General features: G+C 40.1%; 8 protein-coding genes across 18 annotated transcripts in view; 6 read left to right on the top strand and 2 right to left on the bottom strand.

The window, feature by feature from the left end:
- fgf13b (fibroblast growth factor 13b) overlaps window positions 1–22385 on the bottom strand; it is a 26014-nt gene extending 3629 nt beyond the window's left edge. The window contains exons 1-4 of one of the 2 annotated variants that reach the window (XM_042498993.1): window positions 22215–22385; window positions 7920–8030; window positions 3744–3847; window positions 2248–2446 (exon numbers count right to left, since the gene is read on the bottom strand). In XM_042498993.1, the coding sequence (XP_042354927.1) occupies window positions 2248–2446; window positions 3744–3847; window positions 7920–8030; window positions 22215–22263 (463 nt within the window). In that variant the 5' untranslated portion in view covers window positions 22264–22385. Of the gene's footprint in view, window positions 1–2247; window positions 2447–3743; window positions 3848–7919; window positions 8031–8578; window positions 9061–22214 lie in introns of those variants that run through there. The other variant, XM_042498994.1, reaches the window with a different exon arrangement.
- Window positions 22386–28727: 6342 nt separating this feature from the next.
- Window positions 28728–35780, top strand: f9b (coagulation factor IXb). Its single transcript, XM_042498596.1, has 9 exons — window positions 28728–28865; window positions 28947–29065; window positions 30121–30293; window positions 30406–30430; window positions 30511–30624; window positions 30776–30907; window positions 32536–32954; window positions 34574–34718; window positions 35097–35780. Exons 2-9 carry the CDS (start codon window positions 28978–28980, stop codon window positions 35645–35647), a joined length of 1647 nt encoding a protein of 548 aa, XP_042354530.1. The 5' UTR covers window positions 28728–28865; window positions 28947–28977; the 3' UTR covers window positions 35648–35780.
- Window positions 35781–39137: 3357 nt separating this feature from the next.
- LOC121952393 (proto-oncogene DBL) lies at window positions 39138–56714 on the bottom strand. The gene is made up of 26 exons (XM_042499041.1): window positions 56562–56714; window positions 54699–54833; window positions 54410–54526; window positions 53762–53911; window positions 53500–53624; window positions 53187–53301; window positions 52981–53100; window positions 52151–52342; window positions 51614–51805; window positions 51356–51536; window positions 51050–51138; window positions 50815–50915; window positions 50059–50125; window positions 49696–49811; window positions 49530–49599; window positions 49342–49434; window positions 49049–49141; window positions 47535–47660; window positions 46553–46768; window positions 46272–46364; window positions 46062–46140; window positions 45546–45591; window positions 43954–44126; window positions 41247–41362; window positions 40175–40287; window positions 39138–39926 (listed from the first exon to the last, which is right to left on the bottom strand). The coding sequence occupies exons 1-26, from the start codon at window positions 56610–56612 to the stop codon at window positions 39845–39847; spliced, it is 3051 nt and encodes a 1016-aa protein (XP_042354975.1). The 5' UTR covers window positions 56613–56714; the 3' UTR covers window positions 39138–39844.
- A 7448-nt stretch (window positions 56715–64162) lies between these two features.
- arr3a (arrestin 3a, retinal (X-arrestin)) lies at window positions 64163–67350 on the top strand. The gene is made up of 15 exons (XM_042499563.1): window positions 64163–64170; window positions 64385–64415; window positions 64526–64586; window positions 64690–64734; window positions 64829–65019; window positions 65233–65292; window positions 65405–65481; window positions 65572–65707; window positions 66199–66283; window positions 66362–66434; window positions 66533–66670; window positions 66834–66917; window positions 67011–67034; window positions 67139–67188; window positions 67331–67350. Exons 1-15 carry the CDS (start codon window positions 64163–64165, stop codon window positions 67333–67335), a joined length of 1068 nt encoding a protein of 355 aa, XP_042355497.1. The 3' UTR covers window positions 67336–67350.
- A 2188-nt stretch (window positions 67351–69538) lies between these two features.
- Window positions 69539–72525, top strand: znrd2 (zinc ribbon domain containing 2). Its single transcript, XM_042498897.1, has 4 exons — window positions 69539–69574; window positions 70070–70221; window positions 70328–70412; window positions 71057–72525. Exons 1-4 carry the CDS (start codon window positions 69559–69561, stop codon window positions 71491–71493), a joined length of 690 nt encoding a protein of 229 aa, XP_042354831.1. The 5' UTR covers window positions 69539–69558; the 3' UTR covers window positions 71494–72525.
- A 1159-nt stretch (window positions 72526–73684) lies between these two features.
- fam89b (family with sequence similarity 89 member B) lies at window positions 73685–77053 on the top strand. The gene is made up of 2 exons (XM_042499337.1): window positions 73685–74190; window positions 75269–77053. The coding sequence occupies exons 1-2, from the start codon at window positions 73744–73746 to the stop codon at window positions 75530–75532; spliced, it is 711 nt and encodes a 236-aa protein (XP_042355271.1). The 5' UTR covers window positions 73685–73743; the 3' UTR covers window positions 75533–77053.
- Window positions 77054–80095: 3042 nt separating this feature from the next.
- On the top strand, window positions 80096–114139 carry ehbp1l1b (EH domain binding protein 1-like 1b). Of its 10 annotated transcripts, none has more exons than XM_042499928.1 (26): window positions 80100–80623; window positions 84924–84981; window positions 85974–86069; window positions 86619–86672; window positions 86764–86942; window positions 87110–87228; window positions 87366–87455; window positions 88676–89434; window positions 91463–91528; window positions 91639–91776; window positions 91920–92156; window positions 92312–92489; window positions 99195–99710; window positions 99977–100081; window positions 107964–108192; window positions 108288–108436; window positions 108903–108951; window positions 109086–109410; window positions 110270–110340; window positions 110494–110530; window positions 110838–110890; window positions 111251–111362; window positions 111760–111859; window positions 111952–112025; window positions 112644–112758; window positions 113050–114139. In XM_042499928.1, exons 1-26 carry the CDS (start codon window positions 80520–80522, stop codon window positions 113135–113137), a joined length of 4101 nt encoding a protein of 1366 aa, XP_042355862.1. In that variant the 5' UTR covers window positions 80100–80519; the 3' UTR covers window positions 113138–114139. The 10 variants fall into 10 exon arrangements, with proteins under 10 accessions (XP_042355865.1, XP_042355862.1, XP_042355861.1 ...); XM_042499927.1 differs by having other exon boundaries at window positions 111242–111362; XM_042499930.1 differs by lacking the exon at window positions 91920–92156 and having other exon boundaries at window positions 111242–111362.
- A 1112-nt stretch (window positions 114140–115251) lies between these two features.
- LOC121952939 (CAAX prenyl protease 2-like) lies at window positions 115252–119102 on the top strand. Its single transcript, XM_042499826.1, has 8 exons — window positions 115252–115388; window positions 115542–115644; window positions 116349–116432; window positions 116948–117026; window positions 117145–117312; window positions 117531–117602; window positions 118721–118783; window positions 118863–119102. The coding sequence occupies exons 1-8, from the start codon at window positions 115252–115254 to the stop codon at window positions 119081–119083; spliced, it is 927 nt and encodes a 308-aa protein (XP_042355760.1). The 3' UTR covers window positions 119084–119102.
- Window positions 119103–130547: the final 11445 nt, after the last annotated feature.

Genomic DNA, 130547 nt, shown 5'->3' with positions numbered 1-130547 from the left:
TTTTTTTCTGATTGTGTCCTTTTCTCACTAGTTTGAGTTGGAAAATAGGGATGTCAGCTATTGTGTTGTAGAAGTTATGTAAAGCCTTTTGTGGCTCCAGAGGAAGTTGTGTGAAGTCTGATAGTTTGCCTCAAGAGATGTAACTTGAGTCGGCGTCAGTTGGAGCTACAGAGTTTGGAAATGATCAAAATCTTTTGGTGTAGAGTTACAAAGAAGTGAGCTTATCAGACCTGTGTAGCCCGCTCCTCATCTTTGCTTAAGGGGTCGCAGCTTAAAGCTACATTAGCAGCTAGCATAACACACCAGAATGTCTGGCAGTCAAGTTGCATTGTGGGTAATATAGGCAAGTTAGGATGGACACTGCATGGAATAAAAAAGGCGATAGATGCTGTTGAAATTAGGTCACGTCTGTTCCTAAATACTTCACCTTGACCTCAATGGAGGATAATATTAAGTCAAGGAAAGAGTGTTAAAGAAGTATTTTCACGATATAAAGAAGACCTCTTATAAAACTAGGCCGTCTCTGCATTAGAAAGACACAAATACTTCTCAAATTGGAGCCAGAGAAAACAGAGAAAAAGGCGACTTTTGCTCAAGCGGTAGAAAACCTACAACTACCAGAATGCTACGCTCCTGACGAAATGTGGAACGGTCCATATGAAACAATAGCGGCCAGCCGGATCTCGTATTTAACAGTGAGCTAAAGCAGCATTTGAGGCGAGAAAAATGCAACTCAGTAACAGACTCCTGGTTTATATTTGATCAGTGCCGCTTAGTTTTGTTGTTTGATCATCGTTTTTCGGCCTCAGATTTCACTGTGCAGGAAGCAGTGTGGCACCCACTTCCTGTTTACCAATTCTCGCCATTACAGTGAAACAGGGCATTAAAAATGTGTCTGAAAACATTCTAGGTGAGAAGCAGGCAGTGCAGTATAATGTGGAGTAACCTTGATTTATATTTGATCAGCGCTGTCTAGTTTTACCGTTTGATATGATTTCTGTCTGAGTTTGAGAGCGAGAGAAGGGCAATATGAAAATATGGAAGTACAGCCTGTACTTTGAACCACAGCACCACGAGCCAGCGAAACACCGCCAAATGACGTGACTTACATATTGGTTAGATGGAGGACAGTTTACACAGTTCATCTACAACCCGCATTGTTTTGATACAAAGCTGGTTGAAAATTGCCAAAATATTCCTTCAAGAGAATTCAACTGCACTCACACTAGGCTACGTTATTATGCAACGGTGGATGTTTTTGTGACGTGGGTCACCTAAAATGTTGCTGCAAGACGGTATTGTGGGACTACATTATCTCTAAAGGATGGTTTAGTTTACCCGACGCTAAAAGAGATAAGAAAGGAAGCACCGAGGCACCTTTTGTTAACATTTAGAAAATTGGACCAGCTTTTGTCCTGGCTGCAACTTAAATAAAACTTCCCGTTAAAAAACGGCCATTCAACCGCAGTTTTGCTGCATCAATTTTCATGCTAAATATTGCCCTTATGATGATACACGATAGTATATCAGTTCTTTCTCAAAGATGACAAAATGTATTAATGTTTTCACTTTTAAATGATGATATTGGATTGTTGATCACTGAATTGATTTATCAATCCTGATCGATGTATATCTTTACCAATACTGTTTTAACCCTTTGAAACCTAAGCAGATTGACTTGATTTCTTTCAAAAACATGAAAAGAAGGCAATGAGCATCTTTACAAGAAATGTTCCCAAAAATAGCTAGAAAATTACCCTAAATTAGCCACAAAACAGGAAAGAAAGTAACAAAGTAACCAAAACAAAAAATGGCTTGAAAAAAAGTGCTAAAAATAAACAATAAGAAATACTTATAGTTTTCTTTAATCTAATTTTGAATGAATTATTACATTAATTATAAATATAGATTTCTTTATGTTTATCTCATTTGATTATTTTCTACAGAAACTCTCTCTCTCCTTTTATGCTAAGTTTTAGGTCATTTTCTTATCATGTTTTTTATCTTTTTTTTGCAATATGCAGAACAATTTATGCCAAGTTGTTGCCTTTTTTCCATGTTTTTGGAATAAATTACATTTTAGTATAAATCCTTGCAAACAGTGTCAGAACACTGTACACAAAACTGATTACCTAAGGATGTTCTTTTCTGAGCTATAACTGTGTCGACTGTATTTAATCATTAATATTTAACATCCCAGAGAAAACCTTTGCAGAATAAAAGTCCTCTCTCCTCTACTAGCCTTACCTTTGAGCGGTTTCGGTATGAAGTGTGCGGCGGCCTTGTTCTTCTTGACGTGGTTCCCCTTCATGATTCCACCCTCCTTGTTGAGCCCGAGGTACCAGGCCCGCCCTGAGGCCTGCTGCCGGTACAGCATGGAGGAGTAGGTGACGTAGTAGTTCTCAAACACAGACTCCTTGAACTTACACTCCGGGGTAAAATGTTCCTGAGGGGAAAGCGCGACAGACGTTAGAACAAATCATAAAAGAAAAAGACAAGAAGGTGATTAAGTAGACATGTGGAGGTGGGGTGTGGGGGGGCGTTAGCCACAGAGAAGGCGCTGAGTCACAGAAGGTATGAGTTTGTAATGGCAACTCCATTAAAAAGTGTTCAATCATTCCTCCATATTGCCATCAGTGTTTTCATCCATCACTTGGTCCGCTGTTTGAGTCATTATCTCAGCCGAGCGGTAGTCTCCGAGAACAAACTGCACCAACTTAGGACAGCTGACATTTGCATTTCCTTATTCCTGCATCTCCATAGCAACCGGCTACTCCCTTGAATACCAACCAGCCCGCTGAGAGAGAGATGGTGCCCAGGATGCCGGGGGAGAGATACAGAAAGAGTGTTCTTCCTCTCTGTCATCCATTAATCTTGTGTGAATTTTAATTAAGTTTTGCGTATGTATGATCTTCAAATAGATTCAGTACAAAGGTGTGTTTTGTGTGTTTAATATCAGGTGGGAAGATGAAACAAGTGATATGAGTGTTATGATTGACGCAGAGCATCCAGGACTGGACATGATGGACCAGATATTGTGGTGGTATACGTGCCTGTACAGGCGTAGCAGCATGGCTGTTATTGCTTTGAGTGTGTGCCTTTTTTTTTCTTTTTCTATTTCCTCTATGTTAGTTTTCATCTTTTGGTCTTGCAGGCTTGCTTAGATTGCTGGAAGTGCGTGTTATTTTTGTTTTTTTGTTATTGCATCTACACCACCCACCATCACCGCTCAAGAGCTGAAGTGGAGCACTTTATGCACCACGCTGCAGCCAACGCTGCCTTCTGACCGGTCCGAGAAAATCCTATGCACAGTGGGGATGTATGTGTAAATGTACCTGGGAAAAAAAAGGCATGGAAACTAATTTCAAGAGCTGTGTGTAAATGGACAAAAAGTAATCTTCCTATCAAAGAATGACTGAAGGGAGATAAACAAAAGGAGGCTGGAGGATGATCTGGAATCAATCCTGTGAAGCCACAATATCAGTGGATAGATAAGAGAGGCTCAGACACTGGATTATAACACCCAGTGGCAGCTGACTCACAAGGCAACACTGTAGTTAAAGTATTGATGTGATGATAGGATGATAATGAGACTGGTCACACTGAGAGCTGCTGCTTCATTACTCAACCTGACCCAAAGAAGAGATTTCAGTCCCTAATGGTCTGTAATGATGATGATGATGATGATGATGATGATGATGATGATGATGATGGTCTGCGTCAGTGAGTGCGCGGTGACCTACAGAGGTGTAGAGAAATCCTTCGTTGTTCATTGCCAGATAGAGTTTGGTCTGGACGCCCTGGATGGCCACCACGCGAAGCCCCACCGGGATCAGGTTGAACACAGCTATGGATACACATACACACATACACACGGCAAACAAACGAGCGCTCACACAGTGAACACAGAGGGGAAACGGAGAGAAAAAATCCTCATCAATATCAATGTAGCATCTGGTACAGTGACACCTCCATTTTGCCACAGAGAAGCTATTTTACAAGGTCAGTCAGGCGCTAAGGCCACTGAATTACACTGATGATTTAGCGGCCGGCATTAAGCGTGGGATGAAAAAAGTCAGAATTAGCAAAAGGCACATAGCAGAGCAGGGTTTGGAAAACATTTGGCAGTGCGAGGACATGTTTCATCAGTAATGTCCACAGAGTTACTGCTATTTCTACTATAATAAATGAAAACATTCCTACTGGAGCTTCAACTGAGGATTATTTACACTAACAGCGTGTTTTCTGTTTTCTATTAATCGTTTAGTCTCTGAAATATCAGAAGGTAGCGAGACAGAGATGACTCCTTCAAAAGGCTTGTTTTCTTTGAGCAACACCCAAAGAAATTCAATTTCTAAAGTTTGCATGCAGAGTAATGTTGAGCTATGACAACATTCAGGTTGTGATAACAGCATTTTCCGTACAAATGTTACAAAGTAGACTTTTTTTATTTAGCATTTTCCAATGAATATGTGGGATATAGCGATACTTTTCCGTTATAAGAGCATTATTTGGACATGTATTCAGTGCAGTCAGAGTATGCGTCTCAGCTGGGGTTTTTACTGCAGTTTGGGACACGTGGCCTCTTGCCAGTTCACAGTCAGCTCTGTGTGTTTTCATTAATACGTTGTACACTAATCAACTTGCCAGCAGTTTGTGAGGCTGGGGTAGAGAAGCATGGCCGTAACAAAAGCCCACATTTTTGGTCAGAATAAGAAACACACCAGCTTTTAAACATTACGAAAGACTTCGATATCAGCAGTTTCTTATTTGAAAATGTTGCATCACTGACCTTTTCAAAAAGGTGGTTGAAAGAATGAAAGAAGAGGCTGCAAAAAAGTCTGCCCCTGACAGAAAACTGAACAAATGCTGGCACACACGACAACCATTCAACTTTTTCATAGTTGAAGCGCTAAACAACATGTATTTGGTAAATTGGCCTGTACTTATATTGCACCTCTCTAGTCTTCCGAACACTCAAAGCGCTCTCACACGACATGTCATATTGACACGTGGCGATGATGCAAGGTGCCACCTGCTATTCAGTAACCATTCACACACACTCACACACTGCAACTTGGGATTCAGTATCTTGCTCAAGGATGCTTTGACTCTGGCAGTCATGGATCGATCGGCCCATCTTCCGCTCAACCTCCTGAGCCACAGCAGCCCCCATGTTAGTGCACATTAATCGAATAATGCGCAGGTGTATGTAAACAGCAGTATGAGTGGTATATATTTACTTTCATTATATGTAAACAGCTGAGGAATATTGTCTTAATAATAATGGTATAAGAATAATAAGAATAATGGTAAAAATCTGAATATTCTGTGCAGTTATATAATGATATGAAAACATTCAAGGAGCTGAAATCAGAGCAAGCTATGATTCAAATTATTTTTATCTGTCAACTAATTATTCAGTCATCTAATCTTCTCGGGCATAATAACTACTTTTGTACATGTAAAAAAAAAAGAGAATCCGAGACTTATTGGCACTACAAGGTTCAAGGTGCTTTGATAATGGCGCTTCATTTGAGTGTTACAGCGCAATTCATAGACCTAATCTCCTCAAACACTGTTAAGCTGATTTGGTTCCACACTTAATACAATACAGTGAATACATTCTAATTTAAGGGTATGTCCATGTGTAACAGCTGAACAGAAAGCATCTACGGTGGCAACAAAATGAGTATAGATTTAAAGCTGCATCATATTGGCCTACACATTTTTTGGGTGCACTGAAACATCACAACGTTGATACTATTGTTGTTTTCTCTGCTCGTGTGCATTCAGCAGGCGCAAGCAAACCCATTATTTATATGTTTCTACAGTAAAAGCTCTGTAGCAGCGACATAATTATTCCAGGCAATTTGATGAGCCAGGCCCTCGTTTAATTACACTCATTTAGCCAACTATGTTTTTTTTTTTTTTTTGATAATGACTGCGGTTATATGGAGATGTGGATTACATAGATTATCCATTGAAACTCGGTCACGGTCCACTAATTTCACGTGGGCGGGCGTTTACATGATATACACGCCATGTAATCATGTAATTAAAGAGCACGCTTCCTTTGTGGTGGCGTCGCTCTCTTTGTACACACAACAGTTGGTGGCCTGAGAAGTAACAGCAGATTAATGCTTGGCGCTGGCAGCACCAGCCGCGCGCGAGGAGAGTGATTGCCGTCTGAACCACAACTACAGGATTGAATTAGCCGTATCAATCACACGTTGTTGTGGCCTGTGTGAGTGAGATTGAGCAAATGAGAGAGAAAGATCTGTTCACTGGATCAGTCCAACCTGGTATCTTTTGCAGTGTGTGCATCCTGTGGATTTGTGATCGATTTCTTTAAGCAGAAAACATATAACACGAATGGACTGCCACGATACCATCTGACATTTGGAGGAAAAGCGGCCACCGGTTTCCTAATTAAATGAACACTTGACATGTTGCTGAGTAACTGTCTGAGATTAAATTCCCACATCAGACACTGAATCCACTGAATGAAGTTTATCATTAAATTGGATTTCAACTGGTTTTGGATGATAACACCAAAGTGGGTGTATGGGAATTGAACAAATTTAGATATTGCTAGAAACTGATCCTCTGATATGTGCTATTCTTTGGTACCTTGAAGTAATATTTCATATTAAGATAAAAAGAAAGTGTGGTTTCTCTTGTCTGCACAGTTATGTTTATTCATTTCTAATCCTCCTTTACCATGTAAGTGAAGCACACAAACTACATTAAGCCTACATGTGATTCAACCTGCGCCGTCACTCATCAATTTATGTCATTATAACAGGATAGAAAAACAGTTTTAACATGCATTTACATTTGTGATTGTTTCCAGTGTTGCAGTAGTCTGACTCAAATGACTGTGTGTATAAGCCTTTCATTGTCTTCCTATTTTAGATGGAAATCTCCGCACCTTCTGTCATCTGCATGTTACTGTTTTCAAAATCCACTGTTGCAACGTAACACTGGTCTTGCAAAGCCGAATCTATCTCCACACTTGTTTTAACGCTATACATGAAACAAGAACAACAATCCCGGAGTAAGCAACCTACACACTAAAACATCCTTTAATGCTTTATGTGGTGTTTTCTTTTGCGGGGATTAAGCCATATTGATGTCAGGGCTCGCTCGTTTCCCCACCAAAATAAAATTTCCTCCCAAAACTACTTTGCGAGAGCATCAACCTTTGCTGCATCTTGTTCGCAGCACTGTTCAAGACAATTGTGAATGGTTTAAAAAAATACAAATTACCCGTGGTGTTTTTTTTTCTTGTGCAGAATTATGATGGGTGAAGCCAGACCTTTCTCCAGCGCTGGCAGAGCAGTGAAACAAAATGTGGAGGTAGGTCCAGCTTTGAGAATAGTATTACAACAACACACATTCAACAGCATCACATTTCTAACGATTAAAGCTGATTTTAGAGCTGAAATGAGGAGCTGATTAATCAATATGTTGATCGATTGACAGATTTATCTGCAATAGTAACAATAGCAACAGATTCTCACTTTCATAAGCAAGAATACATTTGCTGACTCCAGCTTCTCAGATTTAATTTATTTATCTTTATTTAGATTTGAAAAACATTGAGGGTGAGCCCTCATTTACAATGATGCAATACATAGATGCACTTATTTGTCATATATAATAGTAATTGAATACCTTTGGGGTTTTAGACTGTTGGTCGATAAAACGAGCATTTTAAACATGTCAACTTGGCGTATAGCCCAAACAATCAATTGGATGAAAGTTATTGGCAGATAATTTTAGAGTGAAAATAATCATTAGCTGAAGCCCAAAGAAAACAATAGCACAAATAAAATAGAGGGCAAATAAAGAAAACTGGCAGAATTTGGATGGTCAGTATTTTCCGTATGTCCAAAGGCAAGACTTGGACTCACCATAGGTGCTGTCTTCATCCTTGGTTCCATCAATGGTGCCATCAGGCTGCATCTGCAGCTGGAAGCCCTGGCGACTGGAAAGCCTGGTCACAATGCCCTTTAACTGGGGCTCTGAGGAGAGGAGGAGGAGACACATTAACGGCATTCACTCCTTATCACTGTTTCGTCTTCATTTGTATCAAATCCAGAAGTCACCAAGAAGCTGGAAGTATCAGAGGAGGAGAAGCTGTTTCTATTTCAAGTCACTGGGCCTTGAGGGCCTTGAGGGCCCAGTGACGATCCCTGACCCCCATGCATTGTGTCGCACATATAAATCAAACAATACTGGCAGATGTAACATGATAACAGAAGTATCTCCATCAGCTGTCATCGCTGCTACAACACTTGGCTGTGGGACAACACAAAGTTATTCACATGTGATGTTTGTGGTGTCATGCAACAGGATTAAGTCCTGAGCCACTGCCAGGAGGAGACTATCCAGAGTGTGATGAATGATGAAGTGATGAAGGACCAGCCTCAGTGATGAGAGAAAATGGTGTTGGTTGGTGTTGGTGATGATGGTAATGCTGCTGCTGCTGCTGCTGCTGCTGCTGGTAAAGATGGTTGAGGTGTTGGTGCAGCCCGTGGCTTTCCCACTTCTCTCTCCTGCACTCTCAGACCTGGTGGTCGCCTTCTCTTCCGTTTCTTCCTCGATCCAAACAATTTGACACGCGAGAACACGTTGAGCTTGCTGGGCTTCTCGTTTGTGCCTTTGCTGTTGCTCGGGCTGCCGCTGCCGCGGCAGGCATTCGCTTTCTCCCGCTCCCGCGCCTGCCGCTTCTGGCGGATCAGGGAGCTCGCGATAGCCGCTGCCCGGGACATGTTCCCCAGGTAGAGTGAAACAAGACTGTGCGTCCCGGTTGAGAGGGATGGTGGGTGCTCGCGGATAACGCGTTTGGGGGTGTGTGGGGTGCGGGGAGGGGGTCTACACCACCCACGGCTCAGTTCGCATCGCACACCGGCCGCTGCAGCCTCGCAGATATCCGTGCTTTAAAAAGCGTACAGAATACTCCATCGGTGCGTCCGGGCGCTTCATGTGGAAGTAGCTCATCAAATCCAGTAATCTGCCAGTGAGTGAGCGTTAACGACGCCGCCTCACGTCCCCCCCTCCCCCCGAGGGGTCCGAGTGGCAAAAACTGTCTGATTCCCCCTCAGGTGATTCTTCTGGCTGTCCCGAGAGAGCGCGCAGGGAGGAAAGGAAGTGCGCGAGGATCCAGTCCGGGTCCAAGTGGCGAATCAACAGCTTATAAACTGGTGCGAACGACACCGGGGGTTGTTGATGATCACTGCAGCTGCTTCCTCCTCTTCTGCTGCTGCTGCTGCTGCTGCTGCTGCTGCTGATGCTCTGCACCGCTCCCCCGGCGATGCTCCGCTCCTTGACGCTGTCCGTGACAGAAATGCAGCAACCGGAATGTTTGTCAATGAAACAGCTCGGGGCTGGCTCTGTGGGGAAGGGATCATGATGCAGCCGTGCCGTTCATAAAACTGCTGCAGCCCTGCCCGCCCCGAGGAAGAAGAACGAGGAGGGTGGGGGGTGTATGTGTGCGTGCGTGCATGCGTGTATGTGCGTGTGTGTGGAAGGGATCGGATGGCGTTGGGGTGTGATAAGGGGCATTCGGCCATCTCTTTCTTATAGGGCACCTGTAGCCCTGGACCCCACGTGGCATGATATTTACATGTTCACTGAATACTGATGTGTGATAGGCAGGGAGATGGAGATAGGGGAGAGGGAGGGGAGGTGGGGGTTGGGGGCCGTGTGTGTGTGTGTGTGTGTGTGTGTGTGTGGGGGTGGGGGGGGGGGGGGGGGGGTGATATATAGGAGGCGGAGTGAGAAAAAATAAACAGTAAAATAGGAGGGAGAGGGGCAGACAGACAGGTGAATTAATGAGAGGAGGAATAATGGAAAAGGGGGGCAGCAGGGAGAAAATGAGATATTGAGTGTGAGTGAGGGAGGGAGGGAGAAGCTTGGTGAAAATGCACAACCTACAAATGGACTGGGAAAAGGGAAAGATGAATGAGGAACAAAAATGGAGAGGCAAGAGTGAGAAAAATATTGAGTGAGTGTGGGAGAGGGCTGGAGAAAGAAGAGAGGAGATATGCGGAGGCATGGAGAAATAAAGTACAACACCAGGAGTAGAGATACATGAAGTGAAGGGACAATAATGGGAGAGAGAGAGAGACCTGGTGAGTGTGAGAGAGAGAGAACGTGGAGAAAGGAGGGGCTCTCATCTTATTTTGGTGCAGAGGTTCACCACTGCTGAAAGGCTGCAGCGTGCAAGAAGGAGGTGAACAACGGAGACAGCACTTCAGTCCGGATGTGTCATTTTCTAGATGTACCCCCCTCTTCTGCATTCGCACCAGAGCAGATGCACACATACAGCAGCAGCCATCAGCCAATTCGTGCATGTCGACTGGCCGCAGGCAAAGCCCCCGCAGGAAAACAGATGCACAGCTGTCAGGGAGCAGATACAGCTGCAACGGCGCATGGCAACTGCAACTCCCAACTGGTTTCAAGGAAGACGGGGCGGCGGACAAAGAGTCGACAGACTCCCCAGCTGAGGTCGACCTGTGGCACCTGGCGCCGAGCAGCAGGCAGAGCCAGCGCATGCCATTCACCAGTGGAAAAGGTTGTGAAAATCGATGGCTGGAGGGCTGGAGGATGTGGTGAGCAGTAAATTACATGACTGAGGGGGAGGAAACTGTAGCCAGAGGGTGGAGGAGGAAGTGATGGACCATGGACAGAAACTGGGGTCAGGTCCTGGTCACTGAAGTGGAGTCTTTAGCCTGTCCTTGACTGAAGGAGTTGCAGTCACACCTCCAGGCTAGGTAAGAGTAATACCTTTGTAAATGCAGGGTGAAGTCAGTGAAAGTGGGACATCAGGTAAAATGGGACATATAAGATTTTGGGCTCTTAAATATTCGCAGCCAGTCAATAAACATGTCACTGTATTGTTATTAGAAATTTGATTTGCACGAAAGAATCATTTTTATTGATCTGATCAGTTTGGGCACACCAAAAATTCAAAAATCCACGTAACTTCCAAGGAAAGCTATGTGGCATGCCGATTTTCTCATTTTTGTAATAAGAGTACAGCAGCGAAAATAATAAGGGCATAACCCAAAAATGGTTGTAGGATTTCACAAAATATTAATTGTTTTACTTTAAATCAAAATTATTTTCACAGCAAACTTTACTTTTTATGAAAATGGACTTTAAATGAGTTCTTAATGCATTCAAGTTAGAAAAAAAAAAAAAAAAGCAAAATTTTGACATTTTTCTGCAGTGGAAACAGCATGTTTTAGGCCATAAAATTGTGACTTACTTGATTGTGTGCCACCCTGTAATATTAAAGACATTTTTATTATTTTTGTCACTTAAAAAACATTAAATGCTGTCAGTCCATCTCTGCCACAGTAATTAAGAATTAGCCACAATTGTTTCTAACATGCCTGTACACAAACATGTCCGTTATAGACAATGTGGCGCCAAGGAAACAGACACCAAACGAGCGGGGAATGCATAGCAGAAAAGCTGGACAATCTTTTTTAATTAAATAGCCACAGGTTACATTAATGATTTAATTAACTAATTACTGAACTGGTAAATTAACTACTTAAAAAAACAAACATGATTGTCCCTTTTTTCCTTCTCAGCTGTCCCATTTTATCTGAGCTTGTCATCAGAGTGAGGTAGGGTCACTCATGTGTTTGATGGTCCAAATTTTCTAAATTATTCTACTTAACAACATATAGAAGAGAACCATAAGTTATAAAAGTAGCATGCAGAGTTTTAAGTGGTTTTCTTAGTAATCCACCAAAAAGTGTCCCATGTTACCCAACTTAACCCTCAAGCTCTGCCCACATGCCATGCAGTTTCTGAGGCAACACTTTATGCCTTGAAAAAGATTTCATAACTAATCTGTGACGTCATGTAAAACATCAAAAATATGAAAGCGTACAACCACTGTAATGAAATGACTGAGAGCTGGGCTTTTCATCTTTCATTTATGAGCTCCTTGCTTTTAAAGCCACGTGCCCCTAAAAGCAAAAGCCACACAAACAAGAGGTAACAAAATGTAACAATGCAGGCTGCAGGGCAAACAAACTGGAAACAAGGTGACTCTGAGGAACGCAAACACCACCAGCTCTCAACCTTTAGCATTAAATCAACTAAATGATTTAAAATGTTGCAGAAAACACATAAATCAATACACAAATCAATGGAAACAAATCAGCAGCCGGGGAAAACAACAACAAAAAAAAAAAAACAGAGGGAAGAATTAGAAACTGATTTGTTTCCAGGATTTAAAGAATAGCCCAGTTAAATAAGTGGATGCAATAAATTAATTACGGAATAAACACCTTCAAGTTTACACTGTTTCATCTGTAGAAACGAATGAAAACAAGGGATTTAAAGTATTATTAAGAGCTCTTAAATCTAAGCCTTTCCTGTGGTTAAAAGCGTGTGAACTTCCATAAGGTTTGGATGGAGCTCTGTAGCGCCACCTACAGACTATACAATTTGACAAAAAGAGGATAGAGGAGAAAACTACGGCAAATATCCAGAGAAGAGGAGCTCTGATGTTTGTGATCGTCTAACCATTAATGCCAGTTAGAGTATGATCGGAAATCCAGCAGCACGCGGCAATATTCATCACAGTATCAACACTTTGCAACAAGCCGCCGAGGCCTGTAGAAGGCAGACCATCAAAAGGAGAAGTTAAAAAAAAGTTAGGTTCAGGTAAAAATATGTATTTGCGGTCAATCTTATTTCGATATTCTTTGTAAGAAGCCGTCGCGCGGGCCGACACGGATTTTAACAAATTGATTAGTGCAAAGAGCAGAGACTTTTGATTCGGGGTCTGAGGGTTGGTGTGAACTCAAGTTAAGCAAATTTAACATATTTTTTTTTAATCAGCGCTTCCAAAACCAGACGTGAAGTTTGTGTTTTAGGGTCTGTCACATTTTAAAGGTTGAAATCTGCCCTGTGAGCGCGCATCGAGGACACCCATAGCACTTCTGGATCTCAGTTCCTGAAATGCTTTAAAGACGAATTTAGTCTCATACAGCAGAACCATATTTAGAGCCTGAATTACAGTGCTATGCATTATGAATGCATGTAAATGAGTGTATGCATCTAATAAAAGAAGTTTGGTCGGAGCAGCGTCTCTGCAGAAGGGCGCGCCCGGCGCAGCCTTCAGCACCACAGACAGCGCTGCAAGTTTCAGTTCACATAAAAACACCTTTTATTTAGTTTATACTGAAACGATCGCTTTAATTCGAAGACAGCTTTCTATAAATGGACATTTAATACTTTGAGAACATGTCAAGTTTGAAAACGAATTGTATCTGTTACACCAACAAAAACATAAAGTCAGTATTTTAGAAAACGTCCTTTAGAGGCTTATAACTTTCATAGTAGCCTATTTAACTTGATGTTTCGGCTTCTCCCCTTTAACAGTCTATTTCCAACGCATACACAGAGTGCTAAGTTGATCCAATATTCATAAATTTTCTTTTAATAATGTCGTACTATAGGAAGGCTCAAATCTCGTTATTTTACTCCGTTTCTCCCGGTCCTACCTGAGGTCGATCGGCGGAGAGGGAAACTCATGCTGCGCCCGTGGAGCTCCGGAGCCTTGTGCTCATGGCTTTTCGCACTTCCTGTTGTGCTCCTGTCCCGACGAAAAGAGGAGGAATTACTGAAGTTCAAAACGGAGAATTCTCCACGGCATTGGATCCATTAAGGCCGCGCACATGGCGTTGACGGGAGATCATTACAGAACATTAGAGGCCATTAAGCCGTTGGAACCGGTCATTAATGATTCATCTCAAGGCCCCGCTGATCTGGCACAATAACAGAGAGAGGGAGCCAGCAGGCCGGTCCCAAATCCAAGGATCTATCGAGGGAGCATGGCGTGTGTGCGCGCGCACGTGTGTGTTAGTATTTGTATGTGTGAGTATTACTGTACTACTCCTAAGAACTCTGTTCTCCTCTGATTAAGCCCTCTCTGCATGTAAATACAAACTATATTCAAAAACCTAAACGTACAGTGACAGCCATGTTTATCCTCAACACATTGAGAACTTTTAGAACAAATTTTACTATTTCTCTCAATTATGAGATTTTTTTTAACTGCAGTGTCTATATATTGCCCCTTGCTGACTTTAAAACTGAGTTAAGAAATGCCAATGAGGATTATATTTACAAAATAATCTTTGATCATGTTCTTGGTTCATTGCTTAGTCCATAAAGTTGTTGAAAAATGCCTCACAATTTCTTTAAGTCCCAGATCCCAAACCTTTCAGATACCAAATGTTTCATGCTAAATTTGGGGTAAATATAAAGAAAATGATGCACTTGATAGCTCCACTTTTTCCACATGACAGAATGGTTCAACCATAAAAAGCATAGGGGTTTTGGGTTTGAATATTCCACTCAATCTAAAAATTTTGAAGCTTCAACAAAGAGCTGAACCAGATGGTACAGATAATAAAAGATGCTTTTGCATTGGAATACGATGATTCAAACAAGTGGTTCTCAACCCTTTTTTTGTGTCAAGGACCCACAAATTCATGCACATTAGGTTTTGCCAAGTTTTTAGTAAAGTAATTTGATCACAAAAAAATGTCATCCATGCAGTTGCAATGCCCGCTGAAGGGTTTAAACAACCTTAAAACTCAAAAGTGGAAAACTGCATTTTAAGGCTCTAATTATAAACAACACACATGTGACACTTTAAAAATTAAAAATAACTAGCTAAATGTCATTGATTTAACATATTTTTAAAATAGAGACAAACTCAAACAGCATGCACAAACATACACAAAAACACACACACCTAATGCACTACATCTCTCAGTGGTTCTGTGGGTTATCTTCATAGTAACCACACTCAGAGCAATGCTGTCAGTTCAGGATTACGCACACAGTCTACACAGCCAACCATAACACTATATTATCAGGCCCATTACATTGTTGTGCTCTTACGGTGCTTCCTGTGATGCAGTCTGTTAAAACACAACAGCGTCCATATCACTGAGATGATACACAGAGTATTACAGGCTGCAGAGTGTCTGTTGCTGCATATGCTGCAGTACAGGAGCCTATAAAACCCACTGAAGGCAGCGAAGCAGGATGTTGCAGGACAACATGCACACTCAGCAACTTGAAAAGTAAAGCTAATAGAAAGATACATCAAAGTTATCTGAGAAACAAGATATCTGAAACAAATCTGCCTCTGATTTTCCAAATCTCTGTGAGGCTACAAAAAGCAGTCTTTTCAGGGAAACAATTTTATTGTTGGTCATGCCCACATAATTTCATCATGCCATGGCTTTCTGTGATGAAGAAATAACTATTAAATCAAGCAAATTGATCAACGGGGTCACTGTGTGCCTGTGGTCAGATTCCTTTTCTCTCTCCCTTTCCTCCATTTTTCTCAACTGAACTGAAATACTATTCCAGCTTTGAATAAACACGTAATGCCTCCCAGAATAGCTTTGTAGCCTTGGCTTGAAATAGAAAACCACAAAAATGGCAGCAGGTACGTTTTGGCAAAGGTTCCTAACCCAACAGCCTGGGCAAGCAGCCAGTATCCAATCACCGTCTATTCTAGTCTATAAAAAAAATAAATAAAAAAAACTCGATTGACTTTCCCATCAGATTTTGGAGAGCCTCAGCTGTCAGTCACTACTAGTGATTCACATTACTAGCCACTAGGTGGTGCCATATTATCAGATTACAGAAAAGTGGAAGAGTGTGTGTGTGTGTGTGTGTGTGTGTGTGTGTGTGTGTGTGTGTGTGTGTGTGTGTGTGTGTGTGTGTGTGTGTAAAATGTAAAGTGTGTGTGTGTGTGTGTGTGTGTGTGTGTGTGTGTGTAAAATGTAAAATGCACAGTCTGCATCCCTTGATATCTGAAAACACTATCCGTAACTATCTTATTTAAGGGCCTGATCACTGCCACACTTAATAATAATACTAATAATGCACTTTTTCTCCATTTTTCTCCAGATTTAATGGCTGACTACTGACCAACAGAACCTTTATATATATATATATATATATACTGAAAACGCCTTCACATCCTTGTCGCATTTTAATGTAGACTCTCAAATTTCCCAGTTTATGACACCCATCATCCACTAAGGACCAAATGAGGACTAGTTTGTCTATGCCATGGAATGTCTCACATTACATACTCCCAAATTAGTCATTTTGCCCTCCTCACGACTAATAAGCCAACAAATGAGAAAATTTGAAGGTAATAATTTAAGTTGTGGACAAAAAGTAATATGAATTTGTTGGTGCAAAAATCCCAGGAAGTTTTCCCTGTCGGTGATATGCTATAATGGAAAACATTATTGTTTCATTATCTAAATAGAATTTTAAAATAAATCATTAATGTGGGGTTGAAAACATGTTGAGCTCTGTTACGCTGTATAAATTGGGTGCAGGAATGAGTCCTAAACTCTGGATATGAGTTAGCATTTTAGCACTCACGGTTACTTTGTCTCAGAGTCAATGGGTGTGTTTTTGGTTAGTAGCCTGAAATCAGGTCTGTGGTTAACAGAAGCTTTTATGTTTTTCTATATAATATAAAATACATAAAAAAACACCGCACTTGTACATTTTGAAGCTTTTATGTGTCTTTAAAAAGGTGGTTGCTAACAAGTGGTTAAATGAGACGACAGGTTGACAGGAACTTTAAACATCATCAGATCAAACACTTAATGTTAGCTTTTTACTTCTGGCCATTGCATTAAGCTTCAAAAACCATAAAAGTGGTGTTTGTGTTTTGTTTTTTTTTTTCCCTAAGGTTGTCTGCATTTGACGATCCAGGATCTTGGTTTTTATGCTTTTTTTCTGCCTCACCAAAGACCACCTGTCACACCAGCCTTCAGAACCAAGCAGCACTTCCTTCAACCTCTGTAACCCAAAATGTGTGAGTATTATAAATGTTTGTTTGCCACAAAGCATATTTTCTGCAGTGATTCAAAGTCCAATGGAAAAAATGCCATTGGACTTTGACATGGGATAAAGGGTGATGTTAACTTCTAGGGTTGGCCTTCAAAAAATCACATCCCTGCAGCACATTTATCATAATCACAGCAGTGCTTTGAGCCAAATGCTAAGATCAGCATGCTAACATGCTCACAAGTGCAATTTTTAACACGCAGAGTTAAAAGTTTGATGTGTTAGCACGTTAACGTTTGCTGAGCACAGAGTACAGTTGAGACTGATGGGACTGCTGTTAGCTTTGCAGATATTTGGTCATAAACACAAGATGCCAAAACAAATTGAAACTTTGACCGATGGTGCTGTGATCACCAAAGCTGTTACCTTACCTGTCAGTGCTTGTAGTGCATTATTTCGGCACTAAATGCTGACATCACGTCATCAGTGAAAAGTCAGATGAGGTTTAATGATCTATTGGATGGGCCTTAATTGCTGTGCAATGTTGACCTCTGCCGCCATATCGTTGGGTCACAATCAGGGTTAATTAACAATGTGAATCCTCTCCTGCTACTTATTTGTGTGTCTGCATGCAGACACACACACACACACACACACACACACACACACACACACACACACACACACACACACACACACACTGACACACACATACGCACGCATAGGCATAAGTAGTTTTAATCCACATTTATAAGACTAATCTCTTTAAGAACAAGATGTTAATGAGTTCTTGTTCTACCCAAACTTAATCCTTAACGGCACTATTATTATATAAAGACCAGCACAAGGTGACATATAACGCTGCATGTGTTCCCCCTGAGGGGGGGTGAGTCACTGTTGGAGATATTTTAATCAAAAAGTTCATCAGACATAATGTATTTCTGCGATCATAAGAGCAAACATTGCTGATATATTCTCACTCTTTGTTGTGCTGCTTAAAGCTGCAGCATTCAGTGATGCGGCCTCAGTAAGCATTGTTTTGACTTTGTTTTGTTTAACCCTTTGAAACCTGGATCAACATAACTTTTCTCGTGCTGCTTTCAGATGCCTTTCACAAGTGTTTAAAACTTTGAACCCTGATCAAATTGGTGCGATTTCTTTTAAATACATGCAGGAAAAAAGCAAAGAACAACTTGGTAAGAAATGTTCAACAAATTGCAAAAAAGTTAGTGGATTTAGATTTTTTTTAAAAGCTACAGGGAAAAGTGTCTAAAAAAGACTGGGAAAATGTTCATAATTACTTATTTAAAATTATGTTACAAAATGTATATATAGCACTTTTTTCAGGTAATTTGTGTTTTTTTAATTACTTTTTTCTTCCTGTTTCCTATTCTTCTTCTTTTATTTTTTTTTTTTAACCAATATTATGTTATTATTACATTAATGTTCAGGTATTTTTCTTGTACTTTTTAATAATTTCTTGCTTATTTTTGAGTAATTTCTTCATTTTTTGCTCATCAAATTCTTCCCATGTTTTTTGGAAGAAATAAAGCCAATTTGCTCTGGCCTTTGGAGGGTTGTGAGCTGTGAGCAAATCGGTTTGATTTTTTTTTTCTTCAAAAACATATTGAAAAGGTGGAATTTGGCAAGAAAGGTCCTGCAAACAGAAATTAATAGGTTTTATAAAATTATGAAAAATCAATTATGAAAAACATCCAGAAAAAATATATTTATAATTATCATCATTATATATTGAAATTATGTCATAGAATTTTTTTTTTTTTTTTTTACTTATTATTTACTTCCTTGTTTGTTGTTGTTGTTGTTTTTAACTTTTCTTTTTACTTTCTTTTTCATTTGTTTGGGCTAATTTTTGGGTAATTTTCTTAGCTTTTTACTGATTTTTGGGTCATTTCTTTTCAAGTTGCTCATGCCTTCTTTCCATGTTTTTGAAAGAAAAAAACTCAGGTTTCAGAGGGTCAAATTCAAAGTCAAAATTTATTCCAGTCATATGGGAGTGATGCTCCTTTGGCTTAAGCTCATGATACACTGAGCAAAACATACACCTGTACAAGGTATTGAAATGCACTTGCACTTGAACAAATTCTTAAAATGTTCAGTTTTATTAATAGTACTATGGCATGTGGTGAAGTTGTACTTGGCAGCATTATAGTAAGGCTTTAATATTTGGTGTCATAAAGGAAGGATTTATTACAGGATTGTTGTATTGGAATCCATTCCAGTGTACAGGGTTATTATTGTTCTGGTTTCTTAGTGGATATCGTCTTATAAATCACCCCTTCTTGTTTATTGGCTTGCTTTTATTGCTTTTTCTGTTTATTGATGCGTTTGCCTTGTATCCTCTTAAAGGTGCTTTATGGGTAAAGGTTGCCATAAATAAGGTTTATTACTATTCTGCCAGCAGCTGTTTGTTTCAGCTGAACATAGCGAAACTCTACTGGTTCAGTGCAGTTTAACTGTGACATCCAGCCCTCTGTCAGATTCAGGAGCATATCAATACTTGTGTCCCTCCACCATTAGACCTGTCAAAGAGCGATACAGTAAAAGAAAGCACAATTTCACTGACTGGGTTGCACTGGCGAGGTCCTCCATATGCCAGAACAGCTGCCGGTATGCACATTTGTGGCTTTACAACTAATTTTTCACACTTCTGCAAACTATCATCATTGTCAAATCTCAATCATTATTATTATTATTATTATTATTATTATTATTATTAAACATCAGAAGGATGATCAGTGATTTATTCATAGCCCTCATGTTCAAATTGACTTTACAAAGTGCTTAATGACAATAAAAATAAATGATCACTAACAGGGAGATAAATGTAGCCTAAATAAAAATGATAAGATTAATCACCTAGTGACCCCCACCAACAACCTCATGCCCCTGGTACATTTGTTGTAAATTGCTGATCAATATCACGGCTGGTGTAATCCTACTTCAAAATGGTCCCTAGTTGTTTCTCTTTTTTCGATTGTTGAGTTGTAATTTGCTTAATTTTCTGTGATAATACTCTAAACACTCTACAATTGAAAAGATTTTGAAAATTATGACTGGTTGTTTTGCAAATGAAGGGCTGATAATTGCCCCTCTTCTGTTAAAAAGCAGCGCATGGCCTTGCCCCATATATGACCCTGGTACTTGGTATACTTTGGTCCTTATGAGGGATAAACCCTTTTTTAAAACAGTTATTGTGTAGGTGAGATCTGTCTACACAGAAATAGTTCATTTTTATCTGTGGCAAAAAACAACCATTAAATAAGGTATTTCCGCAAACTCTACCCTGCTTCTCAGAAACACAACTACAAACAGGAACATTCTCTCCTTCTTAGCTGTTCGTTCACAAATTGTGTCAAGAGTCTTACTCTTGTTTGCTGATGTGTCATCTACATGATTAATCACCATGTTACGTCCTATGGGGACTCGTATTGATCTTTAACTGCAGATACTGTAGCCCGTTTAATGCTGCTTCTTCAAGGTGGGAATTTTATGCCAAGTTGCTGTTCTGTATAAAAGGTACAATAACGGAACGGGTGGACACAGTTGTCTCTCCTTTAAGCTGGCAGTGGAGGTATTAACAGCACCAAAACAACCTCTATGTAAGCAGGACAGCCGGCAAGACAGAACTATGAACAGGAATGATGTGATGTTTTGACAATTATGTGCGCCACCCAGCGCCAGGAGATTTAAAAAGTAGCTGGTAGCTGTTCGCAGCTAAAATACAGAAGAAGAGCAGCAGCTGAAAATGTCTGCAAACTGAGAAAACAATGAGATTCAGGAGCTCCTTTACCCCTGAGCAAAGCAAATGATTGTTATTGTCATGCTATGCCATTGGGATTGTTTAGAAAGCGCTGCCCGCATGTCACACTAGAGGCTGACGGTTTTGTGTGACATGTCACGCCTCTTTTGCTTTTGTGATGCCAGCATGCTATCCAAAATCAAGCACTTAAGTGGCATAATTGTTTGCTTCTGTGTAAAAATGCAAAGGCAGCATAAAGAAGGGAATTTGTATCGACCCCACAGCGCAGTCGACGTCTGTGTAAGAAGAGCTTTTGTCTCTTATGGCAGGAGGAAATTATGTGACTATTTTGACCATTTCAATCCAGTTTACCTGTTATGGCACTAGTTCAGTTTGATCTAAATTTTGTTTATTGCTCATTTCTTATTTGTGATCATTATTAGCTGTTCAGTGTTTTCACAGTTTCTCCCAGTAAAAATCTGAAGAGGCCAGCTACTGTCTTTAAACTTTATTAGTGTGTTTAGTTTGCTTCATAACTGTGCACCTTTAGGCACAACAAGGGCAGAAGATTTACAACAAATTAACTCTTAGTCATAAGAAATGGTTTCCTGAACACTAAAACCTACATTTGAGATAATTTAAAAGAACAATTTAAAGAAACCGCTACTACAATTTAAGATTTTTAGGGATGAGTCAATATTTTTAATACCCTTAACTTAATTATTAAGGTTAGAGTCAATATTTGTAAGACTTGATTTCCCCACTTTCTGATGCATACTGTAGAATATGTCAATGTGTTTGTGCTTAGTCGGCTAAACCCAGCTCAAAAGGACTTCAAACTCACTCTATAAATGCCTGTTTATCATGTTTGAAGCTTATTTTATGTTCCTCTAATTCATATATGGACCTCATCTCATTGCACATTCATAAATGTAATCCCTGCACGCTCCATCTCCAGTGTTTTTTTTTTTTTTTTTATGAATGGATGTTGGTCTTGTGCATAGATTACGCGGGCAACTCCCTTTTTTGTCTCCATGGCAATGATAGTTTCCCAGTTTCCATTGCGGTGTCTCTCGCGCGTCGATTTTATTGCTGTCCAGAGAGGAGAAAATGAATTCGTGTGTGCGCGCGCCGTTGAAATTACATCTGAGACCCGGGAAGCCTTCTGTGGGGGGAAAAGCCTATGTCAGTGATTTTATAATATGGGCATATATTGCCTGTTTCATCTGCTGCACAGTGCAGTCTAACACTATGCATGGTTTATGCCCCCCCCCCTTTTTTTTTGTAATTGAGCTGTAAACCCAAAGACCAGTACGGAGAAAACCTTTTTACATCAGTTATTATAACCATTTAGAAATGTAATTCACTTTTCTGGAGGCTACATCTTGAAACTGTCCAACGATATTTTGAAGTAGTCCACTTCATGTGCCCTGGGTTCTGAATTATGGGGACAAAAAAGTGGCCAGCATGCTGATCTCATCGCAAAACCTGCTGTTTCCTCTTTTGTTCTCACACTAAATAAAGACAAAACGCGTACATCGCTCCTTGTATCTGACTCGGGTTCATCATCACTCACCTTTGGCGGCATGGTCTTTATCCTCTTTGCTTTTCGTTTTTCCGCTCATGGAGCACCGCCTCCGCTGTTGCTGCTGCTGGTTCTTGAATCAAACTTCAGGTGAAAGATGCAGGATCGCTGTTTCACTTTTTCAACCTCATTAGTATTTTTCCGTCCAAACGCGCCCAGCAGACAGTCCAACTCTCAGCGTCCCTCTCTGCCTCTCTCCCTCTGCTCAGCCCGACTCTATCTGATGACCCGTTGCGCTTTTACGCTCCACAATCCAGCAGGAGCGCTCCCAAACGTGCGCGCGCAAAATCTGGACTCGCACGCGCACATTTAGAGACAAAGAAAGATGTCACACGCGAGGCAATTTAATCAGACAAATCTAGGAACTACTGAAAAAATAAAAGGTACCACTTTTTAATAAGTCTCCCTTTACAGAGGGTTTATTATAAGTGATAAATACTTTACTAATGCTTAAAGATCAACCATTAAGATGAACTCTTAGTTGCTAGGTTTTGGAATATCCTAAACAACTATTAACAATTCATTAACATTTCCAGTGCAGATTGTTGTTATAAAATGTATTGTTTTATTATGACTGCAGACAAGTGACTTGTGTTTCTCGATGGATTATTAAAAAGCGTGAAAGTATGACTGCTGTTAATGTTTTTTTCATGATAGCTTATTGGAAAGTGAGTCACCCATGTTTTTTTATCCGTAATTTACTTATAGCCAATAAACTATTAACTTGTTAATGACTTAATGGGTCTTTTAAGACTTTACTGATTATTAAAGAATGATAAAAATCCATGTCTGCCATTATAAATGCTATTAGGACATTATTCTTCTTAATGGCAACTGATCAGCATCAGTAAACTATTCATTAATAAAACTGTTCGTTAAATCCTATAAACTGTTAATAAGGCTCCAAGAAATTAAAGTTCCAGAGCACACCAGGATGCTCAGGTTGACAATTATTTAGTAATAGTTCACATTAAAAACAAAAGTAGGAGCAAATTACGCATTTCACTTATTGCTTCACCAGGTTCGCTCTGTTTTTTGTTTTTTGTCTTCCTATTACCAACAGCCGTTCCGTTTAAATCATCACGTTCTCATTAGCAGAGGATGAGACAGATGTGTTTCAACATTAAAAGTCAAATCAACTATAATATAATGTCTAAGTATGCAATAAACCAACAACAAACAGAGTTTTTAAAGGGTGCCTTGTCAGAAAGTGGTACTTAATTGAATAAATTAATTATATTCAGTATAAAATCCAACAGTTCGCTCAAGGCACTCTGCAAGTCACTGTCTAAATACTGAGTTAAAAATTAAACAGATTCACCTTGGGGGGGATTAAATAGGATGTACATCTTTGCTCTTACTGACTTAAATAAGGTCACCATATTCACGAGGTTGTCTTCAATCCGATAAACGCAGAGCCACTTGCAAACTCAGCAGCCTAACATGCAAATGTGTCAGTTTATTGATCATGTAATCAATTTGTGCTTGAAAACGGCTTTTTTTTTTACCGAGACACAAGTGGAAGACACTTAGATTCTGTCTTGTGCCTGCCTGAATAAGAAGCCATGCTTGTTATTGGGTGTATTTTTCATTGGGTAAAGTAGGATTTTATACTGTGACAGTACAAATCTCTTTCTTCATTGACTCAGTCACTGATATTCACTTAGAAAATGACAGTGACAATGTCTCTAAAACTGACAAGGACAAATTAAACCTGCAAGTTTTCTGCAGAACAATAATCATATCCTGAGTATGTTTCTTAGACAAACTCAATGACAGGAAAAATGTGAAGTGATAACATTATTTTTCCTGGTCTGCTTTTTTAGATTTCTGCTTGGTGCCAGACTCTTTCAATCAAAATATGATTCATATGTGCTCTGCTCTTGTCTTTTGTCTTTTCTGCTGCATCATTCAGTTTTCAACAAGACTGTCTAAAAAGGCTTTGGTTTGTTAGCACCCAGTGTGAAGTTGGGTCAGAGATAAATTTAGTTTCTTCTGTTAACCTACATCAAGTGGCTATATGGCACAAAAGGACTGGCCTGCTGGCAGTAGCCCCAATTTTGTGTCTGTCTCACTGTCAATGATTTATTACAGGGGAGTTTATACAAACTTTTAAAGCATCAAGTTTGAGGTATTTTACTTTAGATACTTTGAAGTCTACTGTTACAGCTGGTTTTTCTTGAGATCTTGATTTCAACGAGACTTCCTTAATACAGACGGGCTTAATGAATCCTCATCTGTTTGACAGTTCATGTTTGATTCCTGGTCATATCTTACATCTTGTCAACAAAGTGGTTTTGCTCATGATAAAGACAGACTGTAAACATATCTATGGCTTCTCCATGCACATTTAGTTAATGCAGTGCTTCTAAAAGCTTTATTATGTCAGCAATATTTAGTCATCACACCTTCAGTTGTGCCCAGCAAACCTCCAAGACGGTCCAGATGTAGACTTCAACTGAATGGAAATTCTTGGAGAAAAAAATCAAACTTCTGAGAGTTTACATTTGCTGTATTTGTATTCTTTTGTAATGCAATGGAGTAACATGTTTTGGGTGGATGTCTTCCTCAATGTATAGCTTTTTTTAAACAGGGAAGCAGTCTGTGCGCATATATTTGCAACAAATGAAGCAATGCAAGGAAATGAAACATAAAGAGCTGATAATACCAGACTGATGGCACTGTATTGACTGAAAAAAAAAGAATGTATATATATATATATATATATATATATATATATATATAATGAAAATTTTAGAAAAAATAAATTAAAACAAAAATAGAAATGAAAAAAATAAAAAAACAATAGTAATTACCACAACTCCCTAAAATAAAACAAAGCCACCACTGAAAAAAAAATTGAACCATAAAAAAAAAAACCTCAACAACTCTAGTCTCTAGCCTCACTTTGGAGCAGTTTCCTCTTTAAGTCGCTGCCCCTGTGAGCTGTGGAGATTTTTTTTCTATCCCCATGCACTGAACATCCTTATTAGAATGATTTGCACCAATGACATGCAATAGATTTATGTTTCCTAACTGTCCCCCTACAGCAGCACACACGATCAGGCCGTTTGTAAATCTTACTCACGGCACACATTGTCTCATTTGTCAAGTGCTTCTGACTCTTGTATAACAGCTCTGTGACGTAAACTTGTTGTGTGGCTTTTTGACTCCTGCTACTAAATGAACCGTCAGACCAAAGCGCAGCTGGCCCTTTGCCAGAGTCTCCCCCCTGGAGGATTACTGTTCTGGGACCAGCTGCTCTATTAGAACAAAAAGTGCCACATACGACTGCCTCTTTTCCCGTCAGCAGAGCCCACTCTCCATACAATGCTCCTGGAAAATCCATGTGAACAGACAAGGCCCTCATTGTCAACCTGATTGTAAAACGAACATATTTACTTGTAATTACAGTTGTATATTGTTTTTATTCCTGGTAACTGTCTATTGTCCTTGTTGTAACAGATGCAAAGGGTGTTGAAGGGTGTTGAGTTAAACCCTTGAAACCTTGACAGCAAGATGTCTTGATTTGTCTCAGGTCATCTGTACACCACTCTGTGTTGACGAGGGAGACATTGACCTCATGAGTCATACGCTGGCTGCAAAACAGCTGTGTGATTGTAGTGGGAAGGAGAGATGACATTTCTTTATTGATTAATGCGAGGGTGTCGTGAAAAACGAGGTTATTGACTTGATCCCAGGCCTGCACCCAGAGTCTTCATCGTGTCTTCACTATCTCAGCATTTACACCAACCAGCTCAACCATTATTCAGACCTTCAAATGGTATTTTATAATTATACTGACTCCAAACCTCTTTTTACTACAGTTTCAATGTATTCATCTGTCACAGACATGAGGAAATACGAAGCTATCTGTTTAACTCAGTCCTTAAAAATACAAGCCCTCTAACAACAGACAGAATCCCTTTAGTTGTTGATACAAGGCAATTTACTGTGAAACATTTGCAGGACCATGTTGTCGACAATACAGTAGCTTGCATGGCTTCATAAATGAGCAGTGTGTGTGCTTTTAATTGTGGAAATACAGCAGTTATAATAGTAGGCAGCTCTGCAGCAGCGCCACAACAACAAACGCTGCCAAAGTAAACACCCTGCTCACGCATGCAGTGCGGCCATGGCATAACCAGGGCATGTGATGCACACTGTGTGCAAAGCATCCACCATAAGGCCTCTCCAGTATGTACTTAATAGGAAGATGAGGGTCAGTGTTATTGATGGTATTCAAAATCACACTGTTCAGATTTCTAAATACCATGGTATACCATAATACCGTTATACCGCATGCCCAATACAACATGATACTTTAAGATTCAAGGAAAAGATAAAGAACTTGCAAGTGCTTTTTGCCTGTTTATATTTTAAATTCTAATTTACTCACCAGTTTACTATCTGTTCGCAGTTAAGACAAATTTAAAAAAAATGCTACTACTACTACTACTACTTAAATTTAATAGACAGTCATGTAACAATGCACCATCTGGATTGGACTCTGTACACTGGAGACAAGATTTCTGCTAGTATGCATTTTCTGGTTTTAACCCACTTTGCCCAGCCTCTCTCTGTTTCTCAACATGTCAGATGTTCGATGTCAGCAGCTCCCTCCTCCACTGCTGAGCTACTGTTCGCAGCTCTTATGGATCTGGGCCCACCAGGACGCTGATCAGCAGGGAGTGATTTAATTGTAATTGTCACCAAAATGGTGTCCTAATTGCTATCCTCCCTCGCAATTTTTCATCTAGAGTTTGCAAGGGAGATGAATTTATTGGCTTGCATAAGTTGCACTAAAAAGAGGGATGAAACCCTCCCGTTTAAATCATCCTCAACCAATAAGTCGCCTCAAGGCCGCTGTTGCCAAGGAGCTGCTGGCTCAAGGCCATCTGACCTGGCTGTCAGTCACAGTGATTTGTCCGCAGCCACACCCTGTGTAACTCACAGTCTAATCAAACAGCCTTCAATACTCAACATCAAGCTTTGGGTTTTCTTTGCTTCAGTGTGTAAACTGCAGCATCAGCTGAGGAGTTTTAATTATGTTTTCAGTCTCTTCTGCTGCATCTGTATGGCTTCATGCTGATTCTCAGTTTGAAATCTGTACACGTGTGTGTATGTGTGTGTGTGTGTGTGTTTTTTGCTAATATGCTATATTGTTCATTTTGTTTACACCATCTGATAACGCTTTGTGATAGTCCGCATAGCTGAGGGGGCGTCTTCACAATGCACGGCACCAAACTAAACAAACATGGTGGAGCTGGAAAGCGACACTGGACTTAACTATAAAAGTACTTTATTTAATTTTATACTTAAGTGTGTTTAACATTCTAACAGTATTTTATTCAACTTCATTATAACAGTAGTTTATGAAACTTTTTTATGGCAGCAGCTACTTTATTTGTAACTGTAGTTCGTGTAATTATTTTGTATTTTATATTAGTTTAGAGGAGATTTCAAAATATCATGATAAATATCGTGTATTGCGATATTGCCTAAAAATACTGTGATATTATTCTAAAGCCATATCGCCCAGCCCTAGTGTTGCATGTTTGTCTTTGTGAGGGTGCATTTTCCGAAAGTGAGGAAAGTTTGGTTGGTCCTCACTTCTTCGGAGGGCTATTTTAAGACTTGAGTTTAAGACAAACCAAAATTACATCAGAGAACTCGCTGAGATGAAAGCCCCCTGTTACGTCACCTCATGCTGCCTTGTCTCAGTCAAAAAGTTTCACATGAACACACCAAACTGACGGCCAACTGGTGGGTACGTTCTGCGCCCGTAATCATTATTCAAAATGGGATGCCGGAAGACCGCCATAGTATTAGTTAGCCAGTTAGCACATTAACAACACTATCTAATGTTGAAAGAACAAAGCATGTTTGCCGTGCAGCAGTGAACAACAAAACAAACCATCAGGAAAAGTTTTTGCGTCAGAGCTCAATGGCAGAAGAAAAGCAATCTTTCTTCATAAAATGAGTTTGTTTCGACCTCACTTCCTCTTGACTTTAGCAGTTTTTCTTACATTTTTCAGTTCTGTTTGTCTTTTCGTGTGCTGAGCTGAATTTTCAATCAGAGTGATTTCATTCACAGCCGGCGCCACTGATTCAACATGCTGAATTGGTCAGATAAAAGCTGAAAAGGGCCAGCGGTGTGGGACATAACACAGCGAGGGCTGCAGGTGCTCGCTGTCAGCCCAACATGGGCGGCGGCCGACCGACCATCGGCTTTATGTCGTGTGTGCATTTGGTGTTTGTTGGTGTGTGCATGTCTGCACATTTACCCCATTTGAAAGTGTCACATAAGCCATGCTGCAAAGCTGCTTATCGGACAAGACTCATCATTACAGACAACATGATCAACAGCCGGTAATGTCAACAAACACAGTCTCCCTCCCCCACACACACACACACACAATGTCCAGAACCTTCGCTCTCGTCAGTGGTCAATATTTGATGTTGCCCAATCTCAACCTGACATTACTGAATAAAAACATCTGATTTTAGAACTTTGTCACTTTCTCTCTTGTATTCACACATTAAAAATCTCTCACTCACTTTTTCTCCTACCGCTACTTTCTCGCTTTCACTCTCACACACACAAATGTGAACCAACACACACACTCTGCAGCCTCCCAGGTGAGTAAATAGTGTGTGTGTCTGTACTTTGGAGCGGTGGATCCCTCACTCTGGCACTGAGATTAGGCTTTGGCTCTACAGTCAAAAGCAGACGGACAACCGACACAACGAGATGGCCGGAGTTTGTTTTCTGGCTTTTGTTGCTGTTTTACTGCAGGAGGTGTACGGACTGGCCGCTGAAAACACAGAGTCAAACAAAGGTAAATAACAGACAGGCAGGTATGGATTGAGGGGGCAGCCAAAGGTCAGGGACATACAAAGATCGGAAGAGGCTGGAGGTCAGCTGGGCCTTTTTTAAAGACCTCTGACCTCAAGTGACGCTGCTCAAAAATGTAATTCCCTGTAGTTTTGAAAAGCGGTAAAGTCACAATAACGTAAACCACAGGCTCTTACAGTCAGATTTCAAGTTTACAAGGAGTGAATGTTTAAGAAAAATACCACTGAAAAGTAATCTTGAGTCTGGTGTAGTTTTTTTTTTCACACGTCACACCAGCAGTGTTGGAAAGATTTGCTTTTGATAGACTTGACACTTACATTTGATTACTGTTTGACAACTGTAAGATTAAAAGTAAATACAAACGGAGAGGCCTGGCTCAAAGATATTGTGAATATAGTGTAAGACTTCTCTCTAAAGAAATGCAAGGGGGGAAGGGATAAGTGCCTGCTGGTGTTTGAAAAACTATATGTGGCGTTAGTTTGATTAATTAGTTAATTGTGGTTTGCTGATGAAATTGTAAATAAATTGTCAAATTGTAAGCCTACTCCTTCTCAGAGTCACAACCCTGTCAAATCTTAACACACTCTGCCATGATACACATCTTTTTAGATTGAATGTGACTTACAGTTTCTATTGATATCTGTCTTCAGTGTCCATTGCAAATAAATGGCCACAAATTTTCTCTTATAATTAAAAAACTTAAAGCGATCGTGTTTTTAAGTTTTCTGAAGTATCAAAGTAATGCAGTGATAGCTGTCTGTAAATCCATGAGTACACTGAAACCAGGAACTTCTAATAGCTAATTTGGCACACTTAAAATGGTTCCTATCCACCAAAATGGAAAGAAATATGGAGCTTAAGGTCCAGATGCATTATGGGAAATGTGGCTCCAAAACATTGAGAATAATCACAAAAGTTGACTTGATTTTGTGCCAGACAGTGCCAGACCTTGAAAACCTAGAGCCTAAACGTAACTGCTGGAGAATCATTTCAAAGCTGTTACAATAATGCCTTCCTTGCCCTCTGTTACTTTTTTAGGAGCTGTGTTTGTGACCCAGCAGGCGGCGGACACCGTGCTGCGTCGCCTGCGTAGATACAACAGCGGCCATCTTGAAGAAGTACTTCATAAAGCCAACCTGGAGCGGGAATGTAGAGAGGAAACCTGCACCATGGAGGAGGCCAGGGAAGTGTTTGAAGATGATGCCAAAACTGTAGGTTACACACACATACACACACACACACTCTCTAATCTACCACTGTAATAAAGTTAAATGCTGTTAAGTGCTGTTAGGTTTCTCATTAATGTCCGTGTTTTTATTTCAGATGGCGTTCTGGGCCAGCTACGTTGGTAAGACAAATTCTTACAGTTACTCTGAATCTAAAGCACACTGTCACATCTGAACGTGTGTGTTTTATTCTTGTGTGTAGATGGAGACCAGTGTAAGCCACCCCCCTGCCAAAATGACGGTACGTGTGAAGATGGGGTAAACTCGTACATCTGCTGGTGCAAACCAAACTTCAACGGCAAGAACTGTGAGATCGGTGAGTGCGGCTGGCACGCTGGATATGAAAAACTCAAACAATGATCTTTACTTTCTTTTTGCTAACGCACATTCGTTATGTCATCAGTGTAGATGCTAAAATAATTAAGAACAACACACAAAATTCACTCTCCTCTCCCGCCTGTCTCCAGAGGTGACCAAGCAGTGTTCTATCAACAACGGTGGATGTTCCCATTTCTGCGTGATGAAGGAGGAGGTACCTGTATGTCAGTGTGCAGCTGGTTACAGCCTCGGCTCAGACAAGAGGACCTGCGAACCAGCAGGTAAAATAAAATGTTTAGCTGTATTGCGTTCTGCAGAGTGGTTGTTCAGGTATTTTATATGTAGAAGTTAATTTTCATCCCCATTTTTTTTTGCCTATATTTTGAATCCCAACACAGCCATAATTTCTATGCTCTGCTCAACCATTTCTGCACTGCACACATGCAGACTGAACAAAGACTGCATACATTTTCAGTGGTGGAAGAGGTGCTCAGAAGTTAAAAATTAAAGCATGCATTGAAGATCTTACTCAAGTAAATGAACAAACGTATTAGCATTAAAATATACCCAAAGTAGAGCAATCACGATAGAGAAATCGCCGACCAAGCGGCAAACTTCTGGGTTAGCGCTCCGCTATCATGAATGAGGATCAAATGATTCTTCTATACTTTTAAAATGTTATCAGATGAATCAAATCCCAAAAATGAAACTAATATAAGATTAGGAGAAATTTGTCTTTGACATATGAAAGACACAGGCAACATGACCACATACTTATACAATCAGACTACAATTAAAACACAGTACCCCCCCCAATCCATACATCCCAAGAATATTGCACAGTGCCCAGTAACCACATGTTGTACAGATGTCTTACCTAAAATAATTGCAATAAAGTGCTAAACAAAATGATTGCACAAAAGCCTTACACATAATAATGGCACACATACCCTGCATAGGCCAGTTCATAGCAAGTGCCCTACATCAGATATTGCGCAATGCCCTATACAAAATATTGCACATATATTACGCACACTCTCTCACACTCACTTCTCCTCCTGCGGTTAAGCACATCATTTTTCGGAGCTAGTGATGCTCAAAAAAATGTACCCACTGATTTACAGACGTCTCTTTCACAGTGTAGGTCTATAGGTCCAGTCTATCAGCAAATGGAAACAGTCCAACAACACTGGAGCCCCGCTGTATACATTTTGATACTAAATGACACTTTGAAATCCTGGTGTCAGCTGCTGTCAGTAAACTTCCTCAGACACAGACAGTCACAAACCAGAACGTAAGTGACTTAGATGCTTTCTTTAAAACAGCAGTAAGACAGAAAGCTGGACTCATCACGTTAGATTACATCCCTTTGGGCTCCATTAAATGATCACAGACTGGCTCGTAAACTGTGCGTTCCAGTTTATTGCTGTCAAATAAAGTACATAATTTATGGGTGTTGTTTACCGTGTGAACACTCTGGGTAGAGAACCACACAGGAAACCAACATTGTAAAAGAATGAGCTTCAACATGAACAGATGCAACCAGTGTTTGATTACACTGACCTTAACCGCAAAAAAACGTTTATCCTGAGTCAACATCTCTAACCTGCTGCATAAAAACATCAAATTATTACTTAAAACCCAACCGTGTCCCATACACCTAAATCGCCCATCAATCAATCAATCAATCAATCAACAATTTTAACCTTTACGCCTCAGGACTTTTGACGAACTTTCATTTCTGTTATCTTTCAGCAATATCCCAAATGTAGTCACTTTTTTCAACATTAGCCTGTGACAAATATAACAAACATATCAAAAGGCTGCTGGCAAAAAAATCTGACACTGTAATATTTAGTGATGTCTGGGAGACCAAACTGACCTTGTTTTGCTTTTATTTTTCCCTCAGAACAATTCAGCTGTGGTCGTGTAAACATTTCCTCCACCTCCGTCACCAGGTCACTGTCCCCGCGTTCATTCAACTTGACACACAGCTCCGAAAGAAAACACAATGCCAGCAAAACCCTGGAGGACGAATTCTATGACGACGATATGATGCACATGTATGATGATTACTATGATCTTCACACAAATGATTCAGACCCATCCAACATCTCTGTGGCCTCTGCAGTAAACAGACGTTCAGTGAGGTCGGTTTCAAGCTCCTCTGTAAAGCCAGCAGAGGTAAGCAGTGTCACTGAAACACCCATGAAGACGCTGCCTAACTGGGCTTTCTTCGCCACACTACCCACCATCACAGAAAAAGGCAACACAGACCAGAGGATTGTGGGAGGCGATGAGGCGATTCCCGGAGAGATACCTTGGCAGGTACTGTAGTGTGGGATGCAGATTAAAGAGGTGGGGATGAGTTCAAGGCAAATGGATGATATTCACAGGTGGGACGGACTCAAGGGCACTCCCCTTTCTTCCATTCAGGGAGGTAAAAAAACAAAACAAAATTAGTATTCCCGCCTCATGGTTATATGCATCCACGAACCAGTCAGGTTACACTTACAGTTTACATCCATTTCTGAGAAAACATTGATGCTTAAAGCAGTTTTATACAATCTTGGGCACACAAGATTAGTGTCACTAATTCGGTGGAGACCAATTGTCTCCCCATCTCTTCCTGAGTCATGACGTTGATGAATGGCCAGACAAATGTTTCTGCAGAAAATTATGATGTCACAGTGAGGGGTCATTGTGGGAAATAAGCTCTGTGGCAAATTAAGATTTTATGATATGTAGTTACTTCTGTCAGCTAGATAGTCTTCCCAAAGTATAAAGTATAAAAGCAATAGCTAAGCTAGTATAAAAGGAATTAATTTGCTAACATTTGGCTAAATTGATTACTCAGTGATCACATGATTTCACGTTAAAACCACAACCAGGCTGTGAAGCTGTGTTCAGCGTGATGACGCTCAGTCGTCTCATTTACCACTTGTTAGCTAGCGCCTTTTATAAGACACATAACAGCTTCACATTTGGGTCACTTACTCATATATTTTATGTGGCAGAACAAAACATAAAAGTCTCTTAAACTTCTTTTAACCACAGACTGTATTTTTGGCATCTAACATAAAACCTACCTATAAAACCATTGACTTTGAGAAGGAATTGGAAGTACTAAAATACTAACTCATTTCCAGGTTTTAGGACTCATTCGTGCACCACTCTGTGCCTTCCACTTTGGCTGTCGCCAGCACAGAGGCACTATCAAAACGTGAAGCTTCTTTTGTAAAATGAGAATTATTGCAAACAGTCACTGCAGCATCGCAGATGCTTGTCCACAGTGTCTTTGCATTTCAACATTTCCAGGTCACTGAGGCAGAAAATACAGCTTGAAAGGTGGAGTGAATAGAGGAGGAAAAGGCTGGAGTCAAAATAAAAGATTTGACAAAAGACGCTGTCGAGTTGCATTAAGGGATGTGTGGGATACAGGGGGTTTGGAACCCTAGCACATGCCTTTTTGCAAAAAAAAAAAAACAAACCTTAGCACTGGAGTCTGTATTTGAATGGAGGATAGATAAATTTCACTTTCAGTTCAGTCTTAAATAAGGTGGTTTTAGTAAAACTGGGGTATACAAGACTTGGATTATCTTGCACAGTTTGTGTAAGAGTTTATAAATTGACATTTTGATACAGTTTTGCTGATGTTAAACGTGGTTCTCAATCAATATTTTTTTTTAAATGCCATTTTCCATGATGTCATTCCAGAAAATTGAAGTTTTCTTCACAGCTTCAAGGTAACATGGCATGACTCGCTCATGTACAAATGGAAAAAAATAAAGAATTGAAAGAACAAACTGCAGCAGTGAGAAGAGAGAAGAGATGGAAAAGAGAAAATTCTGTCAATTCAGAAGTTTAGAAGGGAACGAGGAAGCAGCATGTGCTGTGATGGCACTCATTTCCTGCTCATAGAAATATTTGTGCATGTGTGTTTGCAGGTGACCCTGATGTCTTATTCAGCCGCTCTTCAGAGAGCGGAGCCTTTCTGTGGAGGGTCTCTGCTCAGTGAAATATGGGTCATCACCGCTGCTCATTGTGTGGTAGAGGCTCGTACCACAAGGAAGAATTTCTTCGTCAGAGTGGGTAGGAAAAACATTTTATCAATGCGTTCATATTCTAAATCTCTGATCCACATCTCTAAAGTTAAATACAGACAGACTGGTATTTTAAAGGACCACGTTGGTTAAATGCATATCTCCAAATTAATGTTGACCATTTCCCGAAGAACAGCTTTTCTATCTTCTGGGAAGTCATTGGTTACGATTCGTGTATGAAAAAATAGCTTGCACAACTTGACACTTGCTTGAGATAAGTAATCCAACAGTGAACATTTACTCTGCTTTTACCAATGCTTTTAATTATTGTGAAGCATTGCAGCAGCCTTTTAGTTGTTGGTACATTGAGTGAAGCTCTGCCAACTGATCAGAAGACTCATCACACACATTTAATCTATGCCTCTAGGTGAACATGATGTGAGCAAGGTTGAGCCTCCAGAGCGAGACCATGAGGTGGCAGAGGAGCATATCCACCACATGTACAACGACATGAAGTCAAAGTATAATCATGATATTGCACTACTGAAGCTTGCCAGTCCGGTGGAACTGTCCAACAAACGGCGTCCCATCTGCCTCGGCCCCAAAGACTTCACAGAGAACCTCCTGAGGGATTCCACCAGCTCTCTGGTGAGCGGCTGGGGACAAATTAAGTTCAGAGGACTGTTAGCCCCCAGGCTTCAGAAGCTGGAGGTCCCTTACGTGGAGCGCACAGAGTGCAAACGGAGCAGCGGCGACCACATCACGCGCTTTATGTTCTGCGCTGGCTTCCAAAGTGAACAGAAGGATTCGTGCCAAGGGGACAGTGGGGGGCCGCATGCCACCAAGTACAAAGACACTTGGTTCCTGACAGGTATCGTCAGCTGGGGGGAGGAGTGCGCCAAGGACGGGAAGTATGGTATCTACACTCGAGTGTCCCGGTACTACTCGTGGATCAGTCAGAAAACAGGGCTTCAATGAAATGTAATTAAAATATCAAAGTATTTGTATGTTTCTGTTGAAATATTACAAAAATAATACTTTGTAGCTCCTCAACCAATGTTTGAATTTAAATTTTATTAAAGAATCTGCAATCTTGAGATGCCACAGCAAATGCAAAATTTCATTTAATGCTCCTGAATCTTAAAAGCCCTGCTCACCACACAGGTGTTTCCGCTTATGTGCTGATTAGACCTCTGCTCAACTTAATGCTGGGTGGAGCTATACTTAGATGACATGTACAAACACATTGTTGCAGCCCCTGCAGGGCAGGAAAAAATGTGACAAATGTAATAAGAAGCTGCATGTCCAGCAGCAACAATGTTAACCTTCAAGTCTCAAGCAAGTAAGTTACTAAGTTACTTTGCTGAGAATCACAAAAGTGAAGTTATGTTTCTGTGATAAGTCAAACAAGACAAGTTGTTGGGTCAAGCAAGTCACAGGTAAAATCATAAAATATTCTGATAATCTGGTCAAATACTAGCTTTCAAGCTAAAGTTTGAACAGCAAAACAGATAAGTTTGCTAAAGAGATTCATGCACCTTTGTTGGTTGTGTAGTGACGGATGAAGTTGGATGTTGTGGTGTTGTGTAACTGATTTTTGAGCTGCAGACTTTTCATAACACAGTTCTCTTACAACCATCACTGACAAGGTAATTCTTGTATCCAAATTTTATTACGTTTTTTTAGACAAGCTCCCTCTGTGATTGCTGCATGTTGGCCTCTGCTGCATCCTAATAAGTTGCCAGTTTTATGTGCATTGCACTATAAATCACCCACTTATGTTTGCAAAACAACGTCTCAGTAGCTAGAAAAACTCAAATATTTCATAAAAACTGAAGCCTCTCAAGTGACGCATCTCAGCTCATAAATACAAAGTCAAGTTGAATCTTTTATCATTGTTAGTTAAACAAATGTGGGCGAGGACTTAAAATTTAATTGGCCTTTTTTTCCACAGCAAACATTTTGACTTGCCACAGCCACAAAGCACAGGTGTAATTAATACTGATAACGATGGCTCAGCTCATTAGCTTATCAGCCAAGGTAAGTGATACCAAGTGTGTCGGTGCATTCACTGTTTGAAGCTCTGTCAGTAAGTATACAAGCTTTATATTATATTGGGAAGAAATCACATCAGTCAGGTTGAATCAAATCAAATAACCCTGTGCTTATATTTTGAAAATAATCATATATATTATGCATTATAATACAAGCTTTCACAATGATTCAAAATATCAAAAAGTGCAAAATAAGCAACAGCAGCAAACAACAGTTTAAGGTGCAGTGGAAAAGACACATTACAGCCTGACCATTAACAACGTCGGATGTTACAGTAGAGCCTCTGGTGGATTTCAGATAAACTAAACATGGTGAGATGTTACTCTTTAATGAGTCTTATTGGTCATATCTTATTTAGACAGTCCAGCACTCACTATCAAGTGACTACAATGTTTCCACTGTGGGTGTTAAATACTGTAAAAATAAATCTTTATTCAGTGATAATTTTAGCTTTAGTGTTACCACTGGGTTTAACAGGTGTGACGTATCAAGATGCTGATTGAACAGCATCGTTACTACACAGGTGTTCCTTTTCAGGGTTACAATAAAAGGCTGCTCCAAAATGTGCTGTCCAATCTCTTAACACAATGCCACAGATGTGTGTCATTGCCATGCTGACTATATGTCCACCAGAACTGTTGCTCCTGAAATTAACTGCACTACCATAAAACATTTGCAATATCGTGCCCATTAACACTTGTTTTAACATATTTGTGACCTAAATTTGATATAAATATATCCATTGAGTGCATAAAAAGTGTTAGATCTTGAACTTAAAACTGTGAAAAATGGGAGCAAAAACAGAAGTGTTGCATTTAAATGTCCACAGATGCAACAAATCCTGCAGGAAACTAAGGTCTGTCACTTGATAGCTGAGGGTTAATATCTGACTGTGCAAAAAAGAATCACCATTTAGATGACTATTGTCCAACACTGTGTTTAACATCTAAGATTTAGATTTTTCCATTTACATATCCACAGTTACCTGAAAAGCTGCCAGAAACTAAAGTAATTATAGTGTATCTGTCTGCCCTTCAGAGATGAACTTTTCAGTACATATGGCAGTAAAGTGGCAGTGTTTTCATAACCACTTTTCACACTTGGTTTGAGAGCTGCTCAACAGAGTGAAGAAAACCAGACTGGGCAGTTTAAAAACCAGGCAGTTTTTTCTGAATGTTTTTCTCATTAATTCAGCTCCCCAAATTGAAAATCCACATCTCGTAGTAATCCATGATGTAACTGTAATAGTTCAGTTGAGAATTATAATTCTACACTACTGTATTTACAGTCACTACCTAACACTGGGCATAGTTCCCCTGTTGGTCTATAATAGAAGCACAGGCAGAAATAAAGCATTAGGCAAATGCAGTGATTGGTCCATGCAGAGCAGCAATCAAACAAACATAACGCCTGTCTCATGTCAGTGGTAATAACAGCTGCAACAAAGGACGAGATCCATTTGATGGAGGGTTGCAGAATTATCACCAATTAAAAAATAAGCAAATTCCAGAGGAAAAATACTGACAAAAATAACACATTATCACCATCAACAGCAGCAAAGGTAAAACATAAATCTAAAAATCAAATCACTTTTGAAACACGTGACATTTCTAAATCAAAGCCACATTATCTGACAAGCAGTGAACTACAACAACCAGCTACAATCACAGCCAATGTAGACGTCATGCGGTAGTACATCCTGCAAAATACTGCAGTGCTTTCCACAGACCCAGGTAGTTCATCTTGAGGACTGACAGATTGCGCTGAAGCTGCATCAATCAGGCTTCCTACACATTTTCATGGACAAAATATCAAAACTTTTCCATAACTTTTCAAGGACCCTTAATAGAGTGCCCCAGGAATCTCTCTTTAGGTAAACCTGGATGCTAATGTCGCCCTGGTTCCCTTGTCAAAAAGCCTACGGGATTTTTCCATTGGATTTTGGATCATTGCAGAAAATACGCTCAGCGGCAAACAAATGTTTATGATACTTACATGTTTCGTTCTGCAAGATAATCTTTGCAAGTGAACACCACTTTTTTAAGGAGTTTTTAAGCCAATATGTCATTGTCAAAGGTAAGATTTTGCAGGGCTAAAACAAACTTATCTGTGGTTGCGTCACCACCACTATGAGTTCTGTAAAGTTCTGTAGTCTCAGTTAGCCACTTGATAGCAACTGCCTTTTTTCAGACACATAAGTTTCAAAGTCTGTCATAGAACAAGCACTAAAGTCTCCTAAGTTTGTGTTAACCAAATACCTTATTTCAGGCTTCTAACCAACAACCCATTCAAAAAAACCACTGACTCTGAGACGAGGGAACCAGAGGTGCTGAAATGCTAACAGATTTCTGGGTTTTATGACTCATTACTGGGGTTCTCTGTAACAACTTTTTTGTCTTGCCCCACTTGCCCGCCATTTTTCAAACATCAGATTCAAACTATTCAAACATAATTTCAGCTTGCTGGCATACATAAAGGGTACGTTTCTTTTAAAAGCTTTTTTTTCAATTATGTGACGCAGATGCTTTGCTTTTGCCTTGAAAAGGTAGAGTAACCATGGCAATTTTGTCAACATTACATGCATACCCTCTAGTGATGTAGCTGGCTGCTGTAGTAAAGAAAGGATTTCAAATAATCGAAAACAGCGACACAAAGGTAAAGCTCTTTTCCATATCAGATAGTGTAATACAAAAAGAAGCTGCAATAATTATAGCTGAGCTGTTTGGCACATGAACAGTAATGATATGTTGGTACACATATGCATGATTTCTGTCATATTTCATAAGAAAATAGAAACGATAAGTCCAACAAAAGTCCATTCTGTATGTATTAATAAAAGTCTCCGAGTCAAAATAATCTACTGCTGGAAAGATAAATAAAGAAAAAGAGGTTCCACATATACAGTATGTGCTTTGCATTGATACAGTCTTCTGAGGTCCATTCTGTAGTTTACAGCCTTCTGAGGTGAAAGTGTCACAGTAGATTTGAAGAGTAACGAGTGCTGTTGATGTACTTCAATCTGATGATCTGCTGAACGTCTCGGCAGAGTCAGATTCCCGCTTTTAGTCAGGCAGTTGATGGAGCCTGTGTATGTCCTCTAGCCTCTGTTCTCATTGGATCCTAGCACGTCTCTCCCAGAATCCTATGCAGGTCCTCAGGTAGAACACGCCCTTCTTCCCCACGACTTATATTCCTCACCACCCTTTGATAATGCACACGTAAACACAACACACCACTAACGTTAATTCACTTTTTTTCATCTCCAGATTAGTTTTCATCATTTAGAATTGGTGTTCCCACACATTGTCATGGACAAAATTTCCATTACTTTTCAAGGACCCCTGGAAAATAAGACTGTGAATTACATGACTTTTCCAGCTTTTCCATGACTGTGGGAACCCTGTAAATTGTTCTGTCATTAACATTTTTGAAATAAGAAGGTTATTTTACCACATTCCTGACGTTTCCTCATGAAGAAGCTGGATGACATCACCACAGTTAAAGATGATGTCATCAGTGCTGGCCATGCTGCTCTCCACCATGACCCTGTACCTGCCCGCCACCTGCAGCAGAAGAAAAACAACTTAAAACACAGCAAAACAGTTCATTTTAATTAAGGCTGTCAGGGTTAACGCATTAATCCCAATGTGATTCAGGTCCCAACATAATGCGTTATTTTTTAAATGGCATGCTGCTAAATTGTCCCTTTAAACACAACTTGTAGTCAAATCGTGTCCTGCTTTCAATCATTCAATCATTGGACATCAGTAAGTAATTATCTCTGAGTAACTGCACGCCATATTGATCAGTCATTGATCTCGTTTTCTTTTAGCTCAACGTCATGCTTCCAAGACCATCACTTTTCTTGTGTTGCTTTCAGATGCCTTTCATAAATATGCTATTTAAACCTTTGAACACTAAATAAATTGGTTAAATTTCTTTCATAAAAGCGGGCAACTTGAGCAATTTGTATTTAGTAGATTTAGAAGATTATTAAAAAAACAAAAATAGGGAAAATGTTTAGGGACAAAAACGAAAAAGCTTGGAAAAATACTATACATATAAAATTGTCATAATTGCATTGAATTATTATAATTTTAAGGTCAGGTCATTTTTCTTTTTTTGGTACTAATATAAAGGTAACATTCTTTTACTTTTTATTAATTTCTTGCTAATTTTGGGTCATTTTTTCTTAAATCGATCATTGCCTTCTTCCCATGTTTTTGAAAGAAATCAAGCCAATTTGCTCATGTTTCAAAGGGTTATATTCTGTCTGCATTAGCCCACCAAGCTGTCGATCGTCAGTATACGGCTGGCTTTGCAAGTGGACTCCACCACCCAGTTGAGGCAGGACGCACATTGGCAGCAGGTCGAGCTCGCCCTGGTTCAGGCAGGACCTGTATCCTTGGTCTCAGCAATCGATGGCACTAGTTGTGGGCTGTTAGTAGCTGCAAGGCTTAGTGTTCAAAAAACAAATCATTTTTCCATCACTACCTGTGCCATGACATTAACAAAATCTCACCAGGGGTGCGGGCTGATCCTCCTCGTCTGAGTCAGATAAGTTGGAGAGGTCTGTAGCTGCACCCCAGTCCTCCAGGCCCTCACAGATCGCCACTGAGTGAGCAGGGACAGGCCAAGCTGCAGGTGACAAGACAGCTGAGACGACTAAAAAAGGTAGTGCTATACTTTTTAAATCCCTAATATTACACAGTCTTTGCATAATCACTGTCAAAAATGACAAAGATACTTTTCAGTTAATACAGGGTCATTATGAAAACTACTAGATCTTTTTCATTGGGTTGCAAAAACAAGAGTAAATTTAAGCTGGGTTCTGGTCAGAGTTTAGCAAAGCTAGGTTTCTTACGAATTGAAATTAAGCAGAGCTTGGTTGCACAGTTAAAAACAAATCTCTGTTTAGTGTGTCGTATCAAAGTCTGCTCTGTGTTCTGATGCCTTAAGGATTTTTGGGAAGACTGGACTGAGTTCTATCCATAATCAAGGCTATTTAAAAGAGATTGGGACACGCTGTGTGACCCTACAGGAGCCATAGTATATGATACATGTACAATGTCATTGCAGAATTGTATTTTTAAGAGAAATTCAAAATAGGACACGCACATTGCTTAGTGGGTGCTGGATCCATGATGAACAAATGTAAAGAGAGAAATCTGCCATTAAAGATTTCATTCTGCAGAACAATTGTCGTTTCGAGGCAGTATGCTCCTCCTCAATCTTGCCAAATATTAAAAATAATAATAAATAGAATCATTTTAATTGTATGTACTAGTTAGTCTATCTTTGTTTTGCAGGGTTAATTCACATTTTTACCAACATTTCCGTGACTCATCTAGGTTATTCATGACTGTGCAAACTCTGTTTTACACCCCAGTCATGTTTATTATCAAGAAGATTGTGTTTTTTTACTCTGTTTACTGTGTTTTCCCCTCCTGTGTTCCTGAGCAACTTTCCCCTGACTTACTCATCTACACACCTGCCCTGCATCAGCAGCGTTAGTCCCTCCCTGCTCCTCAGTTTCTCCCAGCCACACAGCTCCCTGCCTGCTCTCCTAATCACCTTACTGCCCTCACCTGAGCTTCTCTGCTATTGTCTCCACCTGCACTTCATCCCCTCGTCAGACCAGTGTGCATTTAAGTCCTGGATTTCAGGTCAGTCTTTGTTTGCTCCTGGGCTTTGTTATGTGATCTTCAGGTTTTGCTTTTGTCTGTCATAGATATTTCACTATGTTAGGATAAAGCCATTGAGATACTTCATCTTGTTTTTGAGAAGGTCTCAAAGCATATGTTCATAAAACAAATAGAAAACAGAACAAAAGACAGAACAAAAGACATGACAATGAAAAAGACAATCAACAACCCTACAAACAACAAACTAACCAAAAGAAAAAGGAAAGAAAAACCTGGAGTGCGACCTTAAATTAAACACAATCAAAAGTATGTTGAGCAATCTCTAAATAGAGAAACATTGATGGCATTACTTAAAATATTAGTTCAATAAAATATCAGTTTTATGCTGAAGAGACAAACCACTTTAAATGAGTTAAATGATGACAGAGAATGTATATTTAAAGGTTACTTATGCCAGTCAGAAGGACCTCGAAAAAAGTAAAAAAAAAAAAAAGGTCTTCAGTCACAAAGCACACTATAAAGAGGATCTGACCTGAGCTTCTTTGTGAATAATTTTACGTATAAGGAACAAAGAAAAGTTTTATACAATATGAGCATTAAAGTTGATGTGTTTAAAAATAAATTGAAGCCAGTGACGTTTTTCCCAGTTCCAACTTTAAATAAAAATGATTTATTCAAGTTCCTATTGTCAGTAGTCTCCTGCCTTTGGGTCCACCTGCTGCACACCACATGACAAATCCACGAAGATTTATGCAAACCAAAATGAAGTATAGAGTTTTATCAATATAGAGAACCTTGCTAACCAAAAACTTAAAGGAGCAGTGTGTAGGATTTACAGTCATTCAAATAGGGTTCCCTTCTAACGCAGCATTAGTGGCATTTAGTGTTGAGGATTGCTGATTGCAACCAGCTGAAACTTCTCTCGTGTACCAAGCATGAACTCATGATTAGGATTCTTTTAGTGTTCGTTGTTCAGAAGGTTTTTACCAGGAGCCATAGAGGTCTCTTCCTCTCCAAAACAAACTGACCAGGCAATTTAAACCACTAAAAACACAAAATAAAGTGTTTTCACATAAAAAATGTGTGTTTTTCTAACACTGTTTGGCTCATTGTGAAGGGGCTGCAAACTATGGTGGCTGACGCAAAAAAATGATAAAAAAAGCAGATGGCTATGTCTAAAGCCAGTATCCGGTTTGTCTGTTCTGGGCTACTGTAGAACATGGTGGTGCAACATCACGATCTCTGTAGATGCGAACCCACTCCCTATGTAGATATAAACTGACCATTCTCAGGCAACGAAAACAAAACAGCTCTTATTCTCAGGTGATTTTAAACTACAGAAAACACACTTATTATATCATATTCAATTTCTGCCAATATATCCCCTTCAGTCCTACACACTGACCTTTAAGATCTGCCCAATGAAAGACCAGGTGTTTAGACAAGCAACAGTAAAATGTTTGCAGTCATTTCTCATAAAGTATATTAAAAAGAAAATGCAGAAAATGAAAGTTGTAAAGGCAAATAATAGTTCTAAAGGCAAAAATAACATGAAGTAACTGTTGTGTATTTTAAGCGACTCACTGCGTCGAGGTGAGTTAACCACAGGGTCTGAGTGGGCGGGGCTAGTGTGTAAGGACTCCTCCCCTCTGAGACGGTGCGAGTGGCTTGTTGTCAAGGAGCTGTGAGGAACAGGGAGACACGCTGAGCAGCCTCCCACCGACGCTCCGCCCCACGACACACACATCTCTGATGCACTAAACCGCATCGCCATGGGAACAAGACACAACCACAACAAACAAAAAACGAAACAACAACAACAACATCCACGGTGTCACAAAACGAGCTCATTCACATTCTGTAAATCAATACAGCATTCCATAAAGTTCACGGTCACATATATTTCAACGTCTGATTTTGTAACAAATATTAATCATATCAGAGATCGCTGAAATATATGGCAATATTATTTTGAGTACACAGTATTCTGCACACGTACCAGGACTACCACAGAATTTGCAAACAATCCACAGTGTGGCTCTAAGTAGTATACATAAAACATTAAGAAAAAAAAAGTGTTATTGTGTAATTTGTAATTGTTGTTTTAAGTAAAGCACTAAAACAACGTGTGGAAATATATCTGAATATGCGAGGCCAGTTTTGCAAAGCGAAAGGGATTTTACAAACTGTAACACGCAGGAAACATGTTACTGTCTGAAATAGGAGGCCAGTGACAAACTGACAGATGAAACAGCTTCATCATGTTTTGGATATATGAACAACACTTATTAGCAGTACTTCTTTATTGTTGGTTTTGACCTAATTGTGAAATTAGCTGAGAAAGTAAAACAAAGAATATTGCCAGCCTTATTAAGCTAAAGTCATGAAATAATTGACCCCCCAAAAATGTTTTGTAATGTTAATCATTTTCTTGTATGAGTTGAGTATTGTGAAGCTCAGACGACCCAAACACTGATCAAATGTATAACATGCTAGCATGCTATCAGTAAACAGAACATGTGTCTCCTAAAAAAAACTGCACAGACGCACACATCTGTACCAACACACTGTAGAGTTCAGTTTTTGACACTATCCCAGAGAACCAGTGACTGACAAACATCAGAGCAACAACTGTAAGATCTCTGGAAAACCTCTAATAGTGTCCATAAAGTTTTCACTGTCTTTCTAACATACTTAACTTAGTAGAAAAAATATGTAACGTACACATTTTCTATAGTTTTACTGTGTCGCTGTTTCCATGGTGCTGAAATTTTACAGCATGGCATTTCAGCATTATGGACATCGTTGGAGCCATCTGTACAACTTGGCAATGTAGTCATGAAAACCAGTTCTCAAGGGTAATGACAAAATGCAAATACATCACATGTACACACACTGCATACACACAAACTCATCCAATGACTTCCAACATCCTGCTTACAGAAAACCACGATGCTTAAAAAATAAAAAAGGGTGGCCATGGGTGAAACTGAGAGGGTATTTCAGAAATTGAATTTCCATTATTATCACTAATGGTGAAGGAAAGTGACAAAATTTTAAATCAATTTCTGAATTGAGACTGGATTAAAAGTGAGTTGACCCATTCCCACCACCACACATCTGGAGGTCTTAAACTGACACAGAGGACGGCAGAGAGGTCATGCAGAGAGAATCACCTGTCAGAGAGGGGGTTGTCTGGGAGTGAAAGAGATGGAGCCTCATCTGAGAAAAGGAGAAGGGACAGAAGAAAAAGACATATTACATTCAGAAAGATTGAATCATCAGAACAAAAAACGAGACTCTGTCCCAAGATCTTCATGAGAACTTTAACATCTGATATTTATGTTGGAAATGGGCTTTTGGTACTAAGCAAAATATAGCTGTACTCATCGAAAGCTCGAACATTAAAGAACATAAGCTGTTACATATTATATCGACAGTTCTATATTTCCTCTTGGCATGAACGAATCAGAGCTGAGTCTAAGTTAAACAAAATAAAATCAGACATTTCAACATGTAAATTAGGGCTGCACCACATATCACTTTTTTTAAAAATTTCACATTGTGAAAGATGTTCAGACATTTTTTTATATATTATATCTATCAGGAAAAAAACTCACTTTAAAAGGCAGAATTAAGGACACTTAAATTTAATATGGAGGCAGCAAATGAATTATGGCAGTAATAGAAACCTTTACGCATCTTCTGCTGGTTGGTGAGAATTTTTCGAATCTCTGTCAGCCAGGCAACTTTGACCTCCAGTGTGGGAGCCTACACACACACACACACACACGCACACACACACACACACAAAGAGAGAGGGACCATTACATGAGAAAGGTTGTGTGAATGAGCTGAAGATACAGACCTTGAGAAAAAATGGAAAGAAAAACATGAAATACCTGAACTATGTACACCACTTCTCTGCCACTGTACCAGATCTCAAATTTCTTCACATCTCCTTTCACGTTTTCTGTGATTCCCACTGCACTCATCTACAGAAATAGGGAAAAGTCAACTTCACAACATCCTCACTGACTCCATGCTGCTACAATATTTTCATTAGAGCCAAAAAATGTGAAGTACAACAAAAACATTGAGGAATGATTCGTTATAGCTCTGTTGAGTTGGATTGGATGTAGGTGTGTGTAGCAGATAACATGAGTGTGTTATATATTGTTACTCTGAGGCAGGATTTGAAGCTGTAGAAGGGCGTCCTGTCATGAGTGTCGTCGTCTCTGCGCTTGCAGAAGAGCAGGGCGAGGTCGTAGAGGAAGAGATGTCTCTGCATGGGTTTGAACCTGGCCAGCTCCTTCATGCGCACTGCTGCCCTCTTATGGCTGATCCACACGCTGAAGCTTCCCTGCATCACCACCCGACCCAGCTGGCTGAGGTCACCCTGGGAAGGACAGACAGACAGGCAGACAGAAAAGATATGAACGTAGAAAAACAGCACCAGCAAGTGATTGATACATTAATTTTTAGTAATACCTGAAAAACCCAAAGTAGTTTCCATACTATACTTTAGTCTATGAGGATTAGGGATTACACAGATATGCAATCAAATGAGTTTTTTTATTTTTATTTTTCTAATGCACTTTGTGAATTTTGACCCATTTATATATAAAAGTGGTACAAACTTGTATAAATCACATACATAGATTACACATACATTACATATTCACATACATTACATAGATTAAACTTTACTTGTCCCCATGGAAAACATTTGCTCTGGACTCTGCACTACAGTTTTTGTACTTTTCTTTTTTAAATTAAGTGATACAGTAATATTTTAACTTTTGCTGACAGTACAGATATTGTGGCAAATACTAGAAATGTTATTTTCTTATGTATTTTTAATTTTATGAAAAGACTAAACAAAAAAAAAAAATTGAATGCTATTTTTATGAATAGCCCATCAGGTCAATGCCAATAAATACTAAATAAAGCCAGTTAAGTGGAATTTTCCAAGAACATAAAACTTTTAGTTTCATTTAATTGTTAATTTAATTTATGCCTCTGGTAGTAAAAAACTAAACTCACTGGGAAAAATATTGACGGAAACTAAACAAATGATTAAAACATTTATATTAAAACATACATAACAAATCACTGGCATTATCGTCCACTCTATCGTATCCATTGATTTGACTGGTTGCTACCTGATATCCAGTGATGGCGATCTGATGCATGGAGTCGTTGACAGACTTGAGCAGCTCCAGCATGGAGTCCAGAGCCTCCTGGAGTTCACAGCGGTATTGCTCCTCCGCACAGTGTTTCAACAGCTCCTGAACAAAGACAGAGACACGGGCTGACAGATCAGTGTTTTTTCAGTTTAGGAAATTTAAACTGCATCAGTGCCTGCAGATACAAATCAATTTTCTCTGGACAGCCATGTTGGCAATTTGTGTCCGGGCCTGTTCAAGATGTCTTCATGTAAGTGTTACCTATCTGTCCTTATCTGTGTGGACGCTTTGCTGTTGGTATAACTCTTGATTGCTTGGCTCTCTCTGCCATCGTCCCTTTATCCATTCATCAATCTCAATATATATATATATATATTTTTTTAACCAAATCCTGTTATAGCAAAGACTAACCTGATCACATGACTCTATGGAAGGTAAGGTCGGCTGTTCATTCCACTATATTTGATCCAAAGGGAGATGCATCATAAACTTTTGGATGGATTACCATGATGTTCAGACATTAATGTCCCCCAGACTTTGGTGACCCCTTAACCTTTCCTCTAGTGCCCCCATCAGGAAAAACTAAGGTCAAACAAGTAAAATTTGCCAAAGTTAGATGGCAATGCAGTGATTAGCATTTGGCTAGCATGACTGCAGACTCTTGTAGCTGATATGGTTTGTGCCATATGCAAAATGAGCCATCTCTGTAATACCTACATTAAAGGTATATACAAAAACTTAAACATGAAAATAAACTTTGCAGCAGAGGTGTAACATTAGACCAGAGGTATACTTGCTTTTTAACTAGATGTTTGTACAACAACCAGCTGCAATATGAACACATTTGTTCAGATCATTTGTTCACAAACTTGCCAATGTACTACATAATTCATAAAGAGGGCACACCAGAGAACTCGGACTGTACAGAACTTCCAGACTTTCATTATTTAAGCAATAAAGATGGTGACACTCGAGGAGGATATTGCTAATTCTGAGATCACAGCAGGAAGCGTGATTGTACATACAGCTAAGGCCCCTAAATAAAGCATTTTGTAACAATGGCGGGTATGTTTCTCACACTGCCCCTAACATTCATGTGCATATTGCACCTTGCGTATGTGTAGCATTACTTTCTTAGGGTGTTAGCAAAAAAGAAACACATGGACCCAAGGCAGCCATCATGCACACATGAACATGTAGTTAGAAGTAAATATATCTCCGTCTTAAGTCTGCGCCATCTGCTTATTTTTATCATGAAAAGGCTGCTTTTCAAGAGTCACTCAGTGCTTGATAAACTTTTGCATCAAGGCAGAAAATTCTTTACAGTTGTGCAGAAAAAAGGAGTCAGAATTCTCTGAAATTATGGTAATCTCAAAATAATTTGCCTTAATGATGACACCTAAAGACGACGTCTTTAAAACGTGCATGTCACTGTATGAGCTGCGTTGCTACATGACTCTCCATCACTGACTGACTCAGATGTACTGAACCTTGAGCAGCAGCTGGTACTTTGTGAGGCGTTGGACTGGTTTCAGGAGGTAAGAGTCCAGACCCAGCTTGTGGTCCAGCTTCTTCTGGCACTCCTGCAGAGACAGTGAGAGAGAGAGAGAGAGAGAGAGAAATGTTTCTGTAATGCACATAGCTGGAAAAAATTATTGATTCAGAAAGTAAAGAACACCCCCGCTTTAAAGACAAATATATCAAGATTAAGCCTTCTATCTACATTAATCCAAATAACCATCAATATGGGACAATAGGTGGATTATGTTAAATATTCAAGTACCTGAAAGAAGGGCGAATCAGAGCACTGTCTCCATAGCAACTCGGAGTGAGGCTTGTTTTGGCAGTAACGCTCATACACCTGGAACTTCTCTTTCTGCTCACACACACACACACACACAAATGTACACTTATATCTGTTAGGCATATACTTCACATTAAGTTCCCGTGCTTCTCGCCATGTTTCCTCACCCGCTTCAGGAAGCAAGCCCCCACCCTCTCTGGCGTCTCAAGGCAGCTCTGCAGATCCTGGAGAAAGATCCTAAATGGAGAATCCGAGAGGAAAATTAAAGGAAATTGGACTGAAAAGAAAAAGGGGGAGGGGGACTCAGTGACAGCTTGTGTGTGTGTGTCTTGCCTGCTATGAAACTGGTAAATCTCTGGCATGTTGCCAAACAGAAGGTCCTTCTGGCTACGTAGAGCAGAAGGAAGAAGATTAGACATGGATGGGTCCTCCATTTCTGCCCTGTAGCCCTGATGAGAGGAGAGGAGAGGATAAAGGAGACGAAAACAGTAAAAGAAAAAACAGGGCAGGAGAAGTTGATAGAGAAAGCAGGAAATATGAAATAACAAAATGTCTTTATAAAACAATGTGGGATCAAATTCGGGCAAGAGCCATCGCTGTATTTATACTTCATTCTTCCAGTACCCTCTGGTACACTGTACTGTAAACTACTCCACAAAAGTAAAATGCCATGAACAAAATCTAAAATAAACTAACCAGAAGGACAGAAAGCAGCTCGTCCACATAGATCCTCTCCGTAGCTATCAGTTCCTTCATAATATGGCTGGAAAGAGTGAGAATGAGAGAAAATGAAATAAAAACTGAGTGTAAAACACAAGAAAAGACTTAATGCTGCTGTGCAAACAGTTACTCTGGTACAAAAAGTCGATAAGGCTCCTGTATGAGTCACACCAGCATGTTCTCATCCCCAGGTCATCAAATACCAACGCTTTGTGACACCCCTCTGAATGTGATGTTGACCCCAAAGGCTCCCTTTAGCGTCTTCATGAGATGCTTTTCAACAAACTCCAATGTAAACTTAATAACTGACAATGAGAGCAAGTGATGTGGTATTAAGAGTGAGAAAGTCAGCGTAGGGTGAGAGGGAGGGATGGATAGACTGTTGTAATGTAACTTTACAACATTTACACAGGGTCTCTGCACACTGATGTCACTCACGTGATGTTGGTTATTTAATGTTACATTATTGTTATAAATGTTCTTATTTTACCAAAAGGATGACCTTATCTCTAAATGTAACAACATAGTTCTGTTGCCTAAACCTAACCACATGTTACACTGAGTCACATAGAGATGCAAAAGGGAACCCTGTGCATCACTATGAGACGCCAAGGGATGTGACCAAGCACCTGTTTTTGATGACCCACACACGCAGATTAATACACAAACACTGCAGGTTTAGAGTCACAGATCAAAGGTGAAGGATCATGTGACAGGTGAAACACGGTGTACCGTGTGACCTGCTCCGGATTGTCTTCTGCCTCTGAGTCTGTTTCAGTGGTGGAGCCGTACAGACAGCTGCGGTTGCCCTGGAAATCATGCATTACCTCGATCTGACAAAACACACATCAAACAAGGATCTGAGCTTTGAGCCTTGGACACATTTGTAAGACAAGCTCTGGCATGAATTTAATCAATAGCATTCTGCTGCTATCAGTTTCTATTAACACTACATACACACACACACCTTGCGTTGGCTGTTGTTCCTCCTTGCGGCTCTTTTCCCAGGTAGCAGGTCAAAAGAGAACTTGGAGTTCAGGACATTGAAGTCTACACCTGTGAAGGGAATCACACAGATGCGACTGATGCTGATGGAGCAGAGGGGGAGAAAATATAATGCTGAATGTAAAAATGTCACAAGAGGGGAGTACAGACGAGAGGAGAAGTAAAAAGTTGTGAAGAGTGGAGTTAAGATGAATAACATTCAGACAGGGGACAGAAATAAGTGCAGGAAAGTATTAGATGAGATAAGAAGCAGCTGGACAGGTTTTACCATGTTTGGGGGAAAAGAGGGGTGACTTGCAGCGCTGCGCAGTCTGGTCAGGTTCAGGCCTGGGGGCCACCAGCTGAATTGGTCTGACCTGCACATCCGCTAACTTCCTCAGACACTGCTCTCTGTTTCTGATCATGGACTGCACCGAATTCAGCTTCTCTGTTACCATGGAAATCTGGGACTAAAAAGGAAAGAAAGAGTAAAATGAGGTAACTGTGGATCATCTCTATGTGCTTGTGTTCAGTAACGGTGGGTCACCTGCAGCTGTGGAGTGAGTATGGCTTCAAACTCCAGGCTCAGAATGTCCTGGCTGTTCTTCAGTGCGGTCGGCGCCCTCTCCTGGTGGCAGCTCAGGTACTGCAGCGCCTCATGAGCTCCCTCTCTTGTTTGGAACTTGTCCACCATCTGACTCGCCAAAAGATAGGCGCCTTCGTCGCACCACCTCAGTGCCTACACACAAAGACACACACACACAGATACACAAAGAAAAACTGTGTTTTAGGGTACATTGTACAGAAGAATACAGATTTGATGGCATTGCATGCCTGCATTTGTGAGAATAAATGTTCTTTCTACATTTTGAAATCAATACAAACATGCAGCTTGCAGCTTACATTACTTGTGGTTTGTGCCGAAACATGCAGGGAAAATAGAGAGAGAAGAGCATGCACAGACAAAAAAGGACAGTCAAACACAAATATAAACAAGTTCTCTTTTAATGTTTTATTCCCACAGCAATAATTCTGGGTTTCTATGCATTCACTATCAGTGTATGTCTTGTGTCAGCACTTTTACCTCTTCAAGGCGGAGCAGTAGGTCTCGTGCTCGATTGAGCGATGCACGCTTTGTGCGTATGGCATTGGTGATGACATCACAGTAATGCCGCAGCTCGTTGCAGCGTTGAACAATGAGAGCCAGGGCGTAATGGTGGTTGGCTGCTAACTGGTGGCCATGTAGGATCACCACCTGGGCTCGAGCCATTTCCTCCTGATCCACAAACACACACAAAACTGATTTTCAAACACTGTGTGCCCCGAAACTTTATAAGGAAGGAGCTACATACAACATGAAATCTCTGGGGGGAGCTGTTCGACTGTAGACAGACCTGAAGCTTCCAGAGTTACTAGCAGTAGCACAAGGTGGAATAAGGATCATGCATGTGGAACATTTTGTCATAATTAGTGTGTAAACATGTTTTGTGAGGTCAAAGTGACCTTGACCTTTAACCACAAAAATCTAATCAGTTAATTCTTGAGTCCAAGTAGAGATTTGTACAAATTTTGAGAAAATTCCCTCATGGTCGTCTTTAGATATTGCATTTATGAGAACAAGACAGATGCAAGGTCATAGTGACCTTGACCTTTAGCCACCAAATAACACCTCATCCTGAGTCCAAGTGGATGTTTGTGCCTAATTTGAAGAAATTCCTTTTAGGCCTTCTTGAGATAATGTAAACACAAGAACAGGATTGATGGATAAACAACCCTAAAACATAATGCCTCCAGCCACAAGCATTGCCACTGCGGACGCATAAAAACAAATCCCTGCTAAGAAACACAAAGGAGAGACAAAATCACTTCCTTCACACTTCATCTCAAACTCTAAGTGTTGTTTGACTCTGTGACCTGAGCGTGTGTATCCAGCGACTCCAGGTCGTTCAATAGCTGCTCTGTTTGAACCACTGTGGTCCCCACAGGGCTAATGACCATCTCCTGCTCAGTGATCCTCTGCAGCACCTCCTCCATCTGCACACACACACAAACACACACGGGTTATCAACACAGCAGTGCAACATAGAGTCGAGGCTAATATAACACACCAATCATCACACCTGCTGGAAGCTTATTTCATAGTGCAGCAGCTGGAGGTACTGCTGCAGCTTGAGGTGGTGTTTCTCAAAGAAGCCATCAAACGCCTCCTCCATGTCTCTGAGCTGAGCCAGGAGCCTGAAAACACACACACACACAAGGACATTCACACAAGCTGCATGGTGAAATAGAGGTTTGATAATATGTTTGTGTCAAACTGAGAATATGTCTTCTAAATCCTCTCATCCGTCCATCCTTTTTTTCAAAACTACAGCTATTATGCTGCTAGATGGTTAAATTCTTATGTTGTGCTTCACTTATCTACTGATACTGTACCTCTGAACAGTGTCCATGTCTGATTTTAGGTCCCTCTCCTCCTCTACATCTCTCTTCGAGGCCTTGACTGTCTCTAGGTTGGACAGCAGCAGTCGTCCTTCTTTCAGCACGCTCCGGATATCGTCCTTAAAAACATGACAAACAACAAGAAAAGACAAATGAAACCATCACACGAAACCAGAAAAAAAACAGAAAGCAAAGTCAAATACAAACACTGCCAGACACAGAGATAGAGTGAGGAAGGAAAGGAGCTAGCGTCAACCTTCATCTGTCGGTATCGGTGTGTGTGTGAGTGCAGCAGGAACTCAATGGCGCTGGCTTCGTCCGGAAGTTCGGTCTCAGATAGCTCTGATCCGAAGCCCTGCAGCAGCTGGGCGATCTCCTTCACTGTCACCGCAAAAGTCTCAATGGCCTGCAGACACAATCCCTCATTACCAGACATAAAAAATACACATGCACCATTACCGAACATTTCTAATTCAGGTGGTGTTTTAAATTAAGAGTTAATTAGCCAAGTTTTTAAACACAATAAGTAAAATAATGCCTGTAGGAAGGTCTCATTTCTTGGGATGTTTTATTGTCAGTAACAAGGAGTTTTAGGAAGTATCCAGCTGGTGCAAACAGAGCCTCATCCTATAGCTTTGAAGACGAAGTGTGCAAGATTTTTGAGGATTTAATGTTATCTGGTGGTGAGGACTGCAGATTGCAACCAGCCAAAAACTTCTCCCATTTTTCCATTCTATGCAACGTGGTGTAGAAAAGGACCAGCTTTTTTAGGTTATTATACACCAAAAAAAAAACATATTTATTGTATTAAATTTTTGGCAGTACAGCCCCGTAAATCCTACACACTGGACCGTCTTCATGTTCAACATGTCATGCTCTAGTGAATAGCATCAGAAGTGCGTACCGTGCGGAGGACGATCCAGTCACTTTGGCAGTACTCCACTTTTGCAGTGAAGTCTGATGTCAGGTGGTTTTCATCGATGTAGCGCAACAGATCACCAACTGAACGCAGCATCACCACCTAAAATCACAGAGCCACAAGGCATCTAAGAAGAACGCATACTGTTTACAAAATTAGACAGGAAGATTATGTGTGGTGCAGAGACAGTGTAACACATTTATATATGTATTACAGTGGAAAAAACATTGTCTCCCATCCATTTCTAAATGTTGAGTTTTAAACCTCATCTCACCGGCATCTTTAACAGGAAGTCATCCTGGCTAAAGCGGAAGCCCAGGTCGGTACTTGAAGACGGACTTGGGGCAGAGCTTAACAAGCCAGTGGGGCGGAGTACCAAGACCAAATGCAGATTTCCTGGAAATGAGGTCTGAAAGAGAAGGACGAATATCATGTTTTAGTTAACTCAGCTTCCTAATATTACTCGACGCAACTAAATTGTGGACTAGGAGCAGGGGACAAAGGATGACAGGAGAGTTAATAGTCATTACTTTGCATAAGGTCACAAATGTAAATCAATGTTAGACCCAACGGCTCTGACTACTGAGGGTTTACTGAAGACTGTGATCATGATATACATTGAATTTATGCAGTGTAAATGGTTTCTGTCCAAATTTATCTTCCACAGCATCCCCCAGATTAAGGCAGAGGAGCACAGCATGAGAGTCGGACATCGGTCAGAAGTGTTGACAGCTGAATGTTGTCAGTCGTGCGGTCTCGCAGAGCTCAACACAGCATCAGCATCTCTCTGTGTCAATCTGGGAGGTCGATCTGTCTCCAAAGCACTTCAGCAGCTCTGACAGTCAGCTCCTCCAAATGCCGCTGCTGCTTCTTCACTCATCTTCATGATCAGCATGCCCTCACTTTACCTTTGCTCTGCAAGCATAGAGCTGCTGTTATTATTTCTGTTAACACTATAGGCTTTTTCAGCTTGAGTCCATTACTGATACATTTTCTGTGTGGCTTCTGCTACCTTATGGTTTCAGTATTTCTCATTTTTGGAGTTTTTTTCTGTTTGTTTGTGTCTTTGTGATTTTTCCCTGCAGTATATCATTTCTCAACTACAGAAATACAGAAAATAATCGCTAAAATACACTGCTGTGTTTGCTTAAAAACCTGTATTAAGCACAGTGGTATAAGCATTAAAACCCATTAGTGTGTCCTTTTTACTTCCTTTAAAATGTCATATAAGCCTCTGTGTCTGCCTGGTTGCTTTTGGTATACAGCTTTCACATTATTCTCACCTATAATTCATACAGCGTCATGCAGAAACAAACAATAGGCTCAGAACAGCGACTTTTTTTCTCCCACTCACACCAACAAGGCTACAGGTATTTTAGCACAGATGGGCGTTCTCTCTGACAGTGGCAAACAGCTTTCTTAGTTCAGGTGTGCTGTAATCATCACAACTAGACATTTAAACCAGAAACTGCACACAGCTTTCTCTCCCATACACCTACCTTCCTGCAGCCTTTTGTACAAAAAATAATTAGTCATGCAAGTGTCAACATAAACCTGGATATGTACTCCTACAGCAGCCATGACAGATGATACTGGGAGATTGGAGACTTGTCAGAACATCTGCATTCCACAGCTGCATTTAGATGTATGGGAACCAAGTATTTCACACATATCTGTTACATAAAGCTGAATACTGTAACTTGAACACACTCCATAGTTGCAGACTGCAGAGCCGAAGCTGATCCAGACTCTTGCTGTTCTGGACCTGCAGTTGCATCCCAAACACACACACACACACACACACTTACACACACACACTCCCATACGCGCGCGCGCACGCACACGCACACACACACACACACACACACACACCACGTTTGTCATTGGCCTGTCCTGGTCCCCTGCACAGACTCTGAACATTGAACAGCCATCGGAATCTGTCTCTTCCCCGACATGCATTTTAAGTATCTCCTGCAGTTTGCACTGTACTGAGAGCACATCCCAACCTCTGTGTCGCAGTACTGAACTGTCTTAGGCAAAGCTCGTCTCTCTCTCTCTCTCTCTGCTCCTCTCTGCTGCAGTATCCTCGCCGCCCCGTTTGCAGCCTCCCACCTCCCCTCCTCCCGGCGGAGCTTACCGCGGCCCGGCGCAGACGGGGGAACCCCCGCAGCGGGTTGGACTCTGCCATGGCTCTCAGTGCTTCCTTGCCCCCCTGTTCTTCCCGGGCCCGGGAAGTCTGCAGCCGGACGTGGTGTCGGGAGCGAGCAGCCGCAGCGATGGCACGGTAACCTACACTGCAGTGTCCGGGCGGGCCGAGCTGCGCGCTCAGTGCGCACCTCAGCAGACGCACTTCTGCTCCCCACCAGGATGGAGGGGTGTGTTTCACCTACCTGACGTCAAAGCCAAAACAAGTTTCTTGCTCTGCAGCTGTTCTACGCAAATATCAATCTTATTGGAAATGAAAATTCAAAACTAAACTACTACTTCATTAGATATTTATTATAATAATGCTTATTACAAGAATAACTATCCTGCCTGACTCCGTTGTAAGACTATGGAAAATACATTGTCTTCATGTTTCTTACCTTCAAAGGAAAAAAATCTTTCCCTTTTCTTTCTTTCCTTTTTTTATTTTCTTTTTTCTTTTTTTTATTTGTATTTTTTGCCTTTTCATATTTAATCACTGAAAAAGCACACAGTGTAATTTCCACTGGATCCACGAGATGGCGCTTGAAAGTCATGATACTGTAAACCACCTCTGGATCACTTTTAGACAGAAAGAGTATAAAAGTAACACAAGTGCTAGTGCAGATTTGAAGTAGTTGTAGCACACTTTGCTTAAAATTTTCCATTTTATACAGCTTTATAGCCTATTTAATATATTCCTATACATTTGGAGGCAAATTTACTTTTTACTCCATTATATTAAAGCTACTGTGTTAGACTTGTTGCTTTGCAGACTTGCAGAAAAATATAAATCAGCTAATAAATAATGATATATTGTCATAAATGTGGCTCCCCCACTTTACGCTATATTAAGGAGGCCTAATTACAAATATCTCCACCTTTAAAAGCTACACCAAAAATCATAATCCAGTAATATAATATGTCTAGAAATGATCATGAAAATGGCCATTTTGTTTAATTAGTACTTTCAGATAAAATTTTGTAGAGGAATTGATGGTCCCCAGAGGATGAATCCTACTGACCTTGGTGATCACCAAACTTTAACTCTGGCGCCACCATTTGGTTTGTAGACCATCACCTGCTTAATTAATAACATTCCCAACGGCCTCAGCTGTAGTTTGTGTTTCGAACTGATAAGCAAATGTTAGAATACTGATATGCCAAACTAATGGTGAACATGGTAAGAAATTGTATGTTTCTAGCATCAGCATGTTGGCATTGTCATTGTGAACATGTTAGCATAATAATGATATTTGCTTAAAGCAAAAAACACTGCTGTGGCCAAGTGCATCCTCACAGAGCTGCTTACATGGTTGTCGATTTTGAGTCTTGTTTTGGGCTTGTTTCACCACTACATTATCTCATATTATAGTCCACCAGCTTCATGTAGTATCCCTCATTATATTATTGATGTGCATCATGTCATCTCCAAATTATAAATAATCGATTATGCTGGTTGTGGCCTTTGGCTGACGCTCCTCAGGAGACGCTCCACATCATTGTTTGGCTGCAGGCCTCCTACTGTGAGCTCTCTCAGCTGGTCCTAAAACCTCTCAGGACATGGGAGCTGTGCCAACTCGGGCTTTCGTGACCAGGTGCCACATGACATTTGTCTCACTCTTATCTGCATGTGTATTATCTCCTATTATCAAACTATGTCATTTTATTTTGTATCGAGAATGTTTTGTTTAGGTTAAAATTAATGTATAAAAATAATATTTGCTTTTTTTGACACACAGGATCAAATATGATACTTTTGGTACAAAACAGTGCAAAAATTGCTTTTAAGCTGGTGCAAGTAACTCCATACACTGGAATCAAATTTTACAAATAACCTGTCTTGATTTAAGCAAAATAAGACATGGTTTTAAGGCATGGTTTTATCAGTGTGGGGCCTAACAGAGCAGTGGTGGAGAGATTTGACAAAGAAAGAGCAAAAAAAATAACGTATCAATGTTATTATTCTGTATTTCAACCCTTGGATCTTTGTTCTGAGTGAACCAGAATATTTATGTGCAGGCTATTTCAGTCAGAGATTAAGAATTAAGTGGATTATATACATTAAGACGGCGGAGAGTCTCACGCTTTCTGCCTCTCCATCTTTTTATAACCTGCAGTTAGATATTCAGAAAAATTACAGTTTTCTCTTTGTTTTTATCTGTATTTAACCCACTTCTTTTTCTTGTTCTCCCTTACCATCAGTTTTTCTTGATTCAAACTAAAACATAACATGAATAAAGCGGGTTTGTATATGTGTTTAGACACTCTGTATATTTGTCTCAAATATTTTGACGTTTAATGTACATACTATACCAACATATTTAGAAAATGCCTGATATCGGACATATCACTGGTTGCAATGTCCAAAACATTTGCATTGTTTTTCTCTCTCACTCCCTTTTTGTTTTTGTGATTATTTGTCATGTGTTCATCAGGGAGATCCTCCCCAGAGGGAATCACACTGTCACATTGAGTTTAGGTTGATGATCAAAGGGCTGAGAGCCAGCGAAGCCACGCTACTTCCAAGAAATACTGCAGACGAAACACTGATCAGTATGGAGGCAACGTGAGCTGCTCTAATAAAACCTGAGCCCTATACACACGTTTTATTTAAACTTGCCCAGATCACAAATAGATGCAGTTTAAAGCACCATGCTGCAAAGGCAAGAAAGTTTATACAACTGTGGAAATGCTTCAGTGAAAGAGCCTCTCCACCTGAAGCTTTATTTTCCCATTACATCAGTCAAATTAAAACAACTTGAGCGATGAATAAGCTGATAAAGCTTTCACATAATACTTCACCTGCACAGCCGCTCTACTTTGATTCGAGCGAGCTAGCAGCTCAGTAAAGCCACAGCCATTACAACACAGTGACCCTTGCCTTGTGGGACGTCCTGGTGGCCTGGAGGTCACTCTCCTGGCTGGATTCCAACTAAATCCTTTCTTCACATTATCATCCTAAACTCATATTTTGATAATAAATACATATACAAAAAATGTGTAGTGTTCACAAGCCTCCAAACACTGCTAGTAACAATGTGTTTACCTATCCTCTTTTTCTTAGGGCATATCAACAAACAAAGAATCAGTCATTTCATCATAAAACATATCAAAAACAAGGATTGATTCAAGAAACATCACCCCCAAATTCTGTGTGTCAGTGTCACTCAGTTTTAGAAAAATGTTTAACTGTTTGAACTATTATATTTTCAAAAATCTCCCTTAACTTGCCCCTATGAGCTGTGGCTTTAAATCTGAATAAAACAGTTCTGTTTTATGTGCTTTTTTCAGCTCTTTACAAGACACAGTTTTGTGACTGTAGTGTACCAATGTTCCAGTTTGAAAACAGCAAACCCTGATGTCTCAACTTTCAGCGTGAGGTTGTTATCATGGGCCTGTCGAAGAATTCGTGGAGTTTCAAAGGTCAAAAGGGTATCTTTCAGGTGGTTTTGGATAAGCTCTGGCACGTTCCTGAGACTCCGTTGAGTAAGACAGCTTACTCTGACGTTGCCGCCGATGCTCCCATCATCAACTGTAATGGGACTAGGAGCCCTTAATCTGTTGAGATCAGACAGACTGAAATACTGAGAATCTTTGTACTGCTCCACAAAGAGCTAAAAATATGACACACCTTTAATTTGTACTGTTTACCCTTAATGTTATCATTATTTTTTATTATTTTAAATGGTCTATCTGATTTGTTGGTTTCTTAAGAAGAGTATACTGCGAACTACAGAGACAGGAGTTCAAGGCTTTTATTTACTGTTCTCTCTTTGACCAAACAAAACATCTATTTACAGGAGAAGTGTCTACAGCTAGTTTTTAAGGATAAAAGTTGTCACATTTTATATGGCTGTCTACTCAGCATGGTAAAAGTAGTCGACTAAAGCAGTAAATTCCTCTGTGCAGTGCTTCACTGACAGAGAAAGCAGAGAAAACAGCTACAAAATTCTTCCTACTTCCAGTGCTGTCATTTGTTGTGACACTGATATAGTTCGAAGGAGGTAGAACTACTGGTGGGTAGGACAGCGCTCAAAATGCCTCTGATGAAACAGAATTTCCTTCTTCTCTTGTTTTGCAAATGAGCTACTATTTCCAACACAATAGCATCCCATATTGTGAGTGTAGAGGATGTTTTGGACGAGGATATATTTTACAGTGTTTTGGCTAACTTAGATGTTCAGCTGTATTTATTGGAGTCAGAGTATACAGCTGAAGAAATGCAATGGAGAGGATGCCTTAGCATTGATCCAATCGCCCGTTATTCTGAAACCCTGTTCAAAAAACTTCCCATGCGTCTGATAGTCCACAGTAGGACGGCCCATTATCACAAAAACAAAAGCCCACTTTTGGGTTGGGTTTTTGAGTTCACAGAAGAGCAGTTGAAGTTAAATATCAGCTGAAATTAAAAGTATTTCTTTAGGAGTCATACAAATCCACATGTTACGATTTATGCGTTATCTGTCAAACTGAGCAATATGTTAATGGAGTCTGGAAAGCAGTAAAGCTGATATTCACCGAACTCCAGATTCAGTGTGTGTTTTCAAAGCAACAGGCCTTTGAAGCAGTGGGCTTTGGGTTTCGGAATAACGCGCTGTCTGACTATGGGCTTTCAGTCCAATCGGACATTTGAATGATTCGGGTGACAGAAAAATGGGCTTTCGGACCACTGGGCAGTCCCCGTGGATGGAGGTCAAGGCTGCGGCTGGCCAACAAATCAATGGCTATGGGCATCAGAAGCTTGTGCACAATGCATCCTGGTACGTGTAGGCACTTGGCAAGCAGAAATACTGAGCTTTCTCAGTCAATATAACACTGAGGAATTTATTGCTCTGGTTAAAGCAATGCTTTAATTTAATGCTCAAATTACACTCAACACTGATTGGACATCCACATAATAGGCGGCAAAATTTCCCTTTAACCGTTGTATCTGTCAGAAAAAAATCTAATAAGCAACAAGTAAAGATTCTTCAGATACTTTTTCTAAACCACACAGCACGATCCATTGTTTGAAACAGGTGCAGCTCACAGACAGATCAGGCCAATAATAGCAGCTCTAAAGGCTATTATTAAACACAAGCCAACCAATATATCAAACAGCCGTCCCTCATGTTATGACACATCCAGGCCTTTTTAACAAAAAATGAATTTAACCCTGATTTGGAAAGGCCTTTAACTTTATAACCCTATTTTTACCAATTTAAAGGAGACTTCATTGCTTTGTTTGTGCATGGGATTATCATCCTACTACTACCACAGCCATGTGGCAACTATGTCATTGTATGTTTGTCCGTGTGATTTAGCTGGCGGGTATTATTAAACCCTTTGTAGTCCAAAAAAGCTACTCACTGATTGCTTAAATGGATTATGGAGCAGGCAACAGCAGTAATAATGGACAAGTTAAGCCTGAATGATGCTCACAGAGAGGCTGCGCGTATAAAAAGGCTGCTCGACTGTGGCAGACTGCACTCTCCACCTACCCTGACATACTCCATCCAGCTCCCAGACAACTAAGAAGAGGTAAGACTTCATCTGCATTGATGGATGGATGGAAAGATGGATAGCTGAATATAGTGTTGATACTTATGATGAAATACAGCTGCTGCCTGTAGGCCATTTGGAGCATGATTTTACTTTGTGTAAAGAATATACTGATAAGGCAAAACTACGTGGGCTCATACTTGAAAGATTATATTTGGTTGTACTGCCTACTTTAAGACGAAAAGTGACGAATTATGTGACAGTTAAGTTGAGTTTGGGTGGTAGTTTTATCAGACTATGCAGTCATTTTACAGCATACAAGTTCTCTAAATGGAAAAAAGTTCTCAACAGATTCATGAGAAAGGTGCATTTTTTTGCTTAATGCTAGTGTCGAGGTAGCATGCTACAATAAGAATTAGAAAATATGACTGCTGTAGATTAAAGCAGCCAAAATGATGGCTGGTAGGTTTGCAAGTAAGTGTGCTAATCACCCAAAATTCCTCTTGAGAGACAGCGCAGAATTGCATCTCTGATGCTGAGCGACAAACATCATTTTAAATAAGAATGCCAACCATAAAAATAATTTCGCTATGTACACATACAATATAAAGCTTTTAAGTTCAGTTTTGGAGGAAATGGAGCATCAAGTCACCAACCAGCATTATTTGTGCTTAACTGAGCAATATTAATAACACCAGAACATGGATCCATCATTCCATTAATAATTGTGTGACAGAATGGTTCATGATGAACAGCCCATCAGGATTGAGGGATACACCTATGCTGTACCTCTCCATGGTCCTGAAACGCACATGCAGCCCTTGTTGCTTTATCCACCTTGGGTTGGAGGTCCCAACCTGACCAAACAACTCTCCATTCACCTGGGTTTTTTTTATTTCTGCACAGTTTCCTCAAGTTCATTAGATTTTAAGTTGAAGCAGGACAACTGCATGCACTGGGAAATTAACAATTAAGATTTCACTTAATAAACCAAGTTAATAATGATATGAAGATTTAGTAGAACTTGTAAGAGAACTGAACCAAACAGTCTAAAAATGCCTGAAAGTAAATTAAGAAATTAGCAAACCCAACTTGTGGCACTGCAGTTGAATTTTTCATCAGCATAAATAATCAAATGCTTACACCTCTCATAAACTCTCATTGATAATCCTTATTACAGAACGATAGAGGGTTAATGTTAGTGTCTCATCAAGTCCAAGAATACTACAGCAAGTTACTGAATGGGGTTTTATCCATTTAACTGTCCTTGATGAGCTCAAACAGGCATCAGCTTTGGTACTGCTGTTACGTTGGAGGGAGCACATTGTGACATAATCGTGAGTGTCGTGTAAATCTGGCCTGGAGTTTGGCGTGAGGCCTGTGTGTGTTGGACCGGGGGTCAGTTAGCAGATACAGAATAACGGACAAGCCAGGAGCACTAACACTGATGGTATAATCTTATCACAAAGGATTAACCTTCAATGCCCTGAAAACAAAACATTGCTCCGGCTGCCACAAAGCTGACAGTTGGTGAAGGATCTATGTCTTAACTACAACATCTGATTGATACTGTGACCCCCTAATAACCTAAAGTCACATTTTTTTCCTCTTTTTTCTCCACAGAAAACTTCTAAAGCTCTTCCAGAGATGGCAAAGTAAGCATTGTTTTCCTTTGTTGATTTCTTTGTGTCCCTAAAGGAAGTTCTCTTACTTCAATCTCACCCACTACAAACAAAAAAAATATCAAAGTTTAAGATTAAGAGGGCTTTCTGTTATTATTGTGCATAGTAACTCCCTAAAAACAACATATAAAAGTTACTATTGTTGCTTGAAAAAGCTGAAACCTGCTTTTAAAACTGTACTCAGAGCTACAAGCTTTGACCCAGGGTCAGCCAACTCTCAGAAATCATGAGTAGTTTTAAAGTATTTATTTAAGGTTTGTAAAGGTTAAGTCGCTTAAAGCGTCGGTTCAAATGTGGTCTCAGACAGTAACACAGGTAATCAGCCAATTAGGAACCCTGCCACACCATTTCTGGCTCTCCTCACCTGGGCCAGCCTCTCAATCCGGGCATGATGAGGTAAAGCTGCTCCACACTTAGCTGTCCCTAACTGGATAAAAGGGAATAAGGGATTACTGGCCCTTCTGCTGCTTGCAAAGCAACATACATTACCTTCAGAGTCTAAAACTAATCATTATTTTATCTGGCCAAACCAGACACTTACTCTGTCAGTGGATGAGGAATTAAGGATTCTTAATTAGACATTATGATGTTCCTCTTTCTTTTTTCACAGGGTTTTCAAGAAGACCAGCAAAAGCGGAGGGGTAAGTTTCACTTCTTGATTTGTCTGGAGTTAAAACACACTTGAAAACTTAAACTTACTGTCAACAGGGACTCAAACACTCAACTGTTTTCACTTCCTTCTGCCTGACAGCTGACCCTCTACCTGGGGAAGAGAGACTATGTGGACCACGTGGACAAAGTGGACAAAGTTGGTACGTTCCTCCTTGTGTTTGTGTGTGTGTGTGTGTGTGCGCAAGTGCGCTGTTGTATAGTAAGGATGATAACTGAATATTGTCTTCACGTTTAACTTTTCAGATGGTGTTGTAAAGCTGGACACAGCAGAATTTGGAGACAGGAAAGGTAACAAAAAGAAGTTTCATTTTAAATGCTCTTAAAAAACCTTCTCAAGTCAATAGCGTAATGCCATTATGCATGTTCTGTTATGTTATGACAGTGTTTGTGCAGCTGGCATGTGCCTTTCGTTACGGCAGCGATGACCTGGATGTGATGGGCCTGTGCTTCAGGAAGGATATCTGGATCCAGCACGTCCAGATCTACCCTGATAACCAGAAGCCCGCTCTGAGCCCCATGCATGAGACTCTGTTGACGAAGGCGGGAGACAACTCACAACCTTTCTCTTTTGAGGTACGACAACATGTTCAGACACAAGCGTGAAGACTTTAAGACCTCAACCCGTTCAGCCACAAGTTCTACCTTTTGTGTTTCAGTTGAAATTATGTTTATTTTACAGTCTGGGTTATGGACGAAACACCTGTATTTTAACCTTTTAATAGTTACTGTTAGGCATAAGTGTGGATTTCTGATGTGAAATAACTGTTCTTCTTTGTGTGTGTCTAGATCCCCAACAACCTGCCATGCTCAGTCGCTTTGCAGCCTGGACCAGATGACAAGGGAAAGGTAAAAACATGCAAATCTGCACAATTCAACTCTCCATATCCCACAATCAAGAGTGTCAACTGTTGCCTGTTTTCGTTGTAATGGCTGCCAATGTTTTAATTTTACTTCACAGGCTTGTGGCGTTGACTTTGAGGTCAAAGTTTACCTTGCCAGTGAAAAGTGCAACCCTGATGAGAAGGTTGACAAGAAGTGGGTGGAATAATCATTTTTACCATTGTCTTTCATTTTTTAACCATTTGCCTGAATAACACCTCTCCTCTGTCCCACTCCGCCCCACAGGGACACAGCTCGCCTTATCATTCGTAAAATCCAGTATGCCCCCTCTCAGGTGGGCGCCGGGCCCAAGGCTGACCTCTGCAAAAGCTTCATGATGTCCGACAAGCCCGTTCACGTAGAAGCTTCAATGGAAAAAGATGTACAGTACCAAAAACTGTATTGTTTAACCCTTTCAAACCTGAGCAAATTGGTTTGATATCTTTTGAAAACATGTAGGGAAAGGCAGTGAGCAACCTAGCAAAAGATGTCCCACAAAATGCAAGAAATTGGTAATGAGTGATAAAAATTAATGAGTGATAAAAAAATTGACCTGAAAATTAATTTAGAAAAAGAAAACAAAAAAAAAAACAAAAACTGCAGAAAAATGTCCAGAAATGTTTATTATTATTAGTAGTAGTATCAGCAGCAATAGCAGTAGAAGCAACTTATTTTAGATTATTTTCAGGTTATTTTCTAGTAATCTCTTGTTGCCTTATGTTACCTACCCCATATTTTTTCAAGAAATCAAACCAATTCGCCCAGGTTTCAAAGGGTTAAAGTGCCATTTCTCAGCTGTTCTAATTATTTGTTAATGTCTTAGGAGTGAGTTTGCATGCAGACTAAGACTATGTTTCCTTGTTTTGACTGTAGCTCTACTTCCACGGTGAATCAATCCCAATCAAAATCAAAATCAACAACGAGAGCAACAAAACAGTCAAGAAATTCAAAATCACTGGTGAGTACACTCTTTATTTAATATAACTGTGACTAAGAGCATGACATCGCCTAACGTTCAATTTCCGTCTTCCCGCAGTGGACCAAACCACAGACATCGTCCTCTACTCAGCAGACAAATACACCAAAGCTGTACTCACCCAAGAGTTTGGGTAGGTGGAGAGAAAACTGAGAACCAATGCAACAAAAATGAAGCAGAAAGTATCATACATGGACGTTTACATATGTGTTTGTGCTTTATCCCTCACAGAGAGACAGTGGAGTCCGGCGGCACCTACGAGAACACGCTGACCATCACCCCCGTGCTGTCTGAAAACAAGGAGAAGAGGGGGCTCGCACTGGACGGACGACTGAAGGATGAGGACACTAACTTGGCCTCCACCACTATGTGAGTGCACAATGAGAGCGGGCAGACTAAAGCAGGATTTGCTTTGAACTCAGGCAGCTCTTCTTGCAATGCTTCACAATGTCTTAAAATGGTTTTTCTAAAGTAACTTTACGGATTTAAACTTTCCAATCCCTTCATTCCTTTTCATTCCTCTCCTCCACAGGCTGCGGCCGGGTGTAGAAAAAGATGTGTTGGGAATCTTGGTTTCCTACAAGATTAAAATTAACCTCATGGTGGCCGGAGGAGGGTAAGAATCTACTCCTGTTTTTTGATGAACGGAAAATTATTTGTTATTTTTTTTAAGAATAACATTAACTCAGTTTCTGCTATCTTCATACAGTCTGCTGGGTGGCCTTACTGCCAGGTAAGTTAGGTTTATTTATAATGATATCACAGCCACTGCAGCCAATAAGTATTAATCACAAATCACTTGTATTGTTTTGATTGGTTGGTTTGTTTTCTCTTCAGCGACGTCACAGTGGAGCTGCCATTAAATCTCATGCACCCCAAACCTGAAGGTATTTTTTTCTCACACAAACACCAGATTTGTCTTTACACTATCTCACTGAAATTCACCTGTTGGTTTCTCTAATTATTTCCCTCTCTCATCCTATTATTTTCTTCTTTTCTTCACATCAACCTGCCTTCCAAACTGAGCAGAGTAAAGACTGCACATCTGCGTAAGTATAAAGTCGTTTTTATTTTAGGAGCTTTCACCCTAAAAATTGTTGAGATTTATTGCAGCAGTTAGCAAATAAAATTATTTGGTGAGTTATTGTTGTTGTTGTTTTTTAGGCATTTAGGTGATAGTATTCAGATGTTTCTATTAACCTATTTTTAATGTTCTTTTCTTACAGTGGAAAAAAACTCCCCCATAGTAAAGGTGAGGTTTATACAGACTATATTACAGTAAAGGACATTATAAGGCCAGTGGTGGAAGAGTGGTGATTCTGTTTTCATCACCAACAGCATTTTAATGTTTAGATTTAATAGTACAGATCTTAAATAAATATATTTGGTTACCTTTCCACAACTGCACAAGGCTAAGCACTACATAGTTTTTATTATTGTATATTGTAAAAAAAATCATACTATGACCATAAATAATATCATATTCCCCTTCATAATATGCTACAACAAATGCAGTTCAGTGATCATAAGGCAATTAAATGCATAATATTGCACATTTGTGGATGTGCTTTAATGCTGAAACACTTTCATGTACTGATTGTTTTAATTTTGTTCTCACAATGTATGTATAGTTAACTTATCTTTGTGTTTGCTTCTTCCCAGAGAGGATGTTACCCTGGAGGTTCAGGAGAAACCCCCCCAAAACAATGAGAGGAAGTGACACAAAACAAAGAATAAGAAGAAGGATGTGACGGTGTAATTAATCCACACAACAATAACTGAACAACAGAAAAGAATTATATCTTTTCAGCACGCCAAGGATATACGTACAGATGTAACAATCTTCTCACAGATTTTGTGTGCTTGTTTTAGTTGTTTAATTTATGTCATTTTAGCTTCGTAGAGGAAGTATTCTAACTACAAAGTAGCATGCAACATTTAGAGACCAAAGACTTAAGTAGAATTACGTTTTAAATAAAGGTCCCTTGCACTTCACTTCAGAGAGGGAGGAAGCCCATAAAGCCACTGCGCTTTGGATTAGTGGTACGCTCATTTGTTTCTCTCAGTGGCACTTTCTCCTTCTGTGAAATGTATCTCATTACAGTGTGATTTTGACGTCAAGTTGAGTAACCTATAATACAATAAAACTATTGTAAAAACAGAATTATTGTGGTGTGTGTGATACGTTTCTGCCAATTCAAGCAGATTTTCTTTTTTTACTGGAGTCTTCCAATAGTTGTTTCCATTAATGGACTGGTACATTGCATTGGTCAACACTGCTGTCGGTCACTTGTCCCACAAAATGCAAGTGACATTTTGTAATTATGGTGCAATTTGTTATTAGTCATTAAACCTAAGATGTTATGGGGACACAAAATATGAAGCACATGACTGATACTAAAACAATTTGAAGAACCTGGTTTTAGCTTCTTACGAGATTTTTTGAATAAAGTGACTGTGATTTCTGCTGCTAAAACACACAAATCATGACTCATTATAAAATCCTGAAGATCTAAAATATAATAATAATAATAATAATAATAATAATAATAACTTTATTTATAATAGCAGCACCTTTAAAACAGAGTTTATAAAGTGCTTTGACATGCAGAAAGGGAGAGGCAATATGAGCCCAAAAAATAATGCAAAATAAAACCAGATAAAATTTAAAGTAGAAATAGATCTAAGGCAAAGCATATTAAGGAAGTCATATGATAATGAGAAATAGAGAAAGAAACAATTAAAAGAACAAACATAAAAATAACAACCCACACCAATAAGAGTAAATACAATGCAAAGAATATAAACACTAAACACTGAAATAATAGTAATACTAATTCAATTTATCAAAAAATCTTTACACATTAAAAAGTGCAGCACTAATACAACTATATTAAACTACTAATTCTTATCCGTCAATTGCTATGAATCATTTCTATAATCAAATTATTTTGCTATTATTGTTACTCAGAAATAAATGCAAACTTTTGTAAAGGAAATTTAACTCTTTTAGCATTTTATTACAAATCTTATTTCACAATAATGAGTTAATTCTTGACATATATATAATAAGTTACGGATTTATTGCTCATATTAATTCTGCATTCATTCATTTAAATGATTTATGAAAAAGAACATTGAAGAATACAACAGCAGGCAGTAAAGCGGCCTAACTGCCGTAAAACCTCAAAGAGGATGAAGACGACGCTTGACGGCGCTGACGTCATCGCGCACAACGTGTAGCGCTCGGTAGCAACATGGCTCTCAATGGAGGTATGTGAACTTCTGAGTTTACAAACAAACTAATCTGACATTTGTCCCATACACCTGTGCTGTAGCTAATGAACTGTTTTTTTCCCTGTATGTAGTCATTGATTCTCGTGTGTAATTTTATTTTTACAGGGATGTATCGTTCCCACCGTGCAGATAACCGTTAGCTGACGTTAGCCCGGTGTGTTTGTTAGCTAGCTTATCATCATTTCCTTGGCAGAGCAATGCGGTTAATCACTATTTAAAACAACACCACGACAAAAAAAGTGGTTCACGAATGTTTTATTAAGTGCAATAGTTACGCAAAGATCAATAAATAAAGTAGGAAAGGTAATTACAAAGACGAACCACAAATACACACACGTTTCAGCAATGCTAAGGATTGTTTATATGTTTTATCACAGCAAAAACTGGAATTTGTGATTATTCTAGTGCAGTAGAGTGTTTTTGTAGGTGGAATACAGTTGAATTAAACCAGCACTCTGTTATTAACCCCAGGTGACGAGGACTTTGAGTGGGAGCCTCCGACAGAGGCAGAGATGAAGGTGATCCAAGCTCGAAGGGAGAGACAAGACAAAATCAGCAAGCTGATGGGAGACTACCTGCTTAAAGGATACAAGATGCTGGGAGAGTCCTGTGATGTGTGCGGGGTGAGTGAAGTGGGTTTCTTTGCTGCGGTTGTGGTAGCACCTGAATATTATAGGAAAGGTGGAGTGGTGTAACCAGTGTGTTGAAATATTTGTTTTGCGTCTCCAGACAATTCTTCTCCAGGACAAACAACACAAAAACTACTGTGTCTCATGTCAGGAGCTGGACTCTGATGTTGACAAGGACAACCCCGGTATGCACACGCTTACATTCAAAGGTCCCGTGTGTAGGATTTAGGGAGCTGTTTTGGCAAAAACGGACTGTAATATAAATATATATAAAAGTATGGTTTCTTTAGCGCATAATAAGCTGAAAACAAGAATCACCATGTTTTTGTTACCTTAGAATAAACGGTTTATATCTACTGAATGACGAGAAGATTCGAATAGTCAGTCAGATACCCTTTAGTTGACTGAGATTCTTTAAATTGAGCAGTCTTTTTTTTTTTTTTTTGCTCATCAGTGTGCTCTACAGTGTACATCTTGGGACGTTTTGGTCCCCAGATTTTGCTGTTGAGTGAGTGCTCTTGATTCTCACACCACTCTTTGGTACAAGCAGTTGTCAATATGCAGACAGCAACACAGAGGGAGAGTCTGCAGCCTGAGGTGAAGAAGTGGTAAAGTTCATTTGATACAGTCTCTGGATTTTGTTTGATTACAAAAAAAACCCAAATAAAATCCATTTCCATACTGGCTGTAAGGCAACAAAATGGGGAAAAATGCCAAAGGGGATGAATACTTTTTCAAGGCGCTGTAGCTCTATTCTTTTTGCCTTAAGCCTTTTGTAAATTATTTTATGTGCTTGTTCCTATGTCTCTTTTTCCTCCACTCCATCCAGCTCTGAATGCGCAGGCAGCGTTGTCGCAAGTGAGGGAGAGACAGCTTGCAGCCCAGTCCCCTGCACCGTCCCAGGCCCCTGAACTCAATGCAGGCCCCAGCGGCAGTCAGACAAATGTGTCAGTTCCTCAGCCCAGACCGGAGCACTGTGAGGGGGCAGCTGCAGGGGGAAGAGCTCTCCTGCCTCCGCCAGCTGTCCCTTCTCCTTCAACTACTACTCCCACCCCAGTCTTGGTACCTACTCGCCCCACAATTAGTCCACAGAGCGCTGCCCTCCAACCTGTGCTGCTTGAAGCCGAGGAAGCTGTTCTAACCAAACTTCGCTGGGCCACTAACCAGCTACAGAGCTCAGCCTCCCTTGAATCAAGTATCCAGCTCTGCAGCCTCATCACCAGCTGTGCCAACTCACTGCGCAGCCTCAAGGACCTCAGCCAGTGACCAACACGGAAAAGTTTGAAACCCTGGAATTCCAGGAACGCTGTTTATACTTGCCTCTGTCCTGGAATACTGACTCTGGTCTTTGACTGAATCTTTGCATAGAGCTGAATTCACAAATGGTCAGGAAATGTACTTGAAATAGGATTAAAATGTCAAGTTAACATGTTGCTCTTGGAGTAACACATTGATATTGCTGGCAGAAATATGTTACATGCTTTCATAAGATGTTTAAGTACAAATGTTTGAACATTTGATAGTTTTTGTCAATTTGGAAGCTATTATATAATGATCAGAACTGAACATTTCTAAATGCACATCCATCACAGGTGTTAATTTAAAACATCTGCAAATTAAAAAATATTAAAATATGACTTAATCAAATATTGATAATGTTTTTCCATATTTGATTGGCTTTAATTAATTTAAAATGGATAAAAAATTAAGATCTGGACAAATGACACCATCCTTTTTTTTCCCCGATTGGTTGTTCCATAAAAAAGTGTTGGTTTGCAAATTGAAAAAAAAAAAAGCTAAATTTCCAGTGCACAAATGCCTATATAATTGTGTCTGCACAAGCAAGATTGTCTGTGCTGACATACAATGTAATACTAATCTGTAAGTCATCAATTAAAATGTAGTCTCATAGTAAACGCCAAATTGTAAATGGCCAGTCCTCAAATTAGAGGTGCACTTCTGTATTTACAGTTCAGTCTGACATTCAGATGAATTTATCTTGTCTTTGACTCTGTGATGATGCAAAGATTGCGATTGTGTGTCAGCAGTCCTGAGGTTTTATTGTAAATATATTTGATACATGATGGTGATGATGATGGTAATATGATTCAGCGTGGGCGGCATTCAGGAGTCGAACTCATAATTCTTTATTCATTAAAACCATCAAGAGCAAATAAAGCTGTGCACTGTACATCAATAGACAGCACTTCATATTAGATAAAAGCCAGCTTCAGTGTTGTTCGAGGCAGTTAGAGTTTTATGATTATTCACCTGAATAAAGCTTTGCCTGTTCAGGAGTTCTGCAGTTTGTTTCTTTCCACAAGAGAGCGCCAAACTCAAGACACAGTTCTTAAGAGATTTATTGGAAAATGCTTTAACCCTCTGAACCCTGAGCAAATTGCAAGAAGAGAGGAGTTTTTTTTTAAAAAAAAGATAAAAATAAAAAATAAATACTTCAGAATAATTTTCTGGACATTTTCCCTGTCTTTTTTCATCATTATCTTATAATTATTTCCCTGTCTGATTTTGAAAACTAATTTTTAGGTCCTTTTTTGGTCACCTTTTCCTAATTTCTTGCAACTTTTGGAACATCTCTTGCCAAGTTGCTCATTTCTGTCTTAGCTATAAAAGCTGTCAAAGAAAACAAAAATCAATCTGAAAACGGATGCCCCAGGTTTAAAAAAAAGTTAACCCTCTTAAACCTGGATAGACATCAGTTCTCTTGTGCTGCATCCAAATGCCTTCCACAACGGTTTTAAAGTCTACAACCTGACTATATTCTTTCAAAAATGCAGTACAAAAACATAATGAGAAACCTAGCAAGAAATGTCCTGCAAACTGCACTAACTTTAAGATCAATTCCTTGTCACCTTTTACTATTTTTTGCTGAAAAATGTCCAGAGAACTACATTTATAATGCTTATATTTTGAAATTTAAATTTATGTTACAGAAAAAAAATTTTAATGTTTGTTTTTTTTAACTTATTTTTTTGTATATTTTCACCTAGTAATTTTCTTGTAACTTTATACTCAATTATTCCTAATTTATGGGCTATTTCTGGCTAAGTTTCTTGTCACCCTCCAATGTTTTTGGAAGAAATTAAGCCAATTTGCTCAGGTTTCAAGGGATTAATGAAACAGCATGCAAATTTAAATCTGTTTAAAATATTCATACTGAATCACAGTTACATCTGCAGCATACTTATGCATATTTGTTCAAACACAAGTTGCCACAGTCGCACTAGGAATTAAATCAGGCTAAAAGGCTGCAGACGTGTTTACTTATTTATCGTTTTTTTTTTTTTTTAAATTATTTTGCCAGTCTAGCCAATCGTGGCTTTGAGAAGCATGTCAGTGTGAGACAGCCTGCGTGATTTGTCTGTCACAACAGTCTCTGGCGGGGCGGGGCGCGGTCACAGCCGGGCGGAGCCGGAGGCTGTCTATCGGTGAACTCACCCACACAAAGGAGAGGAAACAAAACAAAGCCAGGAAGACTGGCATTAACTGGGAATTCACATGAACTCACACTTAGAAAAAAAAGGATGCACTGAGTCTCTGTTGCCTCTTAAAAGCCTGTTTCAAAGACTCGGGGCACTGCTGCTGCGGGGAGGCAGCAAAACAGCACCTCTGGGTGATGGTGAGGCAGCATTTCAACGTGGTCTTTCCTCGTTGTTGCGTCTCCTGCTGAGTCAGCTGTGCAGCGTCGCGATGAACGGGAGTCGGTGCAGCGCGGCGGACAGTCCGGTGGGCGGTGTCTCCTCGGTGGACGGACTACCGCCGCTTCCCAGAGGCCTGAGCGGCATCCTGAACTCCAGCGGCGGCTCGTGGCGGGACATCGAGAAGGTGCACAGCAAGAGAGCGCGCATCCAGGCCGACATCAGCCGGGGCGGCGGGGACGCGCCGCGCAGTCACGGCAAACCTGCAGGGCTGGACGCTGCTCTGGCTCTGCTGCGGAAAGAGATGGTGAGGTGGTCTGCGAACATCCTGCCTTTGTCTACTGTATATCTGAAAACTCAATGTGCAGGAAAAGCTGTGAAAGCTGATTGCCATTTTTCTGCTTGACAAAATAATCTTAAGGTCCATAAAAGACATAAACGTTTTGGTCAATGGATTGCTCAGCTGTCAAACTACTTTTTAGGTGAAAAGTGAACTTTCACACTGAATTGCCTCAGTTTTTCTCTCGCTTGAATGCACAATGAAACTGGGACCCACTTGATAGCACAGCAAAAGTCCCGTCTCACAAAAGTATTGACACTTTTTCAGTGGTTTCCCACATTTTTCACATCTTTTTTTTATCAAATAGCTCGCACTGATCTCATCGAAAGACCCAGAGCTCTGTTGGATTAGCTGTCAAACAAAGGGAAAACATCTAATAACAGTTCATAGAGATTACCTGAATAATTATGAAGCACCTGTGTAAAACTCCTTTGCACAATTCTTCAATCAGTCCTTATAATTTATGAAAGAAGCGCCTCTGAGTTGCTATTTGCAAGCGTAGATCAAAAAGGAAAAAAAGCAAGTGAGCAGAGGATACGATCATTCTTCAACATTTCTGATTATTTTGAATTGAAAATTCAGTATACAAGACCAAGTCAAAACCTATATGGCTGATGCAGTCAACTGAAAAAAAAAATTACGTGAAAAAAATTTAATTGAGGACAAAATTGAAGTAGAGTATTTCTGAATTTGGGTGACTTTTTTAGTTCTTTTGTGCATAACAAATTCAGTACAAAGGCCGGACCATTATGAGATATCTGAATATGGTTAGTCTACATGCTTACTGTAGGTCTTACATAGTCTATATGTTAACTGTAGATGATGGTCATAAATGGGAATAAAATGAACAAAGAAAACTTTCTTAGATTTCTTTTTACAGTATTTCAACAGGATATCACAAAATTGTAATCAGTTAGGGTCTGTGTGTGAACTGTTATGAAAACGTAGCCTCTAAATGGATAAATGTGTTTAAAGCAAATGAAAAAAGCTGTACTGTATAATCTTTGGTAACCATGAACAGATGTTTTGTATTTTTGTGCATCAGGTGGGTCTGCGTCAGCTCGACATGTCTCTGCTGTGCCAGCTGTGGTCTCTCCACGAGGCCATCCAGGAGTACAAGGGCTCCTCGCTGCTGTCCGAGGCCTCGCTCAGTGCTGATAATGGATCCTCTGAGGAGGACGAGGAGGATGAAGATGAAGAGGAGACAGCAGTTCTGTCACAGCTTCCATCATCTTCATCCTTGTCTCTGCCTCCACCCAGCTGCAACTCCAGGGACCAGTGGATCAAAGACTCCTTTCATATTCCCTGATGAAGATACTGCACACACACACACACACCATGCAGTATACACAGTAAACACATCTTAACTTAACACTAAGTTTATATCATTCACTGTACCTTTAAGCCTTAATTACACTAGTTTTTATGTCATTGATCTCTTGTCCAGATTTTTTTTCTGTCCACGAGCCAATCAAATGAGAGCAAATCAATATCTCTGCAATACAGGGTGCTCTAATTATGCTCTACCTGGATGCTTTATTTTCTGTCAGTTGTGTATCTCAGCAGAAATAAGGCCAAAAAAGAGAGAAATTTGCCATATTGCTTAATCTTCATACTAGTACATGCTGCTTGCTTGTCATTGACTATGAGCTGTGTGCAGATTTTTTGATACACCTGATGTTGATGTGTCCGGTTTCCGGATTATTCCAGACTTTATAGACTCTCTGTTCCGTAAATCCAGCAGCATAATCTTACATTGCACAGATTTTTCCACAATTTAGTGTCTTAAATGAAGAACAGAAGTGCTGTCAATCAGTAAACTGCATTTTATAAACATTTGTCACAATATACACATTTTTTTCTGACCCGGATCTGAGGAGGAATTATTTTCAAAACCAGGCATTTATAAATATCCTCAATATTTCCTGTCGAATCACAAGCTACAATACATGTATGCACAGTTGCCTCTGTGTCTTGGCTGCCTTTAAATTTTGTTAAAGCCTGTTACATTTTTGTAACCGCCGTGTTTTAAGTTCTATGTGCTACTGCTTTCTCAGCCAGGTTAACAGCGAGGCAACTCTCCTGGTTGAATACAGTCGACCAGTCTAGAAACTCTTTCTAATAAATGCAGACTATAGGAAGTAATCCCTTTCTGTGAAGCCAACAAACTAAAATTTGATTTTGATGGGATTCCATTTAGATCATATTTTTTCAGTATCATCTGTATGTCACAGTGGATTTTCCAACTTCAAAATATTTTTTTAGCCCAAACATTAGAAGTTGTGATGTCATTTGAGGTATAATCATTGAAGGGAGATACATTCCCTCCTGGTGGTTGCAGCACGGACTACAGTAAAAGACTACAAGACCCACCGTAAGCAAGCAGGGCAGTCAGGACACTGATTGCTGCCCAACTGAAACAAATCGGCCCCAGTGAGGGAGCTGAGGGAGATCAGTGCATGTGGAGGAGAGACAGTGATTAAGACAAGCAGAGAAGATCACTTTTTAAAGTTAAGTTACACAGAAGATAGTGAACTATAATTTTGATTTACATAACTGCTTTTGTTTTAAACTCCTGTCTGCAAGAAATAAGTTGACCTTTTACAGAAGACTGAATACACTGAGTTTAAGTTGGAAAACATTTGACTGTCTTCATTTCTTGCACCCACACCTTAAAAGATCCAAGAGAAAAGCTTCCAGCCTCTCACGGCATCAAAAACGATACAAAGCATATGAAGTCAGTGTGTTAAGAGGTAGAGTGGTTGAAATGGTTACACTGTCTTGGATTAAGTCATTTATCAAAACTGTATTAAAGTTTTCTAGATTACAAGAACTCTTTTTGTATCTTCATTTTAGCTCTTTGAAACCTGAGCAAAGTGGTTTGTTTGCTTAAAAAACATGGGAAGAAGGCAATGAACAGCTTAAGAAGAAAAGGCCACAGAAATGAACACGAAATGAGTAAAAAGTATGAGAAAATTACCTGAAAAATAGCAACAACAACAAAACAACACCCTACCATAACAAAGCAAACAAAAGAAAGGAGATTTTACAAAATATTTGCTTTTGGGGTTTTTTTCTAAGGGAATGACCAACAGGAAAAAAATTGCTTAAAATTTTAAGTAATTATGTTGGAAAAAGTTAATATAATTATGATAATTATAAATATTGTTCTCCAAAAATTGTTCTAAGCTTAGATGATTTTTTATTTTTTAAGTTTTCTAAATCTAATTATTTATTGCAATTTGCAGAATTTACCTTGCCATGTTCATCATTGGGGTGTTTCTCATATTTTTGAAAGAAATGAAACCAACTTGCTCAGGGCTCACAGGTGTCAATACTTGTAAAATGCATCTGAATGCAGCACAAGAGAAGTGATTCCAATCCAGGTTTCAAAGTGTTAACAGGAAACTACAGTCTACGTCACAGTCATGTAACATACTGTATTTGAGTTTTAATTCAAAAGGTAATCGGGAGGATGATGTTGCAAAATATGACCAACAGGGGACACACTTTCTCCAGTCAAAGGGAAGAGAGGTCCTTCACTCCTGCAGGCCTGCTTCCTCTGAGGTCATGCAGCAGAAAGCAGCAGGGTGGGGAAAAGCATTTGCTGTGGGGAGAGCAGGAATGAAGGGGAGTGACGTTTGAGTAGACAGTCTCATGCTGTTCTCTATTTATAATCAACATATGTTGTGGTTATTGTTAGAATCTATCAGCCCGTCTGTCTCTCTAACAGTCTGGGTGACTGACTAACTGTGTGCGTCTGTCTCTTTATCACAACACATGTCCTCTCACCTGTCTCTCTTCAGTTTTGTCCCTTTCTTTCTTTACCTCTCTTTTTGTTGTCCATCTATTGGCCATTGCTGTTATTGTCACATCTCATAGTTCAGACTGGAGTTCAGTGCGGTGGATGTGAGCAGGGAGAGCTGGGAAGGACAGTAAGGTTAACTTAATATGTTAACACTTTAAAGGAATAGTTGTGATTTTTTGAAGTGGGGTTGTATGAGGTATTTATCCATAGTTAGTGTATTAACTACAGTAGATGACGGTCAGCGTGCCCCAAATTTGGAGAAACGGCAGTTGTACCACCATGGAAGCCAAGCAATGTACTGCTGTGGACTATGGATGTGTAAAGACACCAGCATTGCAGGTGGGACCCTGTTCATAACTATGAGAGTTGCTCAATGGCACATGAAGCCAAAATGGTTCAAGTGCTGTGTATAAAATGACTCGTATGATCCAAGAATGATCAGCATTGTCTCTGCATTTTGAGAACCATAGAGCACATGCACTAGATGCTTCCACCAGCTGCTTTTGGTTTAGCACTCTGTTAACTTGAATGGGGTTAAAGTGATTCAATTAGGTGGCTCCTCTACACGTTCCATGTGTTATCCGATGCAGTGAATTAAATCTCAATAATCCCAATCCCAAACCCTAAATATGTAGTTGTACATTTTGTTAACAAGGAGTTAGTTGTGATGAGGAAGCTATACAGGCAGAAGGTACTGAGAGCAATAATGCACATCTGATTACTGGACCCACGGTGTAATATTAAACCAACACTGAGTCATGAGAGAGTTGTTCCCCCCGCTGCTGCCCCGCACTCCTCCACCCCAGCTGCCTCTGTCCATCCATCCATCCCTGTTCCCCCAACTAAAAATACACTCCTGCTCTCACTGAGGAAAATCCCTGTGCCTTGACCTAGCTTGAAAACACACACACACACACACAAACACACACACACACTGACTGGCTCTTTCCCTGGAAACTATTCCTCTGTAGTTAACTGGATGAAACACACTTTTCTGGAAGCTGCTGTGTGACGCAAGTGATACTCAGGAAGTGACTTGAGTTATAACTATGAGCTCAGTTTAACAAAAAACAACATGTTTTATGTATTTCATGCTAAAGTACTGAGACTTACATGCAGTGGTGGATGAAGTAAGCAGATCCTTTTAGAAATTACTCTGTTACAAGCCCTGCGTTGAAAATGTTACTTAAGTAAAATTAGGTAAGTATGTTCAGGAAAATATACTTAAAGTGTCGAAAAAGTACCCAATGCAGAAACATCTTTTACAAAAACAAGCAAAACAATAACAACAATAAACCCTAATAATAATAATAATAATAATAATAATAATAATAATAATAATAATAACAATAAACCCTTAAAGTAATTAAAATGTGAAAAACAACCCCACAAACAAAATTATTCCTCTAAATTGTTTTTTTTTATAAGAAACATACATAACAAAATCATTTTTTAAAATCTCAAAATTATTTAAAACAAACAAAAAAAAAAAACCTTTCAATGTCTATCAAAGTAGTTGGCAATTAATTTCCTGTCAACCAACTGATTGTTGCAGCTGTGCTTGATTAAACTGTTTGGTCATTTAAATAATAACAAACATATTTTACAAACTCTTATGTTTTAATGAAAAAATCTTAATTTTAATACAGTAACCAACGCGTTCAGATAGTGTAGTGAAGTAAAAAGTATAATACTTCCTCCTGAAATATAATTTTGTCAAAGTATAAAGCGGCATGAAAAGGAAATACTCGAGTAAAGTACAAGTACTTAAAAATGTGTACTTCAGTGCAGAACTTGCTTGCATGAAAGCTCGAAGCCTGCAGGAGCTGATGAAGTGAAATAGTCAGATAAGCTGCAGTGACACAGATAGTCAGGATCAAAGTCTGCAGGTATGATTGTCTGTCGCTTCAGTGCCTTCACACATAATCAGTCAGATAAAAAGACTTTGCATACTGCTGCATCACCTGCAGTCTCTCTTTGCATATCCTGTCTCTCTCTCTCGCTCTCTGTCCGTCTCTCTGTAAAGGAAGGAGGACTCGAGACAAGCAGACCTTCTGTGTATTACAAGGTTTGTCTTCACGTGGACCACTGCCAGGAAGAGAGAGACAAGTTGTCAATGAGAGCTGCTGCAGTTGTGTGGTTGAAACTTTAGCCTCAGTTCATGTCAGGCGGTTACAGGCTGTTTGAATGACAGCTAGCGGGGCGGACTCGGTTCCTCTTTGCTTCTGGTTGAACTCCCAGCTCTGTCTGACCGGTACATGGCGACATTTCTGAGCGTGATTCAACGTATTGCCAATGAGCGCAAGTCGCAGCTCGTGCGAAGTTGATCATCATCAGAAACAGCCGCAGCAGCAGCAACAACAGCACGAGAGGAGGACGGAGACCTTTTAAGGAGCTGAGACGGAAGACAAAGTTGGATTATTGTTGCGCAGAAGACTGCGTGTGTGTTTTTCCTGTTTAAGTTTTATTTTTACGACCAGAGGTAGTTATGACTTCGGTATGGAAAAGACTGCAGCGCGTCGGTAAAAAGGCTTCAAAGTTTCAGTTTGTCGCCTCTTACCAGGAACTCGTGTTGGAGTGTACAAAGAAATGGTGAGTTTGGAGACAAAATGACCTGTAAAGTGTCCTGTCATGTCCCACGCGGACGCGTTTCACTGTTTGACGTGTAAATAACCCACCACACTAACCTGTTTACTGTGTTGTTAGCTACAATAAGACTTCATTGTGACCATACTCATGTTGATGGGATTTCCGCTACACTGAGATGGATGAGGGCGTCCCTCATGTGTCCATGTGATGAACTGCTCCTGACTGACAGTGGGTTCGATACCCGACCGGTCTTATCGACACCACTTGTGTGTACATTTTTACTGTAAATACGTATCAGTTCCAAATATCGGTTATCGGTCTCATTAAGTAATTGGTATCAATATCGGCCCTGAAAAACCGACATGGTTGACCTCTAGATGAGATAAATAGCCTAAGTCATTATTTTGAAATGCTTAGTCATTGTTTTTGAGATATTGAGTTATTATTCATTTGCAAAAGTTTCTCATTGTTTTGAGACTTAGTCACTATGCTGAGGTAAATAAGTCATTGTTTTGAGAGACCGAGTCATTATTTTGAGGTATTGAGTCATTAATTGCAGAAAGTTTCTTGTTATTTTGAGATACTACATCATAATACTGAGAAAGTTTGTCATTATATTTGAGATTCATTGTCATTATCTTGAGAGTTTGTCATTATTTTGACTTACTAAGTCACTATTTCAAAAAAGCTTCTCATAATAATAACTCCTAATTTTGAGAACTTTTCTTGTTATTTTGAGATTCTGAGTCATTATTTTGAGGATACTGAGTCATTCTGTATGATTTTCTCATTATCTTGATGCTTTTTGGGATAATTGAGTCATTATTTCCAGAAAGTCTTTTGTTACTAAGTATTTTCTTATTTCCAAAAATTAATTTCATTCATTCATTTACAGAAAGCCTCTCATCAGTTTTAGATAACACATAATTTTGAGGAAACTGTATGTTCTTAGTCTGAGACACTGAGTCATTATTTTGAGAAAAATAAGTCATTTTGGGATAAATAAATCATAATTTGAGAAAGTTTCTCATTATAATGATTTACAGGATCTTCTTTTTTTAGATTACACTGGCAGAAATTGGCTTCTATAGTATTTTTTAGTATCTTGCTATTGTGTTTTATTATCATTGTCAATCCATATTTAATTTGAAAATGTACACAATTGCAGGCCATCAGACCAACTGCCTGCGGTACATTTGGTGCCAGATTTAGTTTTCACATTCAATAGTTAATCATTTATCATTATAATTGAAAGCACACTCCCTTGTCTCTCTGTTATTTCATTTCAAAGATGCAGTTAAATCACTTTATAGCTCTCAAGCTCTGCAGGGCTTTCCCCTCTTGTGCAATTTCCTGTTGTACAAAACATTTGGGAGGTGGCCAGGTGATGCAGCGCAGAGCATTATTCTGCTCTGACATAACACTCCCACAACGCTGAACGGAAAAGATAAATCATATTAGTAAAATGTAGAGTTCCAGTGTCAAACTTGGAGTAATATCAGTGTTTATCTGCCATTATAGACACCTCCTTTGGCCTCTTCATCTTTAAAATCTTGAAAGTCTTTAAAAATAAATTACAGAATTCTTTGAGTTATCATGAAGATGTTTTATCTGTTAGACTTTTGCCCACATTTTCTTATCTTTCAAGATTACATTGAAGTTTGGAATAATTGTGTAAGCAGCTTCACAGCAGCATGATAAGAAACAGACTGAAGGCTCTTGTCAAAGTTTTAGAGTTTGATCGGCAGCAGTTGTCTGGACACAGAGAAGGGAAGGGACAGAGTGATAGAAAGAGAGACAACTCCCACAAATGATGAAATCAGAGTTTATAAACCTCAGTGTGCAGCTCAAACAGGGAGGCAAAAGTCAGGACTCACAGAGTGAAGGAGAAGAGACGACAGGAGGAAGTGAGGAAAGACTGATCCAAAGTCATATTACTTTAGGCATGTGTCGCTTTTGAAACAAAGTTCTCATGTGATTAAACTGTATTCAGGGTCAGAGGTTATTGACACTTAAAGATCACACACATCAAACAGAGGTGGGAAAGCTTGGCCACGGGGGGGGCGACGACATTTCTCATAGTCACATATGTGTGTGTGTGTGTGTGTGTGTGTGTGTGTGTGTTTGGAGTTTGTTTTAATTTTGTGCTATGATCTGAGACTCTTTGCTTCCTCAAAGATTGTCAGGTTTGCTACATGCTTGCTTTGACTTTCTGTGAGATGATTTGTAACTGTTACTCCACTGCTAACATTGCAACTATAATGGGGTATTCCTCATGTATTTATTGAATATTTAAAGCCATAATCAACATCTAAAAATATCCAGAGGGAACACCACCTAAAATTCCAATGTGGTATTTTTCATATTTCCAATTTCACATTGTGGACATTAACATTATGACATTTTGCAGACATTGAGTTTTGTTCTCCACACCTTACAATTAAATTTGACTTAATGTGACCTCTGACTTACCTTTCTATTTTGCTTCACACTTACGCACTGCCGCACCTCTGTAAAGTGTTGTATTTTCCTTAGTTTCATGCATTTTATACACTATTTTTAGCTTTATTTGTATTAATATTATCTCAGTGGGCTTTATTTTATTTTTTCTTACTTTTATTAGTATTATCAAATAGGTTTTATCCGTGTAAAGAATCATTCCATGTATTCTTATCTGACCTTATCTTATTTGCCACATGACACAACTTCAAACCAACAAAATATCAACTCTATCTGTCATCAGTATTCTGCGTCAAATTGACACTGACAACCTTAACTTACCGGAATATCAACATCTGGCAACATTAATGACCAGCTGGGAAAATTAATAATAATACGTTACTGTGGCAACTTTTTGCTAAAATGTTTGCCATGCAACTTAAAAGGGTAATAATAATATACCGGTGTTGTCTTGCCAAAATGTTTCCATTGCCCTAGAGAGGCCCAAAAAAAATCAGAAAACTATAAACGTATGATTACACGATATCCAGAACAAGATATTCTCCATCACAACCAGATAAAGGAAACAGTTACACAGAGAGGCTAAAATTACACTGGCATATTATGCATAACAACAGTCAGAAAATGATTAAGTGATGTTGACAGTATGGTGGCACGGAAATAATTAAGGACTTAGCAACAGGCTATTTTTACAGTAACACGAGGAATGCTTTATGTGACCAAAACACGAGAAAGGTTTAGTGAGTAACGCTGGATTAAACTTTTCATAGGGGTTGTATTTAGGTCCAGTCAGCTCTGGGATGTAACCATTGTCTGTGGAATGACAAAACACCAGCCACAGTTGTAATAATTACATGTTGCTTAACTGTATCACACCCATAATGTTTGCTTGTGTAAATTCATTGTTCCTGAGCTCACAGATACCGAACATGTGGTTGTGTCTTTGTGTTTTGGATCTAACTTTCTTTTCTGTTTCTTTCTTCTCCCTCCTTTCTTTCTCCTTCGTTACCCCTGCTTTGTGCCTGTCAGGCTATTTCTGTTTCCACTCCTGACCCCCTAACACACATACCACATAAACACATGTACACACACATGCCCTCTTTGCTATACTTGAACACTGACACACTGACACTTGAAACATGATATTTAGCATCTATAAACTAATGCTATTAATAATATAAATAACTTTGTTGTAAAGATAATACATTTAGAGTTGGCTGTGGGGTTTGAAGAGTGCTTATTATAATGTGCTGGTATAATATTTGTGTTTGTTCTCTTGTAAAGGGGGTTCCTTCTTCCTGTCAAGAGGCACGCCTTACATTCACATGTCGGGTCACGTGACTCCAGTTTCACTTCCTGTGCCGCAGAAGACTGAGAACATACAATGGAAACACACATTCATGTATAAAAAGACATTCTTGTAGCCTAATTACAGACAAACAGCTACATGCGGTACACACATCACAGCCGTCTGCGTAAACACTCACACAAACACACTCAAATGAGTGCCTTGTTTTTGACTACGAGGCATACTTATCCAGCAGTGTCTCACAAGATCTTCTATAAGACCTTGTGTTGTCTCATTATTATAATATCCCCTTTGTTCGGGGACATTATCTAAAGGCGTTTTAACTTAGTAACTTTCATTGTCCATGTGATTTTCATTGAAGGTTTTGTAGAAATACACATGCTGATAAAAGGGTTTTTAAACTCTTTAGAGGCTTTATTAAGTCATGAACTTTTTGCAGAGGAGCAGATTGTGTCATCAGTAATGTAGTCAAGTAACAGCATGCAGCAGGACGTCATTTCTGTGTTTTGATCCATGTTTTGTGTGTTTCTATAGGCAACCAGACAAGCTAAGGGTGGTGTGGACCAGGAGGAACAGACGCATGTGCTCAAAGGTAAAACCCCCGAAACACCAGAAACATACACAGAAACACAAACACAGTCTCCAGTGGTGGAATGTCACAAGTACTTTTTACTCTGATAATGTACTTAAGTACAATTTTTAGGTTCTTATACTCCAATACGTTCCGAGTGAAATATTGTATTTTTTATTCTGTTACATTTAAAGCATTTAAAGCTTTAGATTCAGATTCGGATTATTAAAATGTGATATAATTAACAATAAATTCTGATGAATGTTTAAAAATTAAACTACTGTTTAGTATATAAAGTTTCGGATACGCTGCACTTTTACCAGCTGCAACATTAAAGTGCTGATTACTTACACTTTAATGCAGGGCAAAAATTATATATATATATATATATATATATATATATATATATATATATATATATTTATTAGTACATCTTTTTCTTGTTGCATATTTATCATTATCCTAGGCTTAGGGCAAACACTGTCTTCACCTGACTGGTTGCTCCACAGGGTGTCTATCTGCTTGCATCAGCTGTGTTGATTGTAACAATAAAAGTCACAGAGTGAGGGGCAGGGACTCACAGAATTAGAACTTAAATGCAGTTGTGGGACATTACAAAACACTTGATGCCATGAGGTAAAGTGAAAAAAGTAGAAAAAGAAGAATAGAAAAACATGTCTTATAAAAATGGGCACTTATTAGTGAGAGGCCAAAAGGCCATGGGGTCGATCTGTGCTCATGCCTGTATTAATGCTTCATTAATTATCATACAATTATGTAATATATATTATTCTGAAATAAGCTGCTGTGCACAATAATCAGTTTTAATTTTGGTAGTTTAAGTATATTTTGATGCTACAATTTTTTTTTTCTGTTAACCAACATTTTGGATGCAGGACTTCCACTTATAACTGAGTATTTCTGCACAGTGGCATTTTTTACATTTACTTAAGTAACAGATCAGAGTACTCCTTTCACCTCTAACAGTCTTAACATTGTTGTTTGTTGTGCAGCTTCACAGTTGGCAGCCTGGAATCAAGAACCCCTACAGGGGCATGGTGGTGTGGCCCGTCCCCGAGAACATCGACATCTCTGTTACACTCTTCAAGGTACGAAAAAACAGAATACGCTGTTTACAATGCACACATGCAAAGTGAAAATGAATGAGTGGAGAAATATAAACATCCTGCTTGCATACAGGGCAGGAGGAGTCGCTGGGAAAATGATGTCACACTTATCACAAAAAAAAGAGTAATAAAAACAAAAGCTTACAAGAAAGTACAGTAGAATATAAAGATCTGTTGTCTGAAGAACTGATATGGCAACATACAACACTTGAATTCCATATATAGTGTGTGTATATATATATATATATATATATACATATATGGATATATGGAATCCATATACACAGTTACACAGTTAAAAATGAAAAGGGAATGTACTGTATGTTTCCCAGTTATTTAATGATAAAATATGTGTGTCATACTTACACATATCATGCCACATAATAAGTCTGTGTTACAGAAACCAGATGAGTAAATTCATGCATTAATTGGCAACATTTACTAGGAAAAGGATGTATGAAACAGTTTGATGTATAATGGGGAGAGAGGATGTTCAACTGCTAATTTAATTTTTTATTCTCCTGTCTTCAGGAGGTCAATGCTGATGAGTTTGAGGACAAAGAGTGGACCTTTGTCATTGAGGGTGTAAGTATCTCTTGACTTACCCTCTTCTGCTTTTGATTCTTTGAATTGATTTAATTAAAGTACTATATTGTGTTTTTTCGGCCATGTAAAGGAGAACAAGGGGCATCGTAAGGTGCTGGCATCAGCAGACATCAACCTGAAGCGCTATGCCAGTCCGACGCCCACCCAGACCGACCTCACACTCACACTGAAGCCGCTTTCAGTCAAAGTGGTGGAGGCCACGCTCAAGTTGTCACTGTCCTGTGTCTTCGTCCGGGAGGGAAAAGCAACGTGAGTTATTTTTTTTCCCTCTGCTACTACTTATTACAGCAGTAGCAGTGGTCATGGCAGTTTTTTGCCATTGTGACTACTGTATACCAGTGTTTTTCATGATGTCTACATACTATCGCACAAAGATAATGTGACACTAATGTCATGATGTTATTCTTGTTCCTCAGTGATGAAGACATGCAGAGTTTAGCCAGCCTGATGAGCGTCAAACCCACAGATATTGGCAACCTGGACGACTTCAATGAGAGCGATGAAGAGGAGGACAAGAAGTCTGTTACTGCTACAGGTAAGACGGACACAAACACTGCTTCTTCTCCCTGAGCTTCACTGTGAGGTATTTCTTCTGACATTTCTTCCTCCTCTGTCGTCTTTTTCCTGTCACTTCCTCTGCTCAACTCTTTTCCACATTTCTGGCTGCGGCAGTCGTTCCACACACTCTAACTCGCCCAAATCGCCCTGCCCCCCCTCCACCTGACAAGCGAGACTCCGCCGGACCCACTTTTCCAGCCTCAGGTAGTTTCCTCTTGTCCTCTCCTTCACCCTTTCCTGCTGTTTGTTTCTCCTGCCAGAGAAGAGGAGGAGGTGTGAGCAGAAACTCTCCGTCTGTTATTGAGAGGCTCAGTTTATATAACAGTATTTCACACATTCATGCCATTTGTTCTGCATACCACATATTTCTCATCTAGACATTAAACACTGTTGAGGATCATGTGATTTGTTTGTTTAGAGGCATGAAAACCTTCAGCTGCAACATAGCACATAGAGGTTATTGTGTCGAGAAAAACACAGTGCAACAATGTTAGTGCTACATTTACTGTGCATCTTTGTGTTGTATCTCGTAGCTTGTAAAACAGTAGTAGTAACAGCATCCAATTGTATGGCCTTAAGGTGTACATTGTTAATTAGATATATGCATCAGAGGTGGAAGAAGTATGCATTTAGTATGTACCTACTTACAAAAGTGCAAATGACAAATTACAAAAGTAATCAGGCATACTACTGTGTATATAACAGCATTATTATCTCTGACGCATGAATGTGAGGATCATTTTTTTATGTTGCTGGACACAGGGATTTTTAATACTTTGCATAACGTTGGACACTTTAGTGTCCTAAAAACCCTATATTGCAATGGAAACAGTTTTTAATATATTTTATTTTATGTTTTAAAACCAGCATCTGTATCTTCACATAAGGCATATTAAGCCAGGTGCCTGCATTAGACACTTTAAATTTAAAACAATTTAGAAATTAGTTCATTAGCATGAGAACCGGTTGAAATATTCCCCTCTACAGTTTCCCCCATTTATAAAATAAAATTTAAATTTGGACTAACATGAATTGACAAGAGGCATATTTATTTTAACTGTACAAAGAATCCTGTTAAAACTGCATTTGTTTCGTATCAAAACTATTCTGCAAAATGTGCAACTTACCCAACAGTAATTTTAGCTGTCAGTTAACTTTAGTGAATTAAAAAGTACAATATTTTTCTCTGACGTGTGGTGTGGTTGAAAATCAAAATACTAAAAGTAGAAGTGCTCACATTTACAGCTGAAATGCATAACAGGCAGCCAGTCAGCTGTCATTGATGCCCATTAAAAATAAAAAAATCACAGTTCATTTCATTTTCATTCCCAACTCATGACTTTTCATTCTGTGTTTTTCATCTTTTCTCTTTCTGTAAAAATCTACTTTCACTCATCTATCCATCTATTCATCTATTCATCCAGCCTGTGGCCGTGATGGCCGCCCTCCTCTACCTATCGCTCCTCGTCCCTCGCCCCGTCGCAGCCGACACCCCTTCACCACCACTCCTGTCCAGTCAGAGATCCAACCTTCCCCGTCCCCTCAGCCCTCACCCAGATCCAAGCATAAAAAATCTGCCAACCCTCTTGTTTCCTCTGACCCATTACCTAAACCTCCGAGCTCCCAGTTTACATCATCTGCTCCCTCAGACCAGAGTGCCTCTTCTGTCCTGCCTCTCTCTGATGTGTCTCCTGCAAATCCTCCATCCCCGAAATCCTCCAAAGCACCCATAATCACGCCTTCTTTCCAAAATATTTCTTCTTCCCTTCATCCTCCCCCTCCCAAAAGCTCTGAGTCCTTGCCTACCTCTCCTGCTGCCTCAGTGGAGCCCTCTCTGACAACGTTCCTGAATTCTTCTTCATATCCCCCCTCCAAAGTGCCCTCTGCGCCACCCAGTGTCTCCGAAACAGGCATCACCTCATTAACTCCCAAACTTCCCTCCCCTGTATTGTCATCACACAAGAATATCATCACATCATCCTCCACAGCTCCACAAAAGTCTTCTCTCACTGTATCCACCACTCTCTCCCATAAGATCATCTCCCAGCCTCTGTCATCCAAATTGTCCTCTCCCCTAAATCCCACCCTGTCCTCTGAGCCTCCATCCGCTCACCCTCCACTCACCCAGACCCTCTCTCAGCCTCCCTCTCTTCCCCGAATCTTCCAGTCATGCTCAGCAAAAGGTATCATCAGGCTGGCGTGCAGACAGGCATGCTGCATGCTTTCCACTAACTGATTCCTGATGTGTGATGGTCTGCTTTCACCTCGTGATTTATTCATGTTACTTTACAAAGTCAGAAACCGTATACTACTTATGTACAGAAGGGTTGTGAGGATGATCAGGCTGATATCAGAATTTGCATCAGAGTTAAATGGACAATTTACACCAAAATACTTGTACATTTTTTTTCTCTTACCTGTCGTGCTATTTATCAATCAAGATTGTTTTGGTGTGAGTTGCTGAGCGTTGGAGATATCAGTCATTGAGATGTCTGCCTTCTCTAATTTATAATGTTACCAGATTCCACTCAGCTTGTGGTGGTCAAAGTGCCAAAAAAACATTTGAAAAACTCAACAGCAATGTCTCTTTCTAGAAATAATGACCCAGTTACTCAAGATAATCCACAGAACGGTGAGCGGTTTCATGTAGGAACTATTTTCTACTCTTTTAATACATCTGCTTACCATGCAGAAGGAAGTATCTCCTCATAGATAAGAGGCTCGTGCTCCTGACAGCACTACATATAAATATGAATTGCTTCCTCCTTAGCCGAGTTGTGATGTTAGCTAACTCAGTGAGCTAGCAGTAGATGCTTCCTTCCTTCTGCTCGGTGATATGATTGGCAGGTGTACTTAAATAGGAAGAAAATAGTCCCCTACATGAAAATGCCCACAATGAGGTCTGTGGATTATCTTCAGAAACCGAGTCATGATTTCTAGAAATAGACATTGCTGTTGAGTTTTAAAAATATTACTTTCTCACTTTGAGCACCACAAGCAGAGTGTCATCTATTTTTATTATATTCAAGAGAAGGCAGACATCTCTAAACTCAGAAAAAGTTGTCTGATTTTCAGTTGTACTTGTAAATAATAATAAAACTTGGGGAAAAAACGATTGGAAACTCAAAAAAATATAAATTGATAAATAGCTCTACAGGTAAGAGGGAAAATATGTATTTTTGATTTTGGGGTGGACTGTCCCTTTAAAAATCGAACTGTTTCGTCAGTGCTGTAGTGCCTCAGGTTATAAGAACAAAGGAGAGGTTTGTAGCCGCTTGAGTCGTGCTAATTTGGTATCTGCTTGTTTTTGTGTTAGTTTGTTTTTCATATTCTGCCTTTTTACTTTTGAATTCAGTCTGTTTGATGCTGCAATTGAGTTTTAAATGGCTTTACTGTATCTATAATAGCTGTTTAACCTAGTTTAGTTTAGTTTAGTTTAGTTTTCTGTGATTGCCACAGCTTTGATTGTTTTAATTAAATCCAATTTTGTGAAATAAAGTCAGTATACTCATAAATCCAGAAAGCAGGCAAAACATTAAACAAGATTAAATCGTACCATTGGGGAGATTAATCTGATCTGAAAGCGTACAGATTTATATACATGTTACTAGCATTGCTTTATTACTAATCCTAACAGAGTGATCTACAACTGCCCTACTGTACTATCACCTGTTGTAAATAATAAAAATATATATCTATTTGTATTCATACTAATTCATGTAATAAGAAATACAAACATATACTCAGCAAAGTCTACCCAAAATGTACCATTCAAAGTACTCATAAAAGGATTTTATGTATTTAAATGATATAGAATCACGGATGATGTAAAATAAACATTTCTTTCAAAACTCTTCTTTTTTTTACAGACAACTCAAATCCTCACAAGCTGTAAGGGAGATGAGACTGAATGAATTACAAAACAAACTTTTTGGAAGTATTGAACATTATGAAATTCAAATGTTGAATTCAGCCTATATAATAATACTGTAATAATGGCGTTTTGATTACTTTGACACCATAAATCACTGTTGAAACTGAGGCATACACCTGTTTGTCCCTAACAAACACTTCTGTTACACAATTAGCAAAATGCATGATGAGGGAAATATGCTGTTCCCCTTTCACTCTTTTTTCCTCATTGACATTTGTTTCTCTTTATTCCTCTTTTGTTCATCACTCCTCTTTCTACTTTCCTCACTTCTCCTCAGTTCCTGTTTCACATCAACGGCGCCCCCCAGAGGCTCAAGCACCAGACGATCATACTTCTGTCTCTGGTCTGAATCTAGACTGTTATAATAATATATAGAGTCCATCTTTGGTATTCTTTTCAAGTCTTTAAACATCTCTCCTCTTCTCTGTTTTCTCATCATGTCCTCTCTACCAGGCCGTTCTCACATTTTCAGACCTCAGCTTGTCAAGTCAATCGACCGCCCTTCCTCTCCCTCTCCTTTCTCCGCTGACGCCCCTCCTCTTGAGTCAACACCTCCTCTCCCCAAATCTCTCCCCTCTATCGCAAAGTCAGGTAACTAATAAGAAAAGTCCTTTTGCTCTCTTCCCTCCCCACTCATCATCATTTCACTCGTTCCTATAAATGTGCTTCATCTGATCTCTCCTATTTTTCCTCTCCTCCTCATCCTCCCTGTCCTTCCTCTCTGTGTCCGTCAGGAGTTCAGGGGTCATGGTTGCCATCTGGTAGCGACATCACCCCCGTCCCTCTGCTGAGCAGTCCTGACCTTGATGCCCTCTGTGACCCCGCAGCTCCAGCTCTTACTGCCTCCCTCCCTCACTCCTCACCCCCTCGCTCCTCTTCTCTTTCCACCTCTGTTTTGTTCTCCTCTCCTCACCCTCAGCTCGCTGTCTCTCCTTCTGCTCCTCCCGCTCCAATCAGCTCCTGTCATTCAGGTACACCGGCCGACTAGTTAAACAATCCACCATCGGTGTGATGTGTGAAAATGTGTCATTTGGAGGCAGTTTTCTAAAAAATAACCACACTTTCCTTTATTTCTTGCAAAGATGATGAAAAGTTCATTGTGTGTCTTTGCTTTTGCTTTTCATAGGCTCAACGTTCCCCCAAGTAGACAAGGAAACAACTTCGATCCCTCTGAGCCGAGACGAGGGTTCTTCTCAAAATCACCAGGCGGTTGCCAACATCAGAGTGTCCAACCAGCCAATCAGACCAGCCCAGGATCCAAAGACACCCACAGCAGGAAACAAGGCTGAACCAGCAAGGATCAGGTGAGTTTACTGAATAATATTAAATTTACTTTGCTTGGTGTGGATCCTTTGAGATGTGTTTAGCCACGAAATGCTGAAGAATGTGTCAGGAGAGCACAAAGCTGAAAAGTCGTCTCCAGGACTGGTGGCAGAAACACAGGCACACACATTTTCAAGCATAGAGAGTACATCTGTACACTTTGAGTCGGGTTGCTTGCTTGAACTTGCATGATTGCCTCAAAGAACAGTTCAGCATTTTGGGAAATATGCTTATTTGCTTTATTGTCAGTGCTGGTACTTCAGCAGTTACCGGGGGTACAAGGAAATACTGTGGTGTAGCTTAACCAATCTAAAAAAAAAAAAAAATCAATTTGATGAGAAATAAAAAAGTCTAATCATATATTGTGTCAGCTGTAATTTGCCTAAACAGTTAGTAATAAAAATAATGTATAAATCCTTGAAATTAGCTAAAAATAATGAATATAGAGTTCAAATATTTGGCGAAGAGTACTAAATGTGCTGTTTAAATAGTTTCTTAAAAGTAATGGCTAAATGGTTGAAATGACTAAATGTCTAGCTTCTGTCAAAAGTAGCACAAATGCAACCCAACCTAACAATGGCAGTTTAACTGAATAAAAAATATTGTAATATTGTATTGTAGTGTATTGTATTGTATTGTAAAATATTGTATCGAAAAAAATTAAATAGTGTTAAATAATATCCAGTCAAATGAGACATCGAACATCGATACTGCTAGCCCGGCTCTGTCCACAGGTACCAAAAGCCACCTCCCAGCTCCTCTAAAGCTCACTAATTAATATGCTATATCTCATTTGTTAAAAAGTCTAGAAAGTCACTGCACCCTGGAAATGGTTCGGTACATGACCATGCAAAAAAAAAAAGATATAATATTTTACTGTAATTTGTGAGTCTCTATGTTAAGCTAAGCAAAACAGCTGCTGGTGTTAGCAACTATCAATCTGTTATCTATATTCTCATCTAACTCTTAGTATGAAAGTGAATTAGTGTGTTTCCCAAAATGTCACACTGTTTCTTTGAGTTGCACAGATGTACATTAGTTAACTCAGCAGTCTCTAAGCTGTTGATGTCAGGGCTGTTTGGACATCAGTGTATCTGTGGAGGCGCTTCACAGTGTATCACAGATTGTTATTCCTCCTTCGGTCACACTTTTCTTTTCTTGTGCATTTTAAATTTTGCTTCACAGAGAATGCAGCAATTTACAGTAACATAATTAAGCAGTTGATCAGTGCCTCGTTAAAGCATTATGGTCTATTTTTTTATTTGTTTAAACTTTTTTTAAAAATGCAGTCTGGCCATTACAACATCAAGCTAATAAAAAAAAGTATGAGCAGTACAAATCACAGACTGGGCATACGCTGTAAAAACTGACAAGTTGATCTCACTTAAAAAAAATCTAGGAAACTGAATGCCTCGAAAAGGTTAAGTAAATAAAAATAAATCCTAACTAATGTTTATTTTATAAACAATTGTTAAGTTTACCTGTTGTATTTATGTAATTTTGCGATGTGGAATATTGAGGAATATTGAAAAGTCAAATTACTTTGTTATTTGTAAGTGTTAACCGCCTCAAACCAAATTTGTCGGACTAAACTTGATCAAGACAGAGAAGATTTTGCTAATGATGTAGTAAGAAGATCTGCAAACTCTGTTTTCTCAACATGTTTAAAAATATACAAATATAGTCAGCTAGTTTGCAACCAGAAAAATACAGATACATTTCACAGTAAACTTAGTATATTGAAGATGCTCACACTAAGAAAGATTAAGTTAATTTCACATTTCTTTTATAAATTTCACACACGTCACGAAATTTAGTAAATACAACTAAATTTTAAGCTAAACTGTTTTATGTAAAATCAGCTTGTCAAATTTACAGTGTAGAATTGTAACATGCAATTAATAACCAAAAAAAAAATAAAAAATATAAATGGATCGGAGGTCTAACCAGAAATCAATATATGTATGTTTTTTTTTTTTTTTTTGTAAAAATGCAAGGCTGATTTTCTTTTTTAAAGATTTCAGTGCTTTCTAGAAAAGTGTTAATTCATTAATTAAAACAAAGTACAGTGCTTTGGCATTAATAAATCTAGCCTGCATCTGTGGATGAGTTGTTCAGCCATAATAATAAGGCTATTGTGCATCATTTCTCTTTTTTTATCCTTCAATATAACTCACTATTTAATATAACTCATTATATTCTTGATTTGGCATTATGCTCCATATGAACCCAGCTGAGAGCTGTCTGAGGCAAAAATGCTTTAGCTTGCTGACACGTGTGTTGAGTAAGTTCCTCTGTGTGTGCTGATCAAGAGATTTGCCAAACTGTTGCTCAAGACCTCGTTGCTTTGCGCATGGTGTTACTTGATGTGTTTTGCACTCTGCCTCCTGTTGCACTGACCTTCCAGTACACAGCAGTCGAATAATTAGCAGGTGTTTAGTCTGCTGTGTGGCCTGCCTGCTTCCACCCCTACTCACCTCCTGAATCCTGCACGCTCCACCTTCTGAAACCTCATCTCTCGAGCCTGACCTCCTCCAACATTTCTGTCCCCAGTCCTGTCCAGTCAGGCTCAGAGCTGATAATAGCCCCGCCCCCTCCATGGCCCTTCTCCTGTGAGAGCTCCGCCCCTCAGCAGCCCTCCACCAATGTTGTGGCTGCGTTTATCACCCCGAAACAGCCAAGTGCTCAGGTGGAAGTTAATTTGAAAAAGCCAAACAATGAGAAGAATGTTATTACCACCTTCAAGGCCGAAAAGCCACCGCTGGCAAAGCCTGAGCCCGAGCCTGACTTTGACGACATCATCTTTGAGTCTTTTAACCAGAGACAAACATCAGGGGGCTTGTTTCTGGAAGGGGATGACTCTAAGAAGGATACTATCAAAAGGTGTCCTCAGGGGTGAGTATTTTATAGTTGCAGACAAAATCAAGATCCAGAATATTAAAATATAAGGTTGCAAATTGTGTACTGATGGTGCTGATGAAACACACACACACACACACACACACACACACTTATTTAGGATTAAGGAATATTGTTTATCTGCTCTGCAGTCTTGAACAGAAAACCAATGAAAAGGCTGGTGGAGAAAAGTCGTCGCTGACAGAGCAGTTAGAGGGAGCAGCGGCGGAGAAGGAGGTGATGATGAAGGCAGAGCAGGAGAAACAGAAAGAGAAAGAAATCCTAAAAAAGCATGAGGAGGAAAAAAGGAGGATGGAGGAGGAGCAAAAAGCGATGCTCCAGATGCAGGAAGAGAGGAAACATGAAGAAAAGAAGAAGAGACTGTTAGATGAGGAGAAGAAGAGGCTCCTGAAGGAGGAGGAGGAGGTCAAGAAGGAGATGGAAAGGAAGAAATGCGAGGAGGAGAGACTCTTGAAAGAGAGGAGAGACAAACAGGAGAAGCTGAGAGAGGAGCAGGAGGAGAAGAGGAAGTGGGAGGAGGAGGAGAGGAGGAAAAAGGAGCAGCAGAGGAGACTTCTGGAGGCGGAAGAGGAAAAAGAAAAACGTAGAAGGGAAGAGGAGAGGAGACTTGAGAGAGAGAGATTCTTGAAGAACATGAAAGAGGAGGAGAAGAAGAGGATGGAAGAGAGGAGAGTGTTTGAGGAGCAAAGACGGAGCAGGGAGGAGGAAAAAAAGAGGCTCCAAGAAGAGGAAGAGAGGAGGAGATTGGAGGAGAAAAGCTTGAAGGAGGAACAGAAAATGAAAGAGGAGGAGGAGAGAAGAAGGATGGAGGAAGAGGAGAAGAAACATATACAGGAGGAGGAGGATAGAAAGAAAATGGTGGCAGAGAAGGACAGTAAGAAGAGAGAGGAGGAGGAGAGGAGGAAAGAGGAGGAGAGGAAGATAAAAGCAGCAGAGGAGGCGAGGAAGAAGAGGGAGGAGGAGGAGGAGAAGAGAGTCAAAGAAGCAGAGGAAAAAAGACGTGAAGAGGAGGAGGAGAGGAGGAAGGATAGAATCTTGAAGGAGCAGAAAGAAAGGGAGAGACAACTGCAAGAGGAGCAGAGAAGGCAGAAAAAAAGGGAAGAGGAGGAGAGGAGACAAAGAGAGGAGAAGGAGAAACTAGAGAAGAAGATGGAGGAGGAAGACAGGAAACAGAAAGAAGAACAGAAGAAGAAGCTCCTGCAAGAGAAGGAGGAGATGGAAAGAAAAAAGAAGAGAGAGGAGGAGGAGGAGGAGAGGAGGAAGAAGGAGCGAGCAGCTACAGTCTGTAGTCTGGAGGCCAACAAGTCAGATGAGGACAAGCAGAAGATGAAAAGTCTGGTTTCTTCTTCACAACTTCCTGCTCCCCACCTCCCTCCTCCGGACAAAACCAGCGTTACATCCTCACAAGCTCTCAGCCAATCACACGACAGAGAGACGACCCCTGAATCAGTTAATAAACCAAGCTCCGCCTCCAGTGAGCGGTGAGTTACACCACTGAAATAAAAAGCGATGATTTCACTGTGGGTGTTGATTTATTTTCCTGGAACGGCTTTTGCCTGCTTTCTTAATCAACAAATATAATCAATCAATCACTGTTCTGCTTAAAAATCATTTAAAATTTTAAGATCAGTCTTTGTTCTGTTACTCTGTGCATCCGCACGGAAGAGGTGCCGAGTTTGGTTGAATCGTTCACATTTTGGTTATTTCTTTGTTCTTCAGTGGTTATTGTTTTGTGATTTTCTGCTCATGTTAGACTTTGCTGATTATCTGTTTGTTTATCCCTGTCTCCTAGAAATTACGTTTATTTACAACTAATCTGAAACAGCAACATGTTTTTAGGGCAACGTAAAGCCAAGCAAATTACGTTTTCTAACATAATTTAAGGAAATGTTGCTTAATGACGTACCTGGCAAGTTGCAAAAATGTTGACATTGAATGTATCTGGAAAATGTTCAGTGACAACTTATTTCAGTTATTTTCTCTCAAAATGTGAAATCCTTTTTATTAATATGCCTCCGTGCCAGCGATAGGCGAGGCATTATGTTTTCAGTTTGTCTGTCTTATACTCCTGTAAAGCGATATTTCAAGAACGCCACAGGAGATTTTCTTTAGATTTGGCATAAATGTCTAATAGGATATAATGATCAAGAGATTACATTTTATATCCAAAAGGTCAAAGGTGAACGTAACTGTGACATCATAATGTAAACTGTAAGTGCAACTTGACTGGTTTGCAGAGGCCTACAACCTCTAGGTGGTAATTCTAGTTTATTAAAATGTAACCCAAATCACAATCTTTCCCTAAACGTAACCAAAGTGCTTTTGTTGCCTAAACCTAAGACCAGTCTGGACATGAAGCCGAGATTCTGGTTTCAAGATCCTGCACTTAGTACACCCACACCACCATCCTGGTGAAGCCTACAGGGTATATACATTTAGTGTTTCATAACCTGAAAGAAATGTAGTCTCATTACATTGCCACAACGTTATTAAGAAAGCAGTTCAGTAACATGCAAACATAACTTCTAGGAGACAGAGTTGCAGCATTAGGGGTGGGCAGATCAATTGCTGAAGTATTGATACGACTGACACTGCTGCACTTTTGCACTGCTGCTTTTGTGATTGCATGTGTAAGTCCAGAGAATTATTTAGTGGTAATTGTATTCAGAAGCAGCCTATTAGTAGCACAGTCACCTCATATACAGGGTTCCCACGGTCATGACAAACCTGGAAAGTCACAATAACATTTCCCAGGCCTTGACAAGTCATGGAATTAGTACAAATCATTGAAAGTTTTGCAGAACTCATTGAATTTTTGTGTGTAATGAAATTTTTACAGTAGTCTTTTGTGAGTAATGTAAAAAAAAAAAAAGGAAAAGGAAGGTTTCTTTTCTGTAGCTGTCAACCTAACGTAGTGACAATGTTTTGTTTACCATCACGTATGTTTCTTCATTATCTTCCCCCATTCTGTCTCTTCCTAAATGTATGCTAGCTGAAATTGCTTGAGTCGAGTTTTGAATCTGATGTGAGGCTAGTGGGGTAATAACTTTTTTTATTACCGGTCCTTGAAAATTTATGGAAAAGTTTTGAATTTTGTCCATGAAAAGATGTGGGAACCCAGCATATATCATGACCAATTTCCAAGCTACTAATAATTTGAAAAAATTGATATCAGTGATCCTGGCCGTGGTATTACTTGGTATCAAATTTTTTTGGTATTGCCCACCCCTACTATTAGTTTTCTCTGTTGCTGTATGTCTTTCCTCCTCTTCCTTTCTTGATTCTGCCAAACTCTTTTTGATATTCCTTCACCTGCCCCCCTTTCTTCAATTTTTTCCTCTTTCTCTCCCCTTATTCCAGTCTGGGACAACCCTCTCTCTTAAAGGAAGGGTCATTGTCAAACATTGTTGTCCCAGAAAAGAAAATATCTGCCACATGTACTCCACCTGGCCCCACAGTTCAGGATAAACCATTCGCATTAGAGGTGTTGACCCTGGCGCCACCTCCACAGAGGCTGTGTGATGCAGAGGTTCCTCTATGGAGAGTGCTAGAAGGGAGAAGTGGGAAAGATACACCTGAAAAAATCTCTGCCGAGGAGGGTGCAAAACCTTTGTGCAGGGGGTAAGACTGGATGAGGGGATGTCTGTGTGTCTGACTGCTTCGCTGATGGTCTGGCATCTTGATGATGTAGAAGTTAGCACATGTAAAACTGTGTTGACCAACTGTGTTGGGTGTATCTTAATTTTTTTTTTTTTTCGTACTTCTAGCTCACACAAAGAAGATGCTGCTGAGGTGGACACCCCTGTCAGACAGGAGGACCAACCAAATACAGTAAAAGACTCAGAAACACATCCCACAGTCCCACCTTCTGCTGAACCCGGCGCACCACCAACTAAAGAGGAGCCCAAAGAGCCAGAGAGACCCAGAGTAGAACCAGCAACGTCACCCAAGGTTTCCCCCAAACCAACAATCGAGCGCACAGCTTTGGCGCTAGAGTCGCTGATTCCCTCAAAACCAGAACCAGGACTGCGGCCGGAACCGGTTCTCCAGCCATCAGGAAAACCACAACAGGAAGTAGCAGATGAGGAGAAACCAGCCGAGGCCAGTGCTGGTGGTCAGGAGAGTTTCGTCAACAATAAGGAGCCAGTGTGCGAGGCAGAAAAGCAGCTGTGGGCAACGGTGGAGGAGACCACAGCGGAGACAGGAGCGGAAAGAGGGATGGAAAGTAGTGAGAGACCTGAAGAGAAGGATGAGAAGCAGGAGGAGGGTGGTGTAATAGGGGGGTGAGTCAGTGACGGTTCCTTTGCAGCATGGCAGTCTGCTTTTGTTCATAAACCACCACATACACACACCTGCACAAGTACACACTAACATTCCTGTGGTGCTGCAGCTTCACCAGTGCTTAGTCGCAATTAACCTCATCTGATGCTGTTGTCTTCATCTCAGCCTCTGGCTGTGCTGTTAGACTGGTTATTTAAGTGGAGCTTTTTTGATGAGAGCTTTTCATAAGAGTAAAATTTGTGTGTGTGTTTGTCTGTGTGTGTGGCAGTGCCCAGATATGTGCCCACACAGAGGCAGATGTGTGTGTTACAGAGCAGCAGATGGAGGCGCCTGCTGGCTTCATGTCAGCAGTAGTTGGGGTTTTGTATAGAGGGTGAGTCTCTCTGCCTGCCTGTCAAAACGTTTTTTTAGACTAAGCTCAAATGCAGTGAGAACATTTTACCAACTACTAACAGTAGATAGCTTTTGGAAAATTCAATATCTTGTAAAATGCAATGAAATATTTGTCTAAATGTTGCACAAAACAGGTGCAGCAACAACAACAAAACGAGGGTTTTTACTGTATCAAATACAGCCTCAAACGAGGAATAAATGACAAGTTCTGTTAGCAGCCATCGCCGGCTCAGCCACCTCCATGTTGAGAACCGTGTGTAAACAATCTTGCCCCTGACTCTGAATCATAGATGTGCTCTGAATTTTGCATACCGGTTATTTTACATTTTATTAGTCTATTTAAGTATCCAGTGTGTCAGATTTACAGGGATATGTTGGCGGAAATGAATTTAGTGTGTGGGGAAAAAAAGAATCGTGTTTTTGTTACCCTTTATATGTAGTCTACTTAAGGTGTGTTTTTTTTTTGTTTTTTTTTTTGAGGTCGCCATGTTTATAGCCATCTTTCTTCAGTAGATCGGGCTTTTCGGGTTGTCACCTCGGCCACCGTAGTTAGAAGCCCATCTGTGACGAGCAGCATCAGAAAAACACTGATTTGAAACCGCTTTATTCAGTGTTTTTACTAGTTTAAATAACTAGGTCCGTTTGTTTTGGAGAAGGAGAGACTTCTGTGGATAATTCAGCTCCTGGTATACACCTCCTGATCCTCCTCCTTGAAAACTGAAGGAATTCTAACCAGGAGAAGTTTTAGCTGGTTGCAGTTCTTAATGCTAGATGCCACTAAATCCCCCTAAATATTACACACTGAATATTTCAAGAGACACTATAAGATTTTGATAAGTTATTACTTTGTCTCCACTGCAATTATTCTGGTATGGGTTGCTTGCAACTTCGTGCTTGCTACACTGTATATGAGAGCATAATGCTGTAGAAAACTAGACACAGTCTGGTGCTGCTGATGAAGACTACATAAAACCACCATTTACCTGTATCCCGAACATACAATCTTGTTGGTCTCGGTGGTTGATCTACCTTTGTTTCGGCTCTTTGGTTATAACACGCTCCCTGATCTGTCGTACATAAATTGCTGTTCATTTCAGTGCGTCAGAGAATTTGTCTTGTGCATATTTAATGTGTAGCTGCGTTATCTTTCTCTGAGCTGCACGGCACCAAAAATCCTTTTTGTCACCCGTTCTTCATCATGCCAAATGTGATTTAAATGCCAATGGGCTTCTCTATATTCTGCACTTTATTTGTAAAAAAAAGTGTGGGGTGTAGGATTCTCAGCACAAACAACTATACATGTTTTTTCTGTGTGCTTTGGACAAGCACCAAAACAAAGTCTGAGAAAAAGGAACTACTTAATCAAGCATGCTGTTTGGCTTTCTGTCACACTGTTCAGAGCCTGCAGAGGTCATTTTAGGGTGAGCTCTGTCTCAGAGATTCCTTGTCCCTCGTGTCTGTCCCTTTAGCTATGAGACAGTGGCCTCCATCCTGCAGACAGCTGGACCCACTGATGCAGGTCCTCCATGGCACTCTGCAGAACAACCATGCCTCCTTATGAGTAATGAAGATCAGCCATCTTTACATGAAGTACAGGCAGAGATTCTGCATTCTTCCGAGCCAGATGATGAGACACTGGTCCCCATTTCTCCACCCATGGCCTTCTCTGACACCGCACAAGACCGAACGATTAGTGAGGAGACTGGATTAACTCAGACACCCTCACATGGGCTGAGTCTGGTGGCAAGTCTGAGACTAGCAGCTAGTGAGCAGGAGAAGGAGAGGGAGCAGGAGAGAGAGAGAAGGGAGAAGGAGAGGATAGAAAACATAAAGAGAGAGGAGAGAGAGCAGGTAGAAAGAGAGGAAACAGAGAGGAAAGAGAAAGAGAGGGCAGAAATGGAGAAAAAAGAGATGGAAAGGATAAGGATGGAGAGGGAAAAGGAGGAGGAGAGAAAGAGGCTAGAAAAGGAGAGAGAGGAGATAGAGAGGATACAGGTGGAGAGGGAAAAGGAGGAAGAGAGAAAGAGGTTGGAAAAGGAGAAAAAAGAGATGGAGAGGATAAGAAGGGAGAGGGAAAAGGAGGAGGAGAGAAAGAGGCAGGAAAAAGAAAGAGAAAGGATTGAGAGGGAAAAAGAGGAGAGAAGGAGGGTGGAGAAGCAAAGAGAAGAGATGGAGAGAGAAAGGATGAAACAGGAAAAGGAGGAGGAGAGAAAGAGGCTGGAAAAGGAGAGAGAAAGGATGGAGAAGATAAGGAGGGATATGGAAAAGGAGGAGGAGAGAAAGAGGTCTGAAAAAGAGAGAGAAAGGATGGAGAAGGAAAAAGAAGAGAGAAGGAGGTTGGAAAAGGAGAGAGAGGAGATGGAGAGGATACGGGTAGAGAGGGAAAAGGAGGAGGAGAGAAAGAGGCAGGAAAAAGAAAGAGAAAGGATTGAGAGGGAAAAAGAGGAGAGAAGGAGGGTGGAGAAGCAAAGAGAAGAGATGGAGAGAGAAAGGATGAAACAGGAAAAGGAGGAGGAGAGAAAGAGGCTGGAAAAGGAGAGAGAAAGGATGGAGAGGGAAAAAGAAGAGAGAGGGAGGTTGGAAAAGGAGAGAGAGGAGATGGAGAGGATACGAGTGGAGAGGGAAAAGGAGGAGGAGAGAAAGAGGCAGGAAAAAGAAAGAGAAAGGATCAAAAAGGAAAAAGAGGAGAGAAGGAGGGTGGAGAAGGAAAGAGAAGAGATGGAGAGAGAAAGGATGAAACAGGAAAAGGAGGAGGAGAGAAAGAGGCTGGAAAAGGAGAGAGAAAGGATGGAGAAGATAAGGAGGGATATGGAAAAGGAGGAGGAGAGAAAGAGGTCTGAAAAAGAGAGAGAAAGGATGGAGAAGGAAAAAGAAGAGAGAAGGAGGTTGGAAAAGGAGAGAGAGGAGAGGGAGAGGATACGGGTAGAGAGGGAAAAGGAGGAGGAGAGAAAGAGGCAGGAAAAAGAAAGAGAAGAGATAGAAAACAAGCAAAGGGAGGAAAGGGAAAAGGCAGAGAAAGAAAGGACGCAGCAGAAAGAGAATGAGGAGAGAAAGAAAAAGATAGAAGGAGAGAAGAAGAGAAAGGAAGAGGAGGACAGGGTGAGACAAAAGGAAGAGGACAGCAGGGAAGAGAAACCACAACAGAAACGAGAGATCATTTCTGGCTCTTTGTCGCTGCAAAAGAAACAGAAAGTGAAGTACAACCAATCAAATGACTGGCCTCCTCTGAGGGAAGCGGAGCTGGATGATATTGCATATGATGAGAGGCTGCACGGTGATGAAGAGCAGCCAGAAAACAAGTCTAAACCCAAATTAGCGAATACTGAAGTCAAACTGAGACCTGCTGATTCTGTCCATGTAGCCAGACCAGCAAGCAAACCTGAGGACTCTGTAACTGCTGACAAGAAAGCGGTGGATAACCCTGGTCTGAGATCAGTTAAAAACCTGAAATCTGGTGCCATTCCAGTGTGGTTGAGAGAGGAGGAGGACGAGGAGGCTGAGTATGAGAGAGGACAGGAAGATCTCGGCTCAGTTTGGCTGGCTGAGCTGTACATGGAGGGGGGAGCAGGGTGAGTAAGAGTGAGTGAGAGGGGTTAAATAGCAGCAGGGAGAGGGAGGTGAGTAACCAGGAAAGAGCTGGCTATGTGAGAGACATCTGCTTGTTGCCTCTTGTGGATCAGAGGACTGTGCCTGTGAGTTTGTGGTGTATGCTTCCTCCAATGATCGAGGCAGGGAAATAATAATTACTAAGCATTACCATCTACTGAGGGTTTGGCCTTTTCCTGCAACTCTTTCTCAAGAAAGAGCTCTTGTGTGTTGGCATGTGAGTCATGTATGTGTCCCCCAAAACACCATAATTACCGTTGTTTGTGAAGGAAACTGCAATTTGCTCTTTACATCTTGCCAGAGGGGACAAAGATGCTGTAACAAAGAAACAGGATGTTGCCTGTGTTCTAGAAACAACACAATTAAGGTACTTTAAAACCCTTAGCACACAATTTGCTTCAAATGTGTCTCTCCTTTTCTGAGTCAAAACTCACAAATCTGCACACAGACATGATGCACTTGATTTTAGATTCAGTGACTCACACTTTCTGAAGATATTATCTCCATTAATGATCTTAAGTCTAGTTAGGAATCATAGAGAAAAAAAGCCCCTTTAAACTGCAGAACTTGCCTGAGAATCGCCATGTTTTTTGAGTTTTCTTCAGTATCAAAGTGATCCAGTGATACTTGTCTGTATATCCATGGGTACACTGCAAACAGGAACTGCCAGTAGCTGATTCACTAGCATTTAATGTTGCCAATTTGTAGGCAGAGTAATTGTTCTTCCTGTTTATATTCCCCAAAGTATTGTGGGGTTAAGAGAGGTGCAGTTGTCTCAGTTTTGTCTGAGAGAAGGCCCACAGCGTCAGACTTTGAAAACTGATATATCGTTGCCATCAGATTTTCAAAATCTCTACGAAGATTGGATTCGTAGCACAGCTGCACAGAGCTGCCTCCACATTGCCGTGCAGTATACTCTCTGACAACCAACAAGAGCATTCCTCCAAAAAGCAAAATGTTTTTTAAAGTGGCTGCTGCTGCTACGATCCACAGCTGCGATGACGGTCAGGTTCTGCATTAAACACTGGCATGAGTGCAGTAGTCCATTTGCCTGCCTATAGAGCCCCATTGTGAACCCGAAATATTGAGTACCCTAAAGTTTTACGTTATAAATGCATGGGTCCCCAACATTAGGACACTACTGCTGAAATTCTGGCAACCGCCAGAAGTTCAGCATGATGAACTCAGTGCAGCAGAGCAAAAACTGTGCGTGAGCACTGCAAACACTTAATACCTCTAACAGGTCATTGGAAACTGCCTTTCTATCATTGAAGTGACTGGAGGCAGTGAGTTATCGCACAGTGTTGTGAAAGCCCCTTAAAGCAACCACTAAAGGCAAACCCACTACAGCCTACCTACTTGAAGTACCTTCTGTATTGCCTTTGTAGTCAACAAAGCATTTTAGTTGAATATCCAGCAGTGGTGCAATAAGCTGCACAAAATATCTTTCTGTATCTCCTGTATGTTTCTGTCCATGAGTGTTGACACGGCAAACATCCAGGGCTATTGCCAGGCTCCTTACATTTGTTCAGTACTCTCTGCAGCTTAGTAGCATGTCAAGTAGCATTGAATGGATTGGTTTGGTCACTGGTTCAGTGGAGGCTGGGGCATGTATTCACTTTGTGTTTAGCTTTGGTTGAGTTGCATATTTTTATGCCTTCAACAAGTCCAGTTTGGTATGATCTCGCATAATCGGACCTCTGTCACATCAAACTTGTTGGACGTCTGGGAGCAATCTTGTCCAAACAGGATTGGAGATCTTGAGACAGCCATGAGATCAGCTGGAATTTCCATCTTAATTGAACACAGCCCTTGGCCCTCAATTTACTCTTAATTGGTTTAAAGTATGGACTGTGTCTTTTATGCTGGAATTTCCTCTGACCTTTGTGAGATTAACAAAATGGAGCTCCGGCTGCGTGAGATGAGTGGTGGTTTGTTGCTAGAAGGAAACGGAGCATGAGAAGGATCTGTTGCTTATCAGTTTTTCCAAAAATGCTTCAGCTCTGAAATCTCTCATCTTTCTGTCTTCAGCCCAAGTCACCCATCCCTTGCTGTTACCCAGATGCCTTCCACACTCCCAGCCAGTGGACTAACTTTTTACCAGAGCTCTGCTGCGAGTCCGCCAAAAAACCTTGAACACTCTCTAATCAGTCTGGCAGACTGTCCTCATCCTAAGCTTACATCGGCATCTAAGCAAGGGGATGAAATCAGTGAGACAACTAGAGCCAAACCTGCTTCCCAATATAATGAAGCACAAAAACAGCTAATTAAAGAACAGAGAGATAACACAAAAACTGGTCACAGTCTGGTAGTTTCCAATGAGGAAGGAGAACTTGTTCAGTCATCAGTGGTGCCTTGGCCCCTTCCTCTGAGCACAAACACAGCTAGCCATTCACAAACCAAGATGCACCCCAACAAGGACATTAGTAAGATAAAAGATGACAGAAAAATTGAGGAAATAGTTACAAAGTCACACGGGAACCTTGAAACAAGGGATATAAAAGACACGAGCCATCCAAATTTAAACAAGGACACACCCACCACAAAAAGTGAAAGTCCAGATGTTAGCCTCCACACACAGAGACACACCCCTGACCTTAAACATCTTACCAAAGAACAACAGCTCCAAGAGGAGGAGAGGTTGTTATTGGCTAAAATTCACCTGATGACAGGTGACACATCTCCCATTTCCGTCCCTCGGAGCATGAAGCTCCTCATCCCCAACCCCTGTGATATTGACCCAGACAGCACAGAGCGTGTGGATGACAGTCAGGGCTTCATTATTCCCCACTGTGACAGCCTGCAGGAAATATCGTTAACTGAGGCAGAGGAGCCACTGGCCAACGAGCTGGGGCAAAATCAAGGAGGCGAGGAGGACGTGTAAGTCAGCATGGGCCGTCAACCTGTGCTGCTCTAGAGAATGACATGCCACTGAAGCCGTATGTTTGTTTGGGTATGCGATGTGCAGAGCTAGACTTGGGCTTGAGGTGGACTTAAGTCATAAAAACCAGCTTGGCTTGAGGCTTGTATTTTGAAAGATTAGACATGACTTGAGACCTGAAAGTAAAAAAATCTGAGTAAAATCACAGAAAAATAAATACAACAAATGTCATCAGTACTAGCCTAACTGGCCACCAACGTCATTAGATGTTAATATTTCGTTGAACAAAGGTTGTGACCAAATACAATGTCAGGACAACATCTAATGCCAATCTCAATTTGACATGGACTACCTCTGACAACTTTTGTTGTTTTAGTTGTTTGGAACTAAAACCTGATGTCTTCCAAACGGCATATTGTTAACATGAAATTCTAACATCATTAGACATTTAAAATATCATCAGCCTGACTTTTATTCCAGCCAAAATTCTAACGTCTGTCTAATGTCATATTGATGTCCGATGCCAACTGGAAAGAATCGCACTAACAGCTCTGTGAGGCTGCGCTGAGGCAGTGCTTTAAGCTAAATGCTACATCAGCATGCTAACATGTTAAGCAACAATACTAACATACAGATGTCAAGCATGTATTAATGTTTACCATGTTCAAAACCTTGTTTTTATTCTGTTGGCTTGCTGACATTTGCTAATTAGCACTAAACACAAAGTACAACTGAGGCTGATGGGGATTTTGTTTGTTTTGCGGGTGGTCATAAACCAAAGTATTGTTCTGAAGTCTGTACTAAATTTCACAGAAATCCAACCAACATTTGTTGAGACATTTCACTCATGTCAACCTTGTGATGGCCCTTAAGACAGAGTTAGTAACCATGGATTTTGGACCACCAGACCAACACCCACAGCCATGCTCTTAGAAGGACCAGAAACACCAGCAACGCCAGCCTAGAAAGCAAGATGTTTAAATACTGTGCCATGTTTTAAGACCTTACTCTCATTTGTCTTGATGTACCAAAGATATTACCTGGACTTTCTCCAGAAGACTTAAGACAGCTCTGGCAATATGTGTGTGTTGCCACCTGAGTGCATGGTGGGTGTTGTGTAGTTTCAAGAACTGCTGCTGTGTAGGACAACGGTTTGGTAAATCTGCTTTGTTCTGAAGTTTTAAAACATAGATTCCCATTCTCTTTAATGGTGTATGCTCGCTGTCATGCTTTCTAACGCCATGTCACTACTGCCATTTGTCATGTCAGCAAGTTCGCACGTTTGTCGCTCACACCCATGAATCGTCGCTTGGATGATCTCCTTTGTTCCTCTAATAAAGTCCATCTTTTTATTCATCACCTTGTCTCCTCTTAGGCCAAAGGGCCAACTGGCCGACCTCCCTGATGGCAGAGAGAAGAAACCACCATCACAGCTCAGACACATCTCCAGTGATAAATGCACTGACACACACATCGCTCCTCCACATGAGATGACGACGTCTCGACTTCCTACGTTACCAGAAGAAGAAGTTTCTGACCTTAAGTTCGCTCATCCCGCTCCAATGGTCAGGGAGGAGGCTGACGGAAAGGACGATGCAGCCGAAGTAAATATACACAATACTGATGTGCACATATACTCTGATAATGCTTTTTAAATAACAAACACTCTTCTTCCTCTCTGCTCCTCCTCCTCCTCCAGGGTCTGGTGAACTCCAGCCAGTCACTGCTCCAGTGGTGTCAGGAGATCACCAGTGGGTACCAGGGGGTAAAGGTCACCAACTTCAGCACGTCCTGGAGGAATGGCCTGGCCTTCTGTGCCATCCTACATCACTTCCATCCAGACAAAATGTACGACAGACAAGCAACTTAACTTGCTTTTCAGCTTTGAGAAGCAGTAACCGACATCATGCGCTGATGCTGTTAAGTGTTCATGTTCAAAATGTCAGCTCAGCGCCTAAACCATTTATGAAGTGCTAAAACAATTGCTTGATTACTTTGACCATACTACTTGATTGCCTGAAAATTGATTGGCTTCCTTTTTCTATTCATGTAACTGTGAATCTTTGGGTTGGTGGTGTTGTTTGGAGCAATCAAAGCATTTGGAAGAGTTAGTTGGTACTTTACAGACTGTAATGAGCATTTTTCACTATTTTCTGGCATTTTATAAATTAGAAAATGAATTGATTCATCAGGAAAATAATCAGCAGATTAATACATAAAAAAAATAATCATTAGCCCCAAATAAATTTGAATGTTGTAAAGCATATCTCCCAATATGTTCTCATTATATTCTTATATGGTTTTGTCTAATTAGAAATTTTGACCAGTTGGACTCCCATGACATCAAGCTCAACAACAAGAAGGTAAAAAGTGGCTCATGTTAATCAACTTTATATTCAGCTCTATAGTGCCGCTGTAGTATTTATAGTTTACTGCTAAACAGATATTTCTCAGTTTCTTTACTGATGATGTCTTCTTTTACTTTTGACAATGTCAGGCGTTTGACGGTTTCGAAGCGCTGGGCATCTCTCGCCTGTTGGAACCGTCCGACATGGTTCTCCTGTCCGTCCCCGACAGGCTCATAGTCATGACCTACCTCAGCCAGATCCGCACACACTTCACCAACCAGGAGTTGAGCGTGCTGCAGATAGAGCACAACAGCAGCCAGTCCAGCTACGGCCTCGCCCCCTCTGGACCCGCTCCCACTAATGTCGACGCTGCTGCTTTCTGCATGGCCAGACTGAATGAAGGAGTGAGCCTCGAGGAGGGAGGGAGTAGCACGCTGGTCGTCCCGCCACCGAGGACCAAACGACAGGCTAAAGGTATCAGCCTCTAACCACCTTCAAACATTTCAACTTTCTCATACTTTTACTATTTTTTTTTTAACCATGATTCATCCCATCTGTCTTGAAGGTTGATTTTACCCACTTTAGACTTCTTCATAACAAATTGTGTGTTTGAGAACAACACCTACTAAGGTCCAAATACTATCTAACATCAGATGTCTTAATTTTTCATGTGTAATGTTAATCTTTGATGTTATGATAGGGAAGACAGGGGTATAGAGGGAGAGGTGGAGAATGAGTGGGAGATTATTCATATCTCAATTTTATAGGCTTTTCTTATCCAGTTGATTAGCCCAAACTGCTCGAAAACAAAAAGCTTAATAAAAAAAAGTGCTGATTTTTGTATTATTTTGCACTGGCCTGCACACCCTAAAAAATATTAAAACTAAATATAACTTGCACTTTGAAAAAGGTACTTTTTTAAAAACTTTTACTTAAGCAGGTTTTGCAAATGATAGTTTTTACTTTCACACTAATTTTTTTATAGGACTTATTGTACTTTTATTTTTGTTAGATTTTCAATAGGCTAAACCACCACTGGAAAAGAGGCAACAGTGAGTCTCCAGGGAGCTTAGGAATGTAAAGTAGCACCGTTTGAACAAAGGAGACAAGGAGGAAAAGCATTAAATCAAGTTCACAGCACCTCAGTTAAGATTCTTGTGTTTCACAAGGTTATCACAGATACAAAATATGTCATGCTAAATTTTATGGAAATGTAGATTATTATTGATAATAAAAATAATAATAATAATAATGACCACTCAGAAAATTGGGTGGAATAATGTGGTTTAAGAGGTTAAATCCAACCTCTAATAATTGCTCTCATCTGTTTCAGTCGATGAGTCAATAACCCCAGTCCCACCACCGAGGTCGCTTAACAAAGCAGTCAGATCTGGACTCGCTCAGGTAACACTTTGTCTTTTGTCTTCCTCTTCTTCTTTCTTTTGTTTTTCCTTTTTTGTAACTGACATACATGTTTAAACTGTAATGTAATGTTATAAAATAACATTTTAAAACACTTGGTTAGTGATTGTGACAGTTTCATGTTTTCTTGACCAGGATGAAGACAAAAAGACAGGAATCACTGATAGTACAGGTGGGTAAATGAAGCCTAAATGATAATGATAATAATCATGGCTTTATTAAGGACACAGATAAAGGTCCATAGCGTACTACATAAAAAGAAAATAGTCTATGTACACAAATACAATAGATCCAATAAATGCTATTGGGGGAAAAAAAACAGGAAATACACAACAATACATTATGCTAATTCATATAAAAAGGTGGAACTCAGACTTCCAACAATTTAAATATTTACTCAACTTTCCATCTTCATTCCTTTGTTTTCTTTTTCTTTTACATTTTGATGTTTTGTTTGATGATTTGTTCCACGTGTGCAGAGTTGCAGAGTGCAGCTGAGACCCAGCCTCCCAAACAAGAAGAGGAAACAATGGTCAGTTATGCGTTCCTCACTGAACTTTTTCTTATCTGTGCTTCCTCTTTATTGTCATCTTTCACTCTCACTCCGATCAAATCAAATGAACATCATTAGCTTGACTGAGGCCTGCAATAAAGAACGAATCATATTTGCTTTTACCTTATACAAAAGTTAATTTCAGTTCCATCCTTTTTGCTGCTCTCTAATCCTTTGACCCCTCTTCTTCCACTTGTTTTCCCGACTTCCTCTTTCCTTCGATCTCCTTTTCCCCTCTCTATGTGGCTGTTTGGCATTGTCTGTGTATGTTCATGTGTGATTGTGTGTGTGTTTACTTGCATGTGTGTGTTCGATGGGGCTTGTGGTCAGTGTCTGCAGGACACCAGCCAGTATGTGCTGAGTGAGCTGGCAGCGTTGGAGTCGGAGCAGAAGCACATTGACACCAGAGCCGCTGTGGTGGAGAGGCGACTGCGAAGCCTCATGGAAACAGGTGAGTGACACACACGCAAATTATATCAAGCTATCTGACTTAACTGCTTTGCATTTTGCTTTGCGCTTATGCACTGCTGCTCCTCTTTAAAATGTATTTTTATTAATTTTCTGCATTTATAAGATCTATCTTTAGCTTCATTTTTATTTATATTATCTTAATGGGTTTCATTTTCCATATTATGTTATGCATACTTTGCTTTAAATTTTTATAGTTATTTCTTAGCTTACTTTCACTAGTATTATCAAGTGGGTTTTATCCATGTGAAGATGCATTCTGTGTATTCTATTCTGATCTTATTTTTTCCATGCTGGTTTTATTATGTCTTTATTAAACAGGAAGCACTAATAACCCATCCAGTTGTTCACAAACTGCCGTTTGTTTTCTGTTTATCCAGGAAGTGACCGTGATGAAGAGGAGCGACTGATCCAGGAGTGGTTCACTCTGGTGAACAAGAAGAACGCTCTGATACGCAGACAGGACCACCTGGAGCTACTGTACGACCACTCTACACACAAACTGTACACACGTGTGCTGAAGCATACAGTATACACACTTTTATTTGTTTGATTGTTGACTGTGTCTACAGACAAGAGGAACAGGATCTGGAGAGGAGATTTGAGCTTCTGACAAGGGAGCTACGGGTCATGATGGCTATAGAAGGTTAGTTACCAACAATGGTGGAGCAAGTATTTGGATCATGTACTTAAAGGAGCAGTATGTAGCATGTGGGGGGATCTATTGGCACAAATAGGCTGATATATTTTTATTTATCTTTTAATTGGTGTATAATTACCTCAAACTTAGAACCGCTGTGTGTTCGTTGGCTTAGAATAAGCCATTTATATCACATACAGAAGGGAGCAGTGCATCTTGCACAGTGCCCGCCATGTTTCTACAAAAGCAGACGAACCAAACACTGGCTCTGATGAGGGCCTTCTGTGTTTTTACGTTGAAGTGCAATCCTGTAGATTCTTCTTTACGTTTGGAAAGGTAGTGCTGAGGAAAGGGGTATTCATTTGGTTGCAATCTTTTATTCATATATAGTTGAAAGTGATGTACAGATGACTAACAAGCTGATATATAAAACCAATCACATACAATTTCAAAAATAAATGCATTTAGTTAGATTCCACCACTGGTATAGGTGGGCTATTCAGTTTACCAGGAGAGGAGCTGTGCGTTAAATCTCTTGTCCAACAGCACTTTATTATTCAGAAAAGGTGAAGAAAGTGGACATTATATGAACCATTAGGTTAAGTTGTGCCAATTGTCCTGCAGACTGGCAGAAGTCGTCCACTCAGCAGCAGAGGGAGCAGCTGCTCCTTCAGGAGCTGGTATCTTTGGTCAACCAGCGAGATGAGATCATCAGAGACATCGATGCCAAGGAGAGAGGGTGAGTGTGTGTAACGGTGTGAAAAAGACAAGAAAAGTCACAGGGAGGTGGCAAATCCTTAAGATAAAAGGAGAATATTGAAATAACATTTATGTGCTGTATATGAATTTAATTGCTGTTTTGAATTAAACCTGTAGTGCTTGTAATGTTATCCTGCAGCGACCTGCAGTTAAATAATATGTATTATTTGTATTCCTTATTTGCAAGCAGTTAATTGATACAGATCTGAGAACAGATGGCCAAGAGTTATTGTCACATGAATTATATCATAATATGTGTTTGTGTGTGCAGGGCTCTGGAGGAAGATGAACGTCTGGAGCGCGGTCTAGAGATGAGAAGGCAAAAATATAGCAACAAAGACAAATGTGTCTTACAGTAAGAAGAGAGTTTGCAGCTTTAAGTCTCGAAAGATGAATGTTATTCATAATTTTTGCACACAAGATAAAAACAGGACTTTTGTGGCTCAGTGTTTCCCTGTTTTAGCTTTTAGTGCCTTTATTTTTCTTGGAGAACTGTTAAAACCATTATGAAGAAGATATGGGCTGCAAACTGTCTTTGGAAGTGTTTGCTTGAAAAAGAATCTGTTCGTGTCAAAGTTTAATTATTTTTAGTCTGTCTTATGTATTATTTTAATTCTCTTCACGTTTTTATTTATTTAAATGATGCGTCAGATTGCTGTACATCTATTGCACATGTGTTTTGTGTGTGTATTCATCAACACTGGCTTCTCCTCTTCTAGTTTTTATAAAGAGTAGGTTCTCTCCATCACAAAAAGAGCTTTTAAGAATCTGTTAAACCAAAATGTGCCTTTTTGTTTATTTCTGAAATGTAAAAGGAAGTCTTACATTTCTATTTCAGATGTTTCCACCCTGAAAGTAAAAGATATTTGCTTGTGACACACCAAAAATGATGTGAAAAGTAATGAGCTGGACTCAAATTCACAATATTGAGAGTACAGGGTACATGTTTTTAACTTAAGTTTACTTAAGTTTAAGTAACTTAATTTTTATAAACCCTAAAAGCATTTCCACTTATTGCAACACTGATTGTTTTCTTTTTTTCATTATTAGATGTTGAAAGTGTTCTTTATATTAAGGAGTTATCAGTTATTGTGTGCACACAGACCCAGAATGCCTTAAATCACCCAGAAAGTTTATGGTTGTGATGCTTTATTACAGAAATGAACCTGTTTCCTCACTGCTGTGTCCTTTGACTGCTATATGCATGCTGTTTGAGGTGTGCTGATAAAGTGGTACTCACTACTGTATACCTTTCATACACTGTATACCTGAATTTGCTGTCTATATTTATGAGGTGATGATGTGATGAATGATGTCGAGAAATATGTTGACGAAACATAAATATTAGTTTGTTGCTTATATCTTTGGATTTTGTATGTTTTGTTATACCTCAGTGCCGGCGACAGCCATGGCCGGAGGTGTTATGTAGTTTTTTGTTGATCGTGTTCTCTTGGACTCAAAGATGAACTGATTTTTGTAGTCAAAGGTTGCCAAGACCTCACAAAATACATTTTTGGTCATTAACTCAAGAACTCATACACTGATTATGACAAGGTCAAAGGTCAACTCCAATGTGATATAATATTCTGCAAAAACACTTTTCAGCCATTATTTAATGCCATATCTGACATTGGTCAGATACTGAATTGATGATGGTAATCTTGAAACTTTACTGCTTGTGTAGATCTTCTGTGCTGTTGGGTTGAAAATGTGTGTAAATCATCCATTCTTAAGAATCTGTAGCTTTGCACTATTATCCATTTTAATGGACATCCGACTGTAACTGCAACTTGACTGGTTAGCCGATTTATACAACTGTGAGGCAACAATTCTATTTTTTTAGTTTTCCACACAGCATAAACCTGTGAAATAAACTGCAATTTGTTCCAAAGTTCTTGCAACAAACATGTTTTGGCCTATATTATTATTTGGAACCAATAAAACTACAGCCTCAGAATTCCCTGTCATTTTGAGGCTGTATATTTTGGTGTTGTTGCACTGCATCTTAGTGCAATTAATAAGGAAAAAGTTACGGTGGATAATCAGTTCATTAAAATACATCAAGTAAATTGCATGATGACCCAGACAATATAACTCCCAAACATGTGTGTTATGGCCCGCAAAACACCCCTTTCTAAGAAACTTGGGTCCAACATATAATAAAGATTGTAGGTCTGTACTTCAAAATAAAGTTTTTTACAAACTTTAGATTTAGATTAAGGTTATGTTGGGGGGGTGAGAAATACATTATGTCAATGAGGGTCCACTCAAGTGTGTATATGTGTGTGAGTGTATATACACACTTACCTATTACCTCCTCCCAGTACAGTATTAGAGCTAATCAGCTTGACTCTGCAGCACAGATCTCACTGGGATCTGCTAATCTGAAATGACAGAAAGAACCGAACCCATGTGTTAGCTGTAGCTCACCTGAGGAACCTCCTGACGCTCAGACAGCAAACCCAGTTCTGTGATGACAGAACCAGAACATGGTCCTATAATGCGGGAGGAGCACACCCAAACAAGATGTAGGGTGTGTGTGCTGAGTTGCCTTCTGCTCGCCTGTCTGTACGTTGGCAGTTTGTACGTCTGGAGAAGCAGCTTACCCAGGTATACAATTTACCAGCAGACCTGTGATGGTGCTGTTACAGTGGACTATTAAGCTGTAGCTCTGTCTGTGTGTGTGTGTGTGTGTGTGTGTGTGTGTGTGTGTGTGTGTGTGTGTGTGTGTGTGTGTGTGTGTGTGTGTGTGTGTATTTGCAGGGATCACCCCAGCGTGATAAAGCGTCGCTGTGCCAGTGTGCTGCTGGTCTCCGCACTGTCACCTGCAATGGTGAAGCTGTGGATGCACTGGGCTGATGTCAGGGTGAGTACACATAAACAAAACATGCCATCCTCTCCATCTGCGTTTGTTTATTTAATTCTCCAGTTGGACACAGTTTACTGCAGCAAAAGGTGTCCTTAGAGTGCGTAGTCCTCTAATTGCATGATTGGTGTGTCCTGACACCCCCAGTATGCATGTCGAAGTATCCCGGGACAAAATACTGAGCCCTGAATCTATACAGATGATGGAATAAAAGTAGTATATTTACTTGTGTATTTCATTCTCCTTCACATGCTATACTTTACTATACAATTCAGATGGAAATAATGTAGTTTTTCTACATTTATTTGACAGCTTTAGTTAACAGCAGCACAATCTAAATCCTTCAAAATGAACATATCATTGAACCAACACTTCTCCAAAATCATTTCAACAAAAGCTGAACATGGTTAGATTTATTGCGCGATTTTATCTATTTGTACCAAAAACATGTTGAACTGTGAATGTCCATTTCACAATGAGGTCAAATGTCAGTGTTTGTCAAGATGTAAGGGATTCAGTTTCTTGCTTAAAGACACTTCACAGAGAGGTCTGTCCAGGTGAAGGACAGTGTCCTCACTCCTGGGGCCATCTTTACGGTACATAAGGTGTTTTTTTTCAGGTTAAGCCCGGGGTCACACTGGCTCAACTTTGTAATCGCTTTAAGGTGAAAACAGTGTTTATAAAGCTGAATTCTGCCGTTCCAGGTCGAAGCATCTGTGTGGGAGTTGATGGGAGTTCGTTTGGAAAGTCTGGTGCCTGCAGCCATACTGCCACTACTTCTGACCATGGTACGTCAGAGTTTCAACCCAGAATTAACCTTAAAAAAAAGAAAAAATCTGTCCTTAAAAACCTTTTGTAGAGCACATTTACTTCACTGAGCTCCTGCTTTTCACAGTTTATTTTTAACAGATTCCACGGGCCGTACAAAGAACAGAATAAAAGGCTTTACATCTGCTGTTCCAACAACATTTGCTTTCTAAAACATTTTACAGCCATATTTTTCTTAACCTGTTAGACCTAATAATCAACCTGCAAATTTATTGGGTGACTTCCAAAACTACTCTTTGGACCCTGTAGAATTTTTATTTATGCTGTATTAAAGCATTTTTGACATTTCAGAGATTCAGTTTCTGTCCCAACATGATACAGCATGGCTTTACAACCTCCATTAAATCCCCAAATGCATATTTAAGCCACATGCTGTGAAACTCCACCCTGTAGTCTCTACACCCTTTTCTTTAACCTTTTTTTGTATATAGTTCAACTGGATGTAGTAAACAATTGATTTTATTCCAAACATCAGGTATTTTATCTTGGTCCCTTGGTCCATTCTGCAATGGACAACCCTAAAGGCTTAACTGGGGAACTGCAGTCTGCACTGGGTGAGTCAAACTTTATGTCCACTAAATGTTATGTCTAATAAAGTTGGGTTGGAGAGTTTTACACGTGTGCTTGTGTGCATTTGATGTGCATGTTGTCATATCGACTTTACTTTCCCAGATGTTCAGTCATGGAGGTTGTGTGTGGGAGATGCAGTGTGGCTCAGGAACCAGGTGGTGGCACCAGTGACAGAGGAGCTGGTGTTCAGAGGGGCCATGCTGCCCATGCTGGTGCCCTGCACAGGACCAACAGCGGCCATCTTCACAGCTCCGCTGTTCTTCGGTGTTGGTATAGCGACAAGATTTCTAGGCTGCCATATTGACCACTTACTTTTCAATTTTCACTCTTTTACAGTTAGTATTTGGCGCTGTGTTGGCATTTTCGTAACAGATTAACGAATGATAAAATATATTAATTATGAACATCAGTGTATGTTCAAAAATGCTACTTTTTCTTATTCATAGCTTTTAACTGCAATTCAAAGCGACTTTACTGTGTCATTTTAGCCCATTTCCACCATATCATTGATCAACGACGCCTCCACAAGGACAGTATGAGTGCCATCCTCTTGGTGTCAGGTCAGTTGGTTTTCGAAACTCTAATGTAATAAAACAGTGATAATGCAAGCAAATGAATTAAAATGAAGTTAGGTAATATGTAACAATATGTAAGTAATTTGGGGAATCAGCATTCTAAATGATCTTCTAGGACATCACATCTGAATCAGCTTTGAATCCTACTTACGCAGGAAAGTCATTTATATCCATCCTTTGTGTATAACCTATATCAGCTTTGCAAGATTACAAGGAATTATTTAAAAAAATAAGTTAAATCCAATATAAATTTTACTAACACATTCTCATTCTCAACTTGTTAAACACGACAGCTTGGGCAGTGGCCCTAAGCTTCAAACTATGACACTCTAGGTACCCCTATAGCGTCAGTTTAGGATGTGTCACTGTCTGCTTGTTACATGTACACAGTGTCTTTTCAACATAAACTTCTGTGTTCACAGTAAACATAGGTTTCGGCAGCAAAACTCTTTTACATTCAGGTAAAAAAAAATTCTTAGGTTTATTCACAGGTTCAACAAAACTACTTTAGGTTTAGACAACAAAACCTTTTCGGTTTAGGCAATAAAAACTACCTTAGGTTTAAGCAGCAAAACTTCAGTTTTAGGCAAGAAATATTTTTTTAGGTTGAGGCAATGAAACTTCTGTAGGTTTAAGCAACAAAACCTCTTTAGGAAACGGAAACTACTTGGTTAAGTTTAGGAAAAGATGCCGGTTGGGTTTAAAATGACGACTTATGTTTCACATGGGACATGAACAGTGTCTACTGGGTGAAAGTCATGTGTTTGTTTGAGCCAGTCATCCACCACTCAGACCTCTCTACATGGACTTTCTCGCTCTTTGTACTACAACAGTTGCTCTGACCGTCTAATATTGCTGCAAATGGGTTTAAATTTGAGCTAGTTGAAAGTCTGGTGTGCCTCATACAGTAAATGGTGCCTTGTGTGTTGCTTTCAGATGCTACTGAACAAACTGCAGTATTTGACAACCTGAGAATAAGAATAGGTTGATTTTACAGAGTAAGGTTATCAATGTGGCGCTTTTCATGGAAATTCCTTTGTGTGTGTGTGTGTGTGTGTGTGTGTGTGTGTCTGTGTCTGTGTCTGTGTGTTGTTGTGTTGCAGGGATGCAGTTCTTGTATACTACTGTGTTTGGTGCCTTCACTGCCTTTATATTCATGAGAACTGGTGAGAGCACTTTGACTTGCTAACATGCTCACCTTGCAGACAGCACACAGCTCATTAATTCTGTAATCTCCTTCCACAGGTCATGTAATGGGTCCAGTTTTGTGCCATTCATTCTGTAACAGTCAAGGCCTACCTGACATCAGCTCTGCCCTGCAACACCCTCAACGATCAGCTGTACTATTCTTCTATTTGATGGGGGTGCTGATGTTCCTGGTGCTGCTCTTCCCACTGACAGACACCTTCTTCTATGGTACCATTCCTGTCTGCAGCTTGGCTGCCCATCCAGCATCTGCATGCTAGATTAAATTAAATGAAATATACTCCCTCTCTTAAAACTGCATGTTTTTTATGATGGACTTCTTTTTACGTTGGGTTTTCAAATAAAAAAGTATTTTTATATGGAGTGTGTGCACATTTATATGTGTGTGGGTGGATGTGTGCATGAGAAGAGAGCGATTGTAGCACGTCAGACATTTCCTGCATGGTCAAAAATATTTCCTACTGTATTGAAACATAACACCAGTACAACTTTCCCTGGCTGAGAGAGAGAAAGTGTGAGTGAGCATGCATGTGTGTGTGCGTGTGCATGCATGTGTGCGTGCATGTGAGTGTGTGTGTGTGTCAGAAAAAAACAGATGAACTGTGAAAGTGAGAGAGTGAAGAGGGAAGGCGGTGAAGGAGACAGCAGAAGAGAAAGACACATATGCAGACGGAGAGAGGCAGACAGACAAAAACACATACACAGTGGCCAAAAAAACTTTCAAAAGTAACCAAAGCGGAGAGAGACAGCTATGTAAAGTCGCATTGTTAGGACAAATAAGGCTATGAAAGACAGGCTTGTGAGAAAAAACTGTCATGGCCAGAAGCAACACAAGCAATGCCAACAGACATTAAGAGGAGAAGAGAAAAATAAAGTTTAACAGAAAAGGAAAGATGGAGGGGGAGGAACGGGGAAACTTTTTGTGTCCCAGAGGAAATTTAGAATGTGGGGTAGCAGAGTTGAGGAGAGACCAGAGAGTGAAGACTGAGAGGTGAAAGGTTGTGTCAGACAATTAAGATTTATGAGACAGACTAATAGGCTATTTATAAAAACTGCTTACAGCCAAAACCAGGAAAGACAGAGTACATTTACATCTGTAGATGCACACAGCCACAGACTGTAGTTATGCATGTTTTTTTAATTTTGCTTAATTTCCTTATAGATAGATGGATGGATAGATTATACAATATAAAGAATATACTATAAATAAACTAAATATACAAAATAAAAATACCAAAATACTAAATGCTTAAAATATATTAAAATCTACTATATACTCAAAATATTACAAACAGAAAAACAAGTGTGCAGATTGGTTGATGTTTATATGTCTGCTCTCAATATGTGTTTACATTTTGTCAGTTTTTAAACTGTAGATCTGAGTGAAACAATTTTTTATTTCAGTTGTTTTGTATTGATACATTCTGTCTCTTTGTCCCTCTCTTTATCAACACTCCCACTTCCTTTGAAATAATTAATTGCCGTTCCCTACCTGTCCACCAGATGCCCTCATACTCTTCACCTGATTTCTTCATCCACTGCTCACCTGTTCTCACTCCCCTCATCAGTCACTCTCTATTCCTTTGCTAGTTCATTCAAGTTACCATGCACCTTGTAGTAAACCTCTTGTCAGGTTTTAAAGCAACCTGAACCCAATCCTGACTCCACTTCTTTACCTGGACCTGGATCTGAATCCTCCTGCCTGTCAACCTGGATCAGAATCTGCCTGTAAGCTCATTCGTGCACAGTAAGTCGCTGAACTGCACCAGCCTTCCTGTTTTGTCTGTGTTTTGAGTCCCACCTCTGCTGCTTGCAGTCTCCACGTGTCATTAGATTAAAGGAATAGTTACACATTTAGAGAAATCTTTTTAGTTGCTTCCTTGTCCAGAGTTAGATGAGAAGAGCGATCTCATGTAGGTATGTAGCCAGAGCCAGCCGGTTAACTTAGCTCAGCAGTAAGACTGCAAACAAGGGAGGACAGCTTAGCCTTGCTCTGCCAAAAAAACACATACGAAACAGCACCTCTAAAGACCAACAGTTCCAATTTTGTACCCTATCTGATTCTTTTAATCCACAGAAAAACCAAAAAGTGAACAGTTGTGTGTCCATACTGTGGTGGCCCAAGTCAAGCACTCTCTTGTGAAGGGGTGGCATAAAGTATGAGCACCACTGTGGGCACACGCGTCAGCATAGCTTTAATTAACCATTTTTATCTCCACTACCCATACCCACTTTAATTACTGAAATCTTACAGTCTTAAATTCCTGTTTATAGTTTAGTTGGAAAGATAAATAGACCTACCAATAACAACACAACTGTGACACTACAAAAATGTAAAATAGCTTCCATACTTTTTTTAGAAAAAAGAAATTGCTCTTCCAAACAAAAAAGTACAATAGCAGATTTTGTTACCAGTTTCCAGTCTCAGTGCTAAGCACTTTTGGGTACTGTAATCATTACATTTTTCTGTAACGCAGTAATGTAATGCATTACTGTCCTAAAGTCAGTGATCAGATAACAGTTACTAACCAAACAATAGTGTTGTTACTTTTGTTACGTTCTTCTTCAATTATTTGTATAATGAGCAGATTTTTTTCAAAAAGAACGTGCTGACAATAGCGGCGGTGCGCAGGGCGCCCCTTGAGTGGCTCTTCAGCCCACTGGACAGTCTGTGCCGACCCTCCGGAGGAACTATAGAGTTTATATGCAGTCTATGGGAGGAACAGTTTGTCTGACAAATCTCTTCCTCACGAGGTGTGACCACCACTTCAGTGATAAACGGGATTAGTCTGCTATAGAGCTAATGTTAGTTAGCTGCCTGTCTCTCTCTCTCATATAGGTAATATTTATACTGGTATAACTAAAAACAATTTGATAGTGGCCTTTATTTCATTTAGCCCTTTATAGTTTCATTTTAAGACAGTTACCGTCCCCCTGTGCCAGTGTAGCGCTGCAAAGGTTTAAGTTGCAATAAGGTTATGTGACAACACATCGTCTACAGATTTGCAGAGTAAAGCAAAAGTAATGTAACGAGTAGTGTTGCACATTACTTTCTAAAGGTAGTAACTAAGTAAAGTCAAGCATTACTCTTTTTAAACTAATGAGTGATGCTTAGCTAGCTGGAGTTTGCTGTATCTGAATGTGTAACATCATAAATACCCCCTTTCTTCTAATAGCAACTTACCTCTGATCACAAACTGGGGTTTATCTTCTGCTCGGTGCTGTGAAATGTTGGAATGAAGTCAATGTTTATTCAAGGAGAGACAGCTGACTCCTCATCATACTCCCTATTTGCTTTGCTTTTATACATTTCAACTCAGTCATACTTGGGATCTTTCCAGTACAACAAAGTCTTTAGCAGCTGGCCGCTGAGAGTTTGGGGATTTGGGAGACTTTGCTTCTATGGATCAAGCTTGACAGCAGTTTTTGCAAGGAGCAACTGTATTACCGATTTACCTCCCCCTGTTTTTCCCTGAGAATTACACTGAGATTAAGTGTAGCAACCTATGATCTGGCAGCCACCTTCTGAGACTGTGAGGTGGCCACCTCCTCACAGCGGGGAATGTGAAATGAAGACAGCAGTTATTCGACTTTCTTGCACATAACTGGTCTGCAGAAGATTTTAGTGTTTTGGTCGGGGAATGATATACTTTCTTTTGGCAATGCTGAATTAGGCAGTTTACCGTGTCTCCTGCATTTCGTGTGTGTGTGTCTGTGTGTGCAACACACAGTAAAAAAATTAGGCCAGGTCACATGAGGAATGTAGACGTCGGGGACAAAATGTGAACGGTAATAAATTTTGCTGTAAAATAACAGTAAACTACTGGCAGCTGTAGTTGTCAGCATCCTACAATTATTATACAAGATCAATACCGTAATTTACTCCATATTTTACCATAGAATAGGATGTTAACAGTGTAATATTGGCTCCAAAAAACATCAAGATTCACAGTGTTTTAATGTATTTTGAAAAAATCTGTTAATTTCTGTTTTTTTTAATTTGTTAGTATTTTTACAGCAGTAATTTTGGCTCTAAATAGCATCAAAACTTACACTGTTTTATTGTATTTTTTTTTAAAAAAGTAAATTACCGTTATAAAATGGCCTCCAAAATGCATCAAAACTTACAATTTTACTATATTTAAAAAAGCCTGTACATTACTAATAGAATTTGTCCATATTTTTGCAGCAGTAATATTGGCTCCAAAACGTTGTCAAAAACAAACAAACAAAAAACGTGTAGACTGTGCCTCCAATAAGCTTCAAAATGTATACAGTTTTGCTGTATTTTTGAGAAGAAAAAAAACCTGTAGCCTACATTACTGTTAGAATTTGTCTATATTTTACCAGCAGTCATATTGGCTCCAAAAAGCATCAAAATTCACAGAATTTTACTGTATTTTGTAAAAAAAACATTTAACATTTAAGCTGTTAGAGGTAGCATTACTGATAGAATTTGGCTCCAAAATGTTTTACTGTATTTTGTGAAAAACCTGTACATTACTGTTAGAGTTTGGCCGTATTTTCACAGCAGTACGTTACAGTGAGTTTCGATAGAAGAAGACCTGAGAGAATGAGAGGAAATGATGCAGAGAAGTCAAATGGATGGTGGGATACCTCAAAGGTCCAACACATCCGACGTCTGTCTGTCTCTGCTGCTCTGAGCCTTTGTGTCCCTTTCTTGTGGAGTCGTCATCCTTTCTCTCCACTGTTAATGCATTTACCATTACACACGCGTACTAACACGCACACACAAATGGCTCCGTCTCTGGAGAAATATGACTGTATCATGAAAGACACTACAAAGAAGTGTAAGTTGTCTGTGTGTGTGTGTGTGTGTGTCTATGGAAAAGCTGAGCCTATCATCTGGTAAAGGAATAATCTGTCAGGAATTATTCTCTCCCAGCGCTCCCTCCATCTCGCTTTCCGCCGCTCAGCAGTTTTATTAAACCGTAACAGTTTTCTGGTGATTTTCTTGCAAGAGTTTCTGTTTGTCTGTGGTTTGTTTATACATGTGTGATTCTTTATGTGCAGCAAACTCCAATCGCAGTCCAGACAGCCATGCATGTGTCACCCGAGCCTTTTGCTGCTTCTCCAAAGCTGAAAAAAAAAGGTTTTTTGGACAGATAGAGCTCGGTCACTGCAGTTTCCATCAGCGGCCATGTTTGTCTTAAACTTGCCATGTGACTTTTAACTGGAAATTCAGTCACAGCTGGTCGATGATCATTTTTTCCCCCTTTTTTTTAAAAACCAGTTTAAAGAATGCAATGCAGGAATACTTGTAAATGAGAATGACTTGCATCTTTTTTAAGTAAGTTACTGAAAACAGATTTTCCTGTGCCCCGTTGGTTGCCAGTTCACAATCAAACAATCTTAAATTGTTCCACTGGAGCTGCTCAGTGGATAATGGGAAGAGGCTTTGTTTGTACTGGGATGCTCCCAGGTGTGAGAATAAGTGAACCTGAGCATGAAGGAATGAGGATATGGCCGAAAAGCATACCCAGGAAACTATTTCAAGGTTAAATTAAGGTTAATAAAGATCCGCCCGCATTTAGACACCAGCTGCGATGCAGGAATACCAACTAGCTTGAAGCTAGTGTCCAAAGTCTTTCAGCTGATGGTTGAAGTAACTGTAGACTCCAACGGACAGAGAATTATTCCTTCTGGATTCATCCATTCGACAGCGACCCCAGTCTGCTCAGATATTTGTGGTGTGGAATTGTTGACAGTCTGGGTGTGGATGGAGGGCATTCATGTCTTCAAAAGATGAAACATATGGACCTTGTAGAAGAAGTGGATAGAAGTATCGTCTTTTTCCTCCACTCCACAGAAATCACCAGGAATGCCTACACTCCATTATTCAACCACAAGGCCGCAGCTAATTGCTTCAGTGTGTGCGTGCCTGCGTTCATGTGTGTGCGCATGACATAAGACACCAGCGGTTGGGAAAAATGAACAACTGACGTGTCCTGCTGTATTTGATATGGCACAAACGGTTCAATAGGCCTGAACGGTGCAAGTCTGCACTCCACTGACCCAAGGCAACGTGGAAATGCAGTTTCCTTGATATCATAGAGGAGGCTTGGGGACTTCAGGAACAGTGACAACCCTGCTTATTTAGCAAAAAGTCAAGACAAACAAGTTCTTTTTAACTTTTAAAAGCAGAGAAAAGCATGGCTCTTTTGAAATTAAGTACTTTCCACACTGCTGGTCCAGCAGAGAGTTACATGAGTTAATTTGTAACATCCACAAACTTTCAAAGAGACGTAGAACCGAAATATATTTTCCATATATGCAGCGTCAATTAGTGGTGCGTTCCAATGCCCATACTGCCATACTATTTAAAGTGCTAGGAAAAGATCCAATATGTCCCAGTACATAGTATGTCAAATGCTGTATGCCAGAAACTACCAGGATGTCCTACTGTATCCAGTCACATTTTGCCATTTGCAAGCCAGCAATTGCTATTTTGAGTTTCAGTCCAGCGCAGAACCTATCACCAGTGATCACTGCACAATGCATGCCAGTTATATTTGTGTCTGACTTAATTTAGACTTGCTCTTTCTCTCTCAAAAGTGGACAATGATAATCAGTTTTTAGAGCCAGGCACTAATCTCTCTCTAGAGACTGCATGAACCAGCTCGTGATTGGAAACGCCTGGTTCTTAGCTGATTAAACAGATGATTGGTTTAGATGTTGACACAACAATATGACGTTTCAGATAAAGGTTTTTATTTTTGTCGAATTTCCGAGATTTGGATTCTATTTGTCTGATTTGAAGGTCTTTTTCTGTTCAGAGAGTACATGTTGTGGCTGATGGTTAGGTTTAGTAGTCAGAGACTAAATACATTGTTTGTTAATGTACTGCCCAGTATCTCCTTTTCATCTTCAGATAGTCTGAAATTGCAATTGATCAAGAAATGCCTGTTATTGTTGTTTAACTCCTGCATATTCTGACTTGTACAATGATTCATAAAAATCTCTTGAAAGTAGCATTAATTGGGTCCACTGTTAAATTGCCTGACGTTGTTATACTACCAATTGATCTTTCAGCTTGCATTTTTTTAACCCGCCCGGCCGGTAATTTGAAAAATTACAGATAGCCTGCATTATGTTTTAATAGGTTGCTGAGTCATAATTAAAACAGTGGGAGACCGTGAACACACTGATACAAGGATCTGATAGGAGTTTAATGAATCCGATTCAAATCTTACAGGAGTGTTTACAGTGTTTCTGTGACTCATGTACAGTCTAAAGGCTGCTGAAAACGCTGAAAACTGTCTGACTTGATTGCAGCTTTTGTCACCGCCCCCTGCTGTGGCCTGCTGCTCTCGTCCTCCTTCCAGGCGAGGCACAGTTCATTTCGAACAAGCCTACTCTTTTCTAGCTTAGCAAAGGCTTAAGCCTTGTTAAATACATGTCACATGTTTCCTCTGTGAAGGAAAGGAGTCTTGACTGTGTATCCAAGTGTTATCAATCGAGATTCCAAAGCTTCAGCAGCCACCAGAGAACATCAAATCAAGAACAGCTACGCAGCTGCTAAAAAATAGAATAAGTGGTTGAAGTGAAATGGAGACGCTTTGGAGCTGGAAGGTACAGTTCAGCTGCTTGGAAGCTAGAAGCTGAGAAAGTATCAGAGCCAATAACGATATGTGGCAAGTGGCTAGGAGTCAAGGAGGTAGACGGTAGGCTGTGACCTAGGAGGCGGGGAATATAAAGTCTGTAGGTTCCATTAGAGGTCTTTGGGTTGGGAGATAGAGCAGCTTGGAGGTACTGTAAGTGGATTAATGTGGAAGGGGGGAATTGGAAGTGCAGGACTATGGAAAGGAGAAGTTTTGTCTGTTCTATCAATTACATATCTGGAATGTGTCTCTGGGGGTGTGGCAGTCTGAGCGGGAGGAGGGGTCATGATAGAATAAACAGACTGAGAGTGGGAGGTTTGGGGTAAAAGAAGCCCAAATAATGAGAGCGAAAGCAACAAGGGGGAGAGGAGCAGCAGGGAGAAGATAAGGAAAGGGAGGAGAGCAAGAGGATACAAGAAATGAGAGGAGGGACAAGGGGGATGAAAGAATAATAAGGAAAGGAAGAGAGGAGACAGGAGAGAGCAGGATGGGGGTAGTCCAAGAAAAAGAAAATCAGAGGATAACAGGCGGAGGATGGAGGAGAAGAGGAGGAGGGGGAACAAGACCAGAAGGCTCTTTAGGTTCTCCGGGATCCTGAGGTTTTATGTTTGCTCCCTCTCTAGATCTGATGGTTGTTACGTAACTGGAAAAAAGACTACTGAATAGTTTGAATGTATATATTGTATCTGCCAAAACCAACACACCGCAGCCAGCGGACGCATCTGGTGTATACAGAGAGAACACAGGCTGGGACACACATCGACTGCGGCTAATAACTGATTCAGCTACACACACAGCGTGACTTTTCCATCTCATCATCCTTTGTTACAGCGGCATATGATAATGACATCAAGCTGCCCTAAATTGTATTGTGGCAGGTCACACTTTCCACACAGAAAACGTGATGAGCCTTTATGTTGAGGACTATTGTTTGCCTGAGCACTTTCCCACTTATGTTGCTTAGATTGTTCAACAATTGAGCTTGTTTGTGTGCTGCGGACCTTAAATTACAGTCTCTCACCCGGTTGTTTGTCCCATGGCAGCTTAAAATCTGTAACATTCACATCAAGGCTCACAGCTCAGACTGACAGCTTCATTTAAAGGTCCAGAATTTGGGATGTAGGTATATTGCCAGAAATGGTATATAAATAGTAATAGTAATCATAATAAGTAAAATAAGAATTGAGTTTTTGTTACCAAAGAATGAGAGTGAGGATCTACATAAGGAGGGCCCCTTGTCCACTGATGCGCTGGCCCCTACCCGACCTGGCCTGTTATGAGAGGCGATCCCACCTCTTCAACCTTCCTAACATGCGTATCAATTAATTACCCGAACCGCAAACCCACAAAACAGAGCCGAAAGATTTTGGTAATTGCCCACTTGTTGATGGCTAAATTGGGTGCCATTTCCATTAATATCACAATTTAAAGTTTGTGTGTTCTTTTTCAAAATTACAAATGACAATATCAGCATGTACTCACCCATCTTTTAAGTGATTACGTCTTAAGCCTTTGATCTCGAGTGCACAGCTGATAATCTACGTGGTTTGTTTACATGAGTGCACAGATGTTCAGTACAGTGGTTTGTTTACATAACATTACAGAGTTGCATATTTGACAAAATCAGTGTGGACACTTGTTTGCTGTAAGAACACAGTTAGATCTATTTGCAGAGGGAAATATTTTTACCAGACGTTATGATTGGAGAGATATAAATATGTCAAACCACAACAGATTTTTCTAATCAAAAGCTGAATCAAAAAGCCTGAGCTCAGCAGTGCTCATGAGAAAGCTGCATGTTGTGTGAGAGAGACAAAGAAGAGATGAGAAAAGAAGGTACAAACTGGATTATTGGACAATGTTTCTCTAAATTAAAACAATTTATGGAGAATGCTGACTTGTCAATTTATGACCCACCCTGCCCAAAACTCACAAAACTGATATGTCCCTCAGTGAGGAGGCAGTTAGACATAAGTCAGTTTCCTTATTGCTCCTGTATTTCGTCCTGAACACAGGTTACAGTAGGCCGTAACCAACTCCAAAACAAAACAGTAGCTTCCTAACCCTGCATCAGCTACTCTTAGCTTTCCATATCCAGGATTAGCTGCCCTGTCGCCCTCCTCAGGATAACACCACATCCCTCCCTTAGCTCCCAGCCAGTTAAAGGTGTGCTATCCCCGGCTTGCTGGGTAGCTGACGTGACAGACATGCTTCACAGCGTCTAAGCTGAAAAACACATGCTTACTTTGATCACAACTGAGTGGCCAGTCAGACCAGAGGGGAAAAACAAAACCAAAAGCACCAGTTGACCCAACTTGGATCAAGAGCTGTTTCTCTACCAAGCTTTCTTCTGGCTAATGTCTGGTCGCAGGAGAATAAAGTGGATGAGATGTGATTAAGGCTCACTCAGGAATGGAAAATCAGAGTCTGCTCTGCGCACATCTTCACAGAGACATGGTTAACCCCTAACATCCCTGATCAAGCTATTGCTTTGGATGGATGGACCTTGCTGTGAGCCATAAGGACACGAGACAAATTCAAAAAATGCACTGCAGGAATCGAATGATGCCATCAGCAGCAAAATGCCCAAGAAACCAGATGGAATTTTCATAGCAGCTGCTGATTGTAATCGACTCAGCCTACAACTCCAAAGATGTGGCAGGATCAATGACAAATATGCTAAACTTTGTTTAAAAAATGACTAATAAATTTACCTTCAACCTTCTTCTTTACTGACCTCTGGAAATCTCAGTGCTCCATTAACAGTCATCTTATCTGAACTACTGTCCCTAAACACTGAAAGATCTAACAGTGACAAAAGTGGCAACACTAACAAAACGGTTGTAAACACAGTCCGTTTCAATGTTTTCTAACAAGCTCGCCCAAAGCGGCCAACCTGGGTCAACCTGCAGGATCGGCAGGCTGTGGGTCAACACCCACATCATTAGCGTCCGCCATGTTGCATCAGGCCCCAGGAATACTGCCTCCAATTTTTCGCAGTGGCCACTCACAGTATTGACGCAAAATAATCCCCTGCAGCCGAAAAATTATTTTCCCCATAGACCACTATTGTAAAAGAGATGTCTGTAAAACGGTTGACAGGACACCTTGAACTGCAGACATGGTCAATTGTTGACTCTTTATGTCATGATTAAAAATCCCAAACATCACAATGAAAGGTAGGTGGGTCATATGCGGACTCACGGTCAGGGCCAGCAGGAGAAACACTGGCTTCAGTGGAGTTTTTTGGGCGTAAGTGCAAGGTGAGCAACTTCATTAGAATGAATAGGTGCCATCTTGTCATCCAGTATCTAGTTATTATTCAACACATTTTCATCAAGTCGTCACATATTGCAGCTTTGTCAGTGGACTAAATATTGCGTTTTAGATATCCCTCTGTGTCAGCTCTTTACCACCAGGATGACACTACTGTGATGTCAACAAATGCACATGGTGGGATGATGCTGCATGTGGTTATGTTTAGGCAACAAAAACACATGGCAACCCATGCGGGGATGTCAACAAACGTACATGTTGGCACGGGATGGTTGGGTTTGACAACAAAGTCACAGATGTTTAGGATTAGCGAAAGGAGGTACATGAGATGTAAAAAAACCCCAAAACATCACATTCAAACAGGAAACAAACACCACACTCCATGTCAAAGTCCGGGTTTGTTTGATCCATCCACCTTGCTCTCCGCCCGCCCTATAGGCGCCCTCATGCCCCTTAAATTACGTTGTAACAGACAGCATTTCTAAATCTGACTGGGAGAAGTTTCAGCTGGTTGCAATCTGAAATCCTAACCAAATCCCCCTAAATCCACACACTGTGCCTTTGATATTCTTTGACTTTGCTCACAGCATAGCTACAAGGAAGAAGAAAAAGATCGTATTTTTCTTCGGAAAATCCAAACTCAACCTTTGACTTTGCACCAGGCGCACCATTGATGGTGGACGGATCATGTGACAACAGTGGAGGTACCCCCAGTCTGCACTCCTGCTCCCCAGCTACTGAGAGGTCAGGCTGATGCACATCTGGCATTTCCTGTTTCCTCTCCTCCATATGCCCCCGAGTGGTAGCCACACACACACACACACAC

This window comes from Plectropomus leopardus, chromosome 13 (assembly GCF_008729295.1).
Source record: "Plectropomus leopardus isolate mb chromosome 13, YSFRI_Pleo_2.0, whole genome shotgun sequence".
Lineage (NCBI taxonomy): Eukaryota > Metazoa > Chordata > Actinopteri > Perciformes > Serranidae > Plectropomus > Plectropomus leopardus.
Note: the sequence above shows the minus strand (reverse complement) of the source record. Positions and strands in the feature narration are given on the sequence as shown.

What these genes read in the sequence shown, in the direction of transcription:
- f9b (XM_042498596.1), top strand. Translation starts at nt 28,978, where the DNA reads ATGGCCGGAGTTTGTTTTCTGGCTTTTGTTGCTGTTTTACTGCAGGAG. An exon ending in CGGCAAGAACTGTGAGATCG is followed by an intron (nt 30,625 to 30,775) that starts GTGAGTGCGGCT and finishes GCCTGTCTCCAG; the next exon opens with AGGTGACCAAGCAGTGTTCT. An exon ending in GAATTTCTTCGTCAGAGTGG is followed by an intron (nt 34,719 to 35,096) that starts GTAGGAAAAACA and finishes CTATGCCTCTAG; the next exon opens with GTGAACATGATGTGAGCAAG.
- LOC121952393 (XM_042499041.1), bottom strand. Translation starts at nt 56,612, where the DNA reads ATGGCAGAGTCCAACCCGCTGCGGGGGTTCCCCCGTCTGCGCCGGGCC. An exon ending in ATGAAATAAGCTTCCAGCAG is followed by an intron (nt 53,101 to 53,186) that starts GTGTGATGATTG and finishes GTGTGTGTGCAG; the next exon opens with ATGGAGGAGGTGCTGCAGAG. An exon ending in GGGCTTGCTTCCTGAAGCGG is followed by an intron (nt 49,435 to 49,529) that starts GTGAGGAAACAT and finishes GTGTGTGAGCAG; the next exon opens with AAAGAGAAGTTCCAGGTGTA.
- arr3a (XM_042499563.1), top strand. An exon ending in GACCAGATGACAAGGGAAAG is followed by an intron (nt 65,293 to 65,404) that starts GTAAAAACATGC and finishes TTTACTTCACAG; the next exon opens with GCTTGTGGCGTTGACTTTGA. An exon ending in AAGCTTCAATGGAAAAAGAT is followed by an intron (nt 65,708 to 66,198) that starts GTACAGTACCAA and finishes TTTTGACTGTAG; the next exon opens with CTCTACTTCCACGGTGAATC.
- znrd2 (XM_042498897.1), top strand. An exon ending in AGTCCTGTGATGTGTGCGGG is followed by an intron (nt 70,222 to 70,327) that starts GTGAGTGAAGTG and finishes TTGCGTCTCCAG; the next exon opens with ACAATTCTTCTCCAGGACAA. An exon ending in TGTTGACAAGGACAACCCCG is followed by an intron (nt 70,413 to 71,056) that starts GTATGCACACGC and finishes CACTCCATCCAG; the next exon opens with CTCTGAATGCGCAGGCAGCG.
- fam89b (XM_042499337.1), top strand. Translation starts at nt 73,744, where the DNA reads ATGAACTCACACTTAGAAAAAAAAGGATGCACTGAGTCTCTGTTGCCT. An exon ending in CTCTGCTGCGGAAAGAGATG is followed by an intron (nt 74,191 to 75,268) that starts GTGAGGTGGTCT and finishes TTTGTGCATCAG; the next exon opens with GTGGGTCTGCGTCAGCTCGA.
- ehbp1l1b (XM_042499927.1), top strand. Translation starts at nt 80,520, where the DNA reads ATGACTTCGGTATGGAAAAGACTGCAGCGCGTCGGTAAAAAGGCTTCA. An exon ending in TCTCTGTTACACTCTTCAAG is followed by an intron (nt 86,070 to 86,618) that starts GTACGAAAAAAC and finishes TCCTGTCTTCAG; the next exon opens with GAGGTCAATGCTGATGAGTT. An exon ending in GACCAAACGACAGGCTAAAG is followed by an intron (nt 109,411 to 110,269) that starts GTATCAGCCTCT and finishes CATCTGTTTCAG; the next exon opens with TCGATGAGTCAATAACCCCA.
- LOC121952939 (XM_042499826.1), top strand. Translation starts at nt 115,252, where the DNA reads ATGACAGAACCAGAACATGGTCCTATAATGCGGGAGGAGCACACCCAA. An exon ending in GGAACTGCAGTCTGCACTGG is followed by an intron (nt 117,027 to 117,144) that starts GTGAGTCAAACT and finishes TTACTTTCCCAG; the next exon opens with ATGTTCAGTCATGGAGGTTG. An exon ending in TGCCATCCTCTTGGTGTCAG is followed by an intron (nt 117,603 to 118,720) that starts GTCAGTTGGTTT and finishes GTTGTGTTGCAG; the next exon opens with GGATGCAGTTCTTGTATACT.